Source organism: Boleophthalmus pectinirostris, unplaced genomic scaffold (genome assembly GCF_026225935.1).
Source record: "Boleophthalmus pectinirostris isolate CB_2022bp ecotype Guang Dong unplaced genomic scaffold, ASM2622593v1 HiC_scaffold_9, whole genome shotgun sequence".
In the NCBI taxonomy this organism is placed as follows: Eukaryota; Metazoa; Chordata; class Actinopteri; order Gobiiformes; family Gobiidae; genus Boleophthalmus; species Boleophthalmus pectinirostris.
In genome coordinates this window covers 17,156,701-17,267,827 of record NW_026571541.1, presented here as the reverse complement: position 1 = coordinate 17,267,827, position 111,127 = coordinate 17,156,701, and the positions used below count along the sequence as shown (strand labels likewise).

Here is a 111,127-nt window from a genome sequence, read left to right as displayed (position 1 = left end):
GTGGTGGTGGGGGGTTTGTAGCGGAGGAGGGGGGGTGATGTGTGTTGACGCTGTACGTGGCGTCACGGTGATAAGAATAGAGATGATGGTGCGCGTAGCAGTGCTGAGACATCACCCTCACACCCTCAGCGGGCCTACACTACTCACTCTGGCTGACTGACTACCTCTGTGATGTGTGTAAATGTGGGGGGGCAGCAGTCTGCTCCTGTTATACCACTTCTGTGATGTCAGGACTTTAGTCAATTTTAAGTTCAAAGACACATGACAAGTGTTAAGATTTTAATATTTTTGTTATGTAAAAGTACTGAAATATGCTTACAGGTATAAAAATATCGTGGTTATAACTATAGCAAAATAGTGGTTATATTGTTCAAGTAGAGCCAATCGACTGAAAATCCTCAGATGACCAAGAACTGGAGCAGCCACTGTGAGGAGGAGAGGACACAGAGGGAGTGAGTGCAGGCAGCTGTTACATAGTACAGAAAGTGTACAAAGATAGAGGATAATGCAGTTGTCACTCACAGCGTTAATGCCTCTGTCTTTTACCTCCTGGCTGGTCTCTGAATCATACAAAGCTGAAAGAGGGGTGGAAATTACTACTTGTACAAAACATGCCTTTCTTTGTCTGTTCTTATAATTGTTCTGACAAATAACTCTACTGGGTTAATATTGGGCTTAGGACTTTTACTTTCACATTGGTCTTATGGTTTTAAGTCTAAAGTAAGTGTTTGGTCTAATTGTTTATTGCAGTTAAAGATGCACTGATATGATACTGGTATTGGATATTATTGCCAATATTGAACATTTTGATGGATCGAATATCAGCCCCTATTCTATAAAAAGGTGCAATAAGATGATTTACAGTGTTTGAACCAAACACCCTGTAATATTGAACTTGTCTTCTTTCAAAGCTGTTCTAATAACTCTAAGTGATAAATAACAGTTACAGAGCACATTTGGATAATTTTTTTACCATACACCAAATGTACGTTTGTGTTTGAAGGAAATAAATTATATTTTCACTTACATCAGTATACATTAGGTGACACCTACAGTGTTTTATAGATGAATATTAGTGTTTAGTGTAGAATTACCAAAAAGCTTGTTCAGTCTGGTCACACTGGACACAAAGCCACGGAAGGGCATCTGAAGCTCTCCAGAGGCAAATCTCTCACACAGCAGCTGTACCACTTTGGTATCACACTGTATACCTAGAGCAAAGAATGGTCCAGAAATCAATTATGGGCTATTTCATTTTAGTATGTTCTTGTGCATACCACAGACATACCAATTGCTGTCAGAGCATTTCTGAGTTCAAAGGAGCTCATTGTCCCAGAAGAGTCCTCATCAAATTTGAGAAAAGCATCCTTGAAGATTGACATTATTGTTAATATTTTGGACTACCTTCCCCTACACCTGTCTGACCCACAGTGGCCAGGATGTACCTGTAGAGTGCGCAGACTGGTCAGCACATTCTCTGCTTGTTCACGATTTAGGCTGCCATGCCCTTTGCTCTGGAGCCAAAGTTAGGGACACTTTAATATGCAAAAGCTGTTTTATCAAGAAATTAGATGACTGATATGGCTTAATAATCCTAACCCTTTACTTAGTCTTATATAGTAACTGTTTCATTCATTGTTGTAACCTACACAAACCATGCTCCACACTCCAGGAAGAAGGTTTGTTTTAGAATTCAGACATATTAAAGGATACATCTTCTGCAAAGATGAGCTGTCTGCAGGTTTCCATTGGCAGATGATAATCTTTGTTGAGAACTACAATCATAGAAAATAGAGCTGTGATTGTGATTAAGAGAGGGTTAGGTAAGGACAAAAGTTCGTTTTTAAATAAGCCTCTGTCATCGCTTGTGACCCCTTAGCTCATAAGCTTGAACTCCCTCTTGTGGGCATTACTTGTATTACAATCAAAGGTGTTGAGAATCAAAATGTGTTTAAATTGATGTTAAATGATTGGTCCAACCTGAGTTAAAGAGGTTCCTTAGCTCTTTGGCAGATAGCTTGTCATTCTGTAGAAGCAGAGAAAAATGTTTAACTCTCACACCTTTTTACAGATAACTTTTTAATACTCTTACACCAGCAGCTGTCTCATCAAACATCTTCTCAACAAGAGTATGGTCCTCTGGAGAGGCCATAACCTGACAAAATAATAAAACCATGTCAAAGAAAAGTAATTACCTCAGACAGCAGCTCAGTTTAATCATTTTTTTAACTCACTTGCAGAAAATCGGAAGTGCAATTAAAATCCTGAGTCCTGAAACAAAACCTTTATCAGCCTGATCCAAAAATGTGAGGATTCACAATTACCATAATAATTTGTTTGTAAAAACGAATGAACAGTAAAGTTATCTTGTTCACTGATCTCTTACCCCAGTGTGTTCCCTGTTTTAGAGAAGATGCGAATGAAAAACTCTCCAGGTTGGTTTGGTCTGTATGTGGAGGCCACAATGACATAGTAACCTGGATCCAAATGCACCTTTCTCCACACACCCCTGCAGTTGTAGAATAACAGATGACATAAATGTATAACTGATGTTTTACAAGGGGAACAGGGCTTACTATGGTATTAAAAGTTTTAGGATTCACCTTTGTGCTTTGTATTTTCCAGATCGGGTAATAGGACTAGTCTTGGAAAAGAAGGAGCTGTCCAGACACTGGCCCTGAAGCTGTAAGTCAAATTCATAATAGATATACTTTGTGTGTATTATTGATTTGTAAATGTTAAATTCTAAAATGACTGACCCCAGGGGGAACCTAAAAACACACAGAGAAATAGTAGATGTAAATATCAAAGTGTGACAACCAATCTTTGCAAAAAAATATAAGTTGTTTCACCTTGTAGACATGAAAAGCAATGTAGAGGAAGTTGACTCTGTCCTTCTGTCTGCGGTCCTTCTGCAGCAGCTCCACCACCACAGTACACTGTTTGGATTTCTGCTCCTGTTTCTCAGTCATCGTGTTGTCTATTACAGCAATGTCCTCGTCATCTTCCTCACCCTCTTCATCGTCCTCCTCATCTTCCTCTTCATCATCCAAGTCCTTTTCAGTGAGAACCAACTCGTACTGGGGGTTTGTCCAGAAAGAGCCTACTCACACATGTAAGGTAATTCTATTGCTATGATAATGTTTATGATAAAGAAACATGTATCAATAAACCAGTAGTGCATACGTCTGTAACGGCGGCTTCCTCCAGCTGAGCTTCCTGGCACCCAAAAGCCTTCATGTTCAGTGATGGTCCATGCGAATTCAGGAACAGACTCTCCTTCTAGCATATCGGGATTGACACTGCACAGCTCCACGATGTTAAAAAAATTACTAAAGTCCTCAGCACTTATCCTAAACAGAAGAAATATGTGAACGACGCAGGAAAGAGACAGTACTTGTCACAAATACCTTTGATAATAACATTCTTGTACCAGAACTCTCCATCTTCAGTTCTTTTGAGTTCAACCCTTGCTTTCTCGGCTTCATCCACACTATCCCACTCGTTGCTTCTGCAGTCATGGAAAACAAGTAAATCAGTGACAAGCCATTCTAATGACAATTGTATATTATATATTACACAGTATTCATTTGTACTTATCACTCCATGGCCCCTCATATTCCACAAAACCCCAGGGATTTCTCAGCTTATACAACAAAATCTCTTCAGAGCCTCTCTGCACCTGGATAAAAGAAGACAAAGTATTGATGTGACCAGTTAACATTTAAGGTTCAAGTTAAGGTACAGTTTATTTTACTATTTACAATTGACAAGCAACTTAACATATTTAGATTCTTAAATTATTTTGCAATATATTCAGATAGGCAATAGAATGTGACAAAGAATAAAATCACCGGGCCAGATGTTCAAAAATGTATGTTTAAGTAAAAAAAAATTGATTCTTTCAAACTAAAAGAAGTAGAACAAGAGGACAATATCTGTTATACTGGCAGTTCGTTTTAGGGAATGTAACCTATTTCCTAATTGAATGTGAGATGAAATACCTTGTCAGTGTCTGTTATAGCATAGGCGTGTCCCTTTATCAGCCCTTGCTTTGTCACAACTCCAACCTCCGTGTAGTGTAGCGCCTAAAATCCAAAGATAATTTTTTTAGACCTCTATATTCAGTGAAGGATTTTGTAATTGACAGTAAGTGAATTACCTCAATAAAGCAGCTCAGTAGACTGCCACGGGACAGGGCACTTGTCAGCAGCCTCCAAAACACTGGAGGTGTACGAGACAAGACCGGGCGGGAGTATGCAATGCCACCGGTGAAATCCTCCATGCCTTCTGAAATGTTGCCCCCCTTCAAACACCCATAAGACCCCATGAGCCTGTGCATAAGAGGGAAAACATTTGGGTGTAAACATAAAATCATGGCACAGGAAAACGTGGCAGACATGATGAGGCAGAGACATATGTTGCACTGACTTGGCATAGGCCTTCTCCACCAGGGCGCTCCAGAACTCATTGCGAGTGTGAGAGTAGCTGAAGAGCAGACGGCCCTGACGTACTGGCAGTCGGTCATCCACCACCACTTCCACCCACTCACCATACTGCCAGAACTGGACAGGGATGGGCACAAATAAGACAGTGGACGCCAGTGCACTCTTCTACAGCTTACAGCCTAAATCATATAAGGCCATGGACTTAGCATGCTTCCAATATATGTTTATTTTGCATCAGTGATTTAAGAGTAAGTCATATTACTTTTAGTCCCACCTAAAACTGTGATGTTATTTATTGTAATTATGTTATTATGATCTTGACGGTCAATTAAACACACACACACACATACACACACATATACATATATATATATATATATATATTCAGCAGGGGTGTGTACACTCAGGGACAGACTCAGGGTTGGAATTGGTTCTGTTTCTTTCCTTTCTGCAAGTTAAGTCATGTCTCATTTGCAGTGTCAACAGAACAAATCCCATTAAACGCTATAAAATGTACATTGTTATGCCTGTAATTAATTAAGATATCAGATGTCTGAACATGTAGGAGCAATACTGAAATGACAAGCATTATTGATAACATCTTAAACAGATAAACAGTAGACCTCTGTTGTAAAGACTTCTTAGCTATTTGCTGGGATGAGTTGATACCTGTGAATTGCAGACTCTGCAATGTGCTCTCATAGCTATGCATGATTAAGATGTTTACAAGTATTGATGAGTTGTTTTATTCATGGAAGCTGAATTTCCTCAAAATGTAAAGTAAGAAAATCTAGCATCCTCTGAAAGTAGAGAATCTTCTCCTTTGAAGTCTGTTACGTATCACAACAGCAAGTAGCTCAACAGCTGTTCTCTACCTCCTGCTTTTTTCTTCGTCTGCTGAAATGGTCAAATTTACTTCACTCAGGTAATTTTAACAGCCTGGCATTAACATTCCTGCGGCTACTTGCCTTAAGGATATGATCACTTGTATTTACCTTAAAGTAAAAGATACCAGCATAGGGCTCTGATAGACTCTGGTTTGGTGGTACCACTTTGACAAAGAGTTGGGGGTGCATCGTCAGACACGACAGGGCGGCGAGTAACCAGCAGTTCCCTGAGAAACAAAATAACATTAAATGATGTCATGACTAAATCATCATTCTCACGAAAATACAAAGTCCAAGACTGGAGAACAATTCCACATATTGTTCTTATTAATCACAAACAAAAAGACATATGCCAGAAATCACAGATGGACAAAAGGAATGTATTTGCAATACAGATTTAACAAGTTAGTTGTACTTTTGGTCTGTGATGTTTTAAACTACAGGCCTGGAGCAGAGCTGAGTGTAGAGAATGTACCACTCCCATTTACCCCTTGCTTTGCTTTAAACTCAGGCCTCCAGGGTTTTGTGGTGCAAAACCCAGGAGGGTCTTTTTCTCGACCATAAGAATCCCATTTAGTACATCAAAGTTTCTAACTCTTTTTGGGGTGTTGCAATACACCAGAACTTAAAGAGATGTGTTCCAAGGGAAAATCAACAACTACTCACCAAGTTGGCCCTGGCAGATGTCAGTGGTCCCAATAGTACCCTCAACAAACACTGCAGTCTTAGTAATATCCTTTATGAACGATAAAAGCACACATCAACAGGGCAAAAGTAATAGTTTAAAGTCAAATTGTCTCATAAAATAATAGAGTGTCATTTCACAGTGAGTACAGCAGGCTATATCAGACACCATGACAGATTGTATTCATATACCAGTATTTTTTATTTGTTTTGTTTAATCTGTCATCTGTCCTGAAGTTAAAAATGTAGTACTTCTATTAATTATTTTACTTCTACTGTATATGTAATAATAAGTTAATCAGTAGGCTATTAATATCGCTTTACCTACGTCTGATTGCAGATATAACACGCTTTTACGTTGTTTTGCTATTGTGCCTCTAGATTTGTTCTATTTCTTTTTTCTCTTGAGACTTCACCTTACCTGAATGGCCACACCTTTTAAGTGACGTGTTGAGGAAATATCTTCTATTAATGTAGTTGTATTGGGAACTTTTGTAAAATACCATGATCATGTGTGCACGTTTTAAGTTAATTATGGAGGTGAAAACACAAACAAGAAACATATCTGTCAACTCAAAAGGGTAATAGACTACTATAATATGCCCATATATCTTACCATTGGCCGCAGCCACTTGATCGCCTTTTGGGGGTCGGGGTCTGCTGGCATCCCGATGGACTTGTGCTCTGCGGGAAACTCGGGATCGGAGAACAGCTTCCCGGACGCGAGACATGTCTCCAGCAAAGTCTTGTAGTCTTGTCGTTTAAACTTGAGCGGATTGTCTATAGATCCCAGCGCAGCGTCTCCGACAGCCGTCATGTTGAGCATGTGAGGAGAAGAAATGGTGAAGTTGTGTGGAAGATCCACGTAGTGTTTGGAGCACGGGGGAGCACCCTGAGTTTAAATAGTCCCACACACCCACTCTGGGCTGCGCTCTGGTCAGGTATGTGCTGCCCGGGGGTCCTCACAGTAAAAGCACTGTGCGACTGCCAACTATGGTTTCATCTCGTAATTTATAGCCGCTATTCTCTCAGTTAAAAGCACAGGGGTGTTGCCAAATGACTATTGCGGAAATAACTGTGCAATCGAGCAAGTCCTGTTGTTTTGTTTATTAGACCTTAGGCTGCTTCATTACAACATCCGCATTTAATAGTTCCAGGAAAACATTCTCAGTTTCAGTGAATTTAACTAACTTAACCCAACGAGCTGTCAGTGAATGCGTGTCGACCGTAGGAGGCGCACGTGTGTCGCGTTAACTCACCTCAGGTGTGTACATAAATAAGTAGACGCTAGATGGCAGTGTTTCTGTAGAGCAGACTGAGGGCCGAAACGATCTTATGGGACATAATGTAGAATGAGCAGTTAGAGTACATTGAATTGATTCGTTTGAAAATATACGGCTAAGTCTGCACACATAGGTTACTTTACGTAACATAGGTTCCATATTGCTTTCGGGTGATATTTAAAATATGCCAAGGGTATCAGATTTGCAATTTAGGTCCTATAGTCCCTAGTAATCCTGCGCGAATCTTTAAACAGAGGAAGTGTTGAGCAGCCTATAGCCTAAAGAAACCACCAAACAGAAGTTTGATATTAAAAGTGAAATTAGAAACCTTTAAACCCAACATTCCCCAAGCATATACATGTGGTTACCTAGGCCTTCCCAATAGGCCTTGTTTATCTTAGAAAAAGTTGGTAGTAAGCCTACCTTTTCTTCAACTACGGCTGTCTTTACAGCAAGTGTATTAAGAAAGACAGGCATTTGTGAGTTGCACTAGACAAACAAGTCTGATGGACAGGGTCTGGAGCTTCAGGACTTATCTCATGTTCTGCTGCTCACATTTTGGTGCCAGATACCACAGCATCCAGGGGTCAGAGTACCTCTGGATGAGAGAGTAATCAATCAATCAATCAATCAATCAATCAATCAATCAATCAATCAATCAATCAATCAATCTATCAATCTATCTATCTATCTATCTATCTATCTATCTATCTATCTATCTATCTATCTATCTATCTATCTATCTATCTATCTATCTATCTATCTATCTATCTATCTATCTATCATTTCAGGATGTTTTTTCACTGACTCCAGTAACGCTGATGGTGTGACTCTTTTGTCTTGGGGCAGACTGATACAAATGTGGCTTCTGACCGTTCTGTGCCTTTGGCTGCTTCATCCACTATCACGTTTAGGTCTATAGTCAAAGATTGACAAGGTAGAAGCAACTTGCCCATGGACGCAACAGCATTGTAGCCCACTGCAAGAGTGAGCTGTCAACCTTTTGGTGAGTGTGTATAGCCTATAAGCTTAAGATACCATTCTTTTAATGAGTTTGAGATCATGTTTATTTTGCTCTAGTAGTATGCATTTGGATCATCTTATTTACTTAAATATGACTAGGAACATGGGTTGTTGTTAGTAGCCTACATGGTCAAAGTTTAAGATTTTTAGATCGTTCCGCAGAGTGTCAAAGCAGTCTGACAAAGGCGGATGTCCAGCATTATTGACAGGTTTGGGGTCTATTCATTGGGCTCATGGTCCCGTGCACTCGGAAGAGTCTCTGAACAGACCACTTGTGAACTCATGATCAGTCTCATAATGTGAAGTGGACATCCAATTAGTACCACCTCTTCCCCCTCTCCGGCCCAAGCTCCGGCCTCTTGTGCCCCATGTCTTTCACGCCGTACAGGTTAGATATCCGTATCCAATAAGCGCCTGTCCTCTTCAGGCCTCTCTGACCGTCCCTCCATCACACGCCTGATTACCCCGAGAGACGCGCGAGGACTGGCGCTAAACAAACACGAAGAATAGCAACACAGATCCACCTAATGGTCACCATTTAACTCTATTCACGGCCTCTCCACTTTGTCCGTATGGTGCTTTGACGCGCGGATTATAGGAGACCACGGGGGACAAAGGTCACAGGGCTGAACGCACACACCCACTCCGACGTGACATGCTCTGATCCCACGACCCGAGGAGTTTCGGCAGACTCTGGGGGTCCCACGGGTTAACCGCCTCCTTCCTAGGACAGTTAATGTTGGATTTGCGCTGTTTGTCTCTCACTACATCTGTAAGCAAAGAAAAATAATAGGCTACATGTAGGCCTATAATGGCAGTTCAAGCTGGGCATTAAATTAGACCATAGGCCTAACAGCGCCTTTCTTTAATCAATGACTCAATAGGTTTTACTCATAGGCCATGGCTATTTAGACACAGCTCAAATGTAGAACTATAGGCTATTGTAATTTTCTGTCAGTGTTAAAGCTTGTCAAACTGTAATCAGCCCACAAATGAAGTCATTTCAGCACTTTGTAAAACTCCAGTGTAAATCTGCACCTTTACTAGGCCTATTTTGTTTGGTGGCATTATGTTAGCCTATGCATTGCAAAATTAATGAACTGATGCATGTTGGATAATTTTAATTATACCAAGACATCACAATCACAACTCAGTGTGCTTCAGTGGATGTAGCTTAAAGATTATAATGACAGGAACATATCATATGTTAATGTTTTGGGGTTTTTTTAAACAAAAAGCCCCCAAAGGCCTATAATAACTGTAACCTAAATAAACCCATAGTTGTCATAACTTTTAATTTCACTGATCTAGTACTGAAGAGTTAGGGGCGTGATTTGTGGTCTCCACAATGTGACTGTGTAGCTATACAGATGTCAGTTCCACAATGTAATGAATACCCAGCATTTCACTCTGTGAGTAAAATAGTAAGGTATTTATTTGTGTTTATAACAAGTCCAGAGTTTGTAGACAAGCCCTTGTTGACCTGTATAATTGTACTGAGCAAATATGAGTGGAGCACAAGACTCAAGCACTCATGTCTGTCTGCAGCTAAATGGCGTCCAGTGAAAGATCATGTGAAAGAGCATGTTGAGTCAGTGCATGTGGGCAGTCCGGTTGAGGCAGTTAGGAGCTGTACACTGCTCACCTGCCCCAGGGCCTGCACACCAGCACACATGAAAGCAGTTTCACATGCAGTGGGACTCCACTCCTGCCTCAACTCACTGAACTTGCGTGTGACTGAGGGAAGTGCATGGTCAGAGCCAGTTTGACAATGTATTTACGGGCCGCACCGGTTAACAAATGTACAACATGACCTCAATAGTTTTAGTGCCTGGAAAATTTTAGACGCGTGGCAAAGTAAAGTGAGTTAAGTAGTCAGTATTCGTGGGTTTCAACTTCCTGTTTAAAGGCAATATTCTGAGGGCATTTCATGCAAAAGATAAAATTGTTTGTTTTGAATTGTTAACTGCTATAGTAACTGTTAATTTTTCATTACTCTGATACTTGAATATGCTTATGTGTTATACCAATGTCAAAACACTGTGCGTGTTTGGTCTTTTTATCAATCATGTCATAACTGATCATTGTCCACAAAACCCAAAGGACAAGGCTTTATAGGGTACATTTTATGTAAAGTCCAAGGACTACATTTAATTTGTAAATTTACTAAAGTATTTTTATGAACTGTCAGAATGATATTCCTGTATAATTATTAGTGAATATTTTTGTTTACTACAAGGCTCTTTTGATGGTATCAAAAAGCTGCTAATCTCTGTCAGATGAACCAAAGCGTTATTGTGTTACATAGAGGCCATATTTTGAATTTTAAAAAGTTCAACACTAATTGTATTCTGGCTGCACTGACCGGACACTCCTTGGTCGGCTTCCTCACATAAGCCCTATTTGAAAGAAGCCTCTTGTCTTTCCCTGCCCCTATTATACAAAGGTGTTAAATAGCACGAGGAGAGGCTGTGGATTGACGGATGGCTGCCACGGATCTGTTCTCCTGCTCCCTCTTCTCACACTCTCACTGTCAGAGGGAGGTGATGCAGTCTTGGAGGACAGGGGGAGGCCGTGGCAGTAATTTCAGGTTTCGGATTTCAGTTTGCGGTCATTGTGGATCAGGGACTACCAGGGAAAGGTGTCCATTGTGGGAATCTTAACATGGGATAAAGAGCAGAGAGAGGAGTCCTGTGGTTTTTGTGTCCTGAAAGCATCCTTCTCTGTTGTTGTTATCCATGTCTTCGTGATCACGTGAGAGGAAGGGGGTGGGTGGATCAGGGGAGTAGGGGTCCTCACACAATATATGATGAGAGTTGTAATTAAAACTCATGGTTAATTGGCTTTTTACATGATAATGCACGATCTTCTCATACATAAATGAGAGCCTCTTGTGGCTGCAGGCCTTCCCTCATTGGAAAGGGAGCCCACAGAAGAACATTTATATTCACTTTTTCTATTCTTTTTTTAATAAGAACTTCTCAAATGAGATTTTATTATTTTTTATTTATGAATGAAGTGATTTTGTTCTGGAAAATCAAACTCAATGTGCCTCAAAATACCCATGATTTTATGTTTGATAGTTGTAATCCTTTTTCATTTTTCCTGTCCCAAGCCTGTAAAAATTGAGGAGTATTCAAAATATGGAATTATTATGTAATCACTTGATACAAACAGGAAGGCATTTTAATATAGTGATGCAAAATATTACAGAAGAAAAACAGTACTGCTCAGATAACATTTTCTTCAGAAACAAAGACACTCTTTCTCAAAACTCCCCTTTCAAAACTTTGTTCAGTATACTAAGTTTCCTGTTTCAAATAAAGTGTGCCTCAGTTTGGCAACAATTAGACCATTCCTTTATGAAGCTGTGCTATAATTTACATGTGTGTTGCACCATCTGCACTTCACATCATTAAAGGTTTCAGGGGTTTTGTTAGATAAAGGAAAGAGGGGCACAAGAAGGAGCATTTGGAGTAGAAGCAGCTGCCGAACCAAATCTTGAGTCCGAGAGCGGACTGTCTATAATTATACTTTGTCTGTCCAATCAGGGCATTCACTCTTGTTCACTCTTTTTGTGTGTTTCAGTGGTGGTGATTCAGTGAAGGCCTCTTTTAAAGTAAAGTATGACAACTTAATTTAGAGATTTCTTGAAGAATGTGAACTTCATTGATAAGTACATTTGTAGAGAACATTCTGTTTACCAGATTTTTTTTTTTTTTTTTTTGCTTAAAATTAAATCTTAATAGTAAATGGATATTTTGTTGGTTGGGAAGAGCTCTACCAACTATAAATAAAAAATATAGGCTATAAAAATGGAATATTGAAACTGATGCAAAATTAGTATATTAAGTATATTGTTTATGATAAGAAAAATAGAAAAGACTGCACAAAGGATTCTACGCTACGGTTTTGCTATACTTGATCCTCAACCAAAACATATTTGCACTTTTTAATTAATTTAATAAGTTTAGTTACTAAAATATTTTGAAAATATTTGGATGCTTCCAAAAAAAACATGAGATATTCAATATGACTCAGCTGCTGCCAACACTGTTCCGATCTTACAAACCAACCTAGTGACCAGAATCAAAGTTCAAGATTAAATATCTTCTGCAGAAACTCTAGAAATCTTAAAAACCTTAGTCCAAATCTACACCAAAAGGATATTTTCCACACACAATTTTCTGCATATAAAACGATGGTTTTATTTTAATTTATCTGACAGCATAGTTCGCAATTTGTGTTTTGTTTTTGTTTTTTTATCTGTACAGCTCTCTATTACATGCCCTGCCAACTGGTCAAATAGACATTTGCAGATTTGGTGTCACTGCATAGCAACAATATGACAAGATCTTGATGGTCTTCTTTTGGGCACAGCAGGTATCGGTCTGCACAGCAGAGAGGTGTGGACCACAGGTAGACAATGGCCCAGACAAAGGCCAGAGCACAACAAGGAACAGATATCCACTTGCTGTAGGGGCAACTGTGTTCTGTTCTGGATCAACTTACCTGACATAATTGGGTCCTTTTGCGCGGACCAAATGGCGTTGCATGGCAGACATGGGGACATATAGGACCATGTAAGCTGTCATCATTTACTGTCCTGTCCCTGCATGTCTCCACGGGATGTTGAGGTGTTTGTCCTGTCCTCACTTCCTGTGTTTTTTGCCATCACAATGGTGGTATAATTGGTGAGAGTAGGCGTGGATGTGCATCTGGTGCAATAACCTCCTGCTTGCCCCTCTCTTCATCCACCAGCCCCCACCCTGTTGAAGGCTCATTAAAAGACCTGCTGTTAATGAGCTAGAGCGATCATAGAACTTCATTTTCATTAGGAGGGCTGTTGTGGCGTAGGGGGTGGGGTTAAGGCAATGTATACTGCTGCAGAGGTTTTTATGCCCTTAAAATAGAGTCAGCAATTATGCCAACCCCTTGACGCCCCCTCCCACCATGCCCTGCCTCCTAACAATGCCCACACCTTGCTTACATTCTGTATCCTGAGAAATGCCTCCTGCTACATGTCCCATCTCAGCACCCATCCTTCAGTTGCCCAGTAGCATGACCAAGCAGCACAGCGGCACAGGCCGCTAACTGGCTGCTCTGCTCCAGATAAACTAGTGCATGTGCAGACAAAGACACTAACATCACAAGGATGTAAACAAGGAATGAGGGTCCCTAATCCAAACACTCACATTAAAAATTAATGCCTCAGTGCTGACTGTGGCCCACGGAGGGACCGCTGCACTGACTGAGACGACATCCTGGTGAGATAAGAGCTAAAATTGTTTTACAAGCTTTGTTGTTAGTCCCTCTACACAAGCTAGACGAAGACTAAATAAATAAACATGAAGTTAGATGAAAGAAACTCCACAATAAAACATGGAATACAAACTTAAGAGTTCTCCTCAAAGTCTTTATTGAGGCTCCTTGTTACAAGGTCAGATAGAAAATGGTGTCAAGTGTAAAAAGACAAAGCAGACAGTATCACAATGCCAGTGTTGTGTTTGGAGATGTTTGCAGCAATGCATAAACAATATTGGCAGTAAACAAAATCAAAACAATGAATGCAATAGTAAGCATTTTATATACACAATGTTATCCCTGAACATTTCTATAGCTTTCACATTTCAGTTTGACATCACACATGTATATTTTGCCTGTGTGATCCCAAACTCTTATGCAATTTAATCACAGTCATCACAAAGCAGTTTGTGCTTTGCTCAAGAACGGTTCTTTAGAAACAAACAAACCAATAACTTGTAACTTAACAATGACCTTTAGAAAGTACAACTCTGGTCATGCCCCCGACATAAGACCAGAGCCAAATACAGTAGTGAGGACAGTGTCACTTATTTACATACACAAAAACACACTCATTCAAGTGCTAGCTTGGGAGCTCTAGCAATGCCACCAATTAACTATGAGCACACCATAGTACCCTGTAGATCAGTATTTAGACTTTTTAAAAAAGAAACATGCAGCATCCATAAATTAGAAAGAGATTTAAACAAGCGAAAAGAAGAGTACTTTAAATAGATGCAAACATGCATAAACTTTAAACAGTTCAGCACTTCACAAATGTAAACAATAGGAAGAAAAGTCACTCGCATAAAGCACAAAGAAAGACACCCGTTTTACATACACTGCAGAAAATATTGCAGTATCTTTATGCATAGACACTAACCACAGCAAACAGCAATAGACAGGACTTAAACATTTTCATATTTACATTTATGAAATTAGAAGCAGAAAATAATTCAACAGAAATTGTCTATAGATATTACTGGTATTCCGTCAGGAGCACAAGCATGCCAAGTGCCACAGTCCAGTAAATATTATGTAAAGTCACAAATGTTGAGACAAGCCAGGCTTTAAAATAGAAGTGAGGAACTGCAGGCAGACAGTGTTAAGGTTCAGTATCACCTAGTGTCTCCTCAAACGCCTTTAATCATTTGCACGTTTGCATAGAGAGTTGCACAGTGACCCAATTCTGAGAAATTATGCTAAAACAATTTTGTAATTAAAATGATAGGCTGTGTTCATATATTTTTTTATGAATATGTCATCTGCCTGCACCTGTACTTATGGTCACCAGAGAGATAAATCACTTGTAGTTTGCTTCCGGCGCTGCAACGTGGGGATCAGTTTCCTGTGTTGGTGTGGACTGTGGCAGGGCACTTCCTGTTCTAGAGTTCTGGTAATCTCCCTGTTGAATGTCACTACCTTGTTTTTGTCTGTGGTCTAAACTACTGTAGGCACTTAAGTTTCAACCAGCCCTTTGCATACAACAGTAAGGAGTGCAGCTGGGCGTGGAGTGTCAGGACAGTGCAAGAAAATTATCTACAGCTGGTGCAGCTTCTCTTTTTCTGACACGTTGTTGTACTTTTGTCAGTTATAACAGTAGGAAGTATTTGTAGAGTGCTATATTAAGGTAAATTAAGATCCATTTATGGTGCAGTGGTCAAAGCCAAGGCAATATCTGCCATGCTTTCCACAGGTGTCCCCACTCTAAGGCCGTTGTCCACAGCTCCGCTGAGCATGTTATGGTCAATCTCCATGTGTTCCAGACTGGTCTCGTCCTCCTCTGTTTTCAGGACTATGCTCTCTTCTTCTGCCTTTGCACTGGACATGGACTCAGTGGCGCTCAGTGGCTGCGTATAGGCCCCCACACTGGCATGGCTCAAGCCATGCACCTTCTTGAGGTGCTTCTCTAAGGTGGCATATACAGTGAAGGGTACAGCACACAGCTGGCAAAGGAAAGGTGCTTTAGAGCCCTGTGCACCATGCGTCTTCATGTGGCGAGTGAGTTTGGAGCTTTGGGCACAGGCATAGTTGCACAGACCACAGCGGTATGGTCTTTCTCCTGTATGACTACGTCGATGCACAGTCAGGTTGCTACTATTGCGGAACTGTTTACCACAGAACTCACAGGCTTCATCTTTCTTCTTCTTGGATGTTGGACCAGAGCTGGTGTTTGTGGCACCTATAGAGCGCCTCTCATTCTCCCTCTGCCACTCCTGCACTACCTCACTCACTTTACTCCACTCCTCTCCCATGACCTCTGACCTCTCACTGTCCCACTCCGGCCCTCTTGTCTCAGGGCGCTTAGGCGTGCAGTTACCACTGGCGATGCCACTTTCTCCACTGCCCCCTGTCTCTCCGCTCTCTAGAGACCCCTCTGAGGGGCTGGCACAGGGTGTGTGTGGGGCTTCCGCCTGTCCCTCCGGGGGATCCTCATCATCCCCGACATTGGCCGGGCGCTGGTACAGCCTCAACAGCTCGCGGTGTGGAGCAGCCTGTGGACTCAGCAGCATCATGCCTGAGGCAAGAGAACAGTGTTTGGGCAGGGACAGATCTAACTCTGGGCCTTTCACATCTTTCTCCACTGACTGCAACTGAAACCTGCTTCTGATTGCTGCATGCCGGTTCATCTCCTCCTCCATTACAGCCACGTCTACACTCTCATAGCTGTTGCTGCACGTGGCGTCCCTGTGATGACTCCTGATGTGTCTAGCGAGTTGTCCGCTCTGAGCGAAGGCCTCTCCGCACACCCCGCAATGATAGGGCCTGTCACACGCGTGGGTCCGCCTGTGTGCTGACAGGGCTCGGAGAGACGGGAAGATCTGGTTGCACAACTCACACTGAAAGTCGTTCTGGGGAAAAGGAGATGCAGCAGGTGGAGATGAGGATGGAGAATGCACCAAACCTCCAGTAGAGCCACTGGCTGGTTCAACTGTGCCCTCTGCCAGTTCTCTGAGGCGCATGGAGAAGTTCATGGCTTGGAGAGTACTGCTAGATGATGGTGATGTTCTAGATGAGGGTTGTGTCTGACGGGAGCGGGCTAGGCGAAGAGCAGAGGGCTGAAAAGCTGTGGCAAGGGCCTGGCTGAGGTGGCATGGGTCCAGAGTGGCCGGTCTATGAACTTTATTAGCTGCTCTTGAGTCTGCCTCTTCATCCCCATCTTCTTGGTAGATGCTAAAGGAGTGTGCGTGCTGGGCATGCTGCAGGAGAGTCCATGCTGAGGAGAAGACCTCCCCACACTGCTGACAGGTGAATAAGCTCGGCTCCTCATGCGCTGTAACATAAAGACCATCATGACAGTTTCATGGAACAGCATCATAAAGAACTTAAGCTTTTTATCTGCAACCACAATTAATGCCTGGATTTTACCCAATTATTGTGTTTAAAAAAAAAAAATGAAATGAAGCAATGAAAACCTTTAACATGTATTCATCATCTATTTTTCATTTTTCCATTAAAAAGAAATTAAGATATAAGCACCCTGAAAGTTGTTTATTTTGAAAACTGCGTGGAAGAACGTAGGTGGCAAACATAAGGAAAGCGGTGTCACTAAAGTCTGCAGATATTTTTAAATGTGAAGAGCATCGTCTCCTAACAGAAAGACACTCTCCAATTAAGTTGCAAATTGCTAATTAGCAGAACGTTGAAAATGAACATTTTATGCAAATTAGCCCCTGAGTCAGCCTGCTTGACAAATGAGGCCTCTCTGCATAAATCAAAATTGGAAAGATCATCCCCAAATTGAGGGGGAAACAGTTTTCTTTTTCTTCTATCCTTCCATTTCTTCTTTTTGGAGAGGTTCAAAGCAGAGTCTGGAATAAGCCTCTTTCATGTTTCCTCAAGTCAAATCCTTCTGTATTTTACTGGAGGGGGAGGAGAGTGCAGATGAAAAAGAGAGCAACTGTTTCTTTTTCTTTCTGCCTCTGTGTCGGGAGACGAGAGGAGCTGCTGTGTTCATGTCCTTTAGCCTAGCCTACGGAGGAAACCCAGGAGAACTTGGAGATGCCGTGTTATTTTTTCCCTCCTTTTAAACTAACAGTTGAAGAAAAGCATAGGTAGGTCAGGGCTCAGGGGATAAAAACAGAAATGAGATAAAAAGATTATAATGTAGTTCACAGGAGCCAAGAGACATTGCAAAAAAATATGTCACCCCTTCAATTGTACTTGAGACCCATCCTCCAACCCCAGCACACCCCAAACCCACCAAATCTTTCCCTCAGGGGTGGGGGCTTTTGTCTCAGGGTCCTGCAGTGAAATACAATACCCAGACGGCTTCTCTTTCCCTCACACTCTCCCCATTTTTTTTAAGGATAAGGATTCCCATTTGGCCCGGGGTAGCACTTGAATATTAAGCAGAAGCAATAACTACTAATTAAAAATGCAGATTGGCTGGGAGCACTAACGAGCAGCAGGCAGAATCTCTTTTCCCTTGGGACACAGGGGGAGGAGAGAAGGAGAGGAAAGAGAGAGGGGAGGGTGAGAAATTGAAAGAGGGCAATGCGAAAGTGTGTTGAAGATTGGGGGAAGAAACGGAGGGGGGGTATTGAAGACGATGGAAAAAAACAAAAAAAACAAACAAGGAGAATAAATAAAGAAATGAGACAGATGCATGCGGCTCTTCAGTAATCCGTCCCACTCAACCCCCTTCCTCTGTTTGTTCTCAGACACACAGCACAGGGCCGGTCTGCTGCGGGATAACTGCTCTTTCACTTTCTGTCAGCTCGTCTCCGCTTTCCCTCCCACAGCTCGTGCGCTAGGTAAACTGCTCCCTACTTGAGTAAAACACCACTTCCTCCTACTCTTAAAACTGTTTGATGGCCAATCAGAATAATTTAGTTCTACTTAAAAAATGCATATGCAAATTGGGCTGCCTGTCAGGTTATAGGTCTGCATATATGTGAAAATGGCACAATCAGGATCGACACTAGAGGAGAATACAGCATCTAATAAAACTTTAAACCAATTCACCTATCTATTATTCAAATGCTGACAAGCTTTTTGCTCTGTGTATTTATTTGTAGTAGGTCCCCATGGACACCACTTGACCAAACTTGTGTATGCAAGAGATTGAGTAAAGGGCAGCACAATATATCAAAATCATACCAAAACTGCAATTATCAAATCACAAAGACTGCAATTATTAATGTAATAGATAAAATATATATTCTGAAAAAATAAATCATGTAACCTTTTAGTTTTTAGATTTCTACATATATACATGTTCTGAAATACATGGGATTCTTGTATTAGTCTAATTAATCTTAAATTCTTACTGCACTACTTGTCTGAATTTGTTTTTCTTAAATGGTGCCCCTATTCAGATCAGTGCTTACACCTAAACCATATTCAAACTTTTCAAATTTTATTTCGGTTTAAGTGGGGACAAAATGTAGACCCGTGTAGTTGCCAGTCCCCTGTGCATTACACACAAAGGAAGGAACTGTTAAGTATGTGTCTACACCACAGTTTCAAAATGCACTGGACAAAAACACCCACTGAGCTGTGAATAGCAAGATGCTCAGACAAAGCACTGTGTTTAAGTAAGTGGACAATGTCTGGCCATCTTGTTATCAGCATAAATGTTAATGTTTAGATACAAATGAGAAAATCAAAGACCATTTGATGACTGTGGTGTTTGACAAGCTGGACATTAGGTGGCAAATGAACAAAGTGAAAAACAAGTGTCTGTGGAGAGGCAGGGATAGGAGAGGAAAATGGCAGAGGACAGGAGATTCCCAGGAGCTCAGGTGGCTTGGCCCAGGGCAGAACACAGGGAGGTTACACATGATGCAACATCCTCCATTAAAGTGTCATGACAGCGAGGAATATTGTGCCAACCGCTTCACAGATCTTGCCCCTGACCATTTCACACTGCAGCGTATCTTCACACCACAGTAGTTTTGTTCTGGTCTTGATGTTTATAAGCATGTCCAGGGTAGAGCGTTTGAAACCTGTTTACCTGGCCACTTCACCTCAGAGACTGACATTTGGGGAGATGGCAGGAGCATCGGAGCTCAGGTGCTGTGCGAGCAGCCCTCTGGGACCAATGATGCCCTCCGAAAGCTCCTGACGCCTATCCTTTCCACACAATTACCCTGTGCGTCACTAACTCACACAGGTCTACTAATGGCAACGGCTAGCTAATGAGAACGACCCGAGAGGGAGAGGAACTGTTGTTAAAAGAGTTGGGTGGTAAAAAAAAAATTTACAAAACAAAAAAACAGACGCTTTAATTAGCAATCTGCTGTTACTTGTGCTCACCTGTCTTGCCTGGCTCTGCCTTTACTCTCACTCCTGGCTCCTCCCCCAAAGCCTGGCCCACAACGATCCCTCTCCTCAACTCTATGAAGCCAGGCCCTGGGTGGCTCCTGGTGCTGTGCTGGTGTGCCCGGTTAGCAGGAGAGGGAGGAGTGTTGTTTGTGGGGACAGTTTGGTTTTTGGATTGGCAGCCCCCCTGTTTGTGTTGAATGAAGGCCAGGATATGAGCCAGGGGAAAGGCTTGACTGCACTGTCCACAGGTAAGGAGGTCCCGGCCTTCAGGGGGGATCATGGGCTGGGGTGCAATGGGCTGATCCTCCCACGGGACAACAGCATCTGCAGTGTTATTGGCATCTGAAAAACATTAGTAGAAAAAAGTGAGCAATGTAGAAATATGTTAAGTGGAAAGCGTTAACACATAAACTAGATTATTTCATATCATAAACTAGTTATTTCACTCTAAATCAAACTCTTAACTATTAACATTCTCAATTATCTACTTTTTATACTCTTTAGTAATTATGAAGATAAAATTTTTCACCCAGCCTTAAAACAAGGTTAATAGATCTAACAGTGCCTCAGCAGAACAAAGTACTTTCAGTTGCAAGCTACTGTCCCACAAAACTAGAGCAATATGCATCGCCAGAAGTGACCACTTCCTCTGACTAACCTAAACTCTACTTGGTGACACAGTTAGCCAGGGGATGTTCACAGTCAGTACGCCACTTGACAGAAGCTAGAGCCTACATTAATTATCACACAACAAACGTTAGTTGTAGGACTTTCTGACCACGGCTTCCACCTGCCACTCAGCATTACCCAACAGCAGCATGCAGCCAACAGTTTCTCAACAGGAAGTCATTTGCAATAAAAAATGACTGAAGGTGTTTGAGATAAGAGTAGTTTAACAAATACACAAGATCTGAACTGAGGCGCATGCAAATATTAGACTACAGTACAGGTTGCTTGACCAGATTTCACAGATTCAGTTTCCCTCATCTGTTATGCTCAAGGTCATACCTCAACACTAACACTGGGTTTTGTCAGAATTAGCTTTAAGAAACAAGTAGCAGTTTAATGCAGGCACAAAAGTTATTTTCTTTAATCTGAAGAATATGTTAGCTGAAACATTCACAAGAACAAGACATTTTCCTCATAGGAATCCTTCACTTATCGTGTGTTATGGCAAACTGACATGGCATGTTTTCATCAGGAGCCACCTGCAGAGAGGGCTGCTACTGCTCTTATAAAGGGCAACTGAGAGGGTGTACCTGGATAGATAGACCTCCTGTCTAAGGCAAGCCTGTTGCCTGGCTGAGTAAACTTGGACATTTCTCAAGATAGCAGCTCACCTGAGGCCAGGCAGGGCTCTAGTTTGAGGATGGGGGAGGGTCATGCTATTGCTCAACAACACGGTCACGGGCACACCTTGATGCCTGGACTGGATCCACCTGCCCAGGCAAGGACAGGTACAGACAGTACAGTCTGAAGTTGAATCTCGCCAGTTGTTGTTAGTCAAAAATGTCACCTTTCCTGTTTCGGCCTTGCGGTTTGTGCAGACTTGCAAAGCGCGGTCATACACACTCGTGCCCGCGCACACAGAGTGGTGTTAGGGACTGTGGTCAGAGTCAGACAAGACACGCACCACTGGCCTCCACACAAAATTGTATAAAAGAAACACGCGCATGTTTGGTCTTGTTTGCTCAAACTTTGTGAGCCCCGCTCTTTCAAACCATAGTGTAAATGTAGATTAATCAAAGCACCATGTGATGTTGGGTTTTTCAAAAGCCTGTGATGAAGAATCACAATAGCTATACTTTGAGAAGCTTCTTCCATGTTGCAAGTGAGAGGCGGGAGGAGGAGACCTGTCCCAAAGCAGCCAGAGGCCAAACGAGAAACTTGATCATCGTCCAAGTTGAAAATATTAAATCATCAAGTTCGGACCTGTAGCCTTTGAAAACAACGTGCCTAAACCGGTCTGTCCTCTGCGAGGCTTCAACAGTAATGGACAAGGTACACAGAGCAAACAATCTATCCAATCATGAAACCCAATTATTAAACACAGGCTTAAAATAAGAAAGGGAAAATGAAGAAAGTTACTAATTAAAGTGCATTTAAAAGGACAAAGACACCTATAGCTCAGGCTACAGTATTATTTCTATCTCTATCCTATAACTAGACACTGCATTTTCAAACACATGCTGGTGAATTAGTTTGATGGCCATGCCGTGGACCGCATTGCTCTCCATACCTTGAATTGCGCTCAGGTGTTGCGGTCGACTTCCAAGTTTTCGCCTGGACATCACGTCGGTCGTCCTGCGTCTGTCTGTTCCAAGCTGCAGCTCTGTAACCGAAGCTTTTACAACTTCTTGTTGACCGTCTGCTGCCCTGGTTGACAGCGGAGTGAGACGACCCTGTCTGGACTCGTAATGACTACTGCTAACTGCGTTCAAGTTCACGCCACTGCCCCGCAGAGAGCGGAGGGCAGAAGGGGTTTGTGAGACGACACGCTCCGCCCGCCCCTTCACCGCGCTCAGGCGCTCACAGGACCCTGACCCCGCCCTAAAACGGGCATCTTCTTTGAGGGCGTTCTGGACTTTTGCAATTTATTTTAAGTTGAGACTTAATATTTATATTGATATTTACTTAAATATCCCCGTCCAATTTGTGTTATATATTCTAAAAATTAGTTTTGCTTTAAACTACATACTTTAAATTTTGAATCGAGTTCAGTACATTTGGGTCTATGGTATGCAATTTTCCCACAAATGTGCTGGGCCGCCACCTAGTGATGAAGCAAGTTACCTCAGATCTCTCAAATAGTATTTAACTGCTCACATAATCTGTAAAAATATTGATGGTGACTATAATGTAATATTACAAAATAATATTCAAAGTATGTTTATTACAGCCTTAAGTAGAGTACAGAATAAGCAGATTGCTACTGCAAACTTCTGTTGTGAAATACATGTTCTGAAGCAGCGTTTGCACTGCATATTTCATTCGAAGCATTGAATATTACTTGGCCTAACACACAAACTCAAATGATTATTATAGAAGAATGTTAACAATGCAAAGCGCATAATGAAGTTATTCTCACAGTCAAACATACAGGCATTCAGTAATAAGATAACCGGTTGCGCTCAGTGTTAGATGATTCAAGCATTTGCTCACAGTCCTGTTGAAATAATAAACAGCAAAATAAATTGAGCTGGTTTCATCAGGGTTTTAAATACATAACAATGCATTGTTTGCCCTTCAGTCTAAGGAGGTGATGAAAATAATGTTGGATTTACAAATGTACAAATTAGATTTCAAACATCATGAAGATCAGGAGTAGTCCATGTCCCAGTCGGCATTAAGAAAGCACTTGGGGTCCTTGGAGGACTGAAGTTCACCTCAGTGTCGATAATATGGACTCCGCGATCGAGACCGAGATCTTCTGAAACAAATAAAGAGGTATTTATGTAACAAGATCAAATCTGGCAACTGGGAGTTTCATCAGTGAGGATCAAGTTCACTCACTATCACCAAACATGATCTTAAGAGGTTACATTTAAAATACATGAATATCAAAGCTTACTTTAGATTTGAGGTCATTGCTTTTTAGATGAAAAAATGCTCCAAATGAAGTGACCTGCAAATCTACTTTACTTACAGATCTTCTCTGCCCTCCAGTGGGGACTGGGTGTAAGTACAAAGTCCCACCAATGAAGCAAGTTGACCTGTTTCTTTTTTGTTTTCATCTTTACTTTCGTCAACATGAAAACACACTACTTCGTAACTGAATTTTGTTTGGTTGATCTTTTGCTGCATTGTATGCCTTTTAAGGATGTTCTTGTAAAGTTGTGCTAAGAAACTGACTGAACAATTGAATTGAGCAATACAACCTAAAACAGGCTCAGACCACCAATTCAAATCATTAACTATTGCAGACTTCAGTGGCTTTCACTTACCTTCTATGAGAGCTGTGATCTCGACCTGAGGGATACAAAGGACATTATGAAAACATTGGCCAAATACTTCACTATCAACATCTGAGAGTCTAGTTCGAAGACACTCTAAAAATACAAATGTATTCAAATCACTGTAGGTACGGCTGTAATTGAACCTGTATTTAACACTATAGACAGTAAGGATAAAAACGGCGTCTTACTATATTTTGATGGGGAGGGCGAATGGCTGTCTCGGCCATACTGTCTTTCCCATTCATCCCGCTCCCTCTCACGGCGCTCTCGCTCTCTAGATACAGAGGTCAGGAAAGGTTAGGTAAGAGGAGTGCTCTAAGTGTGACAAAGGCGCCACACAAATTAACTGACACTTACTTCATTCGTATTTTCCGTGCCATGGCTCGAAGCTCTCCCTCACGTTCCTAGAAAGTGAAAAGATCTAACCAACAGAAAGTCGAAAAAACATTGAAAGGTGGATAGTTTTACACACCTGCCGCTTATGTTCCTGTTGTTGGATCTTGACTTGAGCAGCTTTCTTGTCAGCTTTAGCTGTGGAAAAAAAAACCCCTCTATGAACACAATTGATCCATTCGTGATTTGCAGTCTGTGCCATCTGACATCCAAATACCACTGTACCCACATTTTAATCCAAAAATCATCTGAACATTTTGATGAATGCCGTAGTAGAATGTAGTAGCAGAATTTTGAAGTAGTGCATGTACTTATTGATACTTACACTGCTTGTTAAGCGCCTTCTGCATACGCAACTTTAGCCGCTCCTGTGGGGTCATTTTGACCTGAAGGAGATAAGTTAATGTTAGAAATATTAATAGAAATTGTGTGTATTTATTATTTTAATGGCTAATAACATAACTATATCAAACATATATCAACATATCAGAAATGTTGATAATGCCTGTGTGCGCATTTTGTATAAGAAGAAATCCTGTGTAGACTGCATACCTGCTGCTTGTGCATCACAGTTAAAGACCACAACATTAATATTAATTACGCCCACAAATAAGTTAGATAAAAGACAAAACAAAAAACAAATGTGGAGGCAAAAAACTGTTGTCACTAAACGTTACCCTTTGTTTTTGTGAAACAAAAGGTTTAGATAAGAGCAATGAACCTTTGCGAAGTCATTAAACCTGGGCAAGAAATGAACTTCCAGGCAAGAGAAGCAAACAAATAGCTACAGAACCTTTCGAATGAGGTGCATACATTATAAAATATTCTGAAAGAAGTCTTCTCCATCGAGATGAGTGCTCACAAATTGTTGTGCTGCTAATACAATAAAAATGAAAACAATTATGCCATCAGTTATAAGCTTGTCATTTTTCTTAACTATGGCACTAAACAAGTTTTGCCTGCAATGTGTCCACTGTGATGTATAAAAATATCTCTGGACATCAGCCTCTACATCCCAGCCTGGTAGACAATCATGACAGCCTGTCAGGTTTGAGGGTGTGCGTAGACTTTAGTAAGAAACCCAGTTAAATTAAATTCTTACTGACTTTGGCAGCTCCCGTCTCTTTACCACCCACAGTATCAGGCCTGAAGGCAAAGGAGAACAGACATTCATTTAACATGGCTTATCTGGAAGAAAATATTGTATATGTATGGATTCACTGATGCACTTAGACAACTCACTTTCTTAACTTGTCAGAGACAGCAGTGGCGGACGGCTGTACCCCTCTGTGAGGAGGAGAGGGGCTATAGGTCTGGTGACTGGGAGACTCCGATCGGCTGTTTCCTCTGCTGCTGCGACTTCCGCGGTATGAAGCACCACGCTGTCTAGAGTCAGAGCGTGATCTGTTAAAAGCAATAAAACATTTTTGTTGAATGAGTAGTAAAAAAAAGAAGTCCTCAATTTATATTTCTAATTCTTCTCTAAATGACTCAAGATTCAATAAGACGCATGCATACCAATAAGATAGGAGGAAAATTCAGCTAAAGTGAATCAGTGACCAATGAGTCAGTTAGTGCATTGAAATAAAATATTTTAACTGACAAATTGAATAAAACATTTTAACTGATTAACTCCATCATCCCAAATCCCAACAGTACCTTGAGCGCCGATGTGAGGAGTATCGCCTCCTGTCTCTGTCTCGCTCTCTGTCTCTATCATTGGATCGAGATCTCGTCCTGTCGCGTCTTCTCCATGATCCGGAGCCTCTGCTCCGGGAGTGGGACTTGGAGCGTCGTCTTGAGCGTGAATATGAGCGCGAGCGGTTTCTGTCTCGACCACGGTCTCTTCTTCCCCTCCGCGAGTGTGACGAAGAGCGAGATGATGAGTTGGATGAGGAATCAGAGGAGGAACGAGAGCGACTGGAGGATGATCGCCGTCTTCTGCACAAATAAATAAATTAGTTTATTAACGGCACATGCCCAGCTCCTAACCTGTTTTCAAAATTGGTCTTGTCATTTTATACATGCAAAAGTTCTTTTTTCCATTTACACCACCTACCAATTTAATCTAAAATTTTGCTGTCACTTGTCAAAGACAAGTTATTATATGAAAAGCCATGAAGATGGAAAGTTACCGACCGGGAGCCCCTGCTATGACCTGCTGGATGCTGCAAGTTGGAGGCGTTATGGCCCGACTGTGGAGCAGCTGGTAGAGTTGCGACTGGGGCTTCGTCATCACTGCCTCCGAAGCTTGTGATGAAGGTGATTTTCTCAGGTCCTGGGGTCCTTGACCGAGATCGTGATTCTGAACTAGATTCAGACTCTGGTCTAAAAGATTTGAAATCAAATGTTAAGAACAATAAATAATATTTTGAAATGAAGTACAAAAGAATCAGCATACCGCTTGTAAGGATCATAGGTTGGACTGTCTCTTCTGGCATAGCTAATGACAAAAAAGAAAACAAAAAGTTACCAAAATTGATTTGGCTGATCAAACTAAAAAGAAAAGAATAGCACCTGGGTGGACTGATTTGTCTCCCTTTCAGCCTTTTTTCTCTGAACTCTCTCCTTTGACGGCGAGAACGTCGGCCCTAATGTGAAGAAAAACAACAAAAAACATAATGTAAAGGGACAGTAGTATGAAAACGTGGGAAATATAAGAAATGATCATTTTCATACAGAGTACATTGCTTTTTCTGCTTCCAGGGCCTTGGCATGTTTAATGGCCTCTACCTCTTCCTTGTCTTTCCTCAACATTCTAGAAACAGCAATAATGCAAATTTAAGAATACATTGCAAACCGAATATGCATGCTTTCCCACATTTATTCATAAAAGCAACAAGTAAATAAGAATACAGTGATTTCCCTTGAGTGCATTGAAATAAAACCTATATAACATTTTTATATCCTTTTCTAAATTTTAAAAGGGTTGTGAATCCATTTAACTTCAATGGTTTACATCTTAAAACTTCCATTTATATACTAGCATGAGGGGCATTAGTAGTGGTGTGATAACATAAGTTTTAAACATTAACCTACATTATGTTCATCCTTTAGAGAAGATATATGTTGAGGACATTAGCTAAATAACAGCAGCATGACACCTGCAAATAGCAGTTTTTGTAAAGAATCAAACCATGTGAGAGAAAGACAATACCTGACAAAGTCTCCTTCAGCCATACCGTATGGAGTTGCAATTTTATTGAGGTCCAACAGCTGTTCTTCATTCAACTCGTCAACATCTACTTCTACATCTGTGGATTAAGAAAACTCAAAGTCAGTGACATCTCAAATTACCTTTCTTATACATAAAATACTGTTAATTTATATGATAAATGTGTCCATTTATTAACATACCTATATCAGGTATACCCTCATCTTCCTCTGATTCACTATTTTCTGAGTCATCTTCCTCTTTGTCTGGCTGAGGCTCAGGCTGTGTCACAGTGCTGTCCTCATAAATATAACCAATGCTTGCTTTCTTCTCTGTGAGTCTGAAAAAAAAAACAGACTTGGTCAAAACAAATGTCAAATGAACATTAACAATTTTAACATACTTTTTCTTCTCATCCTCATTTGGTTTGGGTAGCCCTCCATAGAGTTCATCCAAATAAATCTGATATAAACATTGCTCTTCGGAGACTTGGAGGAGAAAAGAAAATTAAAATAAATATCTCACAAAATTGCACATATACCTACTGATAATGTTAAAACAAGGATTTCTGTAGAATACTTACTGTTAGCAAAGTCATTTTGCACTAAACCTCTATATCTTTCATAATTGCACTTCCTCTCCTCCATTTCTTGCTCTGGTGTTCTGTAATTTAGATGATTGTAATTGTTCATTTTGGCAAAACATTTCTTTTTCACATTCTTAAATTGTGTTGTTTAATATATACTTACTGGTCATCAACTTCTGAAGGATTGTAAACTGGGATGTAGTCCAGATGAGCTCTCACATCAAATCTGTCAATCATGTTACTGGTATCACCTTGCCATGGCATCCTGAGACAATAAAAGAGACCTTGCCCGTCAGTGTGTCTTCAGTAAGAAAGGTGCTCATTCTTCGAGTTCTTACATGTTGATTGGACTTTCTGCTGCTAGAGCCACAGCAGGATCTAGATGGATCTTATAAGCACGACCATGGACCTGAAGAAATTGGGCTGGATCTTTTTTCTGTGAAGAAACAGTAAGATTATTCATATATATTTTAATTGCAATTTATATAGACTTTTCGGTGTTGCCCAAAACTTAGCTAGTGTGTGAAAATGATCTTTTAAAGTTTGTTGAGCAATAAATTTAAGTTTAACTTACAATCTTTTCATAATATTCTCGCCGTCTCTCGCCTCTGCGTTTGTAGTCAACCATCATACCGCGAAGCTTGCGCTCATGTTTGCGGGCCTCCTGCCACATGACGGCTCCGCTGGGGGTGGGGGCGCGGCGGGGCACGGCTGCTGTGGAAAGTCAACACAAACATTGAAAAAAAAATCAATAGAACCCATATTTTTGTCAGTCACAGAGACACAGGAATGCAACATCTCGGTGAACTGTAACGTACTTAACAAAAACCTCTACATGCAGTAATACTGTACAAAGAAATGTTTGGCACAGTTAGTATGCCAATGTCTTTGTGTCATTGGCCAAGCCTAGGTGGGTTATTTTTAACTGAGAAAAGGACTTGATTAACGCTACATTCTGGCCTGTATGTTTGTTGTGGACTGGCCTGTGCATATGGCATTGATGCACCATTGCTAACAGCTAACCTATGCGCTCTTGTTAGCGCACTCTTCAAAATAAGTGTTAACACGCGACTTTAGACTGAAACACAGAAGCTACGCGGTTTATAAAAATTATGCTAAACAAGCTCCAGTAAAGACATTTGAGAAACATTGACGTTAAAATGCGGCCTTGTGGTGCATGTAGCTCAGTTTTAGCTTAGCATAACAAGGCTAACGTTAACCAGCAGATAAAACCTTTCATATAAACATTTTATAATAAGGTACAACGTATGCATGGCTGTAATTATATTAAGTAGTTATATACCTGTTTTGTTGAACACTAACAGATAATGGAGGGAGTTGAGCTTATTAACTACAGCGGTACTGTAGTCAGTGCGGGTGGGTGGCACACACCTCCAGTTTGTCCTCTACACGCGGCAGAGTCTGCCGCACGGGGGCGCACCTCTCCCACTACAGCGAAGGTTACCACAGTCTACACAATGAGGCTATGATCTACAGATATAATACTATCCTCCTCCAACCAAACTCTTATCGGACTTTCTTTTTACACCGTTGGCCTGAACTACCTGTGGTATGCCATAATGCCCCTCAGCAGAAGTCAATAAATTATATAGGCATAGATAGGCCTTTCCTGTGGTTTATAATATTGTATTTATTGAGATAGGTTGCATCTTAAAAAATAATGTCCACAAGATGTCACTGTCAGACAGGTAGCCAATTTTCTGATCATTTAATTATATATATATGTATATAAGTAAGCTGCACAATGCAGAAAGAAGTGTGTAGCTAGACTACAGTAGACAATTTAATCTTGACAAACAATAGGCTGTATGCTTTGAAACATGGTCTTCTAACACGATGCTTCACTTGTGCCTGGGACTGACATCAATGGATACATTGCCTGTTATGTTTGTACAAGTGTCAAATGTTGCACTGTCACATTCATTTACTGGTTATGATCTTTCATTAACAGTATATTAAAATTTGCTTTCACCAAAAGTAAGGCTGTAGTTAAAAGTGCATAATCTTGGGAAAATTGACCACATCTAGTTGTTAAATGAACTTTTATTACAAACCACATGTGCTTGATGTAATACAATTATAATTTTAGACCAAACAGTACAAAAGGGACATCAATATGTACAGTATATTTATATACAATAACATCTTTACATATTTATGAAAAATCATACATCTTTCACAACTGCAGTTTTACAGAAACATCAGTCAGGCAACAGTGTATAGTGTATAAAAAAGGCCAGCAAACCTTTGAACGTGCATTTATTTGACCAGTAATCTATTCAAATTTAAATTTCAGTCTTCATACATTCATAAAACACATGTCAGTCTTTCCACAGTGACCTACAGGTTCAATCAGGCAACAAAGTTCATTATAAATAAGAATTTGTTCAGTCCTGCCCAGAGACTTCCAGTGGCATCAAAGATTGGCCATCGAACCCTGTCCTTGATCAGTGTCAGGCACTCAGCGGCGTAACAGAAAGTCTCCAGAAACAGTTGTAGTGAAACATCATTGGCCTCATGTAGTCCACCACAATGAATACACCTTAAGACATTGACCTTATTAGCAGCATTTAGCTTTCAAAAAGGTTCAAAAAGTCAATTCATTTAATTAACTGCAACAATGACACTGTGCTCCCGCATCACACCTCCAGCTCTTGGTTTTCTGTGTAGTGGATTCGGTTGAGTTTCTCCCTCTCCTGATTTGAAATGTCCAGTTTGTGGGAGTGCAGTGGCTTGAGTGCTGGGGAGGGCTGTGAAGGAGCAGGAGAAGGAGGAAGAGTGAGTTCAATCTCTTCGTAGCAGTGAGAGGCAGGCGTGACAGCAGTAGCGTTGGTCAGAGGGGCTGTAGGAGGCACAAGTGGTACAGGGCGGTCCACATTTCTGATGAGGTTGACAAACTCCCTCTGGTTGTTGATGCCTTCCTCTGGTGGGACTGCCTGCTGCTTTTTCCTCTTGTGATGGAGATGAGAGGCGATGAGAGCACAAGCGGCACATCCACAGACAGTGACCAAAGCCAAGATACCCACAAGTACCATGTAGAAGCTCAGGCCACTGTGAGTTGTGTCAGACATAGCATCTGCACATATAATAAGAAGTAATGTTACCACTTTATAATTAGGCTACATCCTAATTAACCCTAATAAAGCATGGACAAAGACTTAATAATGAACAAATAGTTTCTAATCATTCAGGTACCCTATAGCACTACGTAATGAAAGGGTTAGGCTTTAGATTAATTATTAAATTGGACTCATTCTTAATCTGTTGAATTATACCTTTGTTCATTCTTTATTAGGGCCATTAAAGTGTAGTTATTATAAAATGTCACCTAAGTAGAAGTTGTAACAATAAGTCTTGATTGTTTATACATGTTTAGATACACTATGATGTTTCTTACCAGGACAATGCAGGCCAATACAAGGGGTTTTCAGGGTCATACATTCATTTCCATAATATCCTTCAGGACAGATGCACATATACCTGCCTTCTGAGCTGTGGCAGGGCATGCCTTGTTTGCAGGGGTTGGGCTTACATGGATCTAGTGCAAACTGAAGTAAAGATGTTTACAAAAACGTTACCATGGGATTTTGTGAGATACTTATATTTATACAATTGGAAAGAATGAGAATGATAGTTTAACATTTCAGCCCATTCAACATCAGCTAACACCTTCTATATTTACCTCACAGTAGGTTCCTTCGTATCCAAAGGGGCAGGTGCAAGTTGGATTCCTTCTATCCTTTGTAACGCACTGTCCTCCATTTTGGCAGGGGAAACTCGCACATGGATTTTGGCCTTCTTGACAGTATTTTCCAGAAAAACCAAGAGGACACTGACATCTCGACCCTGAGACTAGATCCTATAATGCAATAACAATAAACTTTATTGTCCAATCAGTACAGTTTATTTTCTTTTTATGGGTTCAGAGTTTTACAATATAAACATTACCTCACAAAGACCACCATTCAAACATAAATCTTGACAGCTGTTGTTTCCTGAAAGTTAAGCCATAAAAAACAATGCGTTTGTGTATCAGTTTAATTGCCGGACCTTAATGCAAAATCCACATCTAATTATATGTGTCAAGATGACCCTTAAACTCACTTATATCACAGTTAGGCCCTGTCCATCCAGGAAGACAGTCACACAAATATAGTCCAATCAAATTGCGACAGGAGCGGGCATGGACACAGATGTTGAGTTCGCATTCGTTGGTGTCTAAAAATAATATGAAATAGATGTAACTGTCAAGTATGATTAAAAAAAAAAAAAAAGAATAAAAAACAGAAACACTTTCAAGCTTAACTGTAGAAGAATAATGTGGATTAATCATTGCCAATACACTTACACATTTCTAGACTATTAAACATTAAAATGCAATCAGGAATCCTAGCCATAATTAAACCATTAAGACAAACAAGCATGCAAATTCTTTTATCTGTGCAGCACATCATATGGTGTCATCTTTTCTCCAAGCTCACTAAGCCATCTTTTAGCCGCTGGTAAAGCCCAAGTTAAATTTCATTTTGAAGTTGTAATAAGAAGCCCATCAGTAATTATTTGATTAGATATTATGTTAATTTTGGCATTTGGTATTTTGGGATGTTTATAATGTATCCTGTAATCCTTATTCTTTTGCAAAGGAGAAATTCAATTTGGTCAACTGGACAAAAGTTTTTTTGATCATTTTGCATCTCATGCAAGCTGCTTCTTCAGTATGGGTCAGATTGCTGGTAAACACTGTCTTATATCTGCCTAAGGCGAGGATCAAACTACACTAAAACTACTCTGGAACTAACACACCTACTTGTTTACGTCTTTTGTTTGTTAGCTAGGCCTATTGAGCTGCACTACGTGAGAACTGTGCCTGAGTCATATTAGCATAATCATTCAGGCCCCTGATGGATGCTTTCACACCTCTGAAAATATAATAGTTTTCTCTGTTTTGATTTAGGTCTGAGGATGGAGTTGAGGATGATGTCTGAGCCCTCCATTTCTGTTCAAAGATGGATTGTCTTTCCTAACAAAAATAGCCTCTTTAACTCCTCTCTCTAAACACTATTGTCTTATTCTGTTGCTCATTCAATTGAACCAAATGGCTCTCACTGTGTGGGTCTAGTGTTGATAGACTTCATCAGTTTGTATGTAATCCTGGGGGCTGCTGACCTGTGATGTGGAACTACAGAGGGTTACCAAGTGTCACAGTGACATATTACTGTAAGAGGCAGCAGTGGGTTTGGCCTGTCACTCTGAAAAATGTCATGCTTCTTCTTTCATACCCCCAGCTTCTGTATACCTCAGAAGTTGTCTGTGCATTAGAGACTTCATCCCTTCGGACCATACATATCAGGCCTGTCGACAGAAATTTGGGGGGCCCAGGGCAGGAAGCCTCATATAGGGCCCCCTCTAATATACATTTATAGGAAGAGGGACCAGTTCTGAGCCCCTACTACCCTGGGCCCCGGGGACAACAGACCCCTTTGTCCCCCCTGCGTACTGCCCTGATACATATTAATATTAGTGAAAAGTAGCCCACAGAAACAAGTCACTGCATTGTCACCGCACTTTTGCAACAACTGGCAGGCTGTTGCCTAATAGTTGGCAAAATTTTTTCCCGTGAGAATTTAACACTGTAGCTCTAGTTCAGGAAGTAGAACTATTTCCAGATAGAGTGACAGTCTAGAATAGTCTATTAGCAGATAATATCCTGCATTACTTGTGTCATACTTGTGTCATACTTGTGTATTACATAAAACGTCACTTGTCCCTAACATTCACTTCTTACAGTAGTTGTCCAAATCAGTTTAATCTTTTCTCCTTATGACCTCTTGTATATAGCTGAAATATATTTGTGCTACTATCTTTTTATATATTTTTTTTATTTTTACTTGTACATATATTTTTATATAATTATGCTTTATTTGACCAGCCTCTTGTTATTTTTGCTACTTATTTTGAATTTATTACCATGTATATTTTTGCTCTTTGTTATTATATTATATTGTGATCTGTGACCTACTGTGTCCAAATAATTTCCTTTGTAGATCAGTAAAGTTTGTTTAAGTATATCTCCAAAATGTAAGGTGCAATTTTTAACACAATATTTTAAACTATTTATTGTTTTTTATATTGCTGATAACCTGGAACTGCGTACAGTGTTTCGTTTCTGTGTATTTTTTCAAAATGAATGAAATGACAAATAAATTCTGATTCTGATTCTGATTGATTCTGCCCTATGCACTGACCGAGCTGGCACGTCCTGCCACTCCACCCCGGGGGACACAGGCAGCGGAACCCTCCCGGAGTCTCTTCACACGTGGAGCCTTCGCCACACGGCTGCCGGTCACACTGCTTCACTGCTGCAAACACACACACGTAGACATTAACCACTCAGCTGTGTAATAGAATTGTGTGTGTGCGGACGGATACTGTGTGATGTGTGTGTCTGTGCCTATGTGGTATTAGCATGCTTTATTCATCTCTCTGTCACTCAGGCTGCTGTGCAATCACTGATAAATACAAGTGTCTGAACTGTATATTTATCTGACACCTCGCTCCACAGCGGAAAATTGGTGTTTACCACAAAATAAATGAAAACATCATGGGAATTCATAAGAAATGCAAGTAAAATAAAATTGCTGTTTGTGTAGAAAAATAGTTTCAAACATAAAGTGCATATTTATTAGAATGTAGTATCCTTTCGTTTCCCATGGATCTCCAAATGTGTCTCTCATAATGTCTCTCATAACACACTTGCCTAGTGAGTAACCTCACAGAAAAGCCATTTTCCACGCTCCTGGCCCCAGTTCACACAGCTTAATAACCGTCTGGCTAAAACTAGAAGTAATAACATACAAAGTCTTTAATTAATGTGGGTTATTTATAAATCCTGTCTGAAACAGTGCTGTGTATGTTGTGGTCATTCCTAACAATCTTCTCCTGTGTATTCCCCTGAGAGACCCACAACATATATACACATAAACAGATAGACAACCGCCTCCAACATTTAATCGCGCATTGAGAAACAAATACCAACAGAGTGCATCCAAAGTAAATACAAGCTACTTTTTCACTGTTATGCATGAGTGAAATGCTTGTGGTCAGGGATGTTCACCATGATGGAGGTTAGATGGATTTATGACCCACACAAAGCATTGTCTGTTTGTTTGAGTTACATCCCCATTAACTACTGTAGCATTTGAGTCAAAACAAGGGCATGGTTGAACCTTTGCTAAATTTTAAAAATAAAGCTGGAAGCCCCTAGAGAGGTTAGGTCAAGAATAAGAGCCCATCTATTCACTCATGACCAACAGAGATCTTATCCAATAGGCTGCCATATCATCAAGTGTTTCACAATGTAAAATAACAAACATTGTTAGCTTTCCTTTATTTTTGGCAGAGACGGAAGTAATGATCCTTAAATATCTGCAACACAAATTAAACCTTTAAAATGTAGATTCTGCATATTTTAACTGACACAACATACAATTAAATTGCTTTTAAATGAACAAATGCAGTCATAGCTATCTCAAATAAATGAAATGTGTTTTTTTTTGGTGAAAATTGCAGAATCTAATAATTGCGTAAGGGAACAAATTATATGTCAAGGCGTCAGTCTTATTACAAGATTGCTTTGTTTTGGTAAACACCGGAATAAATAGTCCTGCAGCAGATACACAGCATTTTGCATTTCCCCCATAGAGAAACAAATCAAGCCAATCAGTCCCAGGAAAAAACAAAGGTCTCAAAACATGGCTGAAGCCCTTTCCTCAGTGTAGCAAAACAAAACTGTTGATTTTCTAGTTAATAGATGCTTTGGTTTGGCATTAACTGAGTGTGAGAAAAAGGGCGAGGCAGGTTTTTGAGTAGTTCTGATTCTGTTTGTGTTCACTGTAGCTTTCTTTGTCCAAATGATGTGAGTGAGACACTGGTTCTGATCCAATAACAACTAATCAAGACTTCCAACAGCAATGATGTGACACCTACTGATTATTCTGTGTGTGACTCACCTTGTGCACAGGTGAGACCCGTCCAGCCGTCTGCGCAGGTGCAGCTGAAGCCAGAGGGGTTCTCCTGACAGGTTCCTCCATTCAAACATGGAGATGACAAACACGCGTGCTCCACTGAACAAAAGAATTAAGACGAAGAAATATGAGCTTCATCAGGACAAACTAAAGACTCTGTCAGTAACAAACTCACCATTTTCACAGTTGCGCCCTTTAAACCCATCTTGACATTCACACTGGTACTCGTTGGGCTCAGTGTTAGTGCATGTCCCTCCGTTCTTACAGGGCTGATGGGTGCCACAGTAGTTCAGATCTGTAATATATAGAGTATTGTACTTAATATGAATTCTATGGCGACCAGTGTAACCCTGACTGTGCAGGCCTGTAGCTGCAGGCCTTTGTTTTCAGGCTGATTACAGCTCTGCACTAATGATCTCTTATGTGCCCGCGGTGCTTTTGTCTCACTGCAGAAACAGCACAGGACCCCACCTATTTGAGAGCTCTGCCTTGCTCACTTTCATTTCACCCAAGGCTATCGACTTTCCTCTACACAATGTGGTGTCCCCTGGGCAGTTCTCAGGCTGTGACAGAAGCGGGAGGTGGGGAGCTCCCATGCAGAGAGAATGTGGGGGAACTTCTCAACACTTTGGTGCCAAAAACTTGGTGAGTCAGGTAATGTATGTGGGATCTGAACAACCACACCTTTAGTACTAACACTGTGGACATCAAACAGTATAAACACACATCTTTTATCTTTATAGAGTCATAATATCCTGGAAAGATTAACAGTCAAGGATTTTAAGCACAACAGCAGTTTGTACCTTTGTCACAGAGCAGTCCTCCCCAGTTGACATCACAGACGCACTGCCAGGGCTCGGTACAGCTCCCGTACATGCAGCCCGGAAACGTCGTACACTTGTCGCACAGCGCTCCCATCCAGCCATAATGACACCTACATCACAACAGGCTGTTTGAACAGATGGCAAGCGTCTACATCCGCCTCATGTGTTGATATTTGATCAGACAGCCTTTTATAGGGGGTCCAGTCAAAGTGGGAATCACAATACTCACTTGCATTCACCCGGTTCGTTGCAGTAGCCGTGAAGCTGGTTACACCCTTGCTTACACACAGCTGTGAACACACATAAAAAAAAGATATTAAAGACAAACTATGGACTAGCATTAAGTCTGTAATGGCTTTACAGAGCGTGGAAACCTGTAATTTTGATTATGTTAAGAGATATCACTAGATTTACTAAACACGCAGTATAATAACAATAATCTAAACATTCAAAACCACAAAACTCCCACCATGTGAATCTATTCATAAAAGTTATTTGAAAAACTTGCAAGGAAATCATGTTCCTTGTGTGTAAATCTGCAGGGGGTAATAGAAAGACAGTAACCTATGATTCAAATTTCCTGCTCCTCTCCGAGCCAATCAACTACCTGCTGAGGAGGAAGTCAAAGAAGTGTGAAAGGGGCGAAGTGGGCAGGACGGCAGGATGTCCTTAAACTAGCTGTGTGTCCTTCGGGAGTCCCATAATTTTCACTCTGACTTCCTCCCCTTACTTTAAACACTGGATTAATGGCTCTGGTCCAAGGTCACACAAGTGGGTCATCCAGCTGATGAGCCATAGACATGGAAAAAGAGCTGCATAAGGTCAAGCTCAGGGACTGTGGGCTTCTCAAACTGTAGAATACTGTAGTCATATCTCTGTTTTATGCAAAGTCAAAGTGATAGTCATATTGTGAGACTGTTGATACGGTGATAACTCAGTGCTGCCTATATTCATACCTTAAGGTGTGTAACTGTTTAACTTGTTGGTTGGGGTCCGTCAACTATTTGTTTCTATGAATATGTCACTGGTCTGCCTGGAATATTCCACAGTATGATATTAAACAGTTGCTTTTATAGCTCAAAAATACCTAGAAAATTTGTAATTTGGTCTGCTTTGCTCTCCATGAAGATAGAAATGTTTAAAGCCACACTGTGAAACATTCCAGACAAAGCAATAACATCTCCATGGAGAAAAACATTTGATGGATCCCATGCCAGAAAAATTGATTTAGTCAACAACAAAAAGATACATTTAAGCAGTGCCATGAATAAGGATGTCATCAAATGATAGTGATAATTTACGTCAGAATATGATAATAAGAGCTAAAAGAAAATAAGATAATTGTGAAAACTGAAATTCCAAAATTTAAGTTAATATTCCAAATGTTTGACTTCCTAAAGCTAGTCATCATATATTAGTATAGGCATTACTGATCTAGTAGTGAAACTCAAAGTAAATTAAGGATTTCACAATGGTCACATTGACAGTGATTGTGAATAATCACTGATGTTTCTTCTCAAAGTAATAGAGTAATATTCAGATTAAGTAATTAGTAAAATCTGATATCATGACATCTCAAACCAGAGTATTGTGTGTTTCTACCTTCTTTACACTCAGGACCAGTCCAGCCGTCGATGCAAACCTTAGAGCCATTGGGGTCACATTTGAAGTGTCCAAAAAAGTCATCTCGAGCTCGGCAGAACTTGTTGCAGAAGGGTCCGTAGTAGTTGGAGTCACAGCGAAAGCGCAGTCGATACTCAAGACTGAGGGTCCGGCCATGGGCACGGTAAACCTGCCACTGCTCACCGGGGTTCAGCATGGAGGACAACAAGATCCTCTCAATCAGCTGACCTGGATAAATTTACCAGCAACAAACTATGAGCATCATACACAAATATTTGTATTTATTTATGAGCATCATACACAATTATTTGTATTTATTTATTTATTTTTATGATTAATCAAATGTGTTAATTCTTCTTTAAAAAAAATACCACAGTGTATCAGTAGTTATTTGAGCTGGTCGCAGTTAGTATGTAGCAAAACAGACATGGAAATCAGGGCTTTTGAGATTCTAAGTAACACAATATATACATCAAATAAACTTGTTAGTTAATGCTATCTAATATGTAAATATATGTATGCAAGCTTTCCATAAATTCAATAAAACAATAAAAGCAGTGGAATATGCGCTATAATCAGACAAACTGACTTATACTAAACGGTTCAATTAATTTGACACAAAGCTGCCACTGTGGAGTACAGAAGACATTTATTAGCTGGAGGACCATTATGTGAAGGATACTCCACCCCAGGGGACATGAGAGGCCCGGGGCGGCTCTGGCCACCACGGCTCTGACCCAGGGGGTTTCCCAGAGGCGCTCTCATTCCCAACTCAGTCACTAATCCTCCACAAAGCATTAAACATACAAAGCAATGAGAATGTGCTGCTCTGTATGGATGTGTGTTTTAGAGAAGGCAGTGGGAATGAATACAAGAGAAAGCCAGGGACATAGGAGCAAAGCAAACATACGAGAGGTTACGCGACTTAATTACAATATAAGGAGAGTTCCTAATAACGTAGACCAAAATAGTAATATAACTCAAAATAATGCAAAATATAGAAAATAATGTAAAGGTTTTATCCAGTTTATGTACAGGACATGTGATACACATCCAATTTGCAGACCAAATTATAATTATTATTATTTTAAAGAAAAGAAAAATATATGGACTATGAAGAGCAAACATTGTTCACGTTTTATGTAAAATTATTGCAAATCATTCTTAATTTGAATACTGGGCTAGCTCATAATGCAATTACAATGAATTCACAAGTGCTCTCCTAGAGTGTGTGTGTGATGGACGGGGCCAAAGAGGAAGGGAGGCAGCCGCAGCAGCTATTAGCGCTCATAACATTTCCACCTGAGATGAGATCACCGAGGCTGGACAAAGAAATGAAAATAGGCCACATATACTGCTGTGTGTGTGTGTGTGTATGTGTGTGAGTGTGCGTGTGTGTGTGTATGTGTGTGTGTGGGCCCATATTCTGCTTTTTTCTGATGTATGTTATAATTCCCAAACATAAAACGTTCTTTTCCACCTTGTGATCTCTGATAATTCAGGAGGTATTCCACTATGTTTTTAAATTACCTTCACTAGAATCATTTGGACATTTCAGCTCTGGAATTGCCCATCTCTATTGAACTAAAGATAAAACGAGCTGTTAACTTGAAAACTAGCACTATACATGACCTCATAAGGTGGAACAGAGCGTATTGAGCTTTGAAAATGTAGGCAGACTAATAACAAGGGTTACTCAAACATGTGAGAATGAAGAAAAAACACAACTCCTGCTATGTTTTTGTTCTGGTAACAGCATTGTAACATGGCTAAACGCCCACACTAGTCAATTTCATGTGATACAGGCCCTGTACGGTTAAGCTCATTTTCCAGGAAATGAATGAAACATGTGTGTGTCAGAAAATATAGCAGATAGGGAATGCTGCTCAGCCCTGTTCCTGTTCCACCTGCGCTACAAACGTTCATTAGCCCAGCGTCTTGTACTTAGGGTTTCCATTATTACTTTATGACACTGCCAAGTCAAAAAGCGATTTCCCCACCACAAAAGGAGACAAGAGGAGAATGGAAATATGACAGAGGAAGTGTGCCAAGTTGAGATGTTCTGTAATGTGATTAACTAACATGTCACAATAATAAGTAGGAAGATTACAGAATTGACAAGCTGGACAAAGCAAATGAAATTTTACACAGTAGCAACAGGGAGTGCAGCTATTTAGAGTTGGCAGAGAGGGCTTCACAATAAAAGGGCTGTTAGTGAATCCATTAACATAAGACCATATCAGGTATTTAAATATTTCCCATTATATTGGAATAATAAAAACAATAATTAGATCAGATTTTTGGTGTGTGTGTGTTTGCATGCACAAAATACTTTTTTTTTGGGTCTTTTTTTGCATAATTTCCCTTGTCAAAATCTACACATGTGTGAACAATCAGAAGAAATCACATTACTCAGATCGGATAACAGGTTACAAGACATTTCAAAAATATGATAGCTCTAGAAATCTGACGTGCATATAGTCAGTGAAAGGTGGTCCCTCTCAAACCTGAAAACTATATAAATCTATTTTAAACTTCACACAATAAAAATCAATACACCACCCACTATAGCTGCTGCGTATATGAAGTAGTGTCTTACTGATGTCTGGTGTGTTGTTATAATGGTACAATGCACAGGCTACACTTAGGCCTGGCACGTTAACAACATTTGAAGTACGATGTACTGCTGAAGAAAATACAGAAGATAAACAATAATACTGAAACAAAATTTAAAACTGATCATATAGCCAAAAAATAACCACAAATTTCCAAGTAGTGATAAGAAAATGTACACATGATAAATAGTGACTCCAAAAAACATTGTTCCATCTTTCAGATACTGAACAATAAGTCGATATAGTTATTATAGTGACAGGCCAAGCTACTTTTACTTTGACAAAGGCACAGATGTGTAGATATGTAGGGCAAATGTTTCCGAAAAACTGGATCACACTGTAGCGTTTGTAAAATTGAATTGCACTCGCTGAACAACGGGAGGTGGCAATCTTGTGTCAATAAGTCTTTTGTCAATACCGATGTAACTGCACTGGGAAAAACCTCTCTAAGAAGTAAACAAAATAAAATATAGAAAATATTGAAAACAAATGGTAGGTTTTTGGTTCACACAGAGGTAGCTGAATTATGGGTATTAACAGTGACAAATCAATGAGAAAATAAGGTTAGAGGGGGGGAATATATCTAAAAATGTATATTACAATTGTTGAAAATATTAAAATTATTTAAAGAAGGCTGCAAAACAGAAATGAAAAAAATAAGATAAATTTGCAATAAAAGTGCAATCATATCACATAATACTATAAGGTTATAGTAGAATAAACTGAGTCATGTTTGTGTCATTTTACAGTTTGTTGTGTTTTATACTTCAACGTCTAATACACTGACACCATATATTGACACATTTTATCACATTTCTGATGAACTTCCATAACATTGTCTCAGTGTCGCCATCAGTATTATAAAAAAATAGATTTTGGTCCCACACCCATAAATGAGTTGGCCAAATATAGGTATTATCAGGTGAGTCAGTGGTTTATCAGAAAAATAAATATGTCACTCCCACACAAATGTAACCAAATGTCAATATACAGTTTTCTTGTCTAGTGGGAGGAATGGTACCTTAATTAAAACAAATCCCATTGAATTTCGGTCAGTTCAGTCTCAAATGAATGTCATATTTTTCATTATTTCCAGGGAGTGACTCAGAAAGGGTAGAGAGGTATTATGCTGATCCTGTTTGATTGACAGCATTTGGTAAGTAAATTCAAATTCAAACTGGTGCTGCATGGATACCAGTATTTGGGATGAGCTGCCCTGTCAAACGCAGTGAGCAGCTCTGAAGTCTATAGGCTGTCAGGAGCTCAGGTGGAGACGGTATATAATGCAAACAAGAGGAAAGGAGGCAAACTGGAGGTGCGTAGGAGGAGATATCGAGGTTCCCAGTTGTACAGTATTATTTAAATATGCAAAACATATTTCTCTGTATATATAATAAAAATGAGCTACAATTAGAATATGTTATGACTGACTAACTCCATGTAACTAAACGATCAGTTCAGCTTTACTATATGAAGAGGTTAAATGGATGCTATAATAAGGTTTGAGCAAAATTGCATTAAAGCATTGGATCTCATTAGACTTAAACCAGGTCTAAACCAGAACTAAACCATGACAAAATCAGGTCTCAACCCAAACTAAACCAAGATTCATCCAGGACTTAACCAGAGCTAAATGTGGTATTAACAGGGACCAAACTAGTACCAGAATAGGTGATAAGTAACAGATCTAAACATGTATTTTTATTCCAGAAGATTAAACTCGATGTGTGTAAATTGTACACCCCCACATTTCTCATTATCTCTGCCAACATTTTGAAGAGACTACCATCCCCATGAGGATCAAACACTGATATTAAAAGAATGAGGAAAGACATGCCTCTCTGTGTTCTCTGTCTGCACTTTTTATAGCACAAAGCTCACAATGTCGGTCACAGAGATTTAGCTGATCAAGACAAGAAACAACAAGGAGGCATGCAGGAAATTAAAGGGACTGGTTTAAAGACCCCTGAACTCATCACAGCAATGCAGGCAGCAAGACATTCACAGGGTTTATACCACATATAAACAACAAGAAATGTCGAATATATGTTGGGGAAAGCTAATGTTTAGTCTGGGAAACATTCTTGTGTCATGTGGTGTAAACATTTCTTTGCTTGATTCATCCATATAATAATACAATAACATTAAACAACTTTGTAATTAAAGTGTTAACTGTTTTCGATCATTTAAACAATGTAAAATTAAGCATGTCACAATAAACACGATATTAACGTCAACAAAAGAATATGGGAAAATAATTTGGAAGGATCTATAACAATCGTATGCATGTTTTCTTTGCACTTGTAGGGAAATAATTATTGTGTTTTTTGTAATGCAATAATATTTGAGCGTCTGAGAATCAAATAAGTAAATGTGATGACTCATTATAGATACAAGATATGAACTGTCTAGTGTTTCATTTTGTCAATTAATAATCGTAACTACTGAACAGTATTGTATATGTGTTATACATGGTATAATTAGTAGTAGATTGAGCACAGATAAAGACCATTTACCTGGTTCTGATGCTTCTGTTGTGTCATTGTCAAAGTCCAGAGCTTCCAAGACCAAGGAGAAAGATTTCTGTGGGAAAATACAAAAATTAAATGTCATATACAGATGGCAAATATACTGTATGAAGGAAACAAGTACACAAAATAAATGTATGTAGACGTCGAGTTCATTTTGTTCAGTCACAATATTTAAAAAGCACACAATACATTTTACAGCATGTGTTTAAATGTGGGATGAGAAAAAGCCACATTGAAGCAAACAAGAAACAAATGTTATTCAGTGCCCAGACAATTCAAGGCTACACAGACGATGCTGAGCCACAAATTCCTTAAAAAAATAAAATAAAGATGCACTATGTAACTTTTCTTGTCTCTACTTGTCTCCCTGAAGATGTTATTGCTTTCCTGAAAATGTTCTACAGTATGACAAAAAACTTTAAGTAATCAAAAGTATATATATACATCCTTACTGAGAGCAGGGTCACCTCTCCACAGATCTGACCAGTAATATGGCTAATGTATGTTATAGAAATAGAAACTTGAAATAGATTTATTGCCACACTGTGGGCAATTTCAGACAATGCATTAACATCTCCATGGACACACGAAATTTGCTCCAAAAGCTACATAGTCCTAGCCTGATTCATCAAACGGTATCACCTCTTGGAAACAGTCTGTCCACGCAGCATTAGGATTCATTTGCTCGATGGTAGATTGGTACTTTTTTATTTAACCAATCGCTACTATTTGGTCGTGATGTATGTAATGGACGAAGGGGAATAATATCTTTCCCTTTGATAAAATTCACCAAACTTTCTCTGTGTTCCGGCTTTAAATCCTCGATCTCGGGAATCATTGCAAACATGAATGTATGGCTTTGTCTATATCCATCTCGACCATTTTGTTTACTGTTGTGCTGTACCACAAACGGGACCCAGACAGGCGCTTGAGTTTGACGTCATGGCTCTACAGCTGATTGGCCGGTGCGCAGTCTACATCTTCCGGGGTTCTTGCAAACTGTCTAGTGTATTCCTGACCTACTTGCTGGAGAGAAATTAAATTGAGCGGAGGCACTAGGTGGCAGGCTGGCTAACATAGTTCATCTTTAAGATAAAACAGTGAATATACTGACTGTAGTATGCTTACAGTTAACTGCTGTATGTCCGAACAAATAATATCCATATAATAATGTCCATGAAGACCCTTTAAGCCTCCCATTTAGTGAGATGCAAGGATGGATTAAGTTACAGCAGTGGTACACAAAGTAGCAATACAATATATATAATCAAAGGCCCTATTGACATACAGTAATGCTTGCAGCTAGGCTAAACTCAATCACAGCTCACAACAAAAAGGTAACTCTCCTCCTCCTACAAAAGGGAATTTGATCTTGGTTGTTAGAAAAGCCTCTGACATAACTCACCTAAACACAAGTATAGAGTTTCATTTGTCTTTCAGTTGGAGACAACAAATGCGTGATGTCATTTGACTGCAGTAACAGGGAAATGCAGGGAAACATGGATAATGTTACTTTTGTGAATACTGTAAGAGATTTCATAGTTAAATCTCCACTTTTAAAAACGTATATATACAGATGACTTTTAAAAATTATTTTATGTCAGCTTGTGGAGTACATGTACTGAATTTCCTTTCTTGTCAAAACATGGGTGAGGCAATGAGAACATTTTTCTAAATGTTTGTATGCAATATCACATGACATTCTCACTTGGGAATTGGAACTGCAGTTTCTAAGAATATAATTTCCCTTTTATGCACAAGACATTCAGAGCAGCAGTTACAATTAAAGCAACATTGAGTAAATATTATGGTGGCAGGCACAGAACCTGCATGGCTCCTTAGAGATAGAAAGCTAAAGCTAAACTTTGGAACCTTCTCCATAGAGATAACATTTTTTTATACCAAACTTTGGAATGTGCCCAGAAAAACAAGCACATCTCCATGGAAACAAGCAGGTTATGGATTCTCTTCCCAGCAAAGTCGAGTCCATTCTGTGGAGAGAGAAGCCTGCTCATAACGAGTATGTTTGTTACTATATACTATATTGTGTTATGTTTTTCAAGGTGCTTTAGTGCAATTGAAACACCATAAGGAAATATACACTTTTATTGTATGTCTGTTTTTTGGATATTTTGTGCCATTAATATTATTATGTAATTGCAGATGAAGAAAATAAAAATATATATACACAAGTATTATTAAAATATATTATTCATAACAAACATCATCTCCACTATCCTTTAAGAATGGACTCAGTCTGAAGATGACTTTGAGATCAGAAAAACTATAGCAATGAGGACACATGGTTATTCTGTTTATTCCACAGCGCATTCATGAATAATTCAGACAGATGCTATCCCCAATACTCTCCTTTTCTCTTCTATAACACCTGTCTGTATATGCCTACCCTTTGAGAAACAAACCAGTAAGAACCATGGAAATCTGCCTCGACCACATGCATTGTGTTGTTCTCCTAAAGGGGTACATAGATGTGCAGTCACGTCTTTGCTCTAACAGTATGGAGCCTGGGGGGCTGTGGGCGGAGGATGAGCAGTGTAGAGGTGCACAGTGTGGTGGTCTGAAGAAATGCTGGATTTTGGCCTGGGGCTAAATAAGATGTGTGAGCGAGAAGATGAGGGGCTACTGCAGTAAAAGTGTAAAACATTGCACCAGAGAAAATTGGTGTGGTAGAAAGTCCTGAGTAAGGGGTTTGCTGAAAGTGGAGGAGTATTACGTATAACTCTGCTACAGCGACAAGTACAACCAATTTTAAAATGTTTCTGAACATTTACAAAGATACAATCTTTTTTTAAATAAAAATAAACAAAAAATATGGGGAAAAAAATCACCCATAAAAATACTATTATTTTTTTGGCTGAATACTAATACTAATACTAAGCTGCTGTTGCATTTTCAAGCAACAATTTTGGTTTGTCTTTTAAGAAAAATGCTATGTTCAGTTCTAACTGTAATACACTGCAATTACATGATTGTTTCATGCTTCCTGGAGTAATGAAGTTTTTTTTATTGAAGGAATCAGCAAAACACAGATGAGAATTCCATACACTTTTTGCATTAGAAAGATAAGGCATAACTGTGAAAAAACTACTACAGACAGACATGCTAAGCCATTGATTAGCAGGAGCCCTGTGGCTAGTCTGAGTTTTAGAGTGATGCAGACTGACAGCAGGTCAAAGTAAGGTGAACCAAAAGGATGGTATGATAGATACAAATGAAATGCACTAGAAAAAAACGAGGAGAGAATGCAGCAATAAGATGAGAGGAGAGGCAGTGGGGGAACACACACCCACACGCAGCTGCACAGAGAAGTCTTAATGGTAATGAGATGTGCACTATGAGTTCACCATCAGTTCATTAAGGCCAGAAGACAGCGGGTCTCCATGTCACACTGCAGGCTCCACACCCCACTTTCAACTGCCACAGCCAGTAGAGCACAGAAAGAGTGAGATACAAAAATACTGTCTTTACAACAGCACTGTGTAAAAATACCATTTAGAGAAGTGGGAAAACAACAGCTGAAATATGAAGTATAAATCCACACATTTTTACCAATTTTATGCAGATGAGTGCAGGTGGGCGACTGTTAGCTCACACAATAAAGTATGTTCTAAAAATACACATAATGAATTAGCACTGAGCTAAAAGCACCCACAAAGAAAAAACTGACGCAAAGACATTACACATTATTTGCAGCCTCTTGATATTTTTGCTACTTATTACTACTAGAATTTATTATTACCATTTATATTTTTTCTCTTTGTTGTTATAATATTTTGTGATGTGTGACACTATTGTGTCCAAATTATTTCTCTTGTAGATCAATAAAGTTTGTCTAAGTCTAAGTCTGAGTCTTTTCTTAGAGTGACACCAAAATCCAACCACATTTTTAGCATGTTAATAACTTTATAGCTTCAAAAAATGAACTAGTGTTAATTGTAAAAGGTCAGCACATAACAGAAATGATATATGTTCCTTTAAGTTTAAATCAGCCTCCTGCCACCATGGTTTCATCCTACCATGTCTTAGTTATGTCCTAGTTGCTGGTATCGACAGAGGAAGGGTGTATAAACTGTGCAGGGTCGCAGTAATTATGGTTTCCAAGTTACAGCCCCAAAACATGAAATAACCATCATATAACAAGGATGGACTCCTGACTGGTGAGGGCAATGATGCCATGACGACAGTGCAGCCCAGTGCAGAGACTTGACCTGCAGGGGGGGAAAAGAAAACACCAAACAATGAAAGCCCACAGTGATAAGATCGTGGCCTGCTCTGGAGGTGACGTTTTAGTCTCACACAGGAGCAAACAACATCTCTGTTATTTGGACTGGCCATTTGGGGCTGTAATGGTGGCAGTGATGACAGCCTGGAAATGACATAATGGGAAAGGTGTGTGGATGGAGAGTGCATGTAGCCTGAGTGCATGGTAGCGTGTGAGAGGGAGAGATTTGATATGGTGTATAAAATACGTAATATGTCTTTTTTTTAAACTTCTATAGTTTATATTAAAGAGACAGTTTTATACTTCTCATATTTGACACATATTCTCAATAAGGTAGGGCTCTAGTTGACTAAGGAAACTAACACTGAAGTAGGTTAAATTTTAGATCTTATTCCCACTCCTTGGGTTGTGTTTTTTATGTACCAATTTTGACACACAAAAATGCTCTGTGCAGGAACTGACTCACTAAAAAGGGTTGAGGCATGGCGTGCACACACAAGAGCACAAGTTCATGAGTTCACCCAATAACAAAGTAGAACAAAGTATATTATATAGAAAAGTGCTGGCAAACTTACTTTCCTGCTACATTGAATATGTGAAATGTGTGCAGAGTTTCTGTTATAATATTTATCTTCAAAATGTGGCATCATATTGTGCTAGAGATAGCTAATTATGGAGAAATGTAATAATAATATACTAGTATTTATTTAATGATTATCTGAAAAAGTCATTCATGTACTTCAAAGTTTTACCTGTAGAGGAAGAATGGACTTTGAACAGAATTGTTTCATGATTCATGCAGCCGTAGATTAAGATGTATGATTTTCTGGGGGCAGATTGAGAGGCCATATATTTCAGAACTTAAGTATTTCAGAATTTTTGCAATTCACAATATTCACAATTAAAATCCAATGAGTGCACTCTCATTCTGAGTCTGTCTATAAGTCTCTGGTTTTTTTGACAGTGAAGGCTCTTTGTCATAGTTCCTCCTCTAGTCGCACAAGGTTCGATAGGTGGTGTAAAATGTAAACCAAATGTAGATCATAACTTGAGGCAGTGACTGTTTGACCTGGTCCTCTTTACTCCAGTCTAAATGCACCAAGGCTCAGGATTAACTGTGAACTGCGCAAATTCAAACCACTGTGCAGACATTTGGGATGCCAATGTCAATTACATGAACCCACCGGCCTTATTCCTATCTCTCCTCCCTTCAGCCTTTAGGGTCTCTTTTAGAGTCCCATCACAGAGTCTATACCCACTGTCTGTGCCCCCCAGGCCCCTGTGCCATGCCTCGACTCTCTCAGACATGGGCAGGGTAGGATATCCCGACAAAGCCTGGCTGTACAAACACATCTCTACGACAGGAAGCACTCCCAGCCCTGAGAGAGGAATTTCCCCTTCACCAGTGCACACAGACACATATATGATATCACACACAGGTACACATCATTGCACCGCTCTAACAGTTTCTCAAAAAGACATCCATCATTTTAACATTTGTTCCTGTTAAGTACAATGTACACCATAAAGAAAACTTGTAATGACGTGTAATCTCCCTTAATCATTGTTTATGCCTGCCTTGTATGGTCTGTAAACTATCAGGATCAGTGTACTCTTTGTGTCCGTGACAAGCTAGGTAAATGGAAAGCGTTGTGTCCAGAATGACAAATAAAAGAAAAATTTAAATCTTATCACCTCATTTATCGATTTTAGCCAATTGCAACCAAGTACTGGGTATATACACAAAGGTATTCCAAAAGTATTCTGTGTAGAACTGTTAATTTTGCTTTGGATTTCCTTGGAATTCTCCAATAACATATAACAGTTCTCATTCAATATCCATCCCTCGTGTCAGCACACCTCATCTAAAATCTGAAAGCAAAGGTAATTACTTCCCCTTACATGGAAAAACACATGTTGTACACAAACTCAGGAGCGTGTAAACAGTTGTCATGACAGCAGCTGCGGCTCACACCTGAACTACAAATGAGAAGTGGAGGTAACCACAGTAACAATGTCATTATTATGCAAAGGACGGGCACCTATTTTACATCAAATCATAATAAGTACTTAGAAAGAATAAACTTCCACTGAAATTGTAAAACAAAAAAGCTCCATTAATGACTACTGTGTTCCCACTGCCAAATGCTCCCAGAGGAGGACTCCCTCACTGCTTCTTTTATTGTATTATTGACTCAAAGTTAGCTCATGATGACAAAGACAAAGAAAGGAAATCAATGTCTTCAAAACAAAATGGGGGCAGAATTAAAAAGGCATGACATTACAAAGGATTTATTCTTGAATTTCAAAAATCCAGCATCTGACATCTCCCAGCCCTGAGGTGTGCTCTCATTATTAGACAAAGGGTGGACCCCTGGTGTTCTGCTTGAATCCCACCTCCCCGTGGCCCCAGCTGGATAATTACATGTCTCTTCAGTTGGGACCTCATTTGGATCAGACTCTTCTTTTACTCCTTCATGACTCACTCTGTCACGGTCCTACCTCAAACTGTCACTGTGTCAGAGCATCCCCAGAACATGCACCATCAGACAAGGTTAATTGGCTCAAAGTAACGTAGGCTACTATGTGTTCACATGAAATGTGAGAAAACTTAGGGTGCATTCACAAATGCACATAAATCACACCAAAACTGGGACTAAACCTAGGACTAAACCCGGGACTAAACCCGGGACTAAATCTGGATTAGACTTCATTCTAATCAGAGGTTACGGAGACAGATAGCCTACCTAATACCTAAATTGGTCTCATTTATAAACTTTTTTGTAGAAGTCTTATCTTTGTATGGAGAAAACACAAACTTCCACTCTTTGAGCACTAATCTTCTTCTGTCTCATCTTCGAAAGCATCAACGCATACAGTTTTTGGACTGGATCCCACATTTCCATGTCAGGTTGTCGAAGTGTTAAATTACAAAGTTAACGTGGAAAGTCACATAAGTAACATTTTTGTTTGTACGCAGGCTTTGTAAATGAGACGTTTATTTGTTAATCTGTTGACAGTAATGTTATAGTAATATGATTATTGATGATTATTACACCATATAACAAGCTTCAATATCCAATCTACTGCTAGCCTTGTATTAGAACTGGCATGAAACCTTTTTGAATTACTCATATTTTTAACTCTTATATCTTTATCCTTGATTGCTTGATTAATTATGCGTGAACATCAGAATGAGCCAGCCATGACATGGTCCCTCACTCCACCAGAGCACCTGTGCCCAAAGGCACTGCCATCACCCGTTCTCTGTACTAAACACCCACTTCTTGTTCTTCACTGTTGCTTATCTCCAGTTTATATTGACTTTTACCTTGTGAGCATTAATCTACCACCTTCTCAACTGGGACTGAGTGGCCTCTGACAGCCACGCCCACTCCTTTTCCTCTTAACTTCCACAGGAAATTACCTTGTCTAGCCAACGCTTGCTCTACATGTGCAAAAAGTGAAAGGGTGTCTCGTGAGAGCTTTAGCCTTGTGTGTTTTTAAAATCTAAATATTTATAATTATGTTCACTCAAATTAAAGACTAAAGACTTGACAATAGAACCTTTATTGTCCCATGAAGGACATATCACATACGTATAAATGCAGTACAGTCACATGCACGCATACAACAATAAATATCAGGTAGCGTAGTAATTAATTAAAGTGGAAAAAATGTTCAAAAGGGTAATCTACACATGCTCTGCTAGGATGTGGCCAAAAGATTAAAGTTGTAGTTAACTGGATAAAATTATATTTGCCAGCAGGTACAGTGACAATGATTCACGACTGCAGCACGGAAATGTGCAATGTGATGGCCCCTATAAGTAAACAACATGCATCAGTTCAGCCTGTCCCGATAATTACTATATCGTTCAATATATGGAAGCTGGAACAATATATTGGAGCTCAATATTTATTGTGTGCACAATTTCTTTGCAATAGTAGATTGATTGTTGCCATTTTCATGTAAGATACAGTATATAAGATGTGATCTGTTGAGGGTAGAATAACCTCTTTGGCTAATTATTAAGTAATTCTGTAATTTATCAGTAGCAGTTAGTAGTAGTAGTAGCAGGCCTTTCAATTATAATATATATTTAAAAATGTGTTTATTGTGAATCTCCTGCTTTGCGTCAGTGGCATAAAGTGTTTTCAATATGTCTTTTACTGCAATATTTCTCTGCAGCAATATATCATGCTGCAAACTGTGTTATCATGACTGACCTATGCATCAGAAGGATGTATAGGCCAGTCACGAAGTCTGGAGTTTAATGTATTGTGTCAATAGTTTTTGGAGCCTCTGTCCAGAGATGTGATGACTTCAAAGGTTCATAGATTGGAGGCTGCAGGGGTAAATCTGAGAGACTCTTAAAGTTTATATCAAAATATTCTCACAGTATATTCTCACAGTATTACAAGTTAAAACATATCCATGCACTAGTATGTCTGGTATCATCATGTTTACAAAACAGAATCCTCTGAGTCAACCTCCTCTACATCAGTCTGACCTTGAACAATTAGTCTATGTGAGGAGATGACAGGCACGAACTGTTTTCAGTAACCACCTCACATTTACATAGATTTAAAGAATGAATGAGAAATCATTTACATTATTCTAATTGCAGATGGGAATCATTCATATCGTGCAGGCAAACACTTTCTTCAGAAATGCACTGCACTCCGGAAGTTGCCTAAATTAGTTTGGTGGTTTGAGTCATAAAAAAAGTTACTGTGAAGTGTAAACATGTTATTTTGTGGTTGTATATTGTGTTTGGTGCTAAAGCAATTTAAAAACAATTTAATTAATTTATTTATTTATTATGATTATTAAAATTTTTGTCCACACCTATTTTGCTTTGCCAGTCACCAGTATCTTCAAATAACGTGGGCAATTGTGGGATTACTGTGTTAATCAGACCTCAGTGATGTAAGTGTAAAACTCAATGAAATGGGCCACAGATGTGAGAATGACATTGCCGCATACACCAAAACAATTTCCTGTGATCACAACAGAGTATAGGCTATATACCTACATACTTTATTCAAGGGCACAGACATCTACAGACACACGCTAATGTCAGACTGATCATGTAAATCATTGTTCTTTTCTCTTTGTTAAATAGACTTCCACTCTCAATCCAATTTGCACACAAATGAAATCATTAAAAGATGCGTCCCTTGAGACGTTTACCCCCGAGTTATGAACTTATCTCCACAAAACACAAGCGCCAAATCCTCAGGGGAATTAACCTGCTTTGTATTTGATGTGCACGTATTGGCTAAGGCATTCAACTATAATATGAAGGGAAATGGTTAAGTATTGACTGACTATGTAAGTCCATGGTTCTATCAGGCAAGAATGTGGGACTGCATAGGTGAGTCAATTACCAGACAAAAGACTAGGAAAGGACAAACGGAAAGGAAAGAAAAATACAACTACGCTCTCCTCTTCCTTTCACTGATTTCACAAATAGCCTCCCACGTTACAAGAATACACAGGTTTCTCCATCGTGTGGGGATCACATAAGATGCAAGTAATCTTGTGAGACAGAGTTGAATATATAATGCCATTTGAATGATCTTGGCTGTCTGCTCTGACTGTATATGTACAGTCAATAATTTGCATGAAGGCAAAGTTTGCATGTTGAGAGTGGCCTGAGAGCTGCAGAGAAAATGCTTTGTTCATACAATCTGCTATTCGTTAGCGCTTGATATTCACAGTTGTGAAATGTATACTTACAATGTGGTAAAAATTATTAATTTATTGTGGTTGAAGATTTGAAAAACAAACACATATTTTATATTATGTTGCTCTGACAAAATGCATGCTGTTTACTTATAGCTAAAAATGCATGGATTTATGATGGGCAAACTACTGGCCACACAAACAGATGAGAATGAAATGAACATGACATTTTTTTTAATTTAAATTAATTGCATATATATATATATATATATATATATATATATATATATATATATATATACATATACACACACACACACACACACACACACACACACACACACACACACACACACATATATATATATATATATATATATATATATATATATATATATATATATATATATATATATATATATATATATATATATATATATATATATATATATATATATATATATGTATATGGCCCCCAGCCATCTTCATTAGAGTTCAAAAAATGTCACCATTGCCATAGCACTCATTTGAAATGATGTCCTCCAAATGATGTTTAAAGAAAGCTGAAACCGATGAATAATAGGCTTATTCATGAGTTTCAAATTCCTGTTATATGTGGCATTTCAAGAAGTAGGGGATAGTATTTTGTGTTGAATTGTTAATTGCTATAGCAACAGTCCTAATTGAACATGATCAACCCATAGATCTGCTAAGAAAATAAAACTCAGGAATTGCATGCCATGGTGTATAATGTAGAAGGTAATATCTCAATATTAAGGTACAAGTTGTGAATGTTGTTCTATAATGATTATAGACACGTCACTTTACAAAGTGTGCATGTGTGTGGTAAAAGAATGTTTTTCCCACGAGCAGCTGTTTCTGGCCCCTGGCACTAAACCTGACCGCAATTCAGTTTTTACACATAGCATGAGGATTATGAATGGCTGGGATGTCACCCCATTTCTTTAGGTTAACAATATTTCTGTAGCTGCGATCACAGTGTCATTTGTCAAAGAAATTTTAGCAGCCCCAAAGACATCTTCCAAAGAAAAGTCTGAGTCACACTGAATTATTAGGGTAATTCTACACTTACTTCCATTCACTAAATCATATCCTATGAATGCAGTAAATTAGTTTGTGCTATCACAAGAATTAAGCCACTTTATCGGAATCTTGCTCAGACACTTTTTTCATCCAAACACATCCAACAATGAAACCACCGGGGGTTTTAAGACATGACACATCAGAGTTTGTAAAAAGCCTTTGATCTTTTCCACTCTGCAGAGAGGCGCCACAGCTAACTGTCCCTCAGTGTCTGTGATTTACAATACAAAGCCAAAAGAACACAAATAACTGTGTATAACATAACAACAACAACAACAACAACAAAAGAAATAAACCTTTGTTGTTTTAGATGTAAAATATAAATCAACTCTCCAAAATCACAATGTCAAATTACTTCAAATACTTCTACTACACTATCACTTGGGTCATGCTATGGTAATGTCTCTAAATGTGCTTAATGAGGGCTTTGAATGAAAAACATCTACATAAGGTTCTGCCAAAATGCACAAAAGGTTTATCAGAATAAAGATTTTATAAATGTGTTAAAGAAACATGAACCAAATTATATTGTGTGGCCATGGCCATGTTATACCAAAAGGACATGATAAGGTGGTTTGTATGTTATAGGTGAGCAGTGCACTCTGTATACTCAGTGTATTTTTGTGCTCTAACTTAAACAGCCTGTATTCAGTGCAAATGTGTAAATCTCTATCCACACTTATAAATATTTGGGTGATAAATGGAGAAATACCTTGAAAGAGAGTCCAAACAAACAGGCAGGCCATGGGATGGACAGAGCTCACCTTTCCCCATAATGAGTGCGCTCACCTGTTCATCGCCTCACCTGGGGCACAGGGATCACTCTCCTGCCCAGACATAAAGCAGCTCTTTGAGTCCAAATGGCAGAGACCACACCCATCTCTCCAAGCCCCCCTCAGCTCAGCTTTCTGACACCAGAAACTTTCTCACACTCACACACCATCCACAGAGAGGAAAAGTGTGAACAAAGTGTGTATGCAGCACATACACAAAAGTCAACAGGACAAAGGGCTCTGAGGCACAGGGTCTCAGGTAAATAGGATGACACAAGCCAGGATATAAAAATTAAGCTACTGCCACATCTTTGCACTAATGTGGAGACTGCATCAAACTTCCAGTTCATTGTGCACACAAAAGAAGAATACATCATTACTGCAAAATAGTACAGTGCTGTGGATCTCAGTGACATTTGGTCAGATCCAGATGTTATTACAACATTAACTTTAAGCCATTAGGCCTTACTGTGTCCATATTTGTAATACATTTATAATGAAAACAAAGTAAACTATGCTGGGACTCTGAGTAAACTTTCAAGCATGTTTTTTCTACAAAAATAATAAATTAAATAAATTATTATTTAAAATAAATTAACATACTTGTTCAGGTCCTAAACAAATATAAATTAGTGAAAAGAATTTGAAACTTGCCTAATGGTCCATAATTGTGAAATGGGTTGAAAACACAAGCAGACCATATATTCCCACAAAGCTTGCAGACAGTTGACAGAAGACTGCATGAGAAAACGAAAAAGACCACATACGTAGGACAACAATCAATATCTGCCCCTCACAATGCTCACCTTTTGTTGTTATAATGGAAAAAGTAATTGGTCTGGATTTTTCAAGACAATTGTTTTGACATCAGAAAACGTGGATGCTCCATCATTAAATAATACAACACACAAACAGAGGGGCCAGAGAGACCTTCTAAGAATGTTTCTACACTGAAAGCAGAGAGGAGACCAAAGACAGCTACAGCAGCTTAAACCCGCTTACAAGAAAAAAAGAGGACAGTTGCAGACTAAAGACCATTACTATTTAAATAATATTACATAGTAGCCTATTTATAATATATCAAGTTTTATGTGACATTATTAACACACTAAATAACACAAAACATAAAACATAACACACAGAAATTTTGTTTCTATATTTACTAAACCAATCATTAAAAGCCATAATATCTTGGACATGTAAACCCTGTCCTATTATTCAATGCTCTGCTGGAGAAGACTGCTTAATGTGAAGCTGCACTGGTTCCCTTGGTAACCGCAGAGATGACCCACTCGGCCCCTGTACTCACCGGCCAGGCGTATTTGAAGGGAATGACAATGTGCCCATTAGCGCTATCCTCCACTCCATGGCTCTGGTGACGAAGTGAATGAGAGTTCCCACCCAGGACCCCTGTACTGCCGCTCCCAAATGTGCATGGTCCAGTTGGAACGACCCTGGCCTGATACTCCTTAAGACACGCTTTGAAATAGGTATCACATTGGTCTCTGGCAGAGCACTGCTGACCCCCGTTGGCCTGGAGGTCGCAGCAAGCTCCGTTATGCAGCAGTCCATGGAGATTCTGGAAGTGACAGATCTGAAGCTCGAACATTCCCACTGCCAAAACAACCTGCAAGAGTAAATAAAATTGTATTAATTATTATTTCAATATTTAAACACAAACCACATACTCAAGTCAAACTCTGTAACACTGTAATATTGTCAGTTGTTGGATATTTAATTATTAATTTAATATTTAATTTTCATTTCCAATAGGGTGAATAGTTTGTATTGAGAGTTACTATTTAACCTACATTCTGTTTATTGCCTTGGCCTCATGCAAATACAAAGAAAATATGGATTATCCCTAGAGTGCCAAGCTGTGAATTAGTGGCTGTTTCCCCAACATGCTACATGAATCTTATGTTTCAGACTGCTGTCGTCATGTGATAAACTGAAGAAACAAGGACTGCCAGATTTCATAAATTCGTCAGGATGAGTTTGGCTGATATCATATGACTTGTTTCTATTTCTTTTGTGTATGTGCCACAAACACTCCCATCTTATTTTCCTTCCCAAGGGATGATGGCACTGAAACTCATTCACATCTCTCCTTCTTTTACTTCTCTATGTGACAAACAGATTCTGCTTAGTTTCGTTTTCTGGTGATCACAGGCGCCTCACACTGTCACAGCTATCTGCCTGTTTGAAGATGAACTGGAGGTGGTACACACTTCAGTTAACAAGGCCCCCAGAGAGTCCCAGGCCACTGAGGTCAGGTGGGTGTGCTAGTGTCTGTCTATATCACTGTTGATTAAACAATAGCACTTGGGCTGTCTCTGGCAAACAGTAAGTATTGGCAGTATTTTCATCATCCTCTGAATAAATTTGTATAAATAAATCTAACCACATTATACAAACACAAGTTCATGAAATCAACTATCCATTCATTAACTGTAAAAATGATTGGGATGCTGAGCTGAATATGAGTCAGGCCTCATTGTGGAAGGATGCCCCCCTCTTGCCCCTGTCCCAGAGCGGAGGGGGAGAGGGGGGAGGGGTGAAGTCCCACTCCACATCAAAAGGCTTATGGAGATACAGTGGCGCTCATCACTCGGCATGGCCCTTTCTTCCTCCACTGCACTGTGTGCCCAAGCCATTCCCCACATACCAGTGTTTCAGCGCTTACACGGACCAAACACACACCAGATACACAAGAGGGACCGGTCCAGAATGGCTCCACATGAAGAGCTGAATTAACTAAAATAAGATATATACAGGAACATTTTATTTAAGTAGGCGAAAAGTCGGTTCTGTCATTTTCGGCACACTATAGTTTACATGTTTTATGCCCCAAGCCTGTATGTAGCCTTTTGCCAAAAGTCAGTTGTCTATTTTATATAGGAATCATAACCCTGGTTAAGTTATTGTGGTGACTCTAAAATTGGGAAAAGGCTGAAGGGGAAGGAATGTAATCCCTCAACAAAAAAACTACAAGTCAGTTCACAATGGAAGCCATGGAATGATTTTCTGAATAGGCTAATGAATCTTCATTTTAAAGCCCATTTTTGCAAAATGCAGCTAAAAATTTTCAGATATTATATATATGCTTTTGTGCTCATCATTATTTTCAGAAGCATGTCCTGGCTGTTTTAGTGATGGGCTCCACAGAGAGCAGAGGGAGTGGACAGTGTTATGCTTCAGCTGCGGGGCTGCAGTGAGCACACAGACATGCTCATGGTTCACACGCCCCAGAGATGATTTGGCTGTGCCCTAGACTCCACACACCCAGGATGGGGATGCCTGGAGGGTTTAAGGGGAATACCACAGTCACAACGTAGAGCTGGGCCCATTCAATAATGCTTGATACCTCAAGGGAAAAAGGCATTATCTTGGTTTGACTGGCACTGACACAATTCACGAAATAAAATGACTTAGCCCGTTCAAATAGTTTGAGGCACTCCATAATAAACTGAATCATTGCATTTCAATAAAGCAGTAGACCAAAATGGCTTTAAGATGCATACATTAAACATATTTTAGGCTATAAGTCTATTTTGACTCTCTTTTAATTGAGCTCAACAAATGCAATGTTTGCCCTTTTCCATGCGATGCAGCCAGGGGCTGAAACAACAGGTGGGCAGAGCGCCATGCAGAGGCTCAGGAATGAAGTCAACTCTACAAGAAAGGACCACTATTCATTGCAGTCTATTAACGCGCAGCTGTGCTCAGAAATGAAGCACAGTCAAAAGTCAGCGTGGGAGCTTTAAGTGCGGTCCAGGAATAGACTTTAATCGGCGCTTACCTGCGGCTGTATCGTGAGCGCAACCAGGAAAATCACAGTCCGCTGCAGGTGGAAGTGTCCTCTGTGGCCCGACGTGCCCATATTTGGGTCTACAGTAAATTTTATGGTCCTGTTCCAAGAATTAATTCGAGTTCCACCACACGCTCTTGCCGTCTCCATCCCTGCGTCAAGTAGCGCGCTCCTCCGTGTCCGCAGTCCTCTCCACTTCATCACGTCCAGTTCAGGAAAAACATAACGAGAGCTACTTGCCCACCGTTTTTACGGTCAAAACCACGCGTTGCCCTAGTTCCACTTGAGCATAAACACTCCACTCGCCTATAGCGAGGCGCTTCCTCCCACCACCACCTGCCTTAAGAAGCTTTAAAGGTCCAATCTGGTGGCTCACTTCACTTGAACTCTCATCCCAATTAACAGGCGCAACTCTCTCTTGAAGTCTGGACACAATAGAAAAAACACGTGACAAGAGGCCACTTGTTTTTTTTCTATTCAAAGTTGTGACCAGTAGCAGGATGATTTCATGTAGGCGCTCCTTTTGTCTGAGCGTTGCCCCATCACTTGTCAATCCGATACGAAACCTACCGGCGGCCACTGAGCCACTGTGGGAAACAATGACACGGTGCGCGCGATAGCGGAGGGTGTGTCCTGAGGCAGGGACTATTCGTCTCTTGTCCAGAAGGCTCCTCGCGCTTTCTCTCTCTCTCTCTGTGTATTTTATAAACTTAGTGTTTGGTTACCTCCTCTGTCGTTTGTTGTACATCAGTGGATTCTAATTTCAGTCCCATCTGTGTCCAACATCAAACCTTCTCAGGAGGAACAATTAAATCGCATTTCCAGATCCCTGTTGGTAGCTTAATACAATAAATGAAAACGTATTATGTTATTGCAAGCTGGTGTTACCTGCATGGACTCTTTATATAGGCTAGCCTATGCTTAGACTTGCGAAATGGATGAGAGGCATAGAGGCTTACTGTTCCCTATTTGGTAGGTCAAATTAAAACACTGCATATTTTCCAAAGTTTAACTTCTTACAATGTATGGCCTTATTGCAGCCAGTCTATAATGAGATTCAATGGCGTGTTGCTCAAGAGCTTCCCTGACAACCGCTGGTGCTTCCGCGGCTCAGAACAGACGACTCTTCAGGAGCCCATAAGTTCATTTGCATAGAGCAGAGAGCTGTGACCTTCAGACACGACCAGAGTTATAGGCGAACCAATTGACGCAGGCATTTCTTAAATGAGAGGAGGAGACTTTTATTATGGGCGTACCTGGAGAAAGGTTTAAAACGTTTGGCGCCTACACATGGTCTTGGGCCTCGTTGGCGACATCTAGTGGGCTATTAACTTAAAAGAAAATTAGAGTCATGTAGACTGCCTGTTTATTGCTTTACATGGCTGAAAGGTGACCTACTGAGACAGGCCAGACATTGACAGTGAGAGATGTTAGAGAGATGTTAATGCGATGAGAAATTACTTGCATTCTCTACAGTAACTAGTTTTGTGTGTTAAAAATTAAATAACTGGCTAAGTGCTGAACTGCCCCCCAAAAAATGACTAAATGTGTGAATAGTGTAAAGTTTCAAGCCTGTATGTTTGTATTCATCTCCACGGTGAAGACTTCAAAGTATAGTTTTAACTTTCTATTTCGATCAAATCATGCAGGGGACAAGCCATCTCCAGAAAGTTACTGCCCCTTTAAATCCACCATAGAGGCCATATATACTAGACAATGCCAGGGCTTTAGTGTTTTAGCTTTTGCAGCTGAGACTGTAGCTTGTGAGCAGCATTTATGTTTTACAGTATTCACACAAATAGAAAGGTTTTACCAAACTTAATGCTGGTGTTAGCAACTTAGAACCCCATAGTACAATGTGTTTGAACATTCTTCAGGTCTTACATTTAACAAATGTATAGCAGCCCACTCTAATCCAATTTATATTCAGGAAGGCTTATTGATTTTCAACCTTGTTGGTCAATCAACAATTTTTGTTTGAGCAAAAAAACGAAATAAATTTACATTAACATTGTGAAAACAGTTTAATTATCATATATAAAAAAGCTCCAGGTACAATGTCTGGGAAACCAGACCCTGGGTGCAATGCTTGAAAGTAAAGACATCTGAAAAAAGTGTGTATACTTACAGATGGATACTTACACAGCATCTTCAAAAATATTTTCTAAAAATGTGAATAGTAAAAAAAAAAAAAAAAAAGTACTCAAAAGATTAAGTCAGCTTTAAAGTAATATTATTTTTTAGCAAATGAGATCTTCATGGCATTTGTTTGTGTGATCTTAAAGCCTTGTAAAGCCTCTCGTGCAGCCCCAGCCTGTACTTCATTATCAAACTCCACAAAGGCGATATCGTGCCGGCCTGGGACCAAACGCACCTCCTTGAATCCTGGGAACCTGTAAGTTCAAATGAGAATGAAGTTTAAGCTTGGAGGTTTGAAACAACAATATTGCAAAATGAAAGTTGACACTGACTGGTTGAAGAGCATGGATAGCATGAGTTCATTTGTCTCTTCAGGCAGGTTGGTGAGGAAGAGGATGTGATTTGGAGGATTTTCTGATACCTAAAATGGAGCAATTTCTGAAAACAAAATCCTGAACAGTATGTCATAATGTGCTGCTGGAAGATACACAGTACCTGTTGAGGCATTTGACCAGGCATCATCTGACCAGGAATTGCCCCAGGAATTTGGCCAGGAGCCATTCCAGGAGGGGGCATCATACCAGGAGGGGGCATGTATGGTGGCTGACCGGGCATGTGCATCATACGAGGAGCCTGGTTCAAAAATGGCATCCATGGTTTAGTAAAAGGTGTCGTCATCATTTAAGCAACAGATAAAATATATTGATAAATAACAAATGTAAATGTTTCACTCACAACCATTGCTGCTGGAACACCAGCGACCATTCCAGCTGCTGCAGCCTTCTTGGATCCTTCTGGTTTAGGCTTCTTGATCCTTTCCTTTTTGCGGTCACGCTCTACATAAGTTCCCTTCATTTTAGCAATAATATCAGAGTCCTGTTTAGCATATTGAATTCTCTAAAGAAAATAAAGTTCAGGTCACAGTATTAATTAAAGTCATACACATTAAAACAAATAATAGCATGATATTCTGAAACGTATCATCTTACCATGGGTTTGTCATAAAAAGGAAATCCCTGCATGGATCTGAGTGCATTGGAGGCACTGTTCACCTCTTTGAATATAACAAAAGCCTGGCCTTTCATCTTTATGTTTCGTGCAACCAGGATGTCTAGAATTTGTCCGAATTGTGAAAAGATGGCGTAGAGAGACTTCTTCAACTCTGAGAACGAGGGAAAACACGTTTAAGCACATGCACAGCTTTATACCCATATGCATGTTGCAGCAGTTACACCACGCACCATCTTTCTTGATCTTCTCGTTTAAGTTGTTGATGTATATTGTGTGATTCAGCCGCACCTCCGCAGTTGCCATTTTATTACCTGTGAACGACAATCAGAAAATATTAACTTCATGTTATAGATATCGACTGAAACAAATAAAAGCTAAAAAAAAAAAGAAAAACTTAATCGATTTGGTTGGCAATTAGCTCTAGGTTAGCAAAGAAAATGCCAGTCATGATTGACCGTCAAATTAACACTTCTGGTCTCCACACACTACAAACAGAGCTATATAAATACTCTATACCTATAATAGCGTCTCGTACATCAAATGCGTTTGAAAAGTACGCAGTAAAATTACAATAATCAATAAAAAACACCTCACCGTGAACCGAGCACCGAGCCGATGAATGAAAACGTTCAAGAGCGTTTTGTAGTTTGTAATCTCGCGATAATTCCTGTCTTTCTTCTTCGTTGTTAAAACGTGGGTGCAAATTGTTTTAGTGCACAGTCGCCACCCTCTGGACTGAATGCGAACGATCTGTTTATTGATTTAATTGCGTAGGCCTATGCGTTTTCTTCTGAACGTTGGCAGTCAAGTTTTATGCTTTTGTTTTATGTGCTAACGGTTTAATTACCAAGAATGTTGTCTGGTGAAAAATACACGCAAAATAAAATAATATATAAGCTGCATCCTTTTTTTCGTATGTGTGCAGGTTTAGCGCAGCTACAGATAAAGAGCTAAACATGATATATGGCAATACATTTTCTCCACATGGGTCAACTTTATGGAATAACCGAGCAATACTGAGTGGGAGGGGGGAAAAAAATCAATGTTCAATTTGGACTGGTTCGACAAAAACATTACATTTGTTCTGGATCTAATGGCTTGTGATGGTAATATTCTAAACATTTCATCTTTCAAGGAAAAATATAATTTTAACTGTGAGTATAGATTTTTCCACAAGTTTGAAAAGCAATCCCTCCATCAATACTCCATTTGATTTAAAGCACACTTCAGTATTACAATGTTCAGATCAATCAGTCAGTCAATCAATCAATCAATCAAACTTTATTTGTACAGCACTTTTCATACATTTGAAATGTAGCACAAAGTGCTGTACATGCAACAGAAAAATTACAATTAAATACAACATCAACCCCACCCCCCTTGTTTCATCCATATATACAACAATTTAAACAGAAACATAAAACATAAAGCTCCTAAAGGTTATATAGTAAAAATAAAAATGGAGAGGTAAGATCAATAAAAATGGAGAGCTAAGAAAATGTAAAATAAATATAATCATAATTATAATCATAATAATAATTTAAGTTAAAACAAGTAAAAGTTTCAAATAAAACCTGAATTAAAAAGATAAGTTTTTTAGTTTACTTTTAAAAATATGAACACTCGCAGCGGACCTCAGATCCTCAGGCAGACTGTTTCACAAACAGGGGTAAGCTAAATGACGCCTCACAGTGAGTTTTAGTCTGGACTCTTGGGATAGTTAAAAGATGACTAGCTGAGGACCTGAGAGTCCGAGAGGGCTCATATGATAAAAGCAGATCAGATAAATAAATTGGACTAAGACCATTAAGAGCTTTATAAACCAATACAAGAACTTGTATTGGTTTGTATTGGTTTGTATTGGTTATTTATCCAGAAGCTCACAAGCCAGTGCAGAAACTTCAGTACTGGTGTAATGTGCTCTCTCTTCCTGGTCCTCATCAGCAGCTGTGCTGCACAGTTCTGGAGGAGCTGTAGTTTTCTTTGGAAGAGTAGAAAGGGGAGCATTACAATAATCAACACGGTTTGTAATAAAAGCATGTATTAAAGTCCTTGCACTGGCTTGAGAGAGAAATGGTCTGACTCTGGCAACATTTTTTAGATGATAAAAAACAGATTTAGTGATGGACCTGATGTGTGGCTCAAAGCTAAGCTCACTATCAAGAATTCCTCCTCAACTTTTTACCCTCTTACAGGGGTTCAGTGATTAGGTTTGGAGTTTAGCTTTGAGCCTCTCTCTCTGAGCTGCAGGAACAATAATTAAAACCTCGGTTTTGCCCTGGATGAGCTGGAAGCTGTTTGCTGCCATCCAGGACTTAATATCTAAAATGCAGTTAAAAAGGGTGTCAATCGGGCTTAGGTCATCAGGAGACACAATGATAGAGAGTTGGGTATCATCGGCATAGCTATGAAAGTTAACACCGTGTCTCCTGATGACCTGTCCTTGTGGCAGCATGTAAAGTTTAAAAAGGGTAGGACCTAAAATTGAGCCTTGGGGAACACTGTACTCCATTTTACATTTTGTGGAGGAGTGCTCCCCAAGACTAACATAAAAATCCCTGTTAAAAACTATTAAACTATGAACTAGTTAAAAACCAACCCAGAGAGATCAACTGTATAATGCAATGGTCTACTGAGTCAAATGCTGCCGTAAGATCCAACAGTACCAGGACGGACAGACTTTTCTTGTCCATGTTGGATATTATATCATCAAGGATCTTTACTAATGCAGTCTCTGTGCTGTGGTGTACTCTAAAACCAGATTGATACATTTCAAAAATATTGTTGGAAATCATAAAATCATTAACCTGGTTAAAAATTATTTTCACTAGAATTTTGCTTAAGAACGGCAGATTGGACACAGGTCTGTAACTACTGAGCAGGGAGGGACCTAAGTTGTCTTTTTAGAGCAGAGGTTAACCTTGGAAGTTTTAAGTGGTGCAGGAAAAAAAAAACCTGTCTGCAACAAAAAAATTACAATACTAAGAACTTCTTGGGCTAAAAAAATAAAAACTGATTTAAAAAGCGATGTAGGAATAGGATATAAAAAAAAAGTGGCTGGTTTTAATTGTAACAGTATTTTGTTAAGAGTCGAAGCATCAACCAGGGCAAAACTCTCAAGTGTACTTGATAAAAATACCAAAGGACTTGTATTACAGACATTGCCTGGTTGGATCTCCTGCAGGTCAGCTCTAATGGACTGTATTTTACTGCTGAAGTAGGTGACAAAGTCATCACAATTTGGCATGTTTAATGGGTCATTCCAATTACGAACAGGGTCAATAACAACTAATTGTGGAAAACAGAATCCTGGGATTATTAATGTTGTTACTTATGAGTTGGGAGAGGTATGCTTCTCTTTTACATTTCATACCATTGTTGTATTTTCTCATTTGTTCAAGGTATATTTCATAATTTATTGTGATTTTATTCTTGTGCCATTTTCTTTCTGCTTTTCTACAGTTTTGCTTTAGTTGTCTTGTTTGTTTGTTTTTTCCCAAGGGGACTTTTTTGTATTCACACATTTTGCTTAAAATCCATACAGTATAAAAGATTAAAATTAAATTAATCTGTTGCTAACCCGTCTGATTTGACATCATTGTGTAAATTAAAATCACCTTCAATTATCATTTTATTGTAATTTGAATGCTAAAGTTACGGCTCTATCTGTACCTGTCCATGTCTCTGTTAAAAACATACAATCTAAACTGAGGATCAGCAACACTCACGTCATTAATTATGAAAGATTTATTGGCCAAAGATCCAACATTTAAATGTCCCATTTTACATCAGGAAGAGGGGTTGTAAGGAGAGGGGTTTTTCTCTTTTTTTTGGGTGGTTCTGTGAGTAGCGAGGTCCGAGTTTGAGCGGGACCTATTGAACTGTTAACCGGATTGTATTGGAGTGGTTATGGCCGACAGTAACCAATTCAGTTCTCGCAATAAAGCGACACTTGTAAACTATTCGTCCATTCATTACCGGGAGACGCTACACTGGTGTCAGAAGTAAAACTCCAGAGTTGTCTAGTATTCTCCGTTAGCCGTTGTTAGTCTTGACCGGGATTTGCTTGTCTTCCTACAGTCATCATGTCAAAGCAGCGGGGTATGTCGGATGTCCGTCCGATCCCTCGCTCAACCTCAGTTACGAATTTAAAAAGTCAACGCCAAAGCAAAAGGCACCAGCTGTTCACTAAGAAACTTCCACTGCAAAGTGACCAAGATGTGATGTAAAGCCACAAGAACAAGAAAGTGTGTTCTCTTCTGCATTTCTCGCTTAACAAACGAGATTTTGCTTTGATGGCGCTCCACATACAAAATGTTCGCTGCAAACTCAGAATGATTTAGGCAGTCAAAGGTTTCCCTTTTCATCCTTCCAGTGCATCAATACTGCCTATCGCCTTCACCTTTCACTATTTTTCAATTCCGTTGGGAAGGGAAACAGTTTGAACAGAGGTTTGCAGTCACACAGATCTGATTCCCTTTTGCAATTATGGAGGTCGCAAACACATTTCTTGAGCCGTTTTCCGCTGTTAGGACATCCGACAACCACACAATTATGATGTCTGAATCCCAAAACTAAAATATGATAATATCAGAATCAGAAACAAAAGCAATATGTTTCAAAAGACTTGAAAATACTGGCTTTGTCAATGGAGGCATCCCACTGGGAAATCAAACATGACGATTTGATGCTCACTTTTTTGGAAAATCCTTCCCAGTCTGCATTGCGCAATGACCGGAAGTCTGAGATTCTTGATGCATGTATTAGGAAGTGCGCCAGGAGGCTTTTCCGGCTTCTACTGACCCTGGCTCCAATTGACTTACATTGGAATCTTGTCGCCCCTATCTCTCTAACTGCTGCTGTGAGCTTCATCCATTTGGTCTTAAAATATTCGTATTAACCCGGTCTACAAGATCCTAATTTTTAATTTCGCTATTTTGTTCCTAAATCAGGATATGAACATTAGTGATGGGCAAATGAAGCTTCATCACGCATTGAAGCCTTTCATCCAATTGGCTCACTCTAGCGCAAAGCTTCTTGAAGCTTCATTTGCTCTCACAGGACATCTACTGGACACAAAAATATCAGTTGACATGAATTTGAATTGTGACATTTTGCAGAAAGCCTGTGAGTAATACTGTCAGCAAAATAAAGAAGTATGGAAAACATGTATATTGTAGTGATGGCAGTGTACTGTGTATCTATATACTGGCAGTATGGAAAATGATTATTTGAAAATGATGAAAATGGAAATCGCAGCAAAATCCGAACCACTTCCTGAATCAGTCACATGGTACAGCCGGGCAGCAAGGCTTCGGACGTCATCATTTTCAGCTCCTCCCCTAAATGAAGCAAGCGGAAACACCCCCTCCTCTACTCGACACACGCTTCGAAGCCTCGATACCGAACGTCACATCACTAATGAACATAAATTACGCACCAGTCAGATGCCTTCATTCTCCGAGGTCGCTCCCGTTTGCGTTAGCAAGAAGTTTGATTGACAGCTAGTGTGTTATTTTAATAGATCCATGAAGCCCTCTTCACACTTTCCGCTGAGAACGACCTCAGTCATGATTGTTTAAGGAAACATCCCTCATCTTATTATTTATCATAAATGTTTGATTCACAGTCCATCCTTTCTTCCATATAGTGTCAGGAACAAAATTTCTCCAGTAAAACATAGCAGTGTACAGAGGTAACCTCTTGTTGGAATAGAGCACGTATTTTCTGATTGTTCCTACGAACATGACTAAAAACAAACTTTGGTGTCAGTTACAGATAGTGAGCACATTTTTATCAATAACAATATTTTCAAATAGTTTGCATATTTCTTTGGTCACCGCATCAAAAACAATGGCATATTCCCGAGGAGTTATAGAAAGATTGTATTTAAAATTGAATTCATTGTACCTCAGTAAAAGTCCATTACTGTCAAAAAGCTGACCAACCAGCAGGATGTTTTTGTCAAACCAGTGTGAATAAAATGATGATTTGTTTTTGTATAGTATGTACTTATTATTCCATATAAAAAAATTATGAGGAGCGAAATTATGTTTGTATATAAGTGCCCATGCTAATAAAGTCTGCCTGTGGAATGCTGATACTTTTACAGGAATTTTGTCAGGATTATAATTACAAAGGAGAAGAAAATTAGGACCACCCATATTTGAGAAGATGTAGTGAGGAAATATATTCCAAATGGGAATGGATTGGATTTTTTAGGTAAGATTTAATCCAGTTTATTTTAAATGTATTATTTAGAGTTGTAAAATCAAGAAAATCCAGTCCTCCATTTTCATAAGAGTTCATTAAGACAGATTTTCTTAAATAATGTATAAGATTTTTCCATATAAAGTTATATGAATTTTGGTCTATTGATTTAAGTGTCTGATTATCCACATACAGGGAAAGTGCAGAATAAATGAGTTGAGAAATCCCCTCTGCCTTAGATAATAATACTCTGTTATGTCTCTTTAGAGCCATAAATTAAAACAGTTTTTGGCATTATCAATTAATGGATTGAAGTTCATTAAAGTTCTCTCAATTTCATTTTTAGAAATAATACGGCCAACGATATGAGAGAATGAGAGCCTCGCACATCAACTACTAGAGACGGGTGCGTTGGAGGAGAGGGAGCAGCCCCAGAACATACAGAAAAATCCCACACACCGTCTTACTTGCAAACTGTGAAATTTATTAGGACAAACCATGCAACGTTTCGGCACTAGGCCTTCATCAGGCAAACAGAATGAGAGCTCAGGTGGCCATCTTAAATAGGGTGTGGCAAGCACCCAAGGGTGACAGGTCATAAAGAAACAGTGTACACAAAACCCCATAATTCAAAAAACAAAGACAGTCAACATATAGTGTAATAATAATACAAATAATAATAATGAAATCATCATATAACGATAGAATAATTTTAGAAAAGTAAGAAGAATATATGGATACATATAGACAAAGTATACATTCACCCAACTATAAAATAATGTTGTCGTGCCATATACACATCTATATATATACACAATGAATCTTAAGCTGTAGCCCATATACAGCCCACCCAAAACAAGAGTCCTAATGATGTAAACTGATGTTTACAAAAAGATGCTAAGATTAAAATCGTCATTGAGTCCTTTAGGAGCTAAAGTTTGGAGAGTGTGAATCCAAAATGCTTCCCTTTGTTTAAGTATGCCGTCATGGTCCCCTCCTCTGGGTGGAGGGGGGACATGCTCAATGCCACAGAAACGTAGAGAGCAAATATCATGTCTCTGATCATTAAAATGTACTGCTACAGGGTAGTCCCGGTCGTTTCTTCTGATGGAGCTCTTGTGTTCACTTATTCTTTGTTTAAGTTTTCTTGTGGTCTTTCCAATGTACACTAGGCCGCATGGACATTTCAACATGTAGACTACATGTGTACATGCACATGTGATAACACTTTTTATGGGATATTTTTTACCAGTGTGAGGATGTAAAAAATGATCAGTTTTTACAGTATTATTGCATTGAGCACAGCTGCCGCAGCGGTAGTTACCATTGGGTAGAGGGTGCAATAGAGATTGGGAGGATAGTTTAGTTTTGTTTGTGAAATTGGCCCGTACAAGATAGTCTCTAAGATTTTTGCCTCGTTTGTGAACAAAGAGTGGAGGATCTTTAAAGATGGTTGAAATTTCCAGGTCTGATTTCAAAATATGCCAGTATTTCAGGAAAATTGATTTAATTGCAGGTGTATGGGTCGAATATTGGGTGATACAAGTTACGGAATAATGTTTCTGCCTTTTGGTGCTCTTTTTTAATAAATCTGTCCATGACTTATGGAGAGCCTGCCCATAAGCATCATCAATCCAAGACATAGGGTACCCTCGTTGTTTGTTACAGTTTGCAAGTAAGACGGTGTGCGGGATTTTTCTGTATAGAAATAATACTGCCGAAGTATGTTACACTGTTTTTGACTGGAATTTCACAAATCGATCCTAAAGCGCAATTTTTTTACTGGGAGAAGCTCACATTTTTTTACATTATGATGAAGCCCTGAAACATTAGAGAAAGTCTGTATTTAAGGCACAAGAAATTTGGGTGCTGTCTCTCAAAAAAAAAAGTGGTGTCATCGGCTAACTGACTTATCAAAATTTCTTTGCCGAAAACTGAAATGCCTTTTAATTGGTTCATAGTTATGTAGTCGGCGAGGGTTTGGGTAGCTAACAGGAACAGATATGTCAAAATAGGACAGCCTTGTCGTATACCTCTGTTAATGCTAAAACGAGGAGAAGTACCACTAGGCCGGGAGCCAGGTCCACCCACCCCTCAGGATGTTTTTTGCTACCTTTTTTTCACTATTATTTCCTGTTATATTATATCTTGGGCCATAACGAGTTGATAGGGATTTTCAGATGGGTGTAATGCAACAATATACTATTGAAAGCAGACAACATGCCAAAGAAACAACAAAATGATGAACTGGACAGCTGGTCAGAGTTCTTCAAAGCAGAAACCTCCACCTCAGCCATCTCTGCAAAACTACAGCCTGCATGGTTACAAGGGGACAGTAAATGATAGGTTCATACTTCTGTCTTCTAAGACTGATCCACTGAGTGCATTTACTGCGATCCATGATATAAAAAAGAAACTTCACACACAAACATTTGATTGTGCTGGTTAGCAAGATGTTGTTGAATCAGTTACTGATGTCTTTAGATTATGACTACCATAAAAACTGCCAACACATGTTTTTTCCAAAATGCTAACAATGCTTTAAGCAATTGGTTGGTTCAGTTCTCGGCCCCCTCCTCTTCATACCTGTAGCTCAGGAGCTACCAGTAGTTCTCCACCCCATTTCAAATAGCTCACCAAGGTATTGTTGAATTATATATATTGTGCTGAATAAGTACAATTTGATTAATTACCATTGTAAATCTACGATATTAATGGCCAGTTTTGTGCACTAATAAATGAATAATGGTTTATATGTTATCTATCTAATTGTCCCTAATCTAAGGCTGTGACTCTTATATTTACTACATTTCTTGCAACTGTTAAAATAAGTAACTCTTTGGCATTTTTGTTTTGTAAAGGCTCTCCAGTGAAAAAAGGTTGGAGACCCTTTCTCTTCATCCTCCCCCCTGGGTCATATAATCCTTCCCCACAGCCTCCAGTTCCATTGCTTTGCAGATGACATGGACTCTGCCTGTTCACCAAATCCATAACCCCAGCCACACATTCCACCCTCACAAACTGCATCTCCAAAATAAAGTCAAACTTCCTCCAACTCAGCTGCAACAAAACAGAAATAATCATTGGCCCCAAAAACACTCGCCAAAACCCACAATAACTTCACCTTCTCCATTGACGACTCCTCAGTCTCCTCCTCCTCACACCTCTGTAACCTTGGTATCTTTGACCAGACCCCATCTTTTGAACACCACATCAAACACATCACCAAAACTGCCTTCTGTCACCTCCAGGACATTGCTCGCCTCCACCCATCCCTTTCCCCTCAGTCTGCTGAAACCTTCATCCACGCCTTTGTCACCTCCCGCCTTGACTGCTGCAATAACTGCTCTGCGGTTCACCCTCCAAACTCCTCAACAGACTCCAGTACATCCAGAACTCTGCTGCCCGCCTCCTCACCTGCACCTCCTCCCATGAACACATCACCCCTGTCCTCAGAGATCTCCACTGGCTCCCCATCCCTCAGAGCATTCAATTCAAACTCCTCACCACTGTGTACCACCAAGTCCCTCCATAATCTGGCCTCCAACTGCTTCTCTGAGCTCCTCCACCACCAAACCCCGACCCATGTCCTCTGATCAGCTGACGCCAACCTCCTGTGTCCCCCCAGCAGGATGAAACAAGACCTGGGGGGACAGGGCCTTCTCCACTGCTGCCCCCACCCTCTGGAACTCCCTCCCCAAACACATCAGAGACTCATCCACACTCCCCATGTTTAAAAAAAAAAAGCCCTAAAAACCATCTCTTTAAAACCCATCCATCCATCCATTTTCATCCGCTTATCCGAGGCCGGGTCACGGGGGCAGCAGTCTAAGCAGGGACTCCCAGACTTCCCTCACCCCAGACATGTCCTCCAGCTCCTCCGGGGGGACCCCGAGGCGTTCCCAGGCCAGCCGAGAGACATAGTCCCTCCAGCGTGTCCTGGGTCTTCCCCGGGGCCTCCTCCCGGTGGGACATGCCCGGAACACCTCCCGAGGGAGACGCCCAGGAGGCATCCGGAACAGATGCCCGAGCCACCTCAACTGGCTCCTCTCCACATGGAGGAGCAGCGGCTCTACTCCGAGCTCTTCCCGTGTGACTGAGCTCCTCACCCTATCTCTAAGGGAGCACCCAGACACCCTGCGGAGGAAACTCATTTCGAGCGCCTGTATCCGCGATCTTGTCCTTTCGGTCACTACCCAGAGCTCATGACCATAGGTGAGAGTAGGAACGAAGACTGGCTCAGCTTCCGCTTCACCACAATGGTCCGATACAGCGACCGCATCACTGCCGAAGCTGCACCGATCCGCCTGTCAATCTCCATTCTGTTCCATCCTCCCCTCACTCGTGAACAAGACCTCTTTAAAACCACCTTTAATAATAATAATAATAATAACAATGATAATAATAATAATAATAATAATAATAATAATAATAATAATAATAATAATAATAATAATAATATGTATCAAGCAGAGAATGTCTCCATGAGACAGAAACGTGAGTCTGACACTTCAGCTGCAGAGTCTGAAACAGCTACAAAGAAGGCACTGATCAGTAAAGCTTTTAGTTGGGTGCATGACCAGAGAGAAACTGAAGTTATGGAAAAGGGTTAGGTTGTTAAACTTGCTCATCTCACAGCTTTGTATAATGAAACCTTAACAGAATTCAGAGAAGCGCGGCTGTTGCTGACATCACTAGTCATAACCTCAGACAAAAAATGGTCAGACTGTGCTTGTGTTACCATATACTGTTTGTGACAACATTCATGAAACTTGCCTCCTTGGCAAAAAGATCAACTCCTCTGATTGTGCCCCAATTGTACTGTCTCATTGAGAAATTGTCTTGACACTTGCTTAAAGCATTGTTAGCATTTTGGAAAAAACATGTGTTGGCAGCTTTTATGGTAGTCATAATCCAAAGACATCAGTAACTGATTCAACAACATCTTGCTAACCAGCACAATCAAATGTTTGTGTGTGAAGTTTCTTTTTTATATCATGGATCGCAGTAAATGCACTCAGTGGATCAGTCTTAGAAGACAAAAGTATGAACCTATCATTTACTGTCCCCTTGTAATTACAACAATGAAATAATGTGCAGTATTCAATGTGTAAATATACAAGAACTGAGACCCAATGTTTCCAATTTCATTGAAGTTTAGCCTCAAACAGAAACTTAACTGATCTTATTGATGAAATCGGGCACAGACATGTGCACGCACACACATGCACAGACACACATGCACAGACACACATGCACAGACACACATGCACAGACATGTGCTCGCACACACACGCACGCACAGACATGTGCACACACACACACACCATACTTTGTCTCCCACATCTACTTTGGTTGGTTGTTATGTCACAATCTGACAATAGTTAATGTTCAGTCTAGGAGTCATGGATGCCTAGAAAAGGACACCAATCTCCCAATAGACTCAATCTCTTCTTATAACCAGAAAAAATTATCAGCGTCTCTCACAATTGTCTTTGGAAAATAACTTCTGATGGGATGTTGCATGAAGGGTCAGGATGTTGGTTGGTTGTGTGTGGGTTGTGTGTGTTTGTATGTGTAATCTGGTTACCATAGTTTTATCTTGCACTCTGACCTTGAGTTTTAATATTATTCACTATTAATGTAATTAATATTATTCACTTTTAATGTAATTCACTTCATATAGTACAGCAGTACTTAAGTCAACTCTTTTCAAATATTGTTTCTATTAAAAAAAATCCTGCTTATTCCCATAAGTAATGGTAAAGCCTGAAAGTTCTGCCTCCTGCCGATTTGAGGTACAGTGAAGAACTTTGGTCATAGCAGCTGTTTCCCTCTAGATACAAAGGTCATCTTGGGCTTAAATTGAAGCTTATGAACATGGGAAGTTTTTTATGTACATTTGAGGCAGTGATATATGCAATAAAATGCTTGAAAATGATCACTTTTGATGACAATTTGTCAGGCGGACAGACATTTTTTTGTCTTTTAGGATATGTTGAGGGTGATATTTGACAGTAGAAAGGCAGCAAGCCCCAAAATATTTTTCTGCTAGTTTCCCCCATGTGTCAGGATACACCATGCCAAATTTTAGGGTTATTTGACCATGTATGCGGTTTCAGTACCTTAATATTTACAGTTACATAATTTCGCAAATAGCTTTTCTTAAAAAGTGTGTTTTTTGGGCCCTGAGACCAAACGGGGCAAAGTTGGGGTTGGTCCCTATCAACTCGTTATGGCCCAAGATATAATATAACAGGAAATAATAGTGAAAAAAAGGTAGCAAAAAACATCCTGAGGGGTGGACCTGGCTCCCGGCCTACACCTTTTAATTTTACTGAACAGTTGGCATTGTTGTATCATAATTTTATTGTATTACAGAAGAAGGGTTCAAAACCAAATTTGCGAAGGCAGCTGAAGATAAAATCATGACTAACAGAATAAAAGACCTTGTAGAAGTCTAAGAAGAGGATAAAACTTCCATCAGGTATTAAATGAGAATCATCTAAGATATTAAGAACATGCCTAATATTATTTGAAATGTGTCTATTTTTCATGAACCCAGACTGTGTTTCTGCTATGAAAGAGTCCAATACAGATTTTAATCGTCGAGCAAAAACTGAGGCAATGATTTTGTAATCATTATTCAGTAGACAAATAGGATAGCAATGATCAATGTTAAGAATGTCTTTTTTAGGTTTTGGTATCAAGGTGATCACCCCTTGGTTTAATGTCGGAGGAAGTGTGCCCTGGTCAAGACTTTCTGAAAATACTTTTGTTAAAAAAGGAGCAATTTAGTCACTAAATTGTTTATAGAACTCCCCTGTTAATCCATCTGAGCCAGGCAATTTATTATTTTTCAATTTGCTTTTCAAGGTGACTATTTCATTAACAGAAACAGGAGAGTCACAAAAATAACAGTCAGAATGTTGAATTGGTTGAGACTCAATATTATGTAGAAATGAGTCAGGTCCTCCAGACACCTCATGGGAGCATATAACTTACTGTAAAATGAGCTAACAAATTTTGCGATTTTGGGGGGGTCTGAAGTTACTTGGCCATCAATGTTTAATTGCTGTAATGTGTTTGATTTGGCATGATGCTTTTATAATTGAAAGAAATAGAAAGAATTATTTTCACCCTCTTCTAACCATTTTAATCGAGATCTTACGAAGGCACCTTCAACTTAATGTTTATAAAGGTCATCTAATTAATTTTGCAAAGAAGCTAAACTAATTTTATCTACCTCTGAGATCTGCTGGACTTATTGTGCATAATGCCATAATGTCATGGATAATTTTATCTTCTTCTGCCTTCTTGTATTTATTTAAGTCAGAGCTATATTTTCTTAAGTATTTTGCTATTTCATACTTTAAAAAAAAAAAAAATATTATAACAATTCTCAATTTTAGCTTTATTAAAATAGAGAGAGAGAAAGAGAGTTTCATAAATCTTACGTTGCACAATGTCAAGTCTAAGTACAGAATTGTTTAGGATCCAGTAGGCTTTCTTGTTTTGGGAGTTACTTTGAGATAATTTAATGGTAATGTAGATTGTTTTATGGTCAGTGAAGGGAGAAGGGAGGATATCAATATTAACATCTTCTGTGTTTAGACAATCAGACACCAGCCAGTAGTCGAGTCGAGACTGCTTTGAGCCACTATTATTGCTCCATGTAAAGACCGACTCTGTTTGGAATTTCTCTCCAGAAGTTTTTAAGGCTAAATCGTCGCATAAACAGAACTAAAGGATTATTACTACTATGGGTCTGTGGTGGCCATCTATCTAATTCATTATCCAATACCATATTAAAATCTCCTCCTATTATTTTTATTGCATTAGGGAACTGATTTAATACATCAATTATATGATTTTCTAAACTGGATAGGAGTTGATACTTTTCATGTTTTGAATTATAACCATAAATATTAATAACAATAAAAGTTTTATTTTGATAAGCCAATACCATGAATACGAAGTGTCCCTGGTTGTCACATTTGTGTGAAAGGATATCACCTTCAAATTTGTGTTTTACTGTAAGAGTACCAGCTGAATGCTGGGTTCCATGTGAAGGAAATACATTATCACCCCATTGAGATCTCCCAAAATTTGTGTCATGACGTGGAGAGGAATTCTTGAAAAAAGAAAAAGTCTGTATTTAATTTTTTAGCAAACAAAAACAATGCCTTATGTTTTGTAGCATGTTTTAACCCCCTGGCATTCAAAGAAGCTAAACATAAAGACATGAACACAAAGAACAAAAACCTGAGTAAATAAGTGCTTGCGCTGTGTTACTTCAATCCATGCGCCAATATAAATAAATAAAATGGGAAAAACTAAAACATAAATTGAGTTGATTTAATGCCAACTTAAAGTTTAAGTATAAAACATGTTCAAAATGAACTTTTTGCTGCCTGCTATATTGGATATAATTTCATTGTGACAATATACTCCCTGAACCGTCACCTTATCGTGGTGGAGGGGTTTGAGTGCCCGAAAGATCCCGGGAGCTATATGTTGTCAGGGGCTTCATGCCCCTGGTAGGGTCACCCAAGGCAAACAGGTCCAGTGGGATGGGTTAGAAGAAGAACAGTTCAGAAGACCCTGTGTGATGAGTGCAACACAGAGGCCAGCTACATCGCCCGGTTTGATGTTACCGGGCCCCAGCCAAGAGCCAGGCCTGGGGTGGGAGCTTGAAAGCGAGCGCCTGGTGGGGCCACCCTTCTGTGGGCCCACCACCTGCGGGAGGAGCCATATCGGACCGGTGCAAGAAGATCTGGGTGGCGGTCAAAGGCGAATACCCCTATGACCTGATCTCTGGGCATGGAGACTAGCTCTGGAGACATGGAATGTCACCTCGCTGGGGGGGAAGGAGCCTGAGCTTGTGCGGGAGGTTGAGCGTTACCGACGAGATATAGTCGGCCTCACCTCCACACACAGTTTGGGCTCTGGAACCCAACTCCTTGAGAGAGGCTGGACTCTCTATTTCTCTGGCGTTAGCCGTGGGGAGCAGCGGCGGGCTGGTGTGGGCCTGCTCATTGCCCCACAGCTCAGCCGGCGTGTGTTGGGCTTCACCCCGGTGAACGAGAGGGTCGCGTCCCTGCGCCTTCAGTTCGGGACAGGTCTCTCACTGTGGTGTCAGCCTACGGGCCGAACAGCAGTGCAAGAGTACCTGGCCTTCTTGGAGTCCCTGGGAGGGGTACTAGTCAGTTCACCGACCGGGGACTCCGTTGTTCTACTGGGGGACTTCAACACCCATGTGGTTAACGACAGTGACACTTGGAGAGGGGTGATTGGGAGGAACGGCCTCCCTGATCTGAACCCGAGCGGTGTTCTGTTATTGGACTTCTGTGCTAGTCACAGTTTGTCCATAACGAACACCATGTTCAAGCACAAGCGTGTCCGTCAGTGCACGTGGCACCAGGACACCCTAGGCCAGAGGTCGATGATCGACTTTGTAGTAGTGTCATTTGACCTTTAGCCTTTAGTGTCTTGGACACTCAGGTGAAGAGAGGGGCTGAGCTGTCAACTGATCACCACCTGGTTGTAAGTTGGGTTCGCTGGCGGAGGAGGAAGCCGGACAGACCTGGCAGGCCCAAGCGTATAGTGAGGGTCTTGGGAATGTCTGGCAGAGCCCTCGGTTAGTGGGACTTTCAACTCGCACCTCCGAGAGGGCTTCTCCCAAATTCTGGGGGAGGTTGTGGACATGAAGTCCGAGTGGGCTTTGTTCTCGGACTCTATAGTTGATGCGGCTGCTCGTAGCTGTGGTCGTAAGGTCTGTGGTGCCTGCTGTGGCAGTAATCCCCGAACCCGGTGGTGGACACAGGAAGTAAGGGATGCCGTCAGGCAGAAGAAGGAGTCCTATCGGGCCTTGTTGGCCCGTGGGACTCCTGAGGCAGCTGATGGGTACCGGCGGGCCAAGCGTGCTGCAGCCCGTGCGGTCGCAGAGGAAAAAACTCTGAGCTGGGAGGAGTTCGGGGAGGCCATGGAGGAGGACTGTTGGACGGCCTCAAAGAGATTCTGGCAAACCGTCCGGCACCTCAGGAGGGGGAAGCAGTTCTTCACCAACACTGTTTACAGTGTGGGGGGAGAGCTGTTGACCTCGACTGGGGACGCTGTCCGGCAGTGGAAGGAATACTTTGAGGATCTCCTCAATCTCACCGTCACGTCTTCCGAGGAGGAAGCCGAGGCTGGGAACTCAGAGGCAGGAGCAGGAGCTGTGTTCGCATTGCCGGCAGTAAGTCAGACCTGTTCCCGGTGCATGTTGGACTCCGCCAGGGCTGCCCTTTGTCACCGGTTCTGTTCATTGTATTTATGGACAGAATTTCTAGGCACAGTCAGAGGCAGGAGGGGGTCCGGGTTGGGGACCATAGGATCTCATCTCTGCTTTTTCGCAGAAGATGTTGTCCTGTTGGCTTCATCGAACCAGGACCTGCAATGTGCACTGGGGCAGTTTGCAGCCGAGTGTGAAGCGGCTGGGATGAAGATCGGCTCTTCTAAGTCTGAGGCCGTGGTTCTCGACCGGAAAATACTGGCTTGCCCTCTCCGGGTTTGTGGAGAGTCCTTGCCTCAAGTGGAGGAGTTTAAGTATCTCGGAGTCTTGTTCACGAGTGGGGGAAGGAAATCTGGGAGTCCCTGCTTAGACTGCTGCCCCCGCGACTCGGCCCCGGATAAGCAGAATAAAATGGATGGATGGTGACAATATAGAACAAAAAATTAGAACCACAATACAAATACCTGAACAATAAATGGTCAATCTTCTGCAAAAGTGCATGTTGTAAGAAGGCGGAGATCCTCCGTGAAGTAAAGATGGCGCTCCTTCAGGAAAGAGTTGTTTTTCGCGGCTTTCCACACAATGATTCCTCTCGGTTTCTTCTCATTCTCCTTCATTTTCCCTAAGCGGTGTACTACATCAATCACGTCTAGGAGCTTTTGTTTACCTTTAGTTTACCTTACCACAGTCTCTGGTACCCCATAAAGTTTCAGATTCCAGCATCTGGAGTAGCGTTCAGTTTCAACAAGTCGTTCTTGTAGCTGGAGGATAGTGGCGCCATCTTTATTTGTTACTTTCAGTCACATCAACTCTATGTTTTACGTCTTTAATTTGATCAAAGGCAAAGTCGACGGACTTCTTAAGACCCTCAATACTGACGGTGTCAGCATTAATCAGTTTTTCCAAGTCACCAAAACGGGTATTGATCAGATTTGACAGAACACCAATCACATCTTCGTCACCGCCATAGCCTCTCTTTCCGTCACCTCCAGGAGTTGCGAGCAGCGCCTTTTTAATAGCTGGTTCTTTGCAAGGGGTCCCCTCGACTGAAAGAGGCAGAGGTGGTAATTCTTCTTCTCCCAGGATCATGTCTTTGTCGTCGGGTATTTTGACATAGTCATGTTCTGCGCTGATTGTGGCGGTGCAGTTGGTAGTGTCATCCATAACAGTAGTAGTAGCCTTTTTTCTCTCTCTCTCTCTCTCTTTAGAGGTTATTTTTCTATCCCGAAAAAACACTGGATCTTCAGAGGGTGTTCCGGCAGTTGATGAGCAGTAAAGAAGTAAGTGTAGCAAGTAATAAAGGGTTTTCTCCCGAAAAATATGCAAGTTTGGCGCAACCGGTTAAAAAGGAGGGACCGCTCAAGGCGCTGTCTTCCCCTGCTGTCTGCGTCGTTTGACGCGTTTTGACGCGTAAGGCCAATTTACGGTCCAGCGTCGACGCGTAGCCCCTCTGCGTCGACCTGCGTCGACCGACATTATAATTGTTACCAGCCTGGCTGGTCCCTTTAAGAGCAAGGTGTTGTGGGTAGCTCTGGACTGTTTTGTTCTGCGTCTTGGCGCGAGGCGCCCTCTTCTGTTGCGGCCGCCAGACAGCACGGCCACTGTATTTTTGCCGCTCCTGTTTAAATTTGTAAAATAAATTTCGTGTTGCTAACGAGTCAAATGCCTGTTCAGCCTCTGTACTACGGTTAGGAGATTACTGGGCAGGGGAAGAAAGTAACACTGGGGGCTCGTCCGGGATCCAGCTTTTGTAAAGATTGGAGAAACTTCAGGGACCACGACGAGGAAAAACGGCGGCACCCGAAAGACCCGAAAGATAATGGCGGCGCCGGTTTACCGTGGTAATGACAATGCGAACGATAAGAGACTGTTAAGTATAGCAGAACATGATGTGAGCACAAATCCTTTCTGGCTAGAAATGACCGAGGCTGCTAGGGCCACTTTGAGTCAAGCTAGAGGAGAATGGTAACAAGACCAACCCGTTTTTAACTAGCATGGAGCTAACGACAGCCGCACAGAATGAGCACCGCAGCGGGGTAACACAACAAGCATGGCATCTTACGCCGCCATCGGCACACACAAACCCCTTTATTGCGCCAGTGTACTCGCCCGAGAGTCGAGTTAGGATTGTACACCACCAAGAGAGGGTGACGTCAACACCGTTTGTACCCATTTTTGATGCAGATAACGATGACATTTTTCAGACCTCCTTGCCGTACATGCAACGTTTGACACCCAGTGCCACTACCCAAGCGCATAAGACACCGCACTCTTTCCAGCAGAGCCCAGATAATCCGACAGCTCCAGATTGTACCCGTGCACCGCTTCCAACCACAAGGCAGCCACCCGTAAGTGCGCAACAATGGGGTGAGGACTGGCCCGGTCCTAGGCGGTCAAAGTCAGTACCGTACCGCCACTCATCACGGTGGGTGCTGGGCGACTCCACCGACAGCAGTGAAGAGGAGTGTTATGGGGCCAAAGAGAGAATTCCGACTCTGCGGCCAGGACTTTTTGATGGATCAGGCTCATGGAAAGATTTCATCTACCACTTTGAAACATGTGCCCGAACAAATTACTGGTCACACGAAACGAAGGCTATTCAACTCAGGTTCAGTTTAACAGGCGCAGCTGGTGCTATTATTCACAAAAACCCGAAGTCTGCAGGCTGGAGCTACGAACGCATATTAAAGGAGGTTAATGCCGCTTATGGGCCTCACTCTGAGCACGCAGCTGCCATCGGGATCGAGCTGCGGCAGAGAGTCCGGAAACCAGGCGAAGCTCTGCATAATCTCCGGGATGACATATACGAAAAGGTCGCCATTGTATATGGCGACCGCACCGAACTAGAACAAGATAGTATAGCTGTTGAGATTTTCACTAACGCGATGACCGACGCCGACATTGTCCAAAAGCTCCTAGAGGAGAGGCCAGGCACCCTGTCCAAGGCGTATGACATTGCACACCGGCATGAGACCACCAAGAGAGCTGCCAGAGCTGTAACTCAAATGATGCGTGCGGGTTTTGGGCCCCGGGGTTCGGCGGCAAGAACTGCTATAGTGTTTGAGGATATGCCTACTTTGGACTGTGACAACCCGAGGTGTACTCCGATAACCCCTTCCCTCCAACGGGGAAAACTGAGGTCTCACCAGCCGCGCCCAAATAAAAGCAAAGTCACTGCAGGTGAGATTGTTTGCCACAACTGCTCAGGGGTGGGCCACATACAGAAGCAGTGCCCCTCTCCACGCCAGCATCAACAAAAGCAAGTGAGTTATGTGTTGAACCCCACGCCGGACACTAGTGCAGTTGTTGTTTGTAATAAAGGCCAAGAAGAAGACGTGTGTACAGATAATGATACATGGATTAAGAATTTGTGCACTGTTGGACTCTGGGGCCAGAAGAAATGTGCTGCCCCTGCACCATTTCAACTGCCATCTGTTGCTAAGGTCCTCCAGGGAATAGGTCCAGAGGGTTTAGCCGTCCTTGGTGAAGTCATGCTGCCAGTGCTCGTGGGAGGGAGACAAGCTGATGTGAGCTTCATCATGGCTGACACGTCCGAAAGCACCGAGGTAATCCTGGGACACCCCTTCCTGCGGCAGTCGCACGCTTGCCTGGACTATGGCCGCCGAGAGATCACCCTTTTCAATGAGAAGGTCCCACGTTATGACCCCAGCTGCCTACCTGCAACCACCCATGTGGTCCGTCTCTCCCGCACTACTGTCCTGGAACCTGGCCGGGAATATGTGGTGCCCGGTTTCTCACGTCTCCGCCCTACTTCCTGTGGGGATATGTTGCTCAGCCCCACCAAGAGCTTCATCGAAAGACACTGTGTTTTGGTGGCCCATGCTGTCGTCCACCCCCAGGGCTCCAAGGGCATCCCCATCCGAGTCTTCAACCCTGGGTCTGTACCTGTTACCTTGAAGAGAGGGGCGGTGGCAGGCATTCTCCAGCCAGCTGAGGTGGTGGGCACCCTGGAGCCTCCACCTTCCATGTGCCCGTCCAAGCCGGGGCCACTTAACTCTTTCTGTCCCTTCCCATTTACAGGTGCTGTATGCTGAAAGCTGCTCCAGCCTGACGGAGAGGGATCGCCACCAGCTCGCCCTGCTACTGCAGTCATATGGGGATGTCTTCTCCACCGGTCCCACTGATCTCGGCCGCACCAGCATCGTGCAGCATGACATCCAGACAACGCCGGGGCCCCCTGTTAAGCAGCCTCCACGCAGAATGGCCACCGAGAAACAGTCTGCTGCCAATCAGCAACTTCAGCAGAGCCTCGATGCAGGGGTGGCACAGCCTAGCAACAGTAGTTGGGCTGCACCTATCGTGATGGTGAAGAAGAAGGACCAGACCCCTCGGCTGTGCGTGGACTACAGGCCTTTGAATGAAAGGACCATTAAGGACGCATACCCACTCCCGCGCATCCAGGACACCCTCGACACTCTGTCCACTGCCAGGTACTTTAGTACACTCGACTTGACTTCAGGGTACTGGCAGGTCGAGATGACGCCCAGGGCCCGCAAAGCAGCTGCCTTCTGTACACGTAAGGGCCTTTTTGAATGGAACGTGATGCCCTTTGGACTGTGTAATGCTCCGGCGACCTTCCAAAGACTTATGGACCGGGTGTTGGTGGGACTGCAGTGGGAGACTTGTCTAGTGTATTTAGATGACATAGTGGTCCTGGGGCGAGACACCTCACAGATGTTGGAGCGGTTAGAGCAGGTTTTCACTCGACTGAGGCAGGCAAACCTTAAACTTAAACCGTCAAAGTGCTGTTTGTTTCGGGAGGAGGTGGCCTACTTGGGACATATTGTTTCTGCCAATGGCATTGCCACTGACCCCCAAAAGACTGAGAGAGTGAGGGACTGGCCTACACCTAAAAACGTGACTGAAGTTAGACAGTTTGTAGGTTTAGCTTCCTACTACAGGCGCTTTGTTCCGGACTTTGCGACCATAGCCCAGCCCCTACATGAACTGACCAAGAAATATGCTCGCTTTAACTGGACTACCTCATGCCAGCGAGCATTCACTGAACTGAAGAGACTGCTGACATCTGCACCTATCCTAGGCTACCCCCTTGATAGAGGGGAAATGTTTCTGGACACTGACGCTAGTGACTGCGGGATTGGGGCTGTCCTCTCCCAGGTGCAAGCGGGTGTGGAGAGAGTGTTAGCCTATGGGAGCAGGCGGTTGTCGGTGGTAGAACAAAACTACTGTACCACTCGTAGAGAACTTTTAGCAGTGGTAGATTTCACTTCTCATTTTAGACAGTATTTACTGGGTCGTTCCTTCACAGTTCGCACTGATCACAGCAGTCTGCGCTGGCTGACTCGCCTTAGAGAACCCGAGGGTCAGTTGGCACGCTGGTTAGAGAAACTGGCCGAATATGACTTTACCGTTGTCCATCGCCCAGGCAAGATCCACCAAAATGCAGACGCACTGTCTAGGCGGCCATGCCGTGAGTCCTGCCCTTGCACAATACAAGACCCGGAGAGTGGCAACCTGTGCCAGGACAAGGCGGTGCAGTGTGACCCATTTGGGTTTTCGGAAGTTGTACCATCCATCATACGGCAGACTCTAGTGGGGGTGGTGGGGTCTGAGCCTGAGTTTCCTATAGTGGGGGTAGGAGACACTCATAACAGAGTTGACACACGTCCCCGTATTCACAGAGTGGGCGGCTCTCTACAACCTAGTCTGTTTCAGGGCTGGACATTAGAGCAACTGAGCACTGCTCAAAAGACTGACCCAGACATTGCACCAGTTTGGCAGTGGGTAGACAGTGGGGGGAACCGTCCATCCTGATCCACCATATCCGCCTGCAGCCCAGCCACTAAGGCCTGCTGGTCACAGTGGAAAAGACTTTATTTAAAAGATGGAGTGTTAATGAGGAAGTTTTTCTGTGTTGAAGGTACGACGTTCTTCCCACAGGTCCTCCTGCCCTACAAGTTACGCACAGCAGTGATGGAGCAGATGCACGATGGTCCAGTTGGGGGCCATTTTGGGGGGGAAAGGACACTGGCACGCGTAAAGACCAGGTATTACTGGTACAACATGAAGGACGATGTAACCCTATGGTGCCGCACCTGCTCCAGCTGTGCTGCTAGAGCACGGCCAAAGAAGACACCACAGGCAGCCATGGGCACAGTGCGGGTTGGAGCTCCCATGGAGAGAATAGCAGTTGACCTCATGGGACCTTTGAACGAGACAGATAGACATAACCGCTACATAGTGGTGGTGCAGGACTATTTTTAGCAAGTGGGTGGAAGCCTATCCCGTTCCTAATGAGCAAGCAGTCACAGTTGCAGAGAAGATTGTGTCGGAGTGGGTGTGCAGATATGGGGCCCCCCACACTTTACACAGTGATCAGGGCACAAATTTTGAGTCTGCTGTATTCCAAAGCATGTATGAACTATTGGGCATTGAAAAAACTCGTACCACTCCGTTCCACCCGCAGTCAGATGGGCAGGTGGAACGCTTTAATGCTACTCTGCAGAAAACACTAGCCGCTACCGCAGAAAGGTGCCATTGGGACTGGGATTTGATGCTCCCCTTTGCGGTTATGGCCTATCGCTCCACCAGGCACAACTCTACCGGACTGACCCCTAACATGGTGTTGTTTGGCAGAGAAATCACTGAACCAGTGGACTTAGTGGCCGGGTTTCCCCCGAATGACACTGGTGCCAGTTCGCTACCGGAATATGTTCTAAAGCTCAGAGAGCAGCTGGAGCTTTCTCACCGGCTTGCACGAGAAGCTCTGGGGAAAGCCTCTGAGCGAGCAAAGAGACAATATGACAAAAACATTTGCCAGACTCAGTACCCTGTTGGTACTGCGGTGTGGCATTTGATTAAAGGTACAAAGCCAGTAAGGAACAAGGTACGAAAGTTCCTTCCCGCTTATGAGGGCCCGTATTTTATTGTGGGTCATCTGGATGACTTGGTGTACCAAATCCAGAAGGGGCCACGGTCAAAAGTGAAAGTGGTACACCACGACAAACTTAAGCCCTTCCACTCCAGAACCCTGCTTGATAATAGCTGGGTTTTCCAGAGGTCTGACTCATCGGTGCCTCGTGAGGTGGTACCGCCGTCTCTTGATGAAGATTCTGATCTTGAATTTGGCCCTCTCCAGCTGTGGGACGATTCTTCTGATGCTGAGGACCTGGCCGTGGTTTCCGGAGGGGACACCGAGGCTCCATCACCTGTTCTACAACTCACTGACTCTTCTCCTCCTCCAGCTAGCTCTGCACGGCCATCATGGGATGACAGCACTCAGCTACCTACCTCGGGTGGAAGGGGGTGTCATCCTGCCATCTCTACACCGCAACAGAGACTGCGCAGGACTCGGAGAGCACCCAACAAGTTTGGTGACTGGATAAGTCACTAGACATGGCCATTGTTGCCTGAGTTAGGGTGTAGGCGGATCGCTGCCCTTCTCAGAGAGAAGAAAAAAAAAAAAAAAAGTTCTGCTTATGTATTCTGCCTGTTAATGCTGCCATTGTTGCACATTTGCCCTGTTGGCTAGCCTGTTGTGTTAAAAGGGTTCTTGTGAGTAGGAGACAGTGACTGTTTATGTAGACTACATGTTGCATTGTTTTGGGTTTTTTTTTACTTTGGGAGATTTCTATGCACTCAACATTAATTGAAAAAAAAAGTGTATGTCTAATTTGTGTTACTGCATGCCAATGTTGTGCTGGAGTGATATTAAGATTTTCTTTTACTATCATCCAGAGTGGGGGTAGTGTTACCAGCCTGGCTGGTCCCTTTAAGAGCAAGGTGTTGTGGGTAGCTCTGGACTGTTTTGTTCTGTATCTTGGCGCGAGGCGCCCTCTTCTGTTGCGGCCGCCAGACAGCACGGCCACTGTATTTTTGCCGCTCCTGTTTAAATTTGTAAAATAAATTTCGTGTTGCTAACGAGTCAAATGCCTGTTCAGCCTCTGTACTACGGTTAGGAGATTACTGGGCAGGGGAAGAAAGTAACATAATGGATAATGCGTTGTCATCATCTGCACCTCCGAAATTTATATATATAAAGTATATATCGAGAAATAATGTGTTTAATGCAGCTTTGCGCATGTGTTTACGTTTTACAGAAACTAAACTTAAAACCGCATGGCTAACTTACATAAACTAAGCGCTCATAAAACAGCTCGCTCCTGGTACGCGGTCAGCTTCTGTCGGACTTAAAAAGGACACGACTCAGTGGAATATGCGTGTTCTTTCTGTGACAGAGGGATATTGTACTAATGGTGTGTCTGTTCTGTGCTTTTATCGCGTTAGAGATGGTTCATGTTAAACCTTTCAGAGTCTGCGGGTCATACATACAGACCGTATATATGGACAGATATCGTCGCCCCCTGGCGTTTTGGCAGTGAATTACTTCACGGTACACAGACCTCGACGCAGATCCAAAAAATCAAAAACGACGGCGACAAGGCGACGGTGGGAGTGCGCGTTGAGTCGACGCAGAACTATACTTCACACTTTACTACGTCAAGAATTACAATCAGGAAATGAAAATTTACGATTACGCTTTCATCAGTACGAATACGAATTCACAGACGGGAATAGAGGTGCAATTTCCCTTTCAGAGGAGGTGTTTCTACACAATATTACACAGTAGCGTTCGGTTCCCGAATTCAATGTGGCAAGACAAGACATTTTTACAATAAATTTGATTTAAACCACTTGTTGGTCAGCTGTTGTAGCTCCTTGTTGTGCCATTACTCCGTTTTTACCCCCTGCTACAAACTTAAGCATGCGCAGTCTTGATCTTGATCCAAGTTTCTTGTGCTCGATAAATAATGCCTCTGAAGTGATGACGTATTTTTGACAGTAAAGTCCCGTCTGTGAATTCGTATTCGTACTGATGAAAGCGTAATCGTAAATTTTCATTTCGTGATTGTAATTCTTGACGTCGTAACTTTTCAGTTCGTATTCTGATGGATAAAATACACACAATCTATTTTATGTACAACTGGACACATTTGAGAGTTTACAAATACTTATTTTATGCGCAACTACAGCCAAATATGCATGGATTTCCCAAATACGCACGGATTTCTATTTTATGCGCACGAATATTTTTGAAAGCTTTCTTACTCCATTAGACACACTTGTCATGCAGCAACCACAGCAGGGAGAGGAGGCAGCTCTACAAGGAGCTAGCGGATCTGGAACCTTCTCGCTCAAATCTATTTTTTCGTCTGATAATAGTCTAGTGGATTTAGCTTTGTTAAACTTTCTCCGCCCCTCCAGCCTTTATCTGAGAATTGTATATCTTTTAACGACGGTAGAGGGCAGCATTGCGCACTTGCCTTGTTATTTTAATAGATCCATGACTCTTGCCTGTAAGCTAGCTAAATGAGCTAAACTGAAGAGCCGTTCTATGTTACTGCCAAGGATCTTTTAACAGGGTAATGGAGCGGAGGTCGGAGGATCATATCTGAGTGATCCACATTAGCTTCTTTTTCTTACGCGAGAAATATTCTAAACTGTAATTTTACGTTAATATATTCAGGCATTGTTCTTTCCTCGTGCATTAGTCCAAAAGTCTTGACCAAGGCTATTACTAAGGTAGGGTACTCTATTGTTCAATTCTTCTTAAAAGTTCTTTAAACTAACTACTTTTTAAAATGTTTGCACCAGTTTTACTCTCCTTGCAGCATTAATATGCCCCAGCATGGACTTTGTCCACCACCACCATGTCCACCGCCACGACCTCTTTTGCTTGCTGGTAGTACGCAGCCACATACAGGCCGCATATATAAGAGAAAGCTCTATCAAATTATCGCCAGCAGCATGACTCCAGTAGAGGGTGACTACACCGAGGCACGCAAACTGCTCGGGCAGCAGCAGGACAGGTAAATGAAAATTACCCATTAACGTGTATTTTACAGTACAAAAGATGGTTGTTGTTGTTGTTGTTGTTGTTTGTTATTTTTTCTTTTTGTTTCAAGATTTAGGACTGATCTTATGTGGGTTTTAATGAACACTTACGTGCCTTCCCTCATACAAGATGGTCCTCAGTGAGTTTGTCATCTTGATCTTGTTATAGCCTAGTAGTAAGCCTACAACATAAAGTGTGCATAAACAAAGCATTTGAATGATCAAATTGACAATTGTTTTTCAGTCCTTTTCTGATGCAGTTGTACCTATATGGTGAATGTATTTGAGTATATTTTTATTTTATCTTGAAGGTGTGGCTTGGTGGCACTGTGGATGGCTGCACACCTCCGCCAGCCTCAGCTCAATCTTGACATAGAGACTGTTACACAGACAGCTCTGAGCAAAGGATACACTGCTCAAGGAGAACTTTTTTCAGGTAACTTCATGCAATGCATTATGCAGTTATTTTACAGTATTCCCAGTAACATGTTTATCTGTTCTCATATATTAGCTCAAAATATGGCACTGTTGGCAGAAGAGATTTGTTGCTGCAAGGCTCAATTGCTGTCAGGTGGTTTACGAGATGACAACGCATTATCCATTATAAAACACCTGTGGGATCGACAGCCTGTTCTCATACCGTATCCTACTTTGCAACTGCATGTTGTTTGGTAGAATAGAATAAGTCATACAGAAATAAAACAACCTTTAACTGAAAACTCAGCTATGATGAGGATTTTAACCACGCACCATGTATGCGAAGTGGCCACAAGGCACATTGGGCTGTTGTATCAGGTTAGTGGGATTATGTTGTCATTTTTATTACTGGTATTATGAGTGCAAAGTATATGCCTTTTTATTATTTAGGTGTTCTTCTTGGATTGGACCGTGGGAGCCTAAATCAACAGCATGTTGAGCCTGACCCATCTTTGCCTTGGCTATACCTGCCTACTGATGCCTCTCCATGTCCCCTGAGCAGTTCCCCGCCCAGAGAGGTTTACTTATTGGCCAAGCATGGCAAGAGCTTCCGTTACCAGATCTGGAGTTTAGACTGCATAGCTGAGAGCAATGAGCAACTTAGAGAGATGGACCCCCAAAGAAGTAATAATGGGCTCTACTATGTGTTACCTGAGGGAGGGGTAGAGGCAGGATTATCGGGCCAAGCAGTGTTGCTTCATACAAGGTCACTGAAAGAATAATGACTGAAGAATATTGCAGAAGTGTGTCTGAATCTAAAAATTAATGTACTGAATGTACTGTATTCTGCCACATGTTACCTGCAACCCTGTTATTTATAACCTGTGAATTTATTTGAGAACAGTCAAAATTACATTATAGTAAAATATTTTTGTTTCAGTTTGTTAATTCAGTGTTCAGTGTTTTGGCTCATCAAGCAAAGTAATTTAAACTCTGTAAACCTACGTTCTGCAACCGAATCAAACAAAAGGAAATTGAGTGATAAATAAAAAATATGTAAATGTTTACAGAAAATTTGAACCATTCAAATAATTGATTAAATTATGTCAGTTTTCCAGTTTTAATTTCCAGTTAATACAAAAGGATGAAACTTCACAAGTTGAATGCAGGCTTTAATCAGCTCATTCACTTTGAATACAAACTTTTCACCACTTCAATCCCAGCTAAATGAAAAACATTGATCAAAAGCTGACCATGTTCATTACTGTGCTTTAGTTTGTGTGTAAACCCAAGACTGCTCACAATCAATACACACAGAGGCACTACTTGTTTGTTCAATGGCTTTGTCAAGATCCATTGTGCAACAGCTTTCAAGCTAAGACAGAATCTTGTAAATCTGTATACAGCTGCGTTAACAAAAAAAATCTAATTAACTAGCATAAAAACACATTCAATTGACAGCTGTAGAGACACGTTGGGATACTGTGTTTTCTTTAAACTTGAGTGAACTTTGATTTTAAAAAAAGCAACAACAGTTCACAGCAATGGAATGAATCTTAAAAATGATAGGCACAGAAATTGTACAAACAAGTTCAACAAGCCAAATAATTACTTAAATAAATCTGTATTTACATATTATGTAACACATGGTCTTGCCAATGTTTTAGTGTTAAAGTGGTTTATGACAAAAATAAGTTCATAAATGTCACTGGAAAAACACTGTTCCTCACAAGTTTGTTCATTATCAAAACAACTGCGGTAATGATGAGGTGATTGAAGAATTCTTTCTCATTCCCAGATCAAAGGTTAGGCAACATTCCTCTGCATATTCAAGTTTATGTCTCAAGGCTGCCTGGCCTCCAGTAGAATAAAAAAGTCCTTTGGCATATTCCAGTATTATAAAGCAATATAAAGTGTGCCCATTGTGCTTCTTATAATTTAAGTTAATAAAGATATTTAATTGTTTTGGATTGTCCGCTGATTTTGAGGAAATATTGCCTGCATCAGTCCTCCATAGAAAGATCAGTGGTACTTTCCTCCTCTCGGTTTGGTGAAAGCATAGTGCGAAAGATATCAATAAGATTATCCAGTCCCCAAAGGTAGCCATCTTCCCTGTTGCCTTCGACCCACGGTGTGCGGTGGTCCAGGGTCTGTTGATCTGTAAGAGGAACAGTCTTCCCAAAGTCAATCATCCACACTCGAGCCTTCACTGACGCGTCATGTACAAACAGTAAAGAGCTCCCTACAACCTTGAATAGAGAAATAAAATTGGCAAATTGTCAATGATTTTTTTCAAAGAATGCAATATTTTTAGTCTGAAAGGTGAAAATGGGTTTACCTCATGAGTCCTGAAGAAGCACGATTTTTCTAGTACTGATCTCAGCTCCTCTAATTGGTGCAGGTAAAGCTTCTACATAAAATAATAAACAAATAGTTACTGTGGCTGCTTCCTAATAGTTTCAAATATAGCCTAGGTAACAAGTGGATGTCAAGTATTAGCTATATTATACACACAGTCACAATAAAGATAAAAACACACCAAAATGTGATTGTTTCCTTCAACAAAGTCCCCCAAAGCCTTCATCACTTGCTCCTTCTGCTTCGTCTTCTTGAAATTAGTGTTGCAAGTTCCATCAGCTTTCTGTGAATCATAAATCATTATCATTATTTGATGCACTTATGTCAAATTATGCAATCATATCCTTTATATCAACAACACACTTCAGCCAAGTCACTAATTTGACTGCTCAAACTTGTCAGACTGGAAATGAGAGCCAAATATGCGTATGTCATATTTTCCAATCTGATTGTATGCAAACCAAATCTCTTTAGATAAAAAAGAACAATTGAACACAAATAAAAGTAGAGTCCATCAGGGAAGAATAGAAACAAAAAAGTATTTTCAATCCAACATGTCCTCCAAATAAGTGAACCTAAATGTAACGAGTTTTTGTCCCAATAACATGATTTGTATGAAAGCTGGCCATTTAACAAAGTTTTTGTTATAGAAATAGATATCATTGTTATTGGGTAATGGTATTTTGTGGATGACTGCACACTTCTGCCAGCGTCATTGTGAATGAATAATTGTGAAGGAAAATCTTGGTGTTCCTTCACAATTAAGGGGCCCATATTATGCCGTTTTCTGATCTATGTTATAATGCTTCCTCATCACAAAGATACCTGGGGTTATGTTTGGTTTCATTCACACATGTTTAACACACAAACCCTACACCTTACAGTGCTCCACTGTGTTTTAGACTCTATATACCTTCACTAGAATAATTTGGATCATTTCAGCCCTGGACTTGCCAATCTCTAATGAATTTAAGGTAGAAGGTAGCTGTTAATTTGAAAACTACCCCTACATGACATCACAAGAGGAAACAGAGCCTTTTGAGCTTTGAAAATGTAAACAGATTAAAAAGCCAGTATTACTTAAACAGGAGGTAACAATATTATAATGGCTTAAAGCTCACAAGAGTCAATTTTAACTAACATAGGACCTTTAATCTTATCTAATATTAACATTAAATTTGATATTATACTTGTCAATCAAACACCTGTCAGAAATGGATCATGTCCTCAGTCACAGTGAAATTGGTATGTAGTCGATTAAAGAGATTCGCAACTTGACATGACATGTCCTGTTGATGGATTAGTCGACCAAAAAGAGGGTGTGACAAAAAAAATCTAAACTATTACTCTATGTATCTGACCCAAAACTGCACTCACAAGACTAAACCTACATGGGAGTTCAGCAAGAGAAAGGTTCACACCTTGATGCCCTCTATGCGGAAGCCTAGAGTGGCCGTGGAACTCAGGGTCTCTCTCCACTGCATGTATCGAGGTTTGAGGACCCCCTGCTGTGCTCGCTCCTGCTCAGTGGGAGCCTCTGGATCCACAGCAACCATCTTCTCAAACATGTCCTTCCTCAAACGTGGACGCTCTCGTGCTTTTGACAGCTCCTCCTCCAGATATGTTCTGACAAATATTTATATATATATTCTATAATCTGAACTTTTAGACATTGTAATCTTTTATATTTTTAATAACTGTAAAAATTTATTTACCTGCTGCCCATTTTACAGTCCATGATTGAAGGGGATTCAAAATCAGCCAGGAGGTCATCCATCACGTTATATTCCTGATCATCTTTCTTCACCACACCATAATACCCAGGAACATACGGCTGGAGGACATCTTCCTTGAGCTTTTGTAAACACTGCTGCTCACATTCACAATATCGTTTCAAGACCCGACCATAGTCTCCTGCCTGGAAGTTACCTGAAGCAGACAGAGTCAAACTATAACAATGTACATGAAACATGTAGGTGTAGTAGGCTTAAATGCATACCTGCATGGCCTGCGAGCTGCACCCATGGGTAACGCTTCTTGAAGGACACAACAAAGGGGGACCAGTGAACCATGGTCTTCAACTTCTGCCAGGACTTATTCTGGAAATATGCAAATATGAAACATGTCAGTCCTTTCAAAAGCAGCTGGTAAACAGTGATCTTTATTGTATTTTTAAAATTTTTAATAAAGAGTTTAATTCCAACCATTGGAGTAATTTTTCATTACAGAGAAACACTCCCTTAAGGGACCACATTTTCACACACACTTCAGTAGACATTGGTCAGGTCCTCCCCTTTGCCAAGGCCAGGTACACAGTACGTGACAAAGCCCATTCATAAAACATTTACTAAAGCTACCCATGTGGGAGTCGTAAAACAGACCCATACTGTCTCTGTACTGTGTGTGTACGTGTGTGTGGCGTTGCATATGTGCGTATGTGTGTACGTGTATGTGCATGTGTGTGTGTGTGTGCGTATGTGTATGTGCTTATGTGTGCATACTGGTTATCTGCATTGGGAAACACCAGAACAAGGACAGTGTGCAAGAGGGCCTTTGACGCAAGCGATTTGAGAAGAACATGACAATGGCTGTGGCTGTTAGGATCCAAGTAGGGCTGCAATTTTGAAAATCTAATTGTGATTTGACTTGCGGTAGCTGAATGTCAGGAGATATTTGCCGAGGTCTATGATTTTGTAAATTATATTATTAGGCACAAAATTTATTTTTAAAAATTCAAAAAGTCTGTTTAAAAAACAGGAAATTATCTTTGACATGTTTTCAGACACATACATTCACTCTTTCATGCCCATGGCACATTAAAAAACAACCTTTAAAACCAACTTAAAAAAAAAAAAAAAAGTTTAAAAAAAAAATTGCAGTCTTGCTATTGCTATTTGCATCCAATTAATGTCATTTATCTCACAGCCCTAGCTACAAGTATGTGCACATCCTGTATAATTGTTAATACACTAATGTCAAATATGCTACAATTACTTTCAATTGGAACGCAACCATTAACCATCCTTGGCCACTGCTCAACCATAATATTATGTAGCTACTAAATGCAAATAATTATTTTCCACAACCACAACAGACTAACACAATAATAAAGGGAGCTTGCTGACACATAGCAAATAATACCAATAATTTCCCTTGTGGATCAATACAGCTTATCAAAGTCTAAGGCACAGTCAATAAATAATGGTAATAAAATACAGGGCCATAATTGTAAAACTCAATCAATTTTATAACAAGAGCAAACACCTGCCCAGCCCTCTTAAGTCATGTTTACATGTGGCCTCTCCCTGTGCACTTCAGTTGCATTCTTTCCACAGCTGAGATGCAATAATAAAATGTCACAACAAAACTGTCTAATTAATGAATGAATGAGGCGTGAATGTAAACTGGAGACTGACAAATCCAATTCTTCAGGCTTATTCTAACATCTTGTGGAAACAGGATTCTTCTTTAGGAAAAAGAAAATGCATACTAAATCAGTCATGGGGCATTATTACCTGAGCTATGAATTACACAATCAATTGTTGTGGTGAACTGGCCATCAAAGTCAGAGTATACTGAATAGTGAATCTAACATAAACATACAGTGGGGTTTTACTTAAAATGGTATAAAGCATCATTTATGGCAGATGTGCCGTAGAGATGCATTAGCAAAAACAATATAAAAAGTAAACAAAAGAGCAGTTGAACATCCCCAAGTTGCTGGGTAACTACTAGGAAATACATTTATTACAGTGTAGTGTAAGAATACTTTTGACTGGGTGCTATGGTTACATTTAGCATCTAAATAGTATTTGCTTCATTAGTTTCTTTGAATGAAACAAAAAATACAGGTGGGGTCCACTTTAAAGTCACAGTAACTCCGATTCATGCTCGTTTGCATTCTATATGCATTTCAGTATTAATACATGGTTAATTATAGTTAAATACTCCATGTCTTTATTCACATCACATAACGATACTGACGGAATAAGTCCTGGGAGATAAACACACACAACTGATTAGGTCATGTGACAATAGATATGGTTTGAAAGGAGCAGCCATGTTGACAAAAGAGCAACAAAAACACATCTTTGCTACTATAGTAGAGGAAAGTTAGAAATTTACCCTGACTCAGATGAATCCACAGTATCGTCACAAATAAATACTTCTCGCAATTTAAACTTAGGATCTCCTGCGTATACTTTTTACTTCCCACAATTTGGAATTACACTCTTTCTTATACAGAGGCACAATACTGTGTCTCACTTCCTGAAGCCACAGAAGCATTTATTCTGGGCTGTCCTTGTCTTCCCATCACCTTTGTCCTCTTGTCTCTCACATCCCCTAAACCCCACAGGGCCTATCCTGAGCCCCATGCAGAGCCATCTGATGCCATATTCATGGCAGACATGCTGTATGGGGGCAGGGACACACACACATGCACGCACACACACACACACACACACACACAGTTTTTCTTTTGTCGACTTAACAAATTCCCCAGTACTTTGTAATCTACAGGGCAGTGTGTGTATGCCAACAAAGCAGAACCTGTCAGACAACAGGTATTGACAGCCCAGCAAATTCATGTAAATACACAGTATTTTCTAGTACTGTCAAAGCTACAGTACATTTAACTTGGTTTATAATACAAACCACATCCTGTTCCACACACTTGAGAAATGATCATCTTCAGCACTGCTTACTGACAAAGAAGACATGGCTTGTAAAATTATCCAAACTCTGCAGTGTTAAAACACAAGAAAGAAGTCCCTTAAGCATGGCTTTATGTTGCCCTGGCTGAAGAAACAACACACAATTGAAAATTGCTGTGTGAGTGATATATGCATTAAAACAAAAATACAACTGTGGTCTTAGAGAATGACTGTTTGTGCTATTATCTGGGGACTTTACATTGAAGCACAAAATGTAGGCCAACATTTAAATCTATTTTAGAACATATACAAGCTTACTGTATGTGTGTGTATTTGTTTATATTGAAAGAGCAAGTTATTTTTTTATTTTAAAGAATATTTGACTGCATTTGTTGTGTTAACACATTAACATATTACAGAGCAGAGGCATGTCAAATACAGATTAAAAAATACTACCACTTATAGTAGAGATGTTGCCAAGCAACCAGTTTTCCATGACACAGAGTGAACTCTGAAAAAGAAGGTATGGCGGCCTCATGTGTGTCTCAGTATGCATGTGTGAGCAAGTATCTACTCACGTCACTCTCATTCAGAAGTAACTGGTTTGGCCAGAAGACACTGTGGCTCTGTTTTCAATACTAAGTACAACAACATACCACACACCCTTTTAAAATGACACTCTACAAATTACAACATTACATAGGATACGATTTACAAACCAGACCAGTTCGTAACAGAAGTTACAGCAAAACACCGTGTTACAAATGTGTAAACGACCACAACGGCTGTTTGTTTGCTGTCTGAGCAAAGTCCTAACAGCAAACATCATTAGGTCACCTCCAAAAGAATAGTTTGACACTACTGATGTACATGTGGGACATTCTGACATTCAGGATTCACACAAACAAAAGGAGGACTGTCTGCAGTGAGGACATTCTGTTTAAAGACATGGTTCATTCCTTGCATTTCAGAGCCTCACATGAGTGACCAAAGCTTCCTATTTGGAAACTTTAAACATTCTTTTCTGGATGAGACAGACCTGGGCAGGGTTCAAACACACGGTCAAACTGAAAATCTGTGAATCACGCTGAGCTGGCAGCTATAATGACATGACTCAGGGCAGGGAAACAGGCTTTTCACTAACACTGTAATTAGGGTTGATAAGCAGCAAAGTAAAGTGGAGCCAGAGGACTAAGTACGTTTGGTGCATGAACAGTTTTAACTAATGATTGGTTACAACATGCAGGTGATTTCCTGCTACAATACTGTCTTTGACCTGTTCTGTTTTGTTGTAACATGCAACAGGTCTTACTCAAGGTTGCCTGAAAGACACTGTTGTGTTTATGTGCGAAGTTGAGATGTTTAATAGACCTAAGTATTTGCCTTCTTATATTATTGGTATAACTATAATGTAATAGCCATACTCACAGTTGATCCATCTTCAGGGCTACACAGAGAAGGGACGCGTCCAGGGGAGAGGCTGGACTCAATATCGCTCCCTGTGAAGTCGTCCTCAGACTCCTCAAATGAAGAGGCAGAGGATAAGCCAAAGGAGGAGGAGTTGGACAGCTTTCTGGGGGAGCGCATCAGGGCAGGGGAGCCTCCACACCCACTGTCCGAGCAGGGAGACTCATCATCAGGCTGAGACTCCGGACAAGCCCTGCTGCTCAGGTGCAGGTTAGCCCCATCCTGTGAACAGCTGGGGGTCGAGTCTCTAGTGATTATGAGTTTTGGTATTGTTCCTAGAAAGCATTGTCCTCCTGGTGAACTTTGGTGGTCAGTTTTATTTTCTGTTTTATCACGTGCCATTGGAGGAAGGCATGAAACCGTAACACTACAGTCTGATTTTGTTATCGTGTCCCAAGAGAGGTCCTTTAAAAGCGTTTCACTAGCCAGAGTTCGCTCAGTCTGAACATGCGAGCCCCTGTCAGAGGAGAGTTGTGTGGAGGGGCTCTCACTCGTACCCGCTATTAGTTCCTTACCCTCACACCCAGCCCGGTCCCGCTGGTCTTCACCCGGCGAATAATTCTCCATGGCTCTGATCGAGGGAAGCGCGGCATTGTTCTCTGGGCAGTCAGCACCACCAACTTCTCCGCTGCGCTTTTCCAAACGTGACGCATCGGAGGAGCCAGCGGCTGCCTCCCGGTTCACTACGCGCTGAACACAAGGCCTGTCTGATGGGTCATACAGGCCTTGGTTTGTGTTATCGGAACCGGGGGCCGATGCGCGTGTCTCAGCGTCAGCCACGAACTCGTCCCTCGATAACTTTCCAACTCGGTGTTCGCTGCTGCGCGGGTTTGTTTCCTCAGCACCTTTTAAATGGTCCAAATCCGTTTCGGTCCAACTCGAGTCCCTCTTTCTCCTTCTCAAACATGACAGAGCTTTGTTTTTCATCGGATATCGTTGCAAGTCTTTATTTTGTCGCTTCCCCTTGCCTCTAAACGTACAGATTCCGAGGCGCTGTGCCGTCTCGCTTGTTTTCCATGTCGCTCTGCCCGTGCTGGACGTGCATTGAGAGAGCTCTGAAGGAGTTTGACCCATCCTGCATTCCGTAGTAGTAATAGCGCCTCAGACACGCCCTTTTGTGGTTGATTTCGAGATTTGTTGAAAGCAATGTGACTTACTGTAATGTATCATAATCCATTAGTCACAGCGTGTGTCCATTTAAGAAGTTAAAGAAATCCTCAATTTGAGCGTTTCCTGTCTTCATATACTGGAAATTAAACAAACACATCAGTCAGTGAGCAACAGTCCAATAAAACATAATGTTCCACAAAGTAAGCTTTACTATTGTTCATGGTGTAATGATTAACAGCAAACAGAGCACAGCCCAGATTGTTTGTGGGTTTTTACATAAAGGCAATCTTACAATAAGGAAAACAGGTGGGAAAAAGTCAAAAGAGGTTGAATAGACTAAATATCTTATTATGTTATTATCATTTACAAAAACAAAGTAACACTAACACTATTCCTTTCCATATTCCCTGGGCCTTTTAAGTAAAACTGTAAATATGCTAAATTAAGTCATCGACTGACAGCACAGTCAGAGCTCAAAGAAAGGAAACGAGACAGGAAGAATCACAGTGGAAAGAACAACTCATATTGAGTTTTAGAACATGCTTGTGAAATCCATGACATAAATAATCCTACAACTGTATCATCGGTCCATGACAAAGAAATGCCTAAACAAAGTAGGCCCATGTTTCAGTCCCTTATATCAATACATTTTCTAAAACTGTGTGGCTCTACAGTCTATTGAACCATAAGGGTGAACTCCTACACCCAAAATAAATCTTTAGCTGTTTAAAAACATATAATACTACATAGGCTTTTGTGTGCATTTAACATACAGTAGCCCAGGTATTGTAAACTTGAGGGCCTGTATGAGTAAATCCAAGCCTATATGTTCTAAATACATAGACTGTATGGTTTTAAACCAAATCCACAAACACACATCACTCTTTGGAAAACAAATAAATACATGCTTAATGAACTAATGAAACATAGTATACCAGAAGCAGTGTACTTACGGTAAAATGAAGAGTTGAATGTGACAAGTGAGTAGATTTTTTGCAGCAGCTTCGTAGAGAAATGGGTTGGGTGTATTGCGTGTCTGTTCAGTTTTGTGCACTCTTGTGGTCTTTTAGCAGTGGCCCCAAAAAAGAGGAAACGCTGTCAACATATGGGCTGGTCTAGTTTAGATGTTTGAGCCAATAACAGCAATACTATACAATAATAATCTTAATATAATAATCCACTAATCCTTGGATAACACATTTAAGAAAGAAGACAAATGTACAATCTATGCTTAGTCTTGTTTTATTTTAGTTTGTATTGATATCCCTTGTGTATTTTTTACAATGATATTTGAAAACACTGATTGAAATAAAGATTTGTTAAACATTTAAATTCTGCAAAAGTTAAATTGCTGAATTGCTGAGGTGAACACATAGACTGTCTATGGGGACGAACCCTATTCCCAGGTTGCTCCTCAAATGTTATGGCAAAATATCCAATCAAACCATAGTAATATGCCATAGATGCCTACATGTATAGACTACATTGAATAAAATATGCTCTCCAATAATGGTCAGTTTTATTTATTTATTTATTTATTTAAATAGGTCTAATAATTGTAAAGTGCTTTATTAATGGTGCATTAACCTTTCTGGTAAACAGAGGAACGCTGCCTGCTATTCTCACTGATTCATTTGTTTTGCTTTTCCTGGAATTTCCTGGGTTTGGCATTAAATATCTAGGCTCTCTTGTATTTATTCAGTTACAGGTGCTTAGACCGTTTTTGTCACGGTGAGGGGCTCTTCTCTAAGCAGATTTGATCTGTAAACTGATAAGATCTCCATGGAGAGAAGATGGCGGACTCTCCATCGCAAAAGTTAGATAATGCACCTTTAAATATATTGCACTTTGAAACTGGAGTTTGAGGCATAGGTAGATACTTTCGCCTTACAGCGAATAGCTAAAGCCATTTGGCCGAAATTGCTTTCCGTCCAAAACCCGGAAGTAATCCACCACCGGTCTTGGGGATCTGGCGTGACATTCACTAAACCCGTGAGCTGACATCTAGACGGGGTGCTGTGTAAATACGAACAAACGTAAGGACACGGTGTGGAAAAGTAACTGGAAGATGAGAGTCCTCAAAGCTAGCCTTGCGTTGGCGAGTCGTCATCTTTCAGCTAAACAGAGCGCCACTCTGAAAAAGGTAACGTGATATTAGTGAATCTTTCGTAAGATTAGATCCTGAGCCTCTGGCCATGCTAGTCACTATAATGTCACCGACCTCTGTCTCATATTCTCTACTAAATGATACTTCACAGGTTCTCATCATCAACTATCGGTCTTGTTCATCTGGTGTATTTTGCAATGAGAAAATAAGAAATATTGGGATTTCCGCGCACATTGATTCTGGAAAGACCACACTTACAGAGCGTGTCCTTTATTACACTGGCAGAATAGCAGAGATTCATGAGGTGAGACTCTTTTTATCCTATATTGTGAGTGCATGGAGCAGTCTGTGAAGGAAACTGTTTATTTTCTTTAGGTCAAAGGTAAAGATGGTGTTGGTGCCACTATGGACTCAATGGAACTGGAGAGACAGAGAGGCATCACAATACAATCAGCTGCTACATACACAATGTGGAATGGTCACAACATCAACATAATTGACACACCAGGTACCTAAATACTAAAGCTGTTACAAGTACAGACTCTAGAAGTAAGGCTTGTAGTAACCTGACTAATAAAAAAAGAAAGTCATAACAAAATCATATTTTCTGAACTTGTACAGTTAATATAGATGGAATTGTGATTTTCTACATATACATTGATCTTGCCAGATTTAAATGTTGAAATATTTTGTTTCAAGGTCATGTTGACTTTACCATTGAGGTAGAGCGAGCTCTGCGGGTGCTGGATGGAGCTGTGTTGGTTTTGTGTGCTGTCGGAGGAGTGCAGTGTCAGACCATGACAGTCAACAGACAGATGAAACGCTATAATGTCCCATTCCTCACATTTATTAACAAGCTTGACCGAATGGGTGCCAATCCATATCGAGCCCTACAACAGCTAAGGTACATGGAAGAAACAAAGTTGTAATGTATAAAAAGCAATTTTCTGCATCGTGAAGTCTTTTTTTTTTCATCCCAGGACTAAGTTGAATCACAACGCTGCTTTTATAAACATCCCCATTGGTCTTGAGGGAAACATGAAGGGTATCATTGACCTAATTGAGGAGCGAAGCATGTATTTTGATGGACCTTTTGGGTGAGCACTGATCTTGGAATAATCCAAAAGATTCTTCTGATTTTCAGAAATTTTTGTCATTTTTAATGCTTTCCACAGCCAAATTATCCGTTATGATGAAATTCCTGCTGATTTTCGTGTTGAGGCTGAGGAGCGACGGCAGGAACTAGTGGAATGTGTGGCCAATGCTGATGAAATCTTGGGAGAAATGTTTCTTGAAGAACAGACACCAACTCACAATGACTTAAAGGTTTGTGTTAGTGTTAGTATGTGTCTTCATAATTCTAGTTTTGCATGTCATTAACAGTCTATTTTTGAAGATGTCTGCCAGAATGATTCAGATCAAGTTTGTATTGCATGCATGTATACATTGCTGCTCAGTTTGGCTTAAATCAAAACACTATCCTTACTATCCTGTAGGCAGCCATACGCAGGGCCACTGTACAGCGCCTTTTCTCCCCAGTGCTTGTGGGAACAGCACTAAAGAACAAAGGTGTACAACCTCTATTAGATGCCGTGTTAGATTATCTGCCCAATCCAACTGAAGTAAAAAACTATGCAATACTCAATGATGAGTAAGTATTACGAGTTCAGTGTTGCTATGACATTGTTGTTGACAATCTTTAGAAATATTGTTTTGTACACACATTTTTTGTTTTGTTTCAGAGATTCAAGTGAAAAATCTAAAGTTTTAATGGACCCTGCAAGAGACCCTGCCAATGCCTTTGTGGGTCTGGCTTTTAAACTTGAGGTAACATAGTCACAGTTACTCTTTGAATTATTTCTATATTTTTTTTTTTTATTAATAGTTGCATTTTTGTTTGTTTTTCATTTAGGCCGGACGGTTTGGCCAGCTAACTTATGTGCGTGTGTATCAAGGCTGTTTGAAGAAGGGAGAATACATCTACAACACACGCACCAGCAAAAGGGTCAGAGTGCAGCGATTAGTGCGACTACATGCTGACCAGATGGAGGTGAGAACTAAAAACTGTGAATCTAGTCAAAATACATTTTTCATAACAAAGCATATTTGGGTTCCTCTTTTGTGATTTGTCAAGCATACATAAAAGTGTTCACATCACTTTCCACATGTCTCATCTTTCCAACCACATGTAACGTCATGATAAGTGGTGGGCTGTATGTCAAAAATGTCTATGAATATTTGCTTGAGCATAGATGACTTTAAATTTTACCATGAACACCAAGTAGCTTTGTATTCTTTTAAGAGGTAACTATAACTATTTCCTTCTTCTGAGAGATTCTGAGAGAGATTTAGGATTATTAAATAAATACAGGGATCATTTGGCGAAATCCTTTGTATTCATTAATTTCTTTTTGTAGGATGTTGATGAAGTCTATGCAGGTGATATTTGTGCTCTTTTTGGGATTGACTGTGCAAGCGGAGACACTTTCACATCCAAGACCAGTGCCAATCTTTCAATGGTAAAAGCTTCCTTTAGTCTTAAAAGAAATATATTTTAGAATTATTTTATAGATGTTGGTATTTTTTAGCTTTTGTCTTTTCCATGCAATTTATTAATGCACATTTATTTCCCAACAGGAATCAATTCATGTCCCAGAGCCTGTTATCTCTATGGCAATGAAACCAGTCAACAAGGTATAGTCCTTTATTTGAACCATTTTTTAAACCAACAGCAAAAAGGTTTCATAGTTACATCTTCTACACTCTGTAATAGAATGACCTGGATAAATTCTCCAAAGGCATTAACCGTTTCACCAGAGAAGATCCTACATTTAGAGTGCATTTCGATACAGAGAGCAAAGAGACTATTATTTCAGGCATGGGGGAGCTGCATTTAGAAATCTACTCACAGGTAATCTTAACACTTTTGTTGCATTTAAACCAATTTGCCTCCAGCAATCTGATGACAGATTTTCTGTTTCAGAGAATGGAACGGGAATACAATTGTCCGTGTGCGATGGGGAAGCCTAAAGTTGCATTCAGAGAGACAATCACCAGCCCTGTGACGTAAGTACATTTCTTCTCGCTCAGTGTTAACTGTCATTTGCTAATATATGTGATATGATGTCCAACACAGCCAAGACATCCATATTAATCATCAAACACAGAATAATTTTGCCACAAGTTCATTCTGTATTTGGTGGCTTTTTACATTCATGACAGTGGGGCATTTTTTCCATCTGTTGTACTTTAACTCCCTCCAGAGGCGACCAGCTGATCTGCAATTTCCAACGAATTATTTCCTACAAAAGATTCGGCACATGACAATCGAAGAAAAAAAAATTACAGGAATAAATATAGGGAAAAAAAACTTAGTTGATTACCTGTGACACCATATCATGAAGTAGTATCAAGTAGTCAAATTTCAGCTCATCTGTGTCGGTGGCCTACACGAGACAACATAAAATATGCATAGTAAGAGTTAACCAACAACCACAAATGAATAAATATTTTGTAATGATAATTATGTATTATTACATACAAATGAACACAAAAGTACAGTTTAATGTAATGAAACTGACATACCAAGTTGTGTGACATTGCCAACCTGAGCCATGTTATAGAGTGTATTTTCAGTGGATTCCATCAGCATGATGAAACTGGACGCCACAATTCCCAGGTGCCAAAGAGGCTTCATGTCTGGCTCTATGTGACCGTAACTATCTAGTGAGGAAAGCAGACAGTTCAATATGACAGTACAGTAGCACTTAATTTGGTTGTCCAGACATTATACAAAGCATACATGCATACCAGGCAAGCTCTGTGCCATCAGCATGCTCTCCCTTGTCTTCAGTTTTTCATATAATGCTTCATCATCTTTTATTGTATTAAGTGTTCCAAGCTCCTCACATGACACACTGACTTCAGATACTCCTTGTCTTTCTCCCCTTGGAAATAACACCTCAGCAGAGCATTTGTGGGTGCTCTGAAAAAAGAAAGCACATGCACAGGATAAAATGAACAACTACTACATACTGAAAGGGGGTTAGGTCAGTCATGTAATGTACCAATAGTATGAAGTTTGTCAAAGGTGTTGTCTAAACCATGTGACCATGGTAATAAATGAGTCAGTGTTGCACCACCATGACAAAGATACAACACAACGCTATGTCTCTTTAGGTGATGCTTTAAAACGTGACATACCAGGTCTAAACATTTTATTCTTAAGTTCTCAACTTTCTATTTATTTAGTTTATTGTAATATTTATAAATGCTGCTGAATTAATGTTAGTTCGGCTCTTGAAAAGAAAAAAATAAAATTAATTATTTTAGTTTAAGTGTGCTGAAATTAAACTGCACAAAAATACTTACATTACTGATTATTTCTTGAACTGAGATCTCCAACTGATACTTTCTTCCAACATTGTTCATATCCTAAAATATGAAGTCAAATGTAAGTCAGATCATTTTGTATGCATACATTTAGTTAGGTATATATAGAGCCCCTTACCTCTGCATTTCCACTGTGGACCTTCTTGACCATAAACACTTTAAATGGGGAGCCATAGCGGGTGTTGATGTAGTGTTGGACTGCCCTGGCGGCCCTCTGTGCTGGGTAGTGATTAGGGTTCAGCTCTCCAGTCTCCATCACCTCCTCCACTGCCTCTGTCTCCACAATACTCTGTTGAATAAAAAGGTGTATTAAACGTGGACCATTACAAAGCCTTCAGGTGGATTGGACTTTGACCATAAGGAAGGTACTACATATAGAAAGTGCTGTAGGTTGGTATTGATTAGAAACTAGACCCAAACGTTAATAAATTATTACAATTAATAAATATAACCAAACATTATAAAAACACAAAACTGGTGTTACTTTAAAGTATCTTAACCTGGTCTTGTTTAATGGAAACCTCCCCAGCCTTCTTCTGTCAGCTGCTACTTACGCATGGGGAAACCACTCGCTTCCCACTTCCTAGACTTGAGGCCCTGCCCATTTTTAAAGAGACATGTACTTTATAACTGAATGTGGTTATTAGTGGTTTACTTTACATTTCTGACCTGGGAATCAATTTGAATGTGTCCTTTGTCATTGTCTGTAGGTTTGACTTCACCCATAAAAAGCAGACTGGCGGCTCGGGGCAGTATGGTAAAGTTATTGGGGTTCTTGAACCTTTGGAATCTGAACATTTCACCAAGCTGGAGTTTGAGGATCAGACAGTTGGAACAAATGTGCCAAAGCAGTTTATTCCTGCTGTGGAGAAGGTAGATCACTGAAGTTGTTATTGTTGTTGTTATTATTATGTGGAACAGCCTTTACACTAACCCTCATTCTAACACAGGGTTTCAGAGACTCATGTGAAAAAGGACCTCTGAGTGGACATAAAATCTCTGGAGTACGGTTTATCTTGGAGGATGGAGCCCACCACATGGTTGATTCCAATGAGATATCCTTTATTCGTGCCGGAGAAGGGGCTTTAAAACAAGGTACAGGGGACTACTGTTGTATTTTTGTTTCTAACTTTGCCTAGTTGTAGATGGGCAAAATTGTGTTGTTATTGTCCTACAGCAATGGAGAAGGCTAATTCAATCATTCTGGAGCCCATCATGGCAGTAGAAATAGTAGCTCCGCAAGAGTTTCAGGGTGCTGTCATCTCTGGAATTAACCGGCGCCATGGGGTCATTACAGGACAGGACGGCACAGAAGGATACTTCACTTTGTATGCTGATGTATGTTCAGTTTAATTTGTTTATTTACATATTCGCTGATTGACAAGTTAATGGTTGTTAAATGTTTTTCTCAGGTTCCTCTTAATGATATGTTTGGTTATTCAACTGAACTTCGCTCTTGTACTGAGGTATGGATCTACGTACAACTACAACAAAGATTTATTTTATTGTGTAATACATTTTTACATTTTATTCTTTTTAGGGTAAAGGAGAATACACCATGGAATACAGTCGGTACCAGCCCTGTTTACCAGGAACACAAGAAGAACTTATCCACAAATACTTAGAGGCTACAGGTCAGCTCCCTGTGAAAAAGAACAAATGGAAGAACTGAAGAAACCTTGGTCAAACATTTTGGACTGTAAATTCTAATTTATTGTGTTTTCATAATTTCTGTAAGTTGTTTTTAGCTTTAGATAAAAGAACCTCAGCTCACTGCCCCCATAAAAACATAAACTACAATGTATTGGTTATATTACAGCTCCACTCACACATTCTAATGACAATATATACACCTTAATATTAGTCATGGAAAACCTGGGCATAATGGCTTTTGTACTATGTACAACATATTTTTATGACTGTAACAAATACATGTAATTTTACCCTAAATGTTTTTTTTTATGTTGAAATTATAACTAAATGTTCTACCATAATCCTGTTGCACAAAAGTACATTTTAAACATTTTTGCTGCATTTTTGCTGTGAAGAAGAAAAGTTAAATGAAAAGAAGTTCTTAAAATCTTGTCTGACCTTTACTGTGGCCGGAGAAAAATTGTTGTCCATTACGTCTTCAGGCTTTTGCATAGGACTGGCATTTCCCATTGTCCATGTTAAGAGTGCCAATGACATTATGGTTTGTACACTCATGTTTTATTAGAAAACTGTATTTAAAAGTAACAGACTAAATGCAGAATGAAGAGAGGGAAACAGTCCTTCCTCCAGTGTAGAGTTGTGCAATAGAAGGGGGGATCGGAAAAACAAGGAGACTGAGTACATCCTGCTGTCCTTCTGGGACTTATTTATCTTATTTATACAAACTGCAAATACTTCCCTAGCTCACTTTGGTGAACAAAAGAAGAAACTAAAAATGTATGCGGCAACATGTTCCAACAATTCGGAGTCGAACATTCATTAAAAAATAGTGCACATTTCTCTCATTTTGCCTTTTCTCCTCTTGGGCATATCTTCCAACTGTCCTCCTATTTTATGTTTGTGTTTTTTGCTGGTTGGACCTTGCTGAATGCTGTGCGGTATATTATCTATGAGCTCATACAGAGTAAAGATGCTGAAACAGATCTGATCATAAGCTGTGCTTGTGCCACACTCAAACAGACAGGCAAAGGCCACTGCAGGTGGAGCTTCAGGAGATGGTGAAAGCTCCATGTAGGCCAGGTCTGAGTAGGCACTGGGACCATCATAAATGACCCAGGGGCCGCTCCAACTGTCCGGGTCACGAGGAAACAGGCTCAAGAAAACACCCAAGTCTTTCCGAGTTGTGTTCCATGTGGGGTGGCAGTACACTACCCAGGTGGGGTTCAGAAAATTTGAAGGACCAATACTTAAAAGTGAATCTGTGGCTTCTGACGACTGGCTGTTTGCTAAGAGATTGGTTTGATCTGTACAGTCATGCCCCCAGTATTTCAAGTGGTGGTGAGTGTGGTGACTAAAATCATTGCTGAAACAATTATTCAGGTGTAAAGGGGCTGGAAACCCCACTACGCTCCCTTGACAGCCATTTCGAGGCTCTACTAGACGTGGGACCAGTTGCCCCTCTTGAAACACAGCCCCATCGTCCATACTGACAGACTGCACCCTGTAACCAAGAGGACTGCGAGCGTTGCAGTACAATATGTTTGTGCCTTCTTCTTCATCCACAGACACTACCTGACACTCCACGCTCTCTGGTCCTGGCACAGCCTCCCCAAAGTGCCACGTTCGCCCATGGGTGTCACTATGGAAACAAAATGCATGGGGTGTAGTCTGGCAGAGCTGTCCAAAGCACTCTTTGCATTCAATAAAGTAAGCATAGGCAGGAATCAGTAGGCGTCCGGACTTCAGCTGAATGCCATGACCTGGGCCAAGTGCAAAGGTGGCCCACTCTGTAACAAAATGAATGCAAATTATTAACAAGGTAACAATATATTATTTTATTATTATTTACAGTTAGAGTATGGTTGAACAAACCAAAAATCACTTTTTTCAATCATTTTAAAATTATTTTTCTAACCTTTAATGGTTTCTCCTATCACTGTTTGTGTAAGGTCAGTGACTGGGCTCCAAGTGTTGCCGTTGTCTGTGCTGGAGATGTAGCAGAGGCGTGTTACATTTTTACCCGTTATCAGCTGATGGGCCTCTGACGTGTGGCCCAACACAGCGATGAAGAACAGAAAGACTGTCCCAGTGAACTCATCCTGCACTGGGCAAGGATTCATAGACCTATGACCAGGTAAGAAAGCTGTGCCCAAAACATGCATGTCCTCCCACTGAAAAACACAAAGAACATGAATGTAATCACCAGTGTTAACTGGACCTATTGTTTTTACAGTACACAAGCATTTAAAAAAGGTCTCCCTGTATACATCTTCAAACATTATTTTATGTGATATTTTCTGAAAATATTTTATTGAAGACTACTGTATTTATTTTAATTTAATTTCTTGGTTGGAAATTGTGCCATAACATTAGGGAACTACTGTTCTCTTGCAAAACTCCTCTAATGCACATAGTATCTGATAAATACAAATACAAGAAAATACCTATTTTCTTGAAATCATGTTTAAAGTATGAAAAAAATGTGTTTCTTACATGTAAATTGTACTTAACTTTTGGATATAATTCTCCCTGGTGTGGTGTTATCAATATGTTTTAGAACTCTCTACTTCCTATAATTTTAACTTTTCTTTTCAAACTGCTTCTTGATTGTTTTGAAACTATAATCTGCATTTACAATAGTTATAATTCTACTAGATTAAGTCAAAATTAATGAATCATAAAAATCTGTCATATGCTGCACATAGAATCAAATATTTTTTTTACAATTACATGAGTTAAAAATGTCCTTTAGTTTGCATATAAACTAACTCGATAATTAGTATGGTGGTGGTTGGAGAGGTCAGTAGCCGTGGTTACAGAAAGTCCTTACCACCATGTCTTAATAAGGAGTGAATGAACTTGTTATTTGTCAAAACTAAGCAGTGGAGCCATGGGAGCAATAACAGTGTCATTAATTATTATATATTTCTGGGATTGTCTGAGTATTTCCTCCTTCTCTGAAAATATTAAACAGTATACTAAAAAAAGAAAAAGTAAAGCCAAACCTCCACATAATTCCTGTGAAAAATGCCTTTCCTCATGACAAGCAGATGAGCCTGGGAGTCTGAGGGGCTGAGTCTCTCTTCACAGAAAGCCAAGAGGGTTTTGGACTGTGGCAGGTAGAGCAATGCAGGGATCCTGTATGTAACTCCATTGGGCTCCTTGTGGAAAAGGACAGATCTTGCTGGATAGTATGGAGACTTCATGTTATTAGAAGAACTGCAATTGTTCTTCACGAGCCCGGCCTGAGTAGATCTTACACTGTGCAGCACAAAATGTACAAAAACATGAATATCATTTAAAACTTCAAATTTATAAAAGTGAAGTTTGAATATTATCAGTAAAATGTATAATAAAAATAAATATGCAGTGATGTATTCCTCAAAGCTCTGCCAACTATTGCATTTTCAACTGTGTAACATTGAAGACTCTTACATAACCACGAACTGTTAGGACATTTCCTGACTAGTTAACACTAACCAGTTTTTGCAACTTCAGTCTCACATACATACAGCGGCTTCTATTTAATTCTCTTATTATGAGATGTACAAGAAGACTAAAAGTACTTACATTAGATCTGAAGCTGTCAGAACATACAGAACATGTCAGCACTGATGTGCGTTATTTTCTTGTTTAAACGTGTGTGTGCTTTCTGAGTAATTTGTGTGTGTTTTGGGACTGAGGCCTCTCCTCTGTACCCTATTCAGTGGAGCAGGAGCGCTGTTCATTGACCCAGAAAGGGCCACACTCATCAGATCTACAGCTTTGGATGAGTCAGCAAGAGCAGCCTTTGTAGAGGGAGGGTGGCTGAGGACATGATTTAATGAGCTGACCCACTGAGAATATGACCTTTGTTTTGTGTAATTGTCTACACTGGTTCAACACTGATTCTAATTCCACAATGCTGCTCCCCCTCCTTTAAGAGGCTTCTTCCATTTAAGATCAGAGTAGACACTAGAGCATGTCACTCATCTGTAAATTCTGATCTGACCATTCCCTTTAAACGTACTGTGATGGAACAGTCAGCTTACTCATACACACACTCTCATAGGCTAAAGCAGTGGCTTCTGAGCAGCAGGCGTGTCAGCATTAGGCTTCATCAAACGCTTAAACATCCTATGATTATACTTTTGATGTGTTGACGTAATTGTTTTGCGTTTGACTTATGACATTTGTTTTGATGGTAATGTTGTTGATAATTTTAGAAGATA

At 40.5% G+C, this 111,127-nt stretch overlaps 10 protein-coding genes across 26 annotated transcripts; 2 read left to right on the top strand and 8 right to left on the bottom strand.

Moving 5' to 3' along the window:
• Nucleotides 1–266: 266 nt before the first annotated feature.
• capn12 (calpain 12) lies at nt 267–7,240 on the bottom strand. The gene is made up of 22 exons (XM_055148020.1): nt 6,636–7,240; nt 6,002–6,071; nt 5,444–5,562; nt 4,432–4,565; nt 4,163–4,334; nt 4,005–4,088; nt 3,597–3,682; nt 3,434–3,511; nt 3,187–3,353; nt 2,853–3,103; nt 2,760–2,771; nt 2,604–2,683; nt 2,387–2,509; nt 2,235–2,271; nt 2,093–2,155; nt 1,981–2,026; nt 1,714–1,775; nt 1,446–1,514; nt 1,289–1,367; nt 1,095–1,211; nt 523–575; nt 267–425 (listed from the first exon to the last, which is right to left on the bottom strand). The coding sequence occupies exons 1-22, from the start codon at nt 6,843–6,845 to the stop codon at nt 399–401; spliced, it is 2,139 nt and encodes a 712-aa protein (XP_055003995.1). The 5' UTR covers nt 6,846–7,240; the 3' UTR covers nt 267–398.
• Nucleotides 7,241–13,713: 6,473 nt separating this feature from the next.
• znf296 (zinc finger protein 296) lies at nt 13,714–22,390 on the bottom strand. The gene is made up of 3 exons (XM_020928599.2): nt 22,139–22,390; nt 19,891–20,241; nt 13,714–16,903 (listed from the first exon to the last, which is right to left on the bottom strand). Exons 1-3 carry the CDS (start codon nt 22,188–22,190, stop codon nt 15,276–15,278), a joined length of 2,031 nt encoding a protein of 676 aa, XP_020784258.1. The 5' UTR covers nt 22,191–22,390; the 3' UTR covers nt 13,714–15,275.
• A 382-nt stretch (nt 22,391–22,772) lies between these two features.
• On the bottom strand, nt 22,773–29,433 carry clasrp (CLK4-associating serine/arginine rich protein). Of its 6 annotated transcripts, XM_020928502.2 has the most exons (21): nt 29,292–29,433; nt 28,563–28,702; nt 28,327–28,424; nt 28,152–28,253; nt 27,986–28,065; nt 27,806–27,890; nt 27,606–27,742; nt 27,406–27,502; nt 26,928–27,006; nt 26,766–26,839; nt 26,650–26,691; nt 26,388–26,576; nt 25,908–26,189; nt 25,491–25,652; nt 25,355–25,394; nt 24,574–24,634; nt 24,328–24,386; nt 24,213–24,259; nt 24,044–24,129; nt 23,844–23,868; nt 22,773–23,329 (listed from the first exon to the last, which is right to left on the bottom strand). In XM_020928502.2, the coding sequence occupies exons 2-21, from the start codon at nt 28,659–28,661 to the stop codon at nt 23,287–23,289; spliced, it is 1,887 nt and encodes a 628-aa protein (XP_020784161.1). In that variant the 5' UTR covers nt 28,662–28,702; nt 29,292–29,433; the 3' UTR covers nt 22,773–23,286. The 6 variants fall into 6 exon arrangements, 4 of the variants coding, with proteins under 4 accessions (XP_020784161.1, XP_055003784.1, XP_055003786.1 ...); XM_055147809.1 differs by having other exon boundaries at nt 26,384–26,576; nt 26,650–26,839; XM_055147811.1 differs by having other exon boundaries at nt 22,773–23,326; nt 26,384–26,576; nt 26,650–26,839.
• Nucleotides 29,434–30,050: 617 nt separating this feature from the next.
• On the bottom strand, nt 30,051–61,119 carry LOC110163689 (protein jagged-1b). Of its 4 annotated transcripts, none has more exons than XM_020928698.2 (14): nt 59,240–61,119; nt 56,747–57,064; nt 43,612–43,678; nt 38,460–38,708; nt 37,087–37,147; nt 36,837–36,967; nt 36,209–36,328; nt 36,019–36,132; nt 34,255–34,368; nt 32,114–32,227; nt 31,958–32,004; nt 31,692–31,868; nt 31,407–31,557; nt 30,051–31,085 (listed from the first exon to the last, which is right to left on the bottom strand). In XM_020928698.2, the coding sequence occupies exons 1-14, from the start codon at nt 59,447–59,449 to the stop codon at nt 30,649–30,651; spliced, it is 2,310 nt and encodes a 769-aa protein (XP_020784357.2). In that variant the 5' UTR covers nt 59,450–61,119; the 3' UTR covers nt 30,051–30,648. The 4 variants fall into 4 exon arrangements, with proteins under 4 accessions (XP_020784357.2, XP_055023001.1, XP_055023002.1 ...); XM_055167026.1 differs by having other exon boundaries at nt 34,255–34,365; XM_055167027.1 differs by having other exon boundaries at nt 60,269–61,119.
• A 134-nt stretch (nt 61,120–61,253) lies between these two features.
• snrpa (small nuclear ribonucleoprotein polypeptide A) lies at nt 61,254–63,098 on the bottom strand. Of its 2 annotated transcripts, none has more exons than XM_020928630.2 (7): nt 62,993–63,098; nt 62,629–62,709; nt 62,377–62,549; nt 62,126–62,284; nt 61,883–62,020; nt 61,720–61,808; nt 61,254–61,641 (listed from the first exon to the last, which is right to left on the bottom strand). In XM_020928630.2, the coding sequence occupies exons 2-7, from the start codon at nt 62,699–62,701 to the stop codon at nt 61,482–61,484; spliced, it is 792 nt and encodes a 263-aa protein (XP_020784289.1). In that variant the 5' UTR covers nt 62,702–62,709; nt 62,993–63,098; the 3' UTR covers nt 61,254–61,481. The 2 variants fall into 2 exon arrangements, with proteins under 2 accessions (XP_020784289.1, XP_020784288.1); XM_020928629.2 differs by having other exon boundaries at nt 62,123–62,284; nt 62,993–63,091.
• Nucleotides 63,099–87,717: 24,619 nt separating this feature from the next.
• actmap (actin maturation protease) lies at nt 87,718–90,102 on the top strand. 4 transcript variants are annotated; one of them, XM_020928530.2, is made up of 8 exons: nt 87,718–88,285; nt 88,390–88,445; nt 88,535–88,732; nt 88,829–88,897; nt 89,069–89,193; nt 89,269–89,398; nt 89,482–89,552; nt 89,625–90,102. In XM_020928530.2, exons 3-8 carry the CDS (start codon nt 88,542–88,544, stop codon nt 89,954–89,956), a joined length of 918 nt encoding a protein of 305 aa, XP_020784189.1. In that variant the 5' UTR covers nt 87,718–88,285; nt 88,390–88,445; nt 88,535–88,541; the 3' UTR covers nt 89,957–90,102. The 4 variants fall into 4 exon arrangements, with proteins under 4 accessions (XP_020784189.1, XP_020784188.1, XP_020784190.1 ...); XM_020928528.2 differs by having other exon boundaries at nt 87,720–88,285; nt 88,518–88,732; XM_020928529.2 differs by having other exon boundaries at nt 87,718–88,445.
• A 227-nt stretch (nt 90,103–90,329) lies between these two features.
• Nucleotides 90,330–99,857, bottom strand: itpkcb (inositol-trisphosphate 3-kinase Cb). The gene is made up of 8 exons (XM_020928526.2): nt 99,718–99,857; nt 97,616–98,900; nt 93,532–93,631; nt 93,248–93,461; nt 92,954–93,158; nt 91,714–91,815; nt 91,513–91,584; nt 90,330–91,423 (listed from the first exon to the last, which is right to left on the bottom strand). The coding sequence occupies exons 2-8, from the start codon at nt 98,726–98,728 to the stop codon at nt 91,178–91,180; spliced, it is 2,052 nt and encodes a 683-aa protein (XP_020784185.1). The 5' UTR covers nt 98,729–98,900; nt 99,718–99,857; the 3' UTR covers nt 90,330–91,177.
• A 752-nt stretch (nt 99,858–100,609) lies between these two features.
• On the top strand, nt 100,610–107,213 carry gfm1 (G elongation factor, mitochondrial 1). Of its 2 annotated transcripts, XM_055166920.1 has the most exons (18): nt 100,615–100,907; nt 101,023–101,175; nt 101,247–101,379; nt 101,571–101,775; nt 101,852–101,968; nt 102,047–102,197; nt 102,368–102,522; nt 102,614–102,698; nt 102,784–102,921; nt 103,289–103,390; nt 103,509–103,565; nt 103,645–103,782; nt 103,855–103,937; nt 105,974–106,136; nt 106,214–106,358; nt 106,441–106,601; nt 106,676–106,729; nt 106,804–107,213. In XM_055166920.1, the coding sequence occupies exons 1-18, from the start codon at nt 100,833–100,835 to the stop codon at nt 106,933–106,935; spliced, it is 2,247 nt and encodes a 748-aa protein (XP_055022895.1). In that variant the 5' UTR covers nt 100,615–100,832; the 3' UTR covers nt 106,936–107,213. The 2 variants fall into 2 exon arrangements, with proteins under 2 accessions (XP_055022894.1, XP_055022895.1); XM_055166919.1 differs by having other exon boundaries at nt 100,610–100,907; nt 103,645–103,937.
• lxn (latexin) lies at nt 103,562–107,471 on the bottom strand. 4 transcript variants are annotated; one of them, XM_055166923.1, is made up of 7 exons: nt 107,355–107,471; nt 105,382–105,552; nt 105,243–105,305; nt 104,682–104,856; nt 104,459–104,594; nt 104,255–104,318; nt 103,562–104,173 (listed from the first exon to the last, which is right to left on the bottom strand). In XM_055166923.1, exons 1-7 carry the CDS (start codon nt 107,469–107,471, stop codon nt 104,057–104,059), a joined length of 843 nt encoding a protein of 280 aa, XP_055022898.1. In that variant the 3' UTR covers nt 103,562–104,056. The 4 variants fall into 4 exon arrangements, with proteins under 4 accessions (XP_055022898.1, XP_055022899.1, XP_055022900.1 ...); XM_055166924.1 differs by having other exon boundaries at nt 104,255–104,317; nt 104,479–104,594; XM_055166925.1 differs by lacking the exon at nt 107,355–107,471 and adding an exon at nt 105,764–105,861.
• Nucleotides 107,472–107,581: 110 nt separating this feature from the next.
• neu4 (sialidase 4) lies at nt 107,582–110,624 on the bottom strand. Its single transcript, XM_055166922.1, has 4 exons — nt 110,487–110,624; nt 109,922–110,177; nt 108,832–109,087; nt 107,582–108,703 (listed from the first exon to the last, which is right to left on the bottom strand). Exons 2-4 carry the CDS (start codon nt 110,120–110,122, stop codon nt 107,736–107,738), a joined length of 1,425 nt encoding a protein of 474 aa, XP_055022897.1. The 5' UTR covers nt 110,123–110,177; nt 110,487–110,624; the 3' UTR covers nt 107,582–107,735.
• Between the last annotated feature and the right edge of the window lie 503 nt (nt 110,625–111,127).

Coding starts and splice junctions, on each gene's coding strand:
- neu4 (XM_055166922.1), bottom strand. CDS start 110,122: ATGAAGTCTCCATACTATCCAGCAAGATCTGTCCTTTTCCACAAGGAG. Junction 109,088..109,921: donor TTCACAGGAATTATGTGGAG/GTTTGGCTTTAC, acceptor TGTGTTTTTCAG/TGGGAGGACATGCATGTTTT. Junction 108,704..108,831: donor GATAGGAGAAACCATTAAAG/GTTAGAAAAATA, acceptor ATTTTGTTACAG/AGTGGGCCACCTTTGCACTT.
- snrpa (XM_020928629.2), bottom strand. CDS start 62,701: ATGGCAACTGCGGAGGTGCGGCTGAATCACACAATATACATCAACAAC. Junction 62,550..62,628: donor CGAGAAGATCAAGAAAGATG/GTGCGTGGTGTA, acceptor CCTCGTTCTCAG/AGTTGAAGAAGTCTCTCTAC. Junction 61,642..61,719: donor CTATCCATGCTCTTCAACCA/GTCAGTGTCAAC, acceptor TTGAACTTACAG/GTTCCCAGGATTCAAGGAGG.
- lxn (XM_055166923.1), bottom strand. CDS start 107,471: ATGAGTGTACAAACCATAATGTCATTGGCACTCTTAACATGGACAATG. Junction 105,306..105,381: donor TCCACAGTGGAAATGCAGAG/GTAAGGGGCTCT, acceptor TTCATATTTTAG/GATATGAACAATGTTGGAAG. Junction 104,174..104,254: donor TTCATGATATGGTGTCACAG/GTAATCAACTAA, acceptor AATCTTTTGTAG/GAAATAATTCGTTGGAAATT.
- itpkcb (XM_020928526.2), bottom strand. CDS start 98,728: ATGGGTCAAACTCCTTCAGAGCTCTCTCAATGCACGTCCAGCACGGGC. Junction 93,632..97,615: donor GCCCTGAAGATGGATCAACT/GTGAGTATGGCT, acceptor GCATATTTCCAG/AATAAGTCCTGGCAGAAGTT. Junction 91,816..92,953: donor TCCGCATAGAGGGCATCAAG/GTGTGAACCTTT, acceptor TATGATTCACAG/AAAGCTGATGGAACTTGCAA.
- capn12 (XM_055148020.1), bottom strand. CDS start 6,845: ATGCTCAACATGACGGCTGTCGGAGACGCTGCGCTGGGATCTATAGAC. Junction 2,510..2,603: donor GGAAAATACAAAGCACAAAG/GTGAATCCTAAA, acceptor CTACAACTGCAG/GGGTGTGTGGAGAAAGGTGC. Junction 576..1,094: donor CAGACTGAACAAGCTTTTTG/GTAATTCTACAC, acceptor CCCCTCTTTCAG/CTTTGTATGATTCAGAGACC.
- actmap (XM_020928530.2), top strand. CDS start 88,542: ATGCCCCAGCATGGACTTTGTCCACCACCACCATGTCCACCGCCACGA. Junction 88,733..88,828: donor CTCGGGCAGCAGCAGGACAG/GTAAATGAAAAT, acceptor TTTTGTTTCAAG/ATTTAGGACTGATCTTATGT. Junction 89,399..89,481: donor CGACAGCCTGTTCTCATACC/GTATCCTACTTT, acceptor CTGAAAACTCAG/CTATGATGAGGATTTTAACC.
- znf296 (XM_020928599.2), bottom strand. CDS start 22,190: ATGTCCAGGCGAAAACTTGGAAGTCGACCGCAACACCTGAGCGCAATT. Junction 20,242..22,138: donor ACACCTGAGCGCAATTCAAG/GTATGGAGAGCA, acceptor AATGTTTTTCAG/ATGCCAATAACACTGCAGAT. Junction 16,904..19,890: donor GGCAGAGCCAGGCAAGACAG/GTGAGCACAAGT, acceptor TTTATGTTACAG/CGCATGAGGAGCCGAGCTTA.
- gfm1 (XM_055166919.1), top strand. CDS start 100,833: ATGAGAGTCCTCAAAGCTAGCCTTGCGTTGGCGAGTCGTCATCTTTCA. Junction 100,908..101,022: donor AGAGCGCCACTCTGAAAAAG/GTAACGTGATAT, acceptor GATACTTCACAG/GTTCTCATCATCAACTATCG. Junction 103,566..103,644: donor CAATGAAACCAGTCAACAAG/GTATAGTCCTTT, acceptor ACTCTGTAATAG/AATGACCTGGATAAATTCTC.
- LOC110163689 (XM_020928698.2), bottom strand. CDS start 59,449: ATGAAGTGGAGAGGACTGCGGACACGGAGGAGCGCGCTACTTGACGCA. Junction 32,228..34,254: donor TGGCAGGACGTGCCAGCTCG/GTCAGTGCATAG, acceptor TATTATTTTTAG/ACACCAACGAATGCGAACTC. Junction 31,086..31,406: donor TATTGGCCTGCATTGTCCTG/GTAAGAAACATC, acceptor TTATATGTGCAG/ATGCTATGTCTGACACAACT.
- clasrp (XM_055147809.1), bottom strand. CDS start 28,661: ATGTGGCAGGAGGCCCGCAAACATGAGCGCAAGCTTCGCGGTATGATG. Junction 28,425..28,562: donor GAGAATATTATGAAAAGATT/GTAAGTTAAACT, acceptor GTTTCTTCACAG/AAAAAAGATCCAGCCCAATT. Junction 26,840..26,927: donor CAGAAAAAGCAATGTACTCT/GTATGAAAATGA, acceptor TCTTCACATTAG/GGCCGACGTTCTCGCCGTCA.